A 121,896-nucleotide genomic window follows, 5' to 3' on the forward strand; every position below is an offset into this window, starting at 1 on the left:
TGATGAGAAATGTTGGTAGGTTATGACCAATAGATTCACCATGCTTGAAAAGGTTTTTTATTTCTTTAATTATCATAATTCCATGAGCTAATTTCAACATGATTTTATAAATATCAATGACCATTCTGCTCGTATACAGTTTTGCCTTTTACCTAAAAACTTTCATTGGTGATTAATCTACTACATGGCAGCACTGTAATTTTCCCATTTCAATCTCAAGACTTTATCTAAATTGTTTAATAGAATGCCAACATGAAATTCTAAGCAGCAATTATATGCTTACAACTTAAGAAGTCTCTCTCCCATTCCCCGGCTAAAAAAAAAGGAACAGAAAACCCCTTTGAATGCAAAAAATGGATTTTCTTGTATGCTAATAATGTGAAAGCTCATTGGCCCTTGAGCTACACAAAGGGATATAACTCTGTCCCATCTCATAACTCCACCATCCCCTTCCCAACATTTGAACCTTGAGATCTCTAGAAAGAGGTCTCAAGTTCTAACCACTGGGGTCTTGGGACTTGAGCACTGCTAATGAATACCAACAAAATTTGAATATTTAAGCACTGAAGTTGATTAATTATCAATTTTTCACATAATATTTGATATGAAGATTCTAGCTGAAGCAGGTTCCATGAGAAGACTAATGTTGTGAAAAATTTCAACTAAATCACAAAAATATTGACTGATAAGCTAACAAAATATTGGCTAAATTAATTTATAATACCTGAAGTAAATCACCTTAGTGACACATAAACAAACAGAAAGTCCATTTTTGAAGCTTAATCATGTATCTTAGAAATGTAGAGGAAAAAAACTGAATAATTGCTCACCATCAACAAGTTTCTTCAACAAGGAATTTGCATTCTTCATGAATAGGTAGCTTTTGAGAGGGATAACTTGGTCAAAGCTTGTCTAATTAACTTGTAACCAACCAACAGAAATGCCAATGCTACTGAATTTAGTTGCTTCTGCAATGTTTTACATGTAATTCTGTTATAAGATAACTTAGCAACTAAAACAACCAATAAGAGTGACATGATGCAAAAGATTTTTTTTAAAAAAAATGTAGCACAAGACAACCATGAAGGGCATAATATAATCTAAAAGAGACAAAAGTTACTACTGTGGTGATATAAAACCCTCCTAGTCAGGTTGATCGGGTGATGAAATTGCTTTGGCACTGTCCTGAGAACAGAAACGAAGGAATGTTCAGCAGAATTACTACTGGGGACATATTTCACCATCGTTCTGCTAAAATTATTTCAGATCTTTATGGTAAGTGATATGCCAGTGAAAAACCATAGAGAGCAACCCAGACAAATTTCCACCACCAGATCAGAAAAATTCTCTGCTTGAAGCAAATCTTCAGGGCAGTTCTGCACAATCTATTCGAAGAAATCGAGAATAAAACTATCAGCAACCAACTATAAAATGATTCAAAATTTGATGGTTTATCCAACTAATCTCAAAGAAACTGAACAGCAAGGCAGCATTAAATATGCAAAACATATACAAAAATTTGTAACATTTACATAAAGAAAAAGACAATTCTGTTCAAGTCATTGAAGGAGCTCACTATTGTTGAGTATCAAAGTTCAGATAATAAGGATGATAGAAACTGTTGAGCTCGGAACTTCAAATAGTTTTTAGCAAAACATCATTTCGAGCTCCCATTTAACACAAACATGTGCCAAAAAGAATTGAAGGAAGTAGTTCCAAAACAGTAATATTTAAAATGTTTAAAGAAATAGAGGCCTCAAAATGCCTTTTTCGAAACCACAAGGGAATATTTACTACATGATAGCAGTGATGAGGAAACAAAGATTTTGTTTACAGAACACAAATAAGACATCCATGATGTGCATTTAGAACAATAATAACCCTGCAATAGTAATAGGAACTATATTAAAATATCTAGGAGAGGAAAAAGTTATACCTTATTGCTAATTTTGGATAATATGATTAAAGAATCACCAGAGGATGAACCTAGATGAGACAGTTAATACCGCTTGATCCATTGTTGTCTGTTGCACGAGGATAGTTAGTCTTTTTAATGGTATAACACTCACAATCAAAATGAGTTAATATGAAAGGAGTTTAAATTTGTTGTCAGATGCTGTAAGGTGGTATAAATCATGTTACAATATGGATGGCTTCTGTCCCCTATGGAAAACACAAAGAGCCTGTTTTCCAGCTCAATCCAACTACAGCCTGGATCCTTTTTGACTTCCAAGTCCCTCAACCTCTTCCTTACATTCATCTTTTTACTCCATTTTCCAAGTACTGCATATATGTTAGATAGAATTATGTAAGCAGATATAGGCTTTGGATTCAAACTGAACATCTTCTCTGCCACCCTCTCACCAACTTCCATGTCCATCCAGAACCAACAAGAATTGAGTAAAGCTCCCCAAACAACCCCATCTGCTTCAACTGGCATCTTTTTAATAAAATCCTCAGCTTCTTGCAGATGACCTGCTCGACCAAGAAGATCAACCACACATGCATAGTGTTCTAAAGTTGGGACCACACCATAGAATTTTTCCATTGACCTGAACAATCTCATCCCTTCATTTACTAGACCAGCACGGCCACAGGCAGACAGAATTCCAACAAAGGTAGCAGCATTAGGGACCACTTCTTTCTCCAACATCTGCTCAAAGAGTAAGATAGCTTGAGACCCAAGCCCATGTTGCGCATACCCATTAATAAGAGCTGTCCATGCTGCCACATTAGGTGAAGAGATGCTGGAAAATGATTTGTGAGCATCAGTGATGCAGCCACATTTGGAGTACATATCTATGAGAGATGTTCCAACATACGCATTAGACTGAAATGGTGTTTTGATCAAGTGTGCGTGAAGTAATTGTCCCTGATGAAGAGATCTCAGGCATGAACATGCATGAAAGAGAACCGAGAATGTTGACCTTGTTTGCTCTATTTGTAATCTGCACATGGTAAGATACAGCTTTAGAGCCTCTTTGTATTGCTCATTTTCAATATAACCAGACATCATTGAATTCCATGTCACTGGGTTTCTTTCTCCTTGCGTTTCTTCAAACAGCTTTATAGCTTTATCAATCTCCCCACTCCTGGAATATACAGAAATCATTGTGTTAGTAGAAACTATTGTTCTTTGCGTCATCTCTTCAAATAATCTTTTTGAATTTTCAGCTCGACCAAAAGCTGCATACCCTTTAATCATCAGAATATATGAAACTGAATTCACCTCAACTAGTCTATTAAAAATCATTTCTGCATCTTCAGTCCGACCCAATGATATAAGCCCTCCAATGAGTGAGTTTGAAGCATTCAAACGGGGATTTGTTATTCCATCATAAACTCTCTTAGCATCATCAGTAGCTTCACAATAGCAATAAAATTCAATCAGTGCACCACCAATTAATTGATCAAATTCAAATCCATATTTGATCAGAATCCCATGAATAAGCCTCCCTTCACATAAATCACCAAGCCTTCTACAAGCCCTTATAACAGAATCCAAAGTGAACTCATTAGGCGCCACCTCACCACTCCCTCTCATCCACCAAAACAACTCCAAAGCCTTCCCGCAATCCTCTTCACTCTTCACATATCCCGATATCAATGTAGTCCAAGCCACAACATCCCGTTTCGGCATCTTCATAAACACGTCAAGAGCCTCTCTCATCAAACTACACTCAACGTAACCCACAATCATCAAATTCCACAACAACTCATTCTTATCATGCAACTCGTCAAAAACCCGCTTCCCTTCTTCGATCTCAAAACAATTTGCGTAGAAATACAACAAAGCACTTCCAACAAGCTCATAACTCTCACACCCAGATTTAATAACAACACAATGAATCTGTTTTCCATCAGTCAAAGACCGCAGGCGCCCACAAACGCTCAGTGCAGTGGAAAAAGTGGACTCATTGAACCTTATATGGCTTCGATGCATTGATGAAAGTAAATCAAGCGATTCATTGAATTTCCACCACTTTGAGTACCCGGAAATCATGGTGTTCCATGACACAACGGTTCTCCTTGGCATTTCATCGAACAGATTCCGCGCCATGTCAAATCGTCCGCTCTTTACAAACTGATTTATAGAAATATTTGTAGATATTATTTGGGGTTGATGAGTTGAGTATAGTTTCAAAAAATTCTTCCATCTGTTCTGTTTCCATTTTGCCGGGAAAATGTATCTCAATGACATTTCAAAATCAGAGCAAAAGGCGAAAGAAGCAAATGCAACGCACCGTTTTCCTTTCCAAACTGAGAATGAGCTCACTGTTTTTTTTTTTTTTAATTGTTATCATTATTACTTTGATAGAGAAACGCAACGTCGTTTTTCTGCGTTTTCCTCTTCACTCCACGTGTTATACAAAGAGTTATCACTTGGAGGGTTGTTGACGAAAATTTGAGGTTATCTTTTTACTAAAATATTAATTGTTATTAAAAATATTTATATTTTTTCGTTTCAATACTAATAAATTATTATTATTTTATTTAAGAGTCTTTTACATGGCCCCTACATATACTTATAGTCCGGGAGATATGGAACAAAACATGCGAAGACCCGAAGACAAAAAGGAGGTCAAAGTTTTAAACATCATTCCCAAAATTCAATAATTTTTTTTGAATAGTTTACATAAATTATTAGAGATATAAGAACGACAGAAAATGAAGAAAATAAAGAAGAAAAAACCTATCAAGGCAAAGAAGAGAGGAGAAAGAAAATTGAATTAAGGTGTAAGCAGGGAGGAGGAAAAAGAGAGAATTGAGGTGTGGTGTGTTTTTTTTTTTTTTTTTATAATGAAAAGAGAAGAGATTCGAACCTTACCTTTAAAGCTGGAAGATTATGCATCAATCATTGAACTAAATGCTCGAGTGCAATTGAGGTGTGGTGTGTTGAGAATGATGGTATTTATAGAGAAAGTCATTGAGAAAATCAAGATAAAACATTATATAACCTTATAAAAATAATTTATAAAAAAGGATGTCTTGTTATCCTAAGATTCAACAAACTTTTTTTGAATAGTTTGCACAAATTATTAGAGGTACAAGCATAGCAAAAAATGAAGAAAATAAAGAAAGAAATAGTCTAGCAAGGCTAAGTAGAGAGGAGGAAGAAAAGAGAATTAAGGTGTAAGCAGAGAGGAGGAAAATGAGACAATTGAGATGTGCTGTGTTGAGAATAAATGTACAAGCTAGTTTTTATAGGGAGGAGTTATTGAGAAAATCAAGATAAAATATTGTATAACGTTATAAAAATAACTGATAGAATAATTTGAAAGACCAAATCAATAACTGATTCAATCAAAAAAGAAGAGAGAATTGAGGTGTAAGTGGAAAGGATGAAAAAGAAAGAATTGAGGTGTGGTGTGTTGAGAATGAATATAGAGGTTGGTATTTATAAGGAGGGGTCACTGAGAAAAGCAAAATAAAATATTCTATAATGTTATAAAAATAACTTACAGATACAAGAACAATAGAAAATGAAGAAATAAGGAAGAAAGAACCCAGCAACGCTAAGTAGAGAAAAGGAAGAAAAGAGAATTAAGGTGTAAGCAAAGAAGAGGAAAAAGAGAGAATTGAGGTGTGGTGTGTTGAGAATGGACGTGGAGGTTGATATTTATAGGGAGGAGTCATTGAGAAAATCAAGAGAAAATATTCTATAACATTATAAAAATAACTTATAAAATAATCTAAAAGACCAAATCAATAATTGATTCAATCAAAAAAGAAGAGAAAATTGAGAGAATTGAGGTGTAAGTGGAGAGGAGGAAGAAGAGAGAATTGAGGTGTGGTGTGTTGAGAATGAATGTAGCGGCTTATATTTATAGGGAAGGGTCATTGAGAAAATCAAGAGAAAATCAAGATAAAATCAAGATAAAATATTCTATAAGAGAATTGAGGTGTAAGTGGAGAAGAGGAAGAAGAGAGAATTGAGGTGTGGTTGTTGAGAATGAACATGGAGGCTGATATTTATAGGGAAGGGTCACTGAAAAAATCAAGATAAAATATTTTATAACGTTATAAAAATAACTTATAAAATAATCTAAAAGATAAAATCAATAATTGATTCAATAGTATTTATAGGAAAGGGTTATTGAGAAAATCAAAATAAAATATTCTATAACACTATAAAAATAACTTATAAAATAATCTGAAAGACCAAATCAATAACTGATTCAATCAAAGACTAATTCTTTTTTCACCATGGTAAAAGGATTGAATAAAGATAAGGTAAAAATAAAACTGACCATCAAGACCAAATCAATAATTGATTCAATAGTATTTATAAGAAATGGTTACTTAGAAAATCAAAATAAAATATTCTATAATGCTATCAAAAAGCTTATAAAATAATCTGAAAGACCAAATCAATAACTGATTCAATCAAAGACTAACTCTTTTTTCACCATGGTGAAAGGACTGAATAATGGTAAGGTAAAAAAAAACATTGATCGTCAAGGTACAAAATGTACTTGAGTCAAGGTAAGGTAACATAAAGCTGACTATTAAGGTACAAAATATACCTAGCCCACGTGTATACTCACGCATAAGGGGGGAATCTACATTTTCTCAAGGCTTGACCTAATTTCATGTGGGCACAAAACCACCTTCTTTCCTAACTTTCAACAAGCCCATGATAAGTTTGATTATATAAAACAATGACATCTTTTGTATCTAGGCAATGTGGTGTAAAAACATTATAAGATATCACTATATGTCCAACAATCCCCCATATATTTTATAAGGTTTTATAATAGAAAGTTTCTACTGGATTTAATCTCACTCGAGTGTAATGCATCGAAACTGGTGCTTTTTAAGTTATGAACTAGGCCTACTTTACAACATCATATATTAAATGAATGTGTCTATTCTTACCATTAAAAGTTTTATTCTTTGCAATGGTTTTTGCCGCTTGGCAATCACAATGTATAGACATAGAAGGTGTTGGTTTCATTCCCAATAGAATATCTACTAAGAAGTTTTTTAACCATTCAGTTTCATTGCCAGACAATTCTAAAAGCTACAAATTCTGATTCCATTGAAGATTTAGCAATTATTGTTTGTTGGTTGATTTCCAAGTTATAACACCCCCACCAAGGGTGAATACATATCCATTTGTGGATTTTGTCTCATCAGAGTCTAAGATTTAGTTAGCATGACTGTATCTTTCTAATACAACGAAAAATTCATTATATAAAATACCATAATTTATGGTACCTCTAAGATATTTCATTACTTTGCTTAAAGCAGTCTAATGATCTTAATTGGGACTTTGTGCATAATTGCTCAGTTTACACACAACAAAAGCTATATTAAATCAAGTATAATTCATCAAATGCATCAGACTTCCAATAATCTAAGCATTCTCACACTATCACCTTAATTCATAAAGAGTACTCACAAGTGCGACATTAAAATGTCCAAACTTTTAAAGTAGCCTCTCAACATAATGTTTTTGTCTTAACATTAAGCCAGTATCACATATTATAATTTTAACACCTACAATAACATTGGCTTCTTCCAAATCTTTCATACTAAATTTAGAAGTTAAAAAACATTTTGTTTCATTGACAATATCAATGCATGTACCCATGGATATTCAAAACATCAATGTAATAATAATAAACATACCAAGTCTCGAGTATAAATCTCGTGGGACTCCTCGTGTTTATAACAGATTGGGGGCCTCCTCCTATTAGCATAATTTTGCGAGACTCCTCATGTCACGACCCAGAACTCCCATCGGGCCCGTGACAACCGCCGCGACGTCTCGATAAGCACTCATTACCCCGAATACCGATCGAAACCCCGCAAGGCTCAGCATCAACTTCCGCATCTCCCCGGTGAGCGACAGTTATTAAATCTCGCATTTCAAGAAATCATAAGTTGTTTCCAACTCAAAACAATAAAATATTATTTTCTAGCTCACTGGGGCATTTTCGTCATTTTCTTTTTTTTGAAATTTCGAAATCCGAAAAAATGTAATATGTAAGTGGAAACACATATTTCATGATTTAAATTAAATTTTGAAGTCTAAAACATTCGTTTAAAGTAAAATTATAGCTATTTGAATATAATAAAAACATTAAATAAAATATTCTATTTTCTTAAAACACAATATTTTCAAAGTCTTCCTAAAATAACTTTTGTAGCATAAGAGTAAAATAAATTTATTCATATAGTAATAAAGATAATTAAAGTATGAAATTTCGTTTACAGTGACACGTGGGCCCCTAATTAACCAAGAAGGTGTAGAGCTACGAACCCTTACTTCCTATGATGCAACTCCGAGATTAATTCTCGTCTTAATCAACTATCAACAAACTGTCCTGAGCCTGAAAAATGGATAGGAAGAGGGGTGAGATTAAATAATCCCAGTGAGTAAACAATTACCATCAAAAGCATCTAAAGCCGAGTAGATGGAGACAATATAAAAACGTTATATCTCAATAATGTTCATAACACAAAATTCGTTTCAATCTATACCAAATAATTTCTTTTCATCAAAATTTCCCCGACTTATGAATTTTTTTAAACTTGGCCCCTGCCAATATCATTCTCGCGGGTACCTTCGTCAAGGTATCCCACTGAGACCGCCAAGGCTGTTCAATGACCCATACCCATAAATATGTTTTCACATCTGACACACAGCCGTTCCTTGGCGTTGGCTGAGTCTCACTCTCACGTGGTGGCCCAAACGTGAGGTGCACTCAAATCATACCTCAGGAGATACTTCACCCAACATCTCCCCCCGGAGGTAAGTATATAATTGAGTTACCGTGCCCCTCTCATAGGCAGTCCACGGAAACCCCCACCACTGCAGTGACCGCTTAATATACCACCAGACCCATAAAAATTCCAGTAGCACAATATGGCGAATAAAATGTAATCCAGTCTATCAAGACCAATCCAAAACTATTTATATATTTCATGCCAACCCCAAAAATTTAGCCATCATGCTACCATAGTGTCATAAGCCACAATTTCAATAACATATAAAATCATAAATTTCAACACAGTCTCCATATACTCAATTTTCCCAAAACAATATTAGTTTTCAAAACCAGTATAAATCTCATTTTTTATTAAAAAACATTTTAATTGGAAAACATAATATTTTATAATTTAAACTCACCATTCAATAAAAGCATCAAACAAGTATAATTACTCTAGATATTTAAGACGATAAATTGTCCACTCACTGTTCTAGGAGTCGACGTACTCCTAATCTCAGTCTTCAAGCACAATGTTGGTACTTTTACCAGTGTAATTTGCTCACCACCTATCCACAATGTACAATACATAATTCACCACATCAATGCTTGACCATTATAAAATCAATTCAGGCTCGGTATATATGCATGATATGACATGCAACTTATCCGACTACCGCTTAAATGCGGTGCTAACCTAATTCGGCCTATTACTCGATTAAATTACTAACGCGTCCAATTTAATCTCAAATTAATTTTTTTCAGTTTCTATACCTCAATTGCACCCAAATTGACTTAATGTCCCTCAGTGTGGTGCAAATTATCAGTCCCGATAACAAATTACGAAAATACCCCTAATGGGTAAAAATTCGTATTTTTGCTCCGAAAATTTTCATTATTTTTCTAGACTCATAATTCATCATTATTCATCATAATTGCTCAAGTAAACATCAAGATCATCAGCCAATATTCCCCTAGAAAATTCAGCCAATAATGGTAATGGAGGAAAATAAATTCTTTTCTTGTTGTTTTGTTCCTAAATATGCTAAACTAACTTAAAACACTAACATAACTTAAAATCAAATTAATCTAACAAGTTTCTCTCTCCTAACCCATTTTTCCAGAATTGAATTCATCCTCAAATCACATGATTCAACCATGGAAAATGATGAGAAATGCATGAAAATGATAAATCTTAAGCTAAGCTTGAAAAATCATACCTTTAAACACTTGATTCCTTGAAAAATCACACTTTTTCTTTGAATTTTCTCACTCTAGGGTTTGTTCTTATTTCTCTCTCTCTCCTGCTGGTTTTGGCTGACCCTCCAAATGAAGAATTCTGGAATTTGCAAGCCTTTTAATAGGCTTAATAAAATATTATTATTTTATTTATTTTTTGAATATTTTATTATTTTATTTTTTTCTAGCCATCTTTTTGACTTTCTTTTTCCACCACTCAATCCTCTTCACTTATCCATGTCTTCCATGAAATTTCTAGACTTTTCCAAAGTTTTGGTGGAGCAAATTTTTAAAAATTACACTTTTACCCCGGTAAAGTGAAAAATTACATTTTTGCCCCAAAAATTGAAAAATGACCAAAATGCATAATTTTCACTCCTTATACTCATATCATGCTCCATTTAATCAAATTTGATCTAAATTCTCTCAAAAAATTCAATTTCGTCCTCGGGTGGTAAAATTACGATTTTGCCCCTAGATAGTGAAAATTCTAGTTTGACTTTGAATTGATCCTCGAACTCCGAATTACCATTTTGAGTCATCCTTGAACTGTGAAACTCTTAATTTCACCTTAAAATTCCTATTTGAACTAGTTCGAGGCTTAATCGACTCAATGATACCATTAGGGGCAATATCGTCTTTTAACGATTTCTCGAACTTCCTAAATATACAAACATTCTATCGAGCATGTGAATGATATTATAATTATTTTACAAAGCAGGGTTTGACAACACTACCCCCCTTAAAATAAAATTTTGTCCTCAAAATTTCACTTATTAACTCAAAGAAAAGGCGGGGTATTATCTTTTATTCGATGCTCAACTTCTCCTGTTATCTCCTTTATAGGGAATCTTAATTCACTAAAAATCATTCTTTATTTTAGTTAATCACAATATCAACCCCACATATGTGTATATGCTTTATAATCCCATTTATGCATCCAAGATCTATCTTGATTTAATCATCGCATACGATGCAGTATCATAATTCCTCAGAGTCATCCCTTTGTCCTTAATCATCTTTCGTGCCTCTATATTGCTTTGTATCCTTCTTGTATTTCAACATCAATTTATTGCTTAAGATTTAAGTTCATTTGAACTTTGTATACCTCAAGTATTTTTGAGTTCTAATTTCCACAATATAGTAAGAAATTCTTACAACCATATTCCATATGAACTCATTTACTATATTATTCTTGAAACCTTTATTTACACGTCCATCACTTGGTATTTACATCCCCTATCACTATTTTACACCTTCGTCTAACTTTTCACTCACTTTCTCCAGATCGGACTCGTGCTTCATCTTCTGTTACAGCGAAAACTCTTGTTGAAGAACGAGTCAATGGCCTCAAAGGTGGTTGTGCTGGGGTGTTGCTACCCATTTCAGATCGTACAGTTACCCCCTGCCTCGGGTGTACTCCAGAGGAATCTCTCCTCTGCATATCCGTATGAGTTAGTGGGGATGGAGCAGCTACTGTAGCTCGTCCTAACTGTGGGCAGTCACTCCTAATATGGCCCGGCTGGTCACAATGAAAGCATCTTATGCCCCAACACTCCCCAACATGATATCTCCCACATTTTTCGCATTTATTTAAACCTCCAAAACTCTTCTCGAAAGTACTACTCATCCCAGACCTGCTAAATCTCGGAGGTCTCTGCTGTAACTGTGAAAATGGGGGTCGAGGAGATATCACCGGAACAGAAACAGTACTCTCAGAAGCAAATGTGTCCTTACCTCTTTTGGGCAGTTGAATAGAGGATACATTCGGGTTTCTCCTCTTTGCAAACTCAGCTCGCATTCTCCGATTTTCATTCGTGAGTTTTTCGGCCCTTAAAGCCATCTGTACAACTTCTTTATGAGGCTCTCGGCCTGTCACAGTCATCCTCTCTCTGATCTCGTTACGGAGCCCTTCTTCAAAATAACTAGCTTGATCTTGCTCAGACTTCACCAGGTCTGGCACATATGACATCAGCTCGTTAAAACGAGCCTCGTACTCTTCTATGGTTAAATTCCCTTGTTGTAAACTTAGGAATTCTCTCTTCTTCTCTTTTTGATGAAAGTAGGTGTAGTATTGACCGTCGAATTCTTGTAGGAAGTCTATCCAAGTCAACGGAGTAATGGAACGTGATTTTACCGAGCTCCACCATGTACGAGCCCTCTTCTCTAGTAATCTTGTGGCCACCATTAACTTCATATCATCATCCAATTTCATATCCACAAATGTCTCCGTTACCTGAGTAATCCAATCTTTAGCTGCAGTTGCATCCAAATCACCAATAAAAGAAGTGCAACCCAGCTGCCTAGCTTCCTTAAGCTTTTTGGAAATGGAGACATCTGGCACTGGTGGTGGAACAAGAGGTGGTGGTGGTGGCACTGGAGATACTGCTGGGGGAACAGTATGAGGGACTCGACCAGCTTGAGCTTGGCCCATAATGACATTAAGAAAAGCTGTTAATGCCTGGACTGCCTCAAGAGACATGGCATGAACACCAGGAGTAGCAGTAGGTGGTGGAGGAGGTGGAGGAATCTCAGTAGGCTCAACAGCAGGTGCTGCTCGAAAAGTAGGTGCAGCAGACTCCCTTTCCACGAGATCTGGCTGACTAAGTCTAGCACGGCCTCTTCCCCTCCCTACTGACCTATAGAGAGGTGGACGCCCACGTCGAGGAGGCATGGTACTCTACAATAAGAAATGGAATAGACTTAGATGACTTTAAATTCTATATGCAACTAACTCGATATAACCTAACTTAACTTGACTTACTTAACTTAACTTAACTTGGGCCACGCAGTGTCAGTGTGGATTTCTTAAAACAACTTTAAAATCAAAAACTTTGAAATCCAAAGCTTTAAAATCAAAATCTTTGATCTTTAAAACATGCTCTGATACCAATCTAATTGTCACGACCCAGAACTCCCATCGGGCCCGTGACAACCGCCGCGACGTCTCGATAAGCACTCATTACCCCGAATACCGATCGAAACCCCGCAAGGCTCAGCATCAACTTCCGCATCTCCCCGGTGAGCGACAGTTATTAAATCTCGCATTTCAAGAAATCATAAGTTGTTTCCAACTCAAAACAATAAAATATTATTTTCTAGCTCACTGGGGCATTTTCGTCATTTTCTTTTTTTTGAAATTTCGAAATCCGAAAAAATGTAATATGTAAGTGGAAACACATATTTCATGATTTAAATTAAATTTTGAAGTCTAAAACATTCGTTTAAAGTAAAATTATAGCTATTTGAATATAATAAAAACATTAAATAAAATATTCTATTTTCTTAAAACACAATATTTTCAAAGTCTTCCTAAAATAACTTTTGTAGCATAAGAGTAAAATAAATTTATTCATATAGTAATAAAGATAATTAAAGTATGAAATTTCGTTTACAGTGACACGTGGGCCCCTAATTAACCAAGAAGGTGTAGAGCTACGAACCCTTACTTCCTATGATGCAACTCCGAGATTAATTCTCGTCTTAATCAACTATCAACAAACTGTCCTGAGCCTGAAAAATGGATAGGAAGAGGGGTGAGATTAAATAATCCCAGTGAGTAAACAATTACCATCAAAAGCATCTAAAGCCGAGTAGATGGAGACAATATAAAAACGTTATATCTCAATAATGTTCATAACACAAAATTCGTTTCAATCTATACCAAATAATTTCTTTTCATCAAAATTTCCCCGACTTATGAATTTTTTTAAACTTGGCCCCTGCCAATATCATTCTCGCGGGTACCTTCGTCAAGGTATCCCACTGAGACCGCCAAGGCTGTTCAATGACCCATACCCATAAATATGTTTTCACATCTGACACACAGCCGTTCCTTGGCGTTGGCTGAGTCTCACTCTCACGTGGTGGCCCAAACGTGAGGTGCACTCAAATCATACCTCAGGAGATACTTCACCCAACATCTCCCCCCGGAGGTAAGTATATAATTGAGTTACCGTGCCCCTCTCATAGGCAGTCCACGGAAACCCCCACCACTGCAGTGACCGCTTAATATACCACCAGACCCATAAAAATTCCAGTAGCACAATATGGCGAATAAAATGTAATCCAGTCTATCAAGACCAATCCAAAACTATTTATATATTTCATGCCAACCCCAAAAATTTAGCCATCATGCTACCATAGTGTCATAAGCCACAATTTCAATAACATATAAAATCATAAATTTCAACACAGTCTCCATATACTCAATTTTCCCAAAACAATATTAGTTTTCAAAACCAGTATAAATCTCATTTTTTATTAAAAAACATTTTAATTGGAAAACATAATATTTTATAATTTAAACTCACCATTCAATAAAAGCATCAAACAAGTATAATTACTCTAGATATTTAAGACGATAAATTGTCCACTCACTGTTCTAGGAGTCGACGTACTCCTAATCTCAGTCTTCAAGCACAATGTTGGTACTTTTACCAGTGTAATTTGCTCACCACCTATCCACAATGTACAATACATAATTCACCACATCAATGCTTGACCATTATAAAATCAATTCAGGCTCGGTATATATGCATGATATGACATGCAACTTATCCGACTACCGCTTAAATGCGGTGCTAACCTAATTCGGCCTATTACTCGATTAAATTACTAACGCGTCCAATTTAATCTCAAATTAATTTTTTTCAGTTTCTATACCTCAATTGCACCCAAATTGACTTAATGTCCCTCAGTGTGGTGCAAATTATCAGTCCCGATAACAAATTACGAAAATACCCCTAATGGGTAAAAATTCGTATTTTTGCTCCGAAAATTTTCATTATTTTTCTAGACTCATAATTCATCATTATTCATCATAATTGCTCAAGTAAACATCAAGATCATCAGCCAATATTCCCCTAGAAAATTCAGCCAATAATGGTAATGGAGGAAAATAAATTCTTTTCTTGTTGTTTTGTTCCTAAATATGCTAAACTAACTTAAAACACTAACATAACTTAAAATCAAATTAATCTAACAAGTTTCTCTCTCCTAACCCATTTTTCCAGAATTGAATTCATCCTCAAATCACATGATTCAACCATGGAAAATGATGAGAAATGCATGAAAATGATAAATCTTAAGCTAAGCTTGAAAAATCATACCTTTAAACACTTGATTCCTTGAAAAATCACACTTTTTCTTTGAATTTTCTCACTCTAGGGTTTGTTCTTATTTCTCTCTCTCTCCTGCTGGTTTTGGCTGACCCTCCAAATGAAGAATTCTGGAATTTGCAAGCCTTTTAATAGGCTTAATAAAATATTATTATTTTATTTATTTTTTGAATATTTTATTATTTTATTTTTTTCTAGCCATCTTTTTGACTTTCTTTTTCCACCACTCAATCCTCTTCACTTATCCATGTCTTCCATGAAATTTCTAGACTTTTCCAAAGTTTTGGTGGAGCAAATTTTTAAAAATTACACTTTTACCCCGGTAAAGTGAAAAATTACATTTTTGCCCCAAAAATTGAAAAATGACCAAAATGCATAATTTTCACTCCTTATACTCATATCATGCTCCATTTAATCAAATTTGATCTAAATTCTCTCAAAAAATTCAATTTCGTCCTCGGGTGGTAAAATTACGATTTTGCCCCTAGATAGTGAAAATTCTAGTTTGACTTTGAATTGATCCTCGAACTCCGAATTACCATTTTGAGTCATCCTTGAACTGTGAAACTCTTAATTTCACCTTAAAATTCCTATTTGAACTAGTTCGAGGCTTAATCGACTCAATGATACCATTAGGGGCAATATCGTCTTTTAACGATTTCTCGAACTTCCTAAATATACAAACATTCTATCGAGCATGTGAATGATATTATAATTATTTTACAAAGCAGGGTTTGACACCTCACATCAACATTTCTAGCTAAAAGATACTTTGTGCACAAAAGTCACATAAATTGTCATGACCATAAGACCGAACCAAGGTAGTATACAATTTAAAACACATTTCATGTAAAACAAGCTAATTCCTTGCCAAATTCATCAATTTCTAAAAATCATGCCATGTATACTCAAACGATATCAATTTGTCAAAGCTCTTTAAGTTCAAATTAACCTCAAGACCTCATGTGCTTTCAAAAATAGTAAAGATCTTGAAATGTTAACAATGGTCATAAAATAGCCCATGAATGGCTTTCATTAAAACCAAATATGTATTGTTGCTAAAAGTATGCTTTTTAAATCATGCCATAACTTTAAATCATTAATGCTAACTTTAATTCAAGCCATGACAAAAAAAAGTGATGGATCTCAAAGAACTTAAAACAGATGCAAGATGCAGGATACAACATTTGCAAGGTAACTTCCAAAAGGATAGTTTTCAAATTAAACAAACCACCTATAAGGGTTTTATCATCATTTTTCAAGTCATTTAAAAGCATGCAATGGTAATGATAATGTACACTATGCTGGTAGCAGATTCAAAATAATGTTATGCATGCATCATTACTCAATTAATGTATAATATAACTACACTTAAGCTATAATAAAGCACTACTTACTAAACAAAATAGGTGGAAAACGAACATCATAGATGATGGGAACAAACTTTCAAAATGGATTTCTTCAGAATTAATGGAGATTACTATTTACTTTTCTGAAAAATCAAGAATATGATCCTTACGATGATAATGTTTCAACAGCAATAATCTTTTCATCTAGAAATTTGCACACTAAAAATCCGTTTATAAGGATTACAAAAAAAGGACTTGTGAAATAATTGCATTTGGAAATTGACATAAAAATCATTGAAAAATAAAATCGACAACATCAAAAGGAAGTAATAATAAAATAAAACTTATCCCAAATTATCTTTAAGATTGTTGGAGAAAATTGAAGCAAATAAACAATTCAAAGAAGTCCGAGGCATGATACATTGTCCTTAAGTATAATTTACACCTTTTCAGAGTATGAAACTCGATGTAAAAGGATTAACATGGTTATCCCCCAAGATTCAATATACTCTTTTTGAATTGTTTGCACAAACTATTAGGGATACAAGAATAGTAGAAAATAAAGAAGAAAGAACCCAGCAAGGTTAAGTAGAGAGGAGGAAGAAGAGAAAATTGAGGTGTGGTGTGTTGAGAATGAATATAGAAGTTGGTATTTATAAGGAAGAATGGCTGAGAACAAGGAGAAAATTAAGATAAATATTCTATAACATTATAAAAAAATGTTGTAACATATTTTGAAAGACCAAATCAATAACTAATTCAAATGTTATAAGTATTTTGAAAGACCAAATCAAATAATTGATTCAATTAAAAACTAATTCGTTTTTTATCATGCTAAAAGGACAGAGTCAAGGTAAGGTAAAAATAAAGTTGACCCCCAAGGTACAAAATGTCACTTGGGCTAGCTCACATGTATACTGTCATGACCCGGAACTCCCCATCAGGCCCGTGACAATCGTCGTGAAGCCTCGAAGACATTCTTCACCTCGAATGCCGATCGAAACCTCGCAAGACTCTCGTATCAGCTTTCGCACTTCCCCGGTGAGCAATAGTTATCAAATATCGTAATTCAAAGGATTACAAGTCATTTTCAAATCAAAACATAACATATTATTTTCTAACTCACAGGGGCATTTTCGTCATTTTTTGTCGAAAATCTCAAAACTTGCTAAAAGGTAGTATGTAAGCAGAAAATATATATTTAGTGATTTAAAAACAAATTAAGTATCTAAAACGTTCATTTGTAGTGAAAATATGACAATTTGAATATAATAAAAATATTCAATAAAATAAGCTATTTTCTTGTAAAATAATTTTTTTAAAGCTATCGGTAAATAATTCTTATAGCGTAAAAATTAATTATATTCATATATACTATAAAGCAAATAACCAAAGTATAAAATTACTTTTACAGTGACACGTGGGCTCACATCTAACCAAAATGCATCGGAAGTTGAAAACCTACAACTTTTGCCGATTCAAGTCCAAATGAAGGTCCTTATCAAAGTCAGCTAACTATGAAATTCCCTGAGCCTGAAATGTGAGGAAAGGAGGGTGGTGAGATTATAAAATCCTAGTGAGTAAACAATTACCATCAAAAGCATCTAAAGCCGAGTAGATGGAGACAATATAAAAACGTTATATCTCAATAATGTTCATAACGCAAAATTCGTTTCAATCTATACCAAACAATTTCTTTTCGTCAAAATTTTCCGGCTTATGAGTTTCTTAAACTTGACCCCTGCCAGAATCATTCTCACTGGTACCTTTGTCAAGGTATCCCACTAAAATCGCCAAGGCTGTTAAATGTCCCATACCCATAAACATGTTTTCGCATCTGATACACAGTCATTCCTTGACGTTGGCTGAGTCTCACACTCACGTGGTGGTCCGAACGTGAGGTGCACTCAAATCTTATCTCAAGAGATACTTCATCCAACATCTCCCCCCGGAGGTAAATATATAATTGGGTTACCGTGCCCCTCTCATAGGCAATCCACGGAAACCCCCACCACTGCAGTGAACGTTTAATATACCACCAGACCCATAAAATTTTCAGTAGCATAATATGGTAAATAAAATTTAATCCAGTCTACCGAGACCAATCCAAAATTGTTCATATATTTCATGCCAACCCCAAAAATTTAGCCATCATGCTACCATAGTGTCATAAGCCACAATTTCAATAACATATAAAATCATAAATTTCAACATAGTCTCCATATACTCAATTTTTCCAAAACAATATTTGATTTCAAAACCAGTATAAATCTCATTTTTATTAAAAAACATTTTAATTGGAAAACATAATATTTTATAATTTAAACTCACCATTCAATAAAAGCATCAAACAAGTATAATTACTCTAGAAATTTAAGATGATAAATTGTCCACTCACAGTTCTAGGAGTCGATGTACTCCTAATCCCAGTCTTCAAGCACAATCTTTGTACTTTTACCAGTGTAATTTGCTCACCACCTATCCACAATGTACAATACATAATTCACCATATTAATGCTTGACCATTATAAAATCAATTCAGGCTCGGTGTATATGCATGATATGAAATGAAAAATGCACGGGTAGCCATCTAGACCCGGTATTGGCCTAAATCGATTTTTCATCCGATAAATTGGCCAATGCGTCCAATTTCACTCCAAATTACCCTATTTCTTTTCTAATACCTCAATTCACCAAACATCATTCAAATAACACCAATTTCAGCATCAAAACCCTCCCATTTTTTCATGAAAAAATTCGACCATTACAATGCACTAACACCATGATTTTTCCTACTTAATTTTCTCACCATTATTCATCATTTTCTAAGCCATTTCTCTTGAAATAATAACAATCCATCACCCACACACATCAAGGAAGATTTGGTCATGAAGATTCATGAGGAAAATGGATTCTTTTCTTGTTGTTTTGTTTCTAAATATGCTACACTAACTAAAAACACTAACATATCTTAAAATCAATTCAATCCAACATCTTTCTTTCTCCATACCCATTTTGACCAGCCATGAATTCATCATGAAAACATGTAATTTAACCATGAAAAATAAGGAGAAATGCATGGGAAAGGTAGATCACAAGTCAAAATCAAGAAATTTAACCTTTTGTCACTTGTTTCCTTGAATTTCCCACACTTTTCTCTGGAAATTCTTCACCTAGGGTTTTTGTTTTTCTTTTCTCCCTTTGTTCTTCTTTTTTCTTTGTTTGGCCGGCCATATGAAAGAAAATAGGCTGATTTTATGTTTATTTTAAAGCTAAATAAATAATGGATATAAACTTGACACATGTCACCACATTATTGGTCCATTTGTAATTTCTTAACTATTAAGCTTTCTCTCTCCACCACACATTATTCAAGGGTCAAAAATTATGATGGGTGAAGAACTTGTGCTGGAAAAATGCTCTAGGGATGCAAAATTACCGATTTGCCCTGAGATGGCAAAATTACCATTTTGCCCCTGTACTCTAATTTATACCGAAATTAAAATTTTTTTCACTTCTAAACCTCAAATCATACTCCAATAAGTCAAATTGGGTCAAAATATCTTTTCTAAAAATTCTCATTTTGTCCTCAAGTGGTCAATGACCATTTTACCCCTAGATAGTAAAAATTTCAGTTCGACTCCAAATTGATCCTCGAATTTCGAATTACCATTTTGAGTCATCCCTGAACTATGAAACTCTTAATTTCACCTTAAAATTTCTATTTGAACTAGTTCGAGACTTAATCGACTTAATGATACCATTAAGGATAATATTGTCTTTTAATGATTCCTCGAACTTCTTAAATATGCAAACATTCCATTGAACATGTAAATGACGTCGTAATTATTTTATAGAACAAGATTTGACATATACTCACGTACAAATGGGAGAATCTGTATTTTCTCAAGACTTGGCCCGATCTTGTGTGTGCAAGAGATCACTTTTTTTTTCCTAGCTTATAACAAGCCCAAAATGAGTTTGCTTATATAAAGCACTAACATCTTTTGTACCTAGGTAATGTGGGATAAAAATCCTATGAGATATCACTATATGTCGAACATGTCCCTCCCATAAATCATCGTAGAAGTCTAAGTGGAGCTGATTGATAATGTCAAGGGTAACGAAGAGTGGTAGTGCCGAGCTTAGAAGACCTAGGACAATCTCCTGACAAATAAGGAAGTCAACACATCAAAATACATAGACGGTTCCTCACCTTTTGTCATACATGCGGAAAGAATAGTACATATTCTTAACTCGTATTAATATATTTGCGTATGAATTGTTATGATAAAATGTTGTTATCATTGTGTTATTGAAGAATGCAAAAATAATTGTTGTGATTTTGTGTGAGTTAACATGTTGCAATACATATAAATATATATATATATATATATATATATATATATATATATATATATATGAATAGAATATTTTGTATGTATATGATGCATTTGTTGTTCTTGTGTTGTGATTGCTATTCTTTTCATCGTGTTGTGATTGTGTTGCGATGTGCAGGCCGATTGTTATTGTCATTTTGTTGGATGAAAGCATATATTTTTTATTTTTGTATTAGTTTATATTGTTCAGTTATTGTTGCATTGTGAAAGTTGGTATATATTCTTTGGGAGTTGTCATATTGTTATTGTGTTGTGATGATTGCCATGTCGCTATTATTGTGATGATTGTCTTGCTATGATTGCAGTCAGAGGTGTTGCATAGGCCGATGACATTCTTCGAGTTGTACGTGAATTTGCCAAAGGAATATTCAAATACCAACATATTGACCTTTATTGACGATGGTATTTTCGATTGAATATCGATGAATAATTTTTTCGAGAATCTTACACTCGAACATTTGGCTCATTGGTTAGTGCATAATATCCCTACCTAAAGAGGTAGGGTTCAAATTCCCCCTTCCTCAATTATATAAAAAAAATTCTTCGAGAATCTTTTGATATTTGAAATTATTGATGGAATTTTCTCTCTTTAGTGACAAATCCATCCATAAAGGTGTCAAATTTGGTAATGAAAGAAATATAAACAATTCTTAAAAGAACACTGGAACATTAAGGGTACATGAGAGATAAAGATACTTTAAACAATGATTACTCAGAAAAATTTTGAATAACCTAATCTAAATTTTGTTCAAAAAAAACCTTCATTGATCTCTTTGATTCTCAAATACTTTTAAACCCATGACCTTGCCCTTGCTTTGCAAAATTATCACGCTGCCCCTCATATATATGCTTGCAATGCTTTCATGTTGCTTTCGTACACTTAAGTCGGCTTTTCAACTCTTTTTTTTTTTTTTTATCTAAGTTGCTTCTTATGATTCAAACCGCTCTTCTTGGTTTTTAGTATGAGCCTTATCCCTTTTTTTTTTTCCTCAAGCATAGCATTTCTCCAATGCATCAGCATTTAGTGGGTTTGGCAAATTGTATCCATCCATGTCAACCAAAATTAAAACCCCTGAGCCCTCCATATTTGCACCCACTTCCTTCGTGGATTGTGTTGATTAGGGAGGATCTTTTAAAGGAACAACTCCCCCTCTTGAAAGCATTTAGGGAGAACCCTCTTGTCATAAGCTCACATCTTTCTCCTTTGATATATTGACCAAGACAAAGTGCTGCAAGCCTTTTTTTTTTTTTTTCTTTGATGAGATTCAATTGTTCATGATGGCTTGAACCCAATCGGCATCTTTAATTTGATTTTCATCAACAATCTCAAAGATGGAATTTTCACTTCAATTAGTAGTGTTGGCTCCATTCCATATACTAATGAAAATGGAGTTACTCTTATGGATGTCTACACTGAGGTTTGATAATTGTACATAGCAAAAAGAAACATCTCGTGTCAATCTTTAAAAACATTGGTCATTTTTTCAATGATTTTCTGAATATTTTTATTAGCAACCTCAAGTTCCCCATTTATCTTTGAGTGATATCGCATTGAATTATGATGTGTTCATGTATATAAGAATCCAATCATTTTGTGGACTCTCTTGCTAAGATGGGAGTGTTCCAAAATACTAATATGATGGCTTGGATATAACTTTGTTATCTATTTTTAATCAATTTAAATATTCGTTGGTTTTCATAAATAAATAAATCAAAGATTTATAAATGTTATTGTATAAGTCTTACAGACTGACAACGAATTATATGTTGCCAAAATAAACTTGAAATTTTTTAAAGTATTTCAAAATAAATACATATAACTTTAATTTTTTTTTTTTATAAACTCTCTCCTCCATTGTGTTTGTCAACATTGAAATATGGTTTATCATAAGGGCGGATGGTTGTGTAATTATGGGGCTATGGCCACCAAAATTTTTAAAATATTTTATAAATTAAATATTTAAAATATTAATTCATACCATTGTTATGAAAATAAGATAAGGAAAATATTAAGGCACTTTTTGAATTGTGATAGAGATTAGTAGAAACAAAAAAGTTAAGAAATTATCAATTGATTGGTAGATTAATTTGTCTTATTTTAATTCTTTCGGTTTCTACAATAACTACAAAGAGAGCCTTTTCAGTAATAAAAATTATGAAAATAAGACTTTGAAACAAAATAGATATTGAATTTTCTGTAAATAATTTAGTTGTTTATATTAAAAAAGATATTATTAACTTTTTCAGTATAGAGTGGTGAATTTAAATCTAAAAAATATTGTCGAGCACAACTTTTTTAAAAACTATTATAAGTCTTTCTTTTCTTATTCATTCTAATTTATATATTATATAAAATTATTGTCTATTATGAATATTTTTATAATTGGAAGAGGGGGATTCGAATCCTGGTCTTTAGGCAGAGGATTATACATTAAAATTATTGTCCATTATAAATATTTTTATAATTAGGGGAGGGGGATTCGAATCTTAGTCTTTAGACAGAAGATTATATACTAACCAATGAGCCAAATGCTCGAGTGCATGAATCTTTAGATTGTTGATTATGTTCAATATATTATTTTTTAAAAATATTTAGCTTTTATTCCTTTTTGTCTTTGGACCCAATAAAAGTTAGTTAGCTTGTTTTCCAAGTTTTGGAACAGATTATTAAATATTAAAAGTTGCATATTTATTTTGAATGGTTTCTAAAGTTTTATAGTTTTTTAAAAATCTTAACACGAATTCAAGTTAATCTAGTTTCTTTTTTTTAAAAAAAAAGTTTATTTGAGTCTATTTTAAATTTTGGTTATATATATATTTATTTATTACACAATTGATGATGTTATCTTCATCAATTATCATAAAAACTTTATCGCAATCTTAAAGATTAATGAAAAATCATATTTTTAAGTTAAAATCTCAAATTTCAATGGCCAAGCTCTCTCTTTATAAAAATGTTGAATCCCAAATTTTAGTTGTTGAGCTTTCTCTTTTCAAATGTTGAATTTCATTTTTTTTCTATATTGATATTTAACATTCACAATAATTTCATTTTTTTTCCTTTACGTATATTGATATTTAGCATACACAATAGCAAAGAATTAAAGAAGGGAGAAGAGACCAGACGTGAAAGACTTACTTAAAAGTTTTTCTAAACTTGCTGTCGAGGGTATGAACAATCACAAAATTATTAGATACATTTGATGAATTTAATTTTCTAAATTAAAAATTTTAACAAAATTTTTAATTTAACAAAAGTGTTAGAAAATTTTAAAAAATTCTCAATTTCAAATATTTTCATTTACATTTTAAAATAAAAGTCACAAATGTTTAAATCAAGAGATAACTTTAAGAAAATAGAAGAAAATGATGTAAAATTTTAAGATAATAATAAAAATAAAATTTATAAAAAGATGGGACTAAAAAAGGATTGAGGAAAATAAAAAAAAAATAGAAGACTTAAAAATTCAAAGAAAAAGAGAAAAATAAAAAGAAAAAGAATAAAAAGGAATAAAAGATTGAATTGAAACCCTTTTCATAAAATATTGAACTAATCTGACGACAAACCCTCAGGGACGTGTTGAGAAGACATATGAAAATCTTTAATATTTAAATAATAGATAATAAAAAAAAGGAATGAATTATAATAAGAAGAAATAAAATTAAATGTTATTTATCAAAGTTAAAATAAAATAACACATAATTGATGGATACTATTGTTTAAATAGGTATTACCTTACTCACATGTAATTGTATTCCTAAATTTTAATTTATTTTCATAAATCAAAATTTATTTTTTTAATAAGCTTAAATCAAACTTAAAATTTTATTAGAAATTATAAATTCAATTTAATGGACAATTACATTTAGATTAAAACGATTAGCAGCGATTCTTCTTCCATCCAACCATCAAATCTCAAAAGCTATACGTTATGGCAATATATATATTTGCAAGTAGTGAAAAGTTATCAATGTTATACTTCACATATTGTTATTCCTTAAATGCAAAAAATTAACATATTCAGCTCTTATATTCTAAGTAACTTTCTCCATTTACTTTTGAACATAAAAAGTAAAGAAATGACTTGAATATTTTGTATATTATTAAAAAAATAGGATAGAATACTCTGATTTTTTTAAATTTTAATCGAAATTACAAGAAAATTTATTAATTTTTAAAATGAACACTCTGTCTCCAAAAAATATTTTTTGTTGGATACATAGGTCCAACCATTAATATTTTTGTCAACTTGCTGACGTAATAAAGATAAAAAAATAATTTTATCTTTGATTAATTTTTGTAATTATTATTATATAATTTTATTATTTTTTATTAATTAAAAAAAATATCCCATCAGGGAGCACTAGATCTGGTGCTTCTCGAGATGAGGAGCCCAACCAAATGCTCCCTTCCCTTGGGAGCACTGTTCGGTGCTCCTTTTCTAAAATAATAATAATAATAATAATAATAATTTTTTAAATTAATAAAAAAAATATATTTTTAAATTTTTTTATAATTTTGTAATCGGTGTTTGATCTTTTGGGGTGAAGAATCTATTTCAAAAACTAGTAAACTTTCGTATAATTTCGATCAAAATTTAAAAAAATTAAGATATTTTACTCAAAAAAATAATATAACGTCAAAGCTATTTTTCATCATTTTATAAAATTTTACATAAATACTCTTTAAATATGCAAGCCCCACTGAATAAATTTTCTGGATCCACGTTGTATGTTGGTAGTTATGGCACTTGATAAATGATGTGACGACGTACGGCCTTGTATCAACTTGCGGTGCCTTCAAGGAAATTCTACTTGTTTCTCACAGTTCCCTTGTTTCACAGTCCATATCATAGAATTACAGGTTAAACTTTGGAGATGAAAATTTCCATATTGAAAGACTAATTTATACTCCAAATATACATAAATAATGATATTATACATATATATATAAAATGCTTTGTATAATTTTTATTCTCATTGTTTTCATCAGGAAAAGAATAGGATAAAAAGTAGGTCTGGATTCCACCCCCTTCCCCTAAAAGATTAAAAAAATGAAATAAAAAGAAACAAGCAAATGCAATTTTTAAGACAAAAACATATTTGGCTGATATATAGTCCAAATTTCTTTTCTTTCAGTCTTCCCATTATATTTCTATATCAATACCATATGTAAATACTATATGTAAAAGCACGGACTTGAAAAATTTTTTGATCCATGAAAATATCATACTTTTTTAAATGGCTTGAAAATATAATATTTATTTATTATTGTCGTAACGTGAGGGTCCGAGAACCTAACCGTTAGAAGTAGAGAAAATTAGGAGTCGCCACTAATTTTTTTTCTAGGTGCGATTGACTACCTATTAACTCAGCTCTAATCGACGAAGTCCTAAATTGATTTTAGGTTAGTCGAAAGAACGTTAAAATGGCTTACAATTTTTAAGATTGTGTTCGGGAGTACGGTTAGGTCCGGGAAAGGGTTATCACCCCCGTGACACCCGTTTAAGGAACGGTTCCACTTAATTGTAAGTTATCCTATTAAAGCCTTAATTCTTAAATTTATTTGTTATGTTTCCTTAATAGTCATTTATTTATTTTACCCTTTACTTTGTTTGCAAATTAAAATACTCTATTTGATTTTACGGGAGTGAAGTGCACATGATGCACTCGTGCAATGCATGGTATCAAATATAAACAATGTCGAACGAAGACTTTTTATCGAGGATATTTCCTGGATCTGTCCATCATACTGATGGAATCAGGAGACATTCTCTCACCTAGAGAATTATCTAAGAAACTTACCTTCACAAATTTGACGAATAAATCTCATCATCGGGATAATCATAAGCGTTTTAACAAAAAATAATATTTTTGTGAATGCAATCCTATTACGAGCAAAAACTTTTTTATTAAAGATGTTCTTCGGGCGACCCTCCCATCATGCAAGTGGGCCCTGGGGATATCTTTTCACCTAGAAAATTTTTTGAAGAAAACTTGGCTTTGCAAGATCCTTCGTAAACTCCCATCATCGGAACTTATACTCATGTACATAAATATCTACATGCAATGACATTTACGATGCAATAATGATGTGTGATATGCTTATGAAATTTAATATTTTATTTCTTAATCCTCCTATATCTTCTTTGTTATTTCTTTAAGATTTTCTTTTTATTGTTTCTCTTTATAAGCATGTATATTATGAATTATATGTTTTTCTATGTTATTTAGGTGTCTATCTATTTTACTATATAAATTTTCTTTTTACCCAGACTCTATAGTCTTTAAGCAAGATATCTTATTTCATAGTTGTATATATTTTGATTCGACTTCTTCCTCTTTTTTATTACCTATCCTATTCCCTTTTTTATAACCATTATAAATTTATTTTTCATGTAACTAGTTATTTACCTTTTATATTTTAAATGTGTTCCTTATTACCAATTTTCCATCATTGAATATTTTATTACTTTTTATTTGTTTATTTATTATCATGTATATTATTATTTTTACAATTCTATGTCTATCTTTTGGCACCTTAAGTAAATTTATGTCATTTGTTCTTTTACATTTATTATTATATTTGTTTTTTTGTTGTTGTTTATATCTTGAATAATTGAATATATAATTTAGTTTATTTAGAATTAAAACATCGAAATTTAAAATTAAGACCCACCCATCGTACTAGTAGAGTCTTAATTTAAATTTCGAGCCTAGGAAAGTTTATTCGGAATTGCGACTTCTCGCATTCTGAATGAACATCCCGTTATCGGTACAACTTATACATTATTCCCGTAATTAATATTAATGTACTTTAAGACTCAATTCTCTATACTTTCTTAACTATTAAGGTTTGATTCTAATACATATTTTATTATAATTATTATTTGACTTGCCTTACTATTTTTTAATATTTAACATCAAATGTACACCCCCTTTTTTTACCTACATCAAAGCTTTTTGTGACTAAATATTCTACCCTATTATTACATAATTGTATATTTTCTAAAACATATTTTCTATTCTTCTCCTTTTGTAAAATTCTCTTTTCTTTCTATACTCATTCACTAAATATATTTTTATAATCTAATGTATATACATATTTTACATATATTTTTTTATTATTATTTTTATCCAAGTATGCCCCATCAACAACTCAATAATTTCCAACTTTTGTTTAATTTAATCCATATTTTTCATGCCAATCATCTATTTGTGTTATTCATTTATATTTTTTTATTATTTTCTTTATCTACCTAGATCTATTACTGTAAACATATTTCATTTAGACATTTATTTTTTCATTTTACATATATGTTTCACTTGCCTAAGTTAATATATTTTTAATAAATATTCTCCTAAGTTTAAGTCCATTCTATAACTAAACATTTTTATTTACTAAATATATTTTTTTACTTTATTATTTTTGTTATTATTATTTTTATATTTTTCTGTTTGTATTAATTTCCTAATTCTAAAAATATCACCTAGCAATTTTTAGATAACTAGGCTAAAATAATTTAGAATTAATCCTATATCATCAAGTAATAAAATTTAAAACAAACAAAGTGGGCTAGAGCCCAAACAAATCAAACCACAACAGCCCAAATACCAAATCATAACAAATCCATCAGACAAAGGAACAAGGCTTTTACTTGACTAGGCTCCGGTGATGACCCAAGAAGACTGGTCTGCTCAAGAACGCCCCAAGCTTGCCTCTTCAACCTAATACGCTTCACCCAAAATGCACCGTTGGGTGCTAGTGCAGCAGCTGCTCTTCTTCTCAAAGTTACGTCTTGGACTACAACCCCCTTTTACCCAAAATGACACCGTTTCACGCTAACCTTAAATATAAAAGCATTCTTTTCTATCCTCTCTCCCCATTTTCCTTCTTCCATTTCTCTTTCTAGCCGATTTCCTCTTACTTCTCTCTAATCCCATAAGTCGCGACCTTCATTCTCCTCCCTCACTCTTTCCCTCACCGACGATCGGAAGATCAAACACAAACCCCTTTAAATCTCTCTCTCCTTGCCGATTATCAGAAGACTGAACCAAGAAAACCCTTAAACCTTCTTGATTTGAAAAACCAGAACCTGAAACCTAAATTTTACTACCTTTCCCCATTTTTGGTTTTTTTTTTGTTTCTATTTTCTCTCTTTTTGTTTGTATTGTTGTGGCTCTTTTTTTTTTTTTTGGCTGCTAAAAGATCTAGGTTTCTTTTTTTCATTTGGCTATAGTTAAGGTTTTTTTCTAGGTTTCCTCCCTTTCAATTTGGAGAAGGGGCAATTATAAATCTACCCCCGGATGTTGGGGATGCAGCCATCTAGGTAACCCCAACATCAAAGGGCTATTGCCAGATGCAAAAAATTCACATCTGGCATGGTAACTACCTTGGTTCGCACCCTGCTGAGTTGTTCCCTTCTCTCTTATTTTTATTTTTTTTTCTCTTTTTTTTTCTTCTTCTATTTTATTTATTTATTGTTCTTCTGTTTTCCAAAATACTCTTCACTTTTATTTAGCCCCATTTATTTTATTAATTTTAATTTTGTTTAGGTGATTTAATCTATTTTAGTTTATCTTTGTTGTATTAGGCCTTTTTTTTTTAGGTCACCGATCCAAGTACCTAACTTTAGGTTGTAAAAATAAAACAATAATAATAATAATAATAATAATAATAATAATAATAATAATAAATGAAATAAATAGAAAATAGAAATAAAGTGAATAGTGAAATAAGTAAAATAAAAATTAAAATTTACACAAATAAAATTGGTGTCTACAGCTACCCCTTTTTGCGCATCCTTGAGAATAAGGGATTGTGTAAAGACGTAGGCACCATGTTTTGCCCTGATTAACTAGCTTTTCATTAGAAGCTTTACCACTTTGAAAAATAATTTCGAAAAAGCTAAACAGCTCCTCACTTGAGGCTTAAACAACTTTAAAATCAATTTGAAACATAAACAACTCCTCATCCGAAGCTTAAACAACTTTAAAATCAATTTGAAAAATAAACAACTCCTTATCCGAGGCTCCACAACTTTTAATTTGAAGAATAACAACTCCTCAACCAAGGTTTAGACAACTTTAGCATCAATTTAAAGAATAAGCAACTCTTCATCCTAGGCTTAGACAGCTTTAACAATCAATTTGAAAAATTAGTAACATCTAGGTGTTTGTTGTTTGTTTTTTTTTCAAATAAAAAAATAATTATCCCAGGTTTTGAGGATAAGTATTCAAGGATCTAATAGCTCTTATTAGTCTTAATTCATGGTGCATTTAGAACCTCTCATTGGTCAATGAGGGATGAACCAAGCGTGCCTTCCTTTCTTGTCCTTCGGATTCGTTGCTCATGGTTGTTTTGCATCTCCATTATTTGCATAGTCCATGATCTTTTGCATCTTTTACTATTTGCCTAATTCATTCCTTTGTTGTTTCCTCTTTTCAATTTTCTCATCAAATTGCCAAACTTCATTTCGATTCTCTGGTCAACTCTGATTTTCTTTCAAAATAATGCAAATATTTTTCTTAACTTTTCATGCTCTTTATCAAACATCATTCAAAATTTTATGACAAATGCAATGCTCCTAGATTTCCTCTTTTGGTGGAATGGAAATGATAATAACATAATTGGAGAGAAGGTTATTTTTCATTGAAAATGTGGAATGGTTTTACAACCAAGCATAGTGACAAAGAACATTGTATAGAAGCGAAATTCAATCTAATACAAAAAGGGATACGATTATTTCTTAATGATTGCTCAGATGGACATTGACAAGTATCTGAAATTTTATCTCGAAATAGGCATAAGTGTCAACTCCCTTGTCTTTATCTGAACTTCTCGGATCACGATTTTCACCCCTTCCATGTCAAGCCTTCGTAGTTCTTTAGTACTTGATCCTTCTTCATATCTAGACCACCTTTTCAAGTTTTCGTCCTAAACATATCTCTTGAATTCAAGCTGTCTTTTTAGGTTTTCACCTTGAATTCCTTATTCTCTTTTTCACTTTTTTTTGTGTTTTTTTTTCTTTTCAGGCATAGTATTTCTTGACAGCATCAACATTCATTAGGTTTGGAAGCTCCCCTCCATCCATCTTTACTAAAATCAGTGCCCATTTTGAAAAAGCCATCTTTACCACAAATAGTCCTTCCCAGTTTGGTGTCCATTTCTCGCGAGGATCATACTAGTTTGGAAGGGTTCTTTTTAGCACTAACTCTCTTTCTCGAAACTGTCGAGGATGTACTTTCTTGCCAAATGCTCTCATCATCCTCCTTTGATACAACTCACCATGGTTAAGTGTTGTTAGCCTTTTTTCTTCTATGAGATTCAATTGCTCATAACGAGCATTAATCCATTCAGCTTCTTCTAGCTCTGTTTCTTTAAGGACTCTTAAGGAAGAAATTTCCACTTCAATTGGCAATACTACCTCCATCTTGTATACCATGGAAAATGGTGTAGCTCCAGTAGAGGTTTGCACTGCTGTGCGATAAGCATGCAAGGCAAAGTGTAACTTCTCTTATCAATCCTTGTACACATCAGTCATCTTTTCAATTATCCTTGTACACATGTCATTTAACATTACTTTGAAAAAGAGCCATAAGTGACTGGCAAACTCATGGTAGTTCAGCTATTCAACTTTAGTTTGGGCAGTCTAATTTATGTAGTAGGCATCTCTTCCTCATTTCTTGACCTGTCATTACCCGAAACTCCTCATCGAGCCTGTGACAACCGCCGCGAAGCCTCGACAAACATTCTTCACCCCGAATTTCGATCGAAATCTTGCAAGGTTCTCGTATCAGCTTTCGCACTTCCCCAGTGAGCAATAGTTATCAAATAATCAAAATACGAAGGATTACAAATCATTTTCAAATCATAACATAACATATTTTTTTTGGCTCACAGGGGCATTTTCGTCATTTTTGTCGAAAACCTCGAAACTTGCTAAAAATGTAGTAAGTAAGCCGAAAATATATATTTAATGATTTAAAAAAAATTAAGTATCTAAAACGTTCATTTGAAGTGAAAATTTGACCATTTGAATATAATAAAAATATTCAATAAAATAAACTATTTTCTTGTAAAAGAATTTTCATAAAACTATCGGTACATAATTCTTATAGCGTAAAAGATAATTATATTCATATATACTATAAAGCAAATAACCAAAGTATAAAATTTCTTTTACAGTGACACGTGGGCCCACCTATAACCAAAATGCATCGGAAACTGGAAACCTACAGCTTTTACAGATTTGAGTCCAAATGAAAGTCCTTGTCAAAGTCAGCTAACTATGGAATTTTCTGAGTCTGAAATGTGAGGAAATGAGGGTGGTGAGATTATAAAATCCCAGTGAGTAAACAGATACCATCTAAACTATCTAAAGTCGAGTAAATGGAGACAATTAAAATAAATCATCATACTGTAATTTCATTACCTTTCAACTCATTTCAACCAAATAAAATCAATCCATAAAAATCGAGAAATCAACTTGGCTTATGAATTTCTTAAAACTTTGGCTCGTGCCAAAACTCATACTCGGTGATACCTTGCGCAGGGCATCTAACTGAGTCCACCAAGGCTGTTAAAATCTTGTATACACTTAAAATATATTTTAGTTTGAGAAAAATACAGCCGTTCCTTAGCGTTGGCTGAGTTCCCCTTCACGTGGTGGTTTGGCGTGAAGTGAACCCTAAGCTATACCCCAGGAGATACCCTACGCGCCTCTTCGTTCGAGGTAATAATATAATGGAGTTTATCGTGCCCCTCTAATAGGCTGGTCCACGGAACCCCCTCTGCAGTAAATAATTAATATATAATCCACCAATCAATAAAATTCATTCTAGCATGACATGGCAATTTATTGCAACCTAGCCTCTCAAGGCTGAATACACAGTATAAATAATTCTAACACCAAAATCAGTTTAGCCATTCATGCTCATTTATTATCATAAGCCATTCAATTCAAAACCATAAATTTGCAACACAAACTAGCAGTCTCCAATTACTCTATTTTCAAAACCAATATTCGATTTTTCAGAAAATTTATAAAATCATTTTATAAAATCACAATTTCTCTTAAAACATAGCAATTTACCATTTAAACTCATTTTTCATAAAATCACACAGTTGTATAAAACTACTCTAGATAATTAAGACGATAATAAGTTCACTCACAGTTCTAGGAGTCGATGTACTCCTAATCTCAGTCTCCAAGCACAATCTCTGTACTTTTACCAGTGTACTTTGTTCACCACCTATCCACAATGTACAATACATAATTCATCACATCAATACTTGACCATTATAACATCAATTCAGGCTCGGTATATATGCATGATATGATATAAAACTTATCCGACAACCGCTTAAATGCGGTGTTGACCTAATTCGGCCTATTATCTCAAATTTAACTCCAAATCAATTCTTCTCACTTTTTACACTCCAATTATAACTAAATTACCTCCATGACTGTGAATGAGATTCAATTTATCAATCTCGATAGCAAATTACGAAAATACCCATAGTGGGTAAAAATCGTATTTTTGCTCCGAAAATTTTCATTATTTTTCTAGTCTCATAATTCATCATTATTCATCATAATTCCTCAAATAAACATCAAGATCATCAGCCAATATTCCCCTAGAAAATTCGGCCAATAATGGTAATGGAGGAAAATAAATTCTTTTCTTATTGTTTTGTTCCTAAATATGCTAAACTAACTTAAAACACTAACATAACTTAAAATCAAATTAATCTAACAACTTTCTCTCTCCTAAGCCATTTTTTCAGAATTGAATTCATCATGAAAACATGTAATTTAATCATGGAAAATAAAGAGAAATGCTTGGGAATAAGAAAACTCAAGCTTAATAGAAAAATCTCACCTTTTTCACTTAATTTCCTTGAAAATTCACACTTTTTCTTTGATTTTCTCTCTCTAGGGTTTTGTTTTTGTTTTCTCTCTCTTCTTGCTGGTTTGGCCGGCCATGGGGTGGAAGATGAGCTGATTTTTGTGCCTTTTAAAAAGGAAAATAATAAATTAATAAAGGCATGACACATGGCATCATGTCATTGGCCCGTTTTTAAAACTTTAAAAATTTTAATCCTTTTTATCTCCACCACACAATTAGTCAATGGTCAAAATGAGGATAAAGGAAGACCATGTGCTGGAAAAATGTCCTGGTGGTGAAAAATTACAATTTTGCCCCTAAGGTGGTAAAATTACCATTTTACCATTTTACTCCAAATTATACCGAAATTAAAATTTTTCACTTCTAAACCTCAAATCTTACTCCAATAAGTCAAATTATACTCCAACAAGTAAAATGGGGCCAAAAAAATCTTTTCTAAAATTCTCATTTTGTCCCCAAGTGGCAAATGACCATTTTGCCCCTAGATAGCAAAAATTTCGATTTGACTCCAAATTGATCCTCGAACTCCGAATCACCAGATTAAACCATTCTGGGACTTTAAAATTCTTAATTTCATTGTAAATTCTCTATTTGATCTAGTACGAGGCTTAAATCAACTTTATTGTACCTCTAGGTACAATACCGACTTTTGTAAATTTTTCGAGACTCTCCTAGCATGCAAACATGTTATCCATCACATGTATGTCATGGCAAATATTTTTATAGAGTCGGGCTTGTAATCTTCTCCCTCACTTGGATCAACCATATGATCTTTCTTCTTGATTGACTTCGACATCCGGCTAAATATTAATATTTTAATATTATTTTATTCTAAAAATTTTATCTTGTCTCCTTGGTAACCAAAATACCTTATTATGCCTCACTTGACTTCCAAATCTCCTTTTTTCTCACAAATTCTCCTCCGATAAAATTATTATTATTTTATTATTATTTTCTCACTTGCGAAATATTTTATCCTAAACTACTCCTTTCGTCTTTTATCACTTCTAAACATTTTAATTGACCTCAATTTGCATTCAATCAACTTTATTTATCACCATATCAAAGTACGGGGTATTTCATGACCACTCTCCATCTTCCTCCTTTGTACATATAGACAAATTGGAAAAGGCATCACTTAGAGCTAGTATAGACAGTTGGTCCTTTGTAGTGAGTATTCGAAAATGCAACCTCCAAACTAGAATGTTTCATAGAAGTGGGGAAATATCATTTTTTTCAGTTTCTAATTCACATCCTTTAAAGCAAGCCAACCTCTTCCTTCTTCTTTGAGCTATCATTTCTTCCTTTCCTTTCTTAGTTGGCTTATATCCTAAACCAAACTTTTCTTCATTCTTGATAGCTCGTATTGGCCTTTTGATGCATTGCAGTTTCCTTTCTAGTCCTGCCCTTGCTCGACATCTTTTCCCTACTATCTGGTTGACCGCCATCTCGATGGTTTTGGATAACCTTGGAATGGGTGGTAGGGTTCTTTCTCCCACATAAGTGGTGCTGACAAATTCAAAAGATCGAAATGAACATTCTGGTACTACTTTTGCTGCTTCCACATAAGAAGTACATGTCTGCTTACTTATAAGCAAGTTTTCTTCCCTATTAATGCATACGATCTTTCTGTCCATTATGAACTTAACTTTCTGATGAAAAGATAAACGTATAGCTCTAGCCATGTAAATCCATGGTCATTTCAACAAGTAATTATAAGAGGGGGCAATGTCCATGACTTAAAATTCTATGGTGAAGGTACAAGGACTAGTCTCTATGGGTATCTCAATATCTCCCACCACTTCTCTTCTCGTTCCATCGAAGGATCTAACAATCATCTGACTCTTCCTCATATAAGTCATGTCGATGGGTAGAAAGGTCAAAGTTCTCATAGGCATCACATTCAAGGATGAACCATTATCAAGCAGCACCTTTGCAACAATACAAACCTTGCATTTAGTGTTGATATACAGGGCCTTGTAGTTTCCCCGACCTCTGAAAAGGATTTCTTTGTCACTAAAGGATATGATATTGCCCATTGAGATATTCCCTACAATGTAGTCCAAGTTTTGCATTGATACGTCGTGATCAACATATGCTTGATTCATAATCTTCATTAAGGAATTCCTATGAAGTTCCGAACTAAGGAGCAGAGACAATAGTGAAATACGAGCAAGCAACTTGTTCAACTGCTTAACTTCGTTGTATTCACTATGTTTGATGAACTACAAGAACTTTGCAGCTTCCTTCTCTGTCACCGATCCTTTAAGGCCATTTGTTAGTTATTGGGATTGCATTTTTTCTTCATTCAGACTTTGCTCTTTCTCTTTCCTTTTTGTCTTTCTTGAAATTTTTCAAAACTTTCGATGTATAACAGTGTCCACTACGAGTAATTCCTCCAACCCTAGTTATATTTGCAGCACCATCTTGGGATTCAGCTGTCTATTTCCCCATATTTGAAACTTGTACATTGCAATTATAATTCCAAGGAATAGTTTTGTCATTTTTGTAAGGGAAAGGTTTAGGGACCTCAATGGTGATTTTTGTAAGCATTTTGTCTTTGATAGGCTTTTCCTTTTCTTCATAGAAAATGGTTAAAGGCCTTATCTTCACTAGGTGAGTTGAATTCCATGCTAACTCTTCCGCTATCACATTCATTGCTGGCTCCGAAGCTTCTACATAAAATTCAATCCTTGATTCATCCATCATTTTTTGTACCTCCTCTTGGAACGAGTTACAACCTTGAATTAAATGCCCCACACATCCCTTGTGATATAAGTAATACGAACATTGGATATTTTCTGAACCATTCATGCAGAAATGGTCTGGCTAAACTTCAAGCATGTTGGTTTTTATCATAGCTTCAAATACTGTTTCCATGGGAGTTTCCACCTCCTGAACGTTCTTTTTAATGTACGTCTCCCTTTCTATCACACTCATTCCAACTCCAGCATGGTTTGGCAGTGGATTATTATTAACACCCTATTTCGATTTTTTCTTAAAATTTAAGAAACCTACCTTAATCAAACCTTTCACCTTGTCTTTGAAAGCTATACAATTTTCGATCGAATGACCCTTAACTCCATAATGATAATCACAATGAGCAATAGCATCATACCATCTTGGGAATATAGGTTTTAATGGCTCCATGTATAAGGGCGCCACCAAATGATTTGAAACCAATTGTGTGAAAAGTTTAACGTATGATATCGAAATTGGGTTGAACTACACCTCTTCTTACCTATTTTGCCATCCTCTTGATTCACTGATTGTATTATTAGGAGATGCTGCTTGTTGTGTGGTTGAAGTTGCGACAGGTGTGGGGGCAAGTGGGCGAATATTCACGAGGTAGAGTGCCCATTGGATAAGAGCATATGGATAAGGGTTATGTAAGGCATTTGGCATTGGTGGGTATAGGTATAAACTTTGAAAAGTTTTGTTCACTATTGGGTAATAAAGGTACGGAGAATATGGTTAGTTAAGGTTGTAGATCTCATATTGTGGTTGTCCTGAAGAGATGGCCTGAGTTTCTCTTTCTTTCTTCTTGAAAGTATTCCTTTTCTTCGTGCTTGTTGTCTCACTTTCTTCCATTTTACCTTACTTGATCACACTCTTGATCATTTCTCCCAAAATCACCATATCAGCAAAGTTCTTTGTGGCACTACCGACCAATTGCTCATAGTAAGGTGCTCGTAAGGTATTAAGAAACATCACGATGGTCTCTTTCTTGGTCAAAGGTGCTTGTAAGGTATTAAGAAGGTAGTCCCGTAGGTAAAGACATTTCGAAGAATGGATATGGGCCTATTTACAGCATAGGGATTGAAACATTTCTCACTACTGGTGGGGTAAACCCTAGCGGATACGTAGGCTCCGCATTGGCCTTCGAAGGCTGTACTTCTTTTAGTGTACTGAAACTCCCCATCACTTTCTTTCCCTTGTTAGTCAACATCATTTCCAAAATCCTGGCTAACTGACCCATGATTTCCTCTTACTTCTTTTCGATTTTGTCCATCCTTTCTGAGTGTTCATCCCCCATGACCTTTGAGCGGGCTCTTGTGTTATATCTGTGAAAGATTCGGTTCTTTGGAATTTTTTTCTTTATAATCAGTTTCATAAGTTAGAATTTTATTTGATTAAATAAATGCTAACAAATTTATATTGTTTTTTATACCTTTATTAAATGAATCATGCGATTGTAATGCAAGTGAAAATTATTAAAAAGAAAGAGAAATTTTGACCACTTAACAACAATTACCATAAGAAATCCATATCCATAAAACTTGAATATCTGATTACATTCATGTTCAAACATTTACATCATTGCTTTTAAAAAGAAAAACTAACTTTATCATACTGGTCTCGCACCGCCCTAAGATGATTGATCAATTGCTCATTTAAGTAGTCCTTTGGAAGGATTTCCTACTTGAGTTCTTCTGTCTTGTCTACCATTTCTCTAGCTTTGAAAGCCACTTCCCTCATCTGCCTTATTATCCATTCCATTTCAGCTTCCCTCATTTGAAGATTTTGTTCGCACAAATCACCTCTTTCCTTCATCTGAAAATACTCCCGCCTAATAGCTTCATATTGTCCATCAAATCCTTCCATGGTTGTCTCCATTAAGTTGCAGTCGTTCTTCAACCCTTGAATGGTTTGCTCTTACCATTGTACTTTGTTTTGCAAAGTACCATTAATATTTTGTATCTCTTGAATTCTAGTCATCAATGAAGAGTTTGTTGCATTTGATCCTTCAAACTTGCTTTCCATTCATCTCGCTCTTCCAAAGCCTTTCGTATTTTTCTTGTTGTTTCTTTCTTCACCTCCTCCAACTCATCTTCGTATCTTCGTTTCATTTTATTAAAATGATATATGATAAAATGCCCCTTATACATAAAAAAATATGGATTAAATTAAACAAAAGTTAGAAATACATAAGCCTCATTCTTCAACCCAATACGCTTCACCCAAAACACACCGTTTGGTGTTGGTGCAGCAGTTGTTCTTCCTCTCAAAGCTACGTCATTTGGACTACAACCCCTTTTTACCCAAAACGATGCCATTTCACGCTAACCCTAAATATAAAAGGATTCTTTTATATTCTCTCTCCCTTTTTTCCTTCTTTTATTTCTCTCTCTAGTCGATTTTCTCTCACTTCTCTCTAATCTCTCAAGTCGCGACCTTCCTTCTCCTCCCTCACTCTTTCCCTCATCAATGATCGGAAGATCAAACACAAACCTCTTTAAATCTCTCTCTCCTTGCTAACTATCGGAAGATCGAACCAAGAAAACCCTTAAACCTCCCTCACTTGAAAAACCAGAACCTGAAACCTAAACTTTACCTCCCTTCCCCTTTTTTGGGTTTTTTTTTTTCTTTTTTTACTATTTTCTCTCTTTTTGTTTGTATTGATTGTGGCTCTTTTTTTTTTCAATTGCTAGAAGTCTAAGTTTTTTTTTTTCGTTTGGCTGCAGTTTGGGTTTTTTTCTAGGTCTCCTCCTTTTCAATTTAGTGAGGGAGCATTTATAAATTTGCCCTCGGATGTTGGGGATGTAGCCACCTAGGCACCCCCAACATTGGAAGGCTATTGCCAAATGTGAAAAATTCGCATCTGGCGTGCTAATTGCCTTGGCAAGGTGCGAACGCACCCTGTTGAGCTATTCCCTTATCTCCCTTTTTGGTCTTTTTTTTTTTTCTTTTTTTCTTCTTCTTTTTTATTTATTTGTTGTTCTTTTGTTTTTCAAAATACTCTTCATTTTAATTAGCCCCATTTATTTTATTAATTTTAATTTGTTTAGGTGATTTAATCCATTTCAAGTTATCTTTGCTGTATTGGGCTTTTTTTTTTTTGGGTCACCAGTCCAAGTACCTAAGTTTGGGCTATAAAAAATAATAATAATAATAATAATAAAATAATTAGAAAATGGAAATAAAACGAATAGTGAAATAAGTAAAATAAAAATAAAATACAATAAAATAAAAAATTAAATTTAAAATTAAAATTTATACAAATAAAATTGGTGTCTACAATTATATATTTTTAAATTATTATTAATGTTATTAAAATTTATCTAATTTGTAAATATATGAAAACTCTAATTACATCGAATGACGTCCATTAAAAATATTTTTATTATAAATATTAATAAAATTTATTTAATTTGAAAATAAAAATTTTAATAACAAAAATAATATGTCATTTGAGTATTATTAATTGTGTATTTCTCATATACTTGATTACATTTGAATGGTTTGCTCTTGCCATTGTACATTGTTTTGCAAAGTACCATTAATATTTTGTATCTTTTGAATTCTAGTCATCAATGAAGAGTTTGTTGCATTTGATCCTTCAAACTTGCTTTTCCACTCATCTCGCTCTTCCAAGGCCTTTCATATTTTTCTTATTGTTTCTTTCTTCACCTCCTCCAACTCATCTTCGTATCTTCGTTTCATTTTATTAAAATGATATATGATAAAAAGCCCCTTATACATAAAAAAAATATGGATTAAATTAAACAAAAGTTACAAATACATAAGCCTCCCTCTTCAACCCAATACGCTTCACCCAAAACGCACCGTTTGTTGCTGGTGCAGCAACTGCTCTTCCTCTCAAAGCTACGCCATTTGAACTACAACCCTCTTTTACCCAAAACGATGCCATTTCACGCTAACCTTAAATATAAAAGGATTCTTTTTTTATTCTCTTTCCCTTTTTTCCTTCTTCTGTTTCTCTCTGTAGCCAGTTTCCTCTCACTTCTCTCTAATTTCGCAAGCCGTGACCTTCCTTCTCCTCCCTCACTCTTTCCCTCATCGACAATCAGAAGATCGAACGCAAACCCCTTTAAATCTCTCTCTCCTTGCCGACTATCAAAAGATCAAACCAAGAAAACCGTTAAACCTCCCTCATTTGAAAAATCAGAACCTAAAACATAAACTTTACCTCCCTTCCCCTTTTTTGGTTTTTTTTTTTTTGTTTCTATTTTCTCTCTTTTTGTTTGCATTGATTGTGACTCCTTTTTTTTCGACTGCTAAAAGATCTAGTTTTTTTTTTTTTGCTATGGTTAGGGTTTTTTTCTAGGTCTCCTCCCTTTCAATTTAGTGAGAGAGCAATTATAAATTTGCCCTCAAATGCTAGGGATGTAGCCATTTAGGCACCCCTAGCATCGGAGGGCTATTGCTAGATGCAAAAAATTCACATCTGGCATGATAACTACCTTGGCAAGGTGTGAACGCACCTTGTTGAGTTGTTCCCTTCTCTCCCTTTTTTGTCTTTTTTTTTTTCTTCTATTTTATTTATTTGTTGTTTTTTTGTTTTTCAGAATACTCTTCATTTTAATTAGCCCCATTTATTTTATTAATTTTAATTTTGTTTGGGTGATTTAATCCATTTCAAGTTATCTTTGCTGTATTGGGCTTGTTTTTTTTTTTTTTTTGGGTCACCAGTCCAAGTACCTAAGTTTGGACTGTAAAAATAAAACAATAATAATAATAAAAGAAATAAATAGAAAATAGAAATAAAATGAATAGTGAAATAAGTAAATAAAAATAAAATACAATAAAATAAAAAATTAAAATTTATACAAATAAAATTGGTGTCTACAATTATATATTTTTAAATTATTATTAATGTTATTAAAATTTATCTAATTTGTAAATATATAAAAAGTCTAATTATATCGAATGACGTCCATTAAAAATATTTTTATTATAAATATTAATAAAATTTATTTATTTGAAAATAAAAATTTTAATAACAAAAATAATGCCGTTTGTGTATTATTAATTGTGTATTTCTCATATACTTGATTACATTTGATTGCAAAAAAAAAATAATATTTTATAATTTTGTTTTAATCCACCGACGAGTCACTGTATCTTACCAGATACATTCGGACAGCCCTACTTTCATTCATATATAGTTTGACTTCTTTCGTATAAGTATCAATTATATCACGTGGATGAATAAATGAAATTCATATATCAATAAATGATTGATTAATTTATATAAAAAAAAGCGAAAATAAAATTTTTTATATATTTTAACTTAGAGTTACAGTCAAGTGATAACTATGGAATAAGATTTGAGTGAAAAAATCATACATTCCAACCGAATGGTCTTTTCTCAATTATTAGGACAGGTAGGACACAAGTGTTTGCATTAAACTCACTCTGCATAACAACCCAAATTAATATTACACATCACTTGCTCATTTGATGCTGTTTTCTTTGCAAGATTCAATATCTTACTTCACTTAATTTTGCATTTAACATATATAAATAAGGGGTTGCTTCTTTGTCATCATGTGATGAGCAGGATCTCACCGGTGGTTAGCTTCTTAATCATGCGACAAACTCTTAACTCTTTTTAGGGAAATAAGCAGCTGACTAGCCTCTAGCTATTTTGTACATTTTTTTTCCTATACTACTTCAATGGCACTTAGGATTAGGACGTGAAGGTGTCGCAAATTTAATAATAATTTATTATTTTTCAATTAAGATTTAAGTTTTTAATTGAACAGTAATTATATGCTTACTACAATTGTCTATATTATTAATAGATAAGATTTTTTTTTTTAATTTGGGGAACGAGATTTGAACTTTATTCTTTAAGCAGAGAGAACATACACCTATTAATGAGTCAAATGCTCTTAAAGCAGAGAAATCATGTACCTATTAATGAGTTAAATGCTCGAATATAAATTTTTGTTCTTTATCTAATCACTTAATGCTTCTTTTTATTCGATTAGAAAATATTACATTAATTAAACAACTGTTAATACATACACGTATAACAAACAAATCAATAAATAAACCAAATAAAAATGAGCATGTAATTTTGCACCTTTTTTTTCCAATACTATTTAAATGGCACTTGGCATTAGGAAGTGAAGTCGACCTTAATTTAATAATAATTTATTATTTTTTAATTAAGATTTAATTTTTTAATTAAACCAAATAAAAATGAGCATGTAATTTTGCACCTTTTTTTTCCAATACTATTTAAATGGCACTTGGCATTAGGAAGTGAAGTCGACCTTAATTTAATAATAATTTATTATTTTGAAATTAAGATTTAATTTTTTAATTAAACGGTAATTATATGCTTACTACAGTTATATATATATATATATCAATAGACAAGATTTTTGTTTTTGTTTTTTGGATTTGAAGAAAGGGGACTTAAACCTTTTACTTTTTAAATAGAGAAATCATACACCAACCAATAAGCTAAATATTTTAGTAAAAATTCTTGTTTTTTATCCAACCACTTAATATTGATTAGAAATATCACATTAATTAAACAACTGTCAATACATACACTTATAACCAACATATCAGTAAATAAACAAAATAAAAATGAGCATGTAATTTGGAAACATTCAGAATGAAAATTAATTGAAACAAATTCAGAGGCCTCATGTAGTGAGATTTAGAGGTGATGGTGAAATATTTCAAACCTCGTTATACATATATATATATATAAACCGTGGAGACAGGGTATGGGGCAGCGACGATAATGTTTGTATTTAGACAACCTGTATCAACATCGGCTTTAAGAAAGTGGTACCAAAGTTAGGTATGTGATGAAACACATTCAGAGGCACAAATGCATGTTGATGGAGACGACTGAAAGAACAGGCATGGCCCATCAGTTATTGCTTTCTTAATTCCAATGTTGAAAAAAGCAAGAAGCAAACGATACAAGTAGAAAGATTTTCTTTTTTGAAAAGCATATAAATACAAAGATTGAATAATGCTTTTTATAAGGCACCAGGGATGGTTTTATTTTTTTAATTTTATTTTGGACATAATATTTGAAAAAATCTTGAATTATTTTTAAAAATTTAAATAAATTCTTTTTTTTTTTATTATGTTTAATCAAATTCTTGTAATTTTATTTAACTGTCGATTAATTATGATTAATCAAAATAACGTTTGTCATTCTATATTCATATGATATTGATATGATGTTGATATGGTGCTGACTTGAAAGGTAAAAAATATCATATGACTATATCATCATGTCATATCATTATCTATTATAATATACTAATACGTCTAGTTAGTGTTACATAATATAAAATAACAAACGACATTTTAACTTAGAACAATTCATCAAACATTAATCATAAAAATTTATTTAACTCAAATTAAAAATAAAGATATTTAATTGTATGTAATAAAAAAATAAAGATTTATCTAAATTTTTTAAAACTTTATACCCATTTTATTTATTAATAAAAAAGATAAAAGGAAAAATTAAGGATGATTCCTTCCCATGTATAAAAAACCAAAAAACAGTACCCTAACAAACAAAGCTCGGATGTAACACCACGTATTCATTGTACTTCAAAATCGAGCCACCCCTTTTAAATAACAAAACTGTATAAGAGTGGGACAATTAATGTTTTTTAGATAATTAAATGTAGAAAAATTCAGTTTTATAAGAATAGAATACTTGATTTTGTTTTATATGAAACAATTATCTTTGAATTGGCATTTTATTTAATTATTTACTTTTATTTTTATTAATTTTAAAAAATAATAATAATTTGAAAAAAAGACAGCCAACCAAAGCCTAAATACATAAAAAAGACCGTAAAAGATTACAATATATATTTTTTTTTACCAAGGAAGAAACAATTTAAGAACATTAAATACGTACTAAAAGTAGGTTGGCCATGGAAAAGGTACAATCCTCATTGGCTTGTGTCTATCTTCTTTTTCCTTTTTTTATTTAAAAAAAAAAAGAAATTAATTGTGGATATGTAGGGCCATAGGTACAATGGCAGTTGTAAAATAGGCAAGAACCCTAAAGGATAATGCTACGATCTTGCATGCCTCTCATTTTCACACTCACTCCTAAGGGATAAGAGTTTATAATTTAGTGAGATAACATAGACAAATTGAAATAATATAACAATCAAACAATTTTCAAAGAAAATGATATTGCTATTATAATTAATAAATCGAATAAATTAACCAAACACGAAATTTACTAAAGTCATAATATAGTGTGATTCGAATTGAAAATCTTACAGTTTCATACCTTCATTAATTTTATTTATTAAAACCAAGCATTATCAACTCATTCTTTTAAGTTCGAAACCATTAATTGGTGTGGATGGTACAAATGCATCTTTTTTATATTAATTTAAAACTTGAGATCATTACCTCTTAGTTTGCTAATCTCAAGTCTCATTCATTACTAGTTTAATTAAGTGTGATGACAAAATTAAAATAGGAACTTATAATGTTATAAATCATTACTAGTTTTTAATTAGTAATATATAGCTTTCAGGAATGGTTCAATAACTTCAAAATCTTAAAACGAAATATTCAAATGATATTTTTTTATTAAAATTTAAAAAAATTATTAAAATTTTATTCTTTTAATTTTTCCAGACGTAAAATTTTTAATTAAAGTTTTATAATTAAGTTCTTCTAATATTTCTTTTTTAATTGATAATATAGACAATCTATTTAATCTTTTTTGAAATATTGTTGATTTTAAATAAGATTTTATTAATTTTAATTTTGAAAAACTTTTTTTTCTGAAGCAACATTACTATAATTGTTAACATTATTCTAAAAGCAATACATGCATTTGGAAAAGAATCAAGTTAAGTATGTCGATTGGATTGTTATCTTTCATTTATATAATTTCTTTTAAAATTATTAACTCTGAAAATAATTAAAAACCATTAATATCAAAAAAGTTGTTATATTTTAAAGAACATTCAAAATTAAGACAACATTCTTTCAAACTATTATTGTCTAATGACTTCAACTTTTTACCTCTAAATAGAAAAATAAAAAATATTTTCATATGTCTTAAATTGATGAAATATACTTTAGAGTGAAAAAATTGTTTGAAGTAATATATTTGAGAAGTAATTAATTCTAAATGATTTTTCACGAGATCTTGTTATTTCATTATCAATATTCTCATTAAATTGTTTTTTCCTACGAATGATACGTGTGTCACAAAATTTAAGTTGTATGTTCATTCTAGATGTAATTTATTTAAAACAAATCATAGTAAATGTAAATTTATATTACTATTAATTGATTGAAAATGAGAGAAATAATTGAAAATTAATAGCATTATAGGAATTGGGAAGTGAAAACAATTTGAGATTTATTAAGCACATAATTAGAAAAATGAAAGAATAGTTTATTTTATTAATTATTTTTGACTTTTACATATTTTTAATAGCAAATGAGAAAGTAAGAGAAAATGAGATAAATAGTTGAGAACTAATAGGATGTGAAAGTAAGAGAAAATACATATGTATTAGGCATAAGAGATCATATGTAAATATTTTATTAATTATTTTAATTATTATATATTTTTAATATAATTAATTATATTATAATTATTATAAAATTACGAAACTTCCTTAAATTTGGAGTATAAAGCCCTTGTTGGCTCTACCCGAGGGTCAACCCTGTAGCTTTTACATATGCAACGATCCCACTTAACTGTAATATGATTAAGAACAAGTTGCACATGTTTTATTTTTATAATTGAAAATGTCGTATTTTTATTTTCAAATTTTCATTATATATATATATATATATAATGTCATTTTCTAAATTTAACTATTAACTTTAATTAATGAGTAAATTATCTCTTTGATCACTTAACTTTTCGAGATTTTTTTTATTTTATTAATCAATTTTGAAAATAACATTTTGGTCATCAATATTTAAATATTATTATTTTGGTCACTCAACTTTTAAAAAATAATAGACATCCAACGTGGTATTATACATTAGTTGCTTTGCCATGTAACTGTGTCTACATGATAACAAAAAAATAAAAAAATAATTTTTTTTTTAAAAACTATTGTCACATGGATTTGATTTACTTAACAGAGCAATTGACATTTATAATGATATGAAATGACATATGAGATGGTCATTAACTTTTTAATGGTTAGATAATAACACTTGTAAATGATAGTAAACAAAATATCAGATTTCAAAGTTGAGTGATCAAAACAAAAAAAAAATTGAAAAATTAGATGATTAAAAAGTAATTCAATCAAATTAAAAATTAAGATAAAAATGTGGTATTTCAAAATGTGAGGATGAAAATGGTTAGACCCAAATTTTAGGGACAAGGAGTGAAATTACCCTATGAAAAATCACTCATCATGTGAGAGTAAAAGCAGGAAAAGTACAATTTAACAACTACAAACAAAATAGCTGTTTTTTTTTTACAATAAAACTTTTCACATTTTTAACCATCAAATGTAAAGTGAATTCTGATTTGACTATAAATATGATTACAAATGGTAAAAGTAGGGCAAAAAAAAATGCACGTTGTAGGGAGATAAGCATTATTGACTTGTGGCCAACAGCTTATAAATACCCAGCCAGCAGATTATCATTCATATTTTATAGAGCTTCAAAATATAGGCCTATACAAAATTTCTCATGAATATTTTAACTTCTTTTCCAAGTTATTCTCATTGTTTTCATGAAAACAATAGAGATAAAGAAGCTGATGAAGAGCAGGGCCATGCTAGAAATATATTTGCTCTGAAAATCATAAAAGATCAGGTATATAATCCTTGCCTTTTGGTTTTCTTTCACTCTCTCTTCTCCCCTCTTTCAGGATTTTTTTGGGCAAAAACCTGAATCATTTTCCTATTAGATTTGGTTCTCTGTGCAGGGAAGGAATGTATAAGAAATCTGTATGGAACACTCATTTGAGCAAGAAGCAGCTAGTTACTTGTCTTGTGCAAAGGTGGTGAAAGTTAGATGGCTGGTTAACCTCGGCCTCGGACCTTAGTCGGAAGGTCTCCCCATGTAGGAGTAGCTTCTCGCTATTATTGCACAAGTTAGACGCTGTGCCCAGCAACTATAACCCTTCCTCATAGTTTAATTATCCTACTCGATCGACTGTAACAGCACTCAGGCCCTTTGAATGAGTAGCCTTTTAATATGTTGTTAGCATTCTGCATATGCAAAAGCGGCTGGAAAGATGGAGTTATTCTGTAAAATAGCTCGAAGGCCAAGTTTTGTAAGATTGAACCGAAAACTTCCGTTTCACCTAAAAATAACCAGGAGGACTTCCTTAGGCAGGAGATTGTCTTTTTTTTTTTTTTTTTGGTTTTTAGCGATAAAGATTATGAGAATAAATAAGTTATTGCAAAACATGTTACCGATTCTCATTCAAAATCACTTCTCAGATAATTTTATCAATTGAGTAAACATGCTGCTATTACATATTATTTTGGGGTAAATTTCGTCTATGATCTCTTCTTTTTTTGTATTTAATGATAAAGATTCTGAAAATAAATAAATTACTTTAAACCATGTCACAGATTCTACTTCAGAATCATTTTTTAGACAACTAATTTATGAATTGAGTCAACATGTTGTTAATACATATTATTTTGAGGTAAATTTCATCCATGATCTTTTTCTTTTTTTTTTTTGTCTTTGGTAATAAAGATTCTGAGAATAAATAAGTTGCTTCAAACCATATCACTAATTCTAATTCAAAATTACTTTTTATATAATTTTATCAATTGAATCAACATGTTAGTAATATATATTATCTTGTGGTAAATTCCATCCATGATCTCTTCTTCTTCTTTTTTTATCTTGGTGATAAAGATTTTAAAAATAAATAAATTGTTTCAAATCATTTCACCATTATAACTCAAAACCACTTCTGGTACAACTTTACCAGTTGAATCAACATGTTGTTGCTATGTGTTATCATGAGGTACGTCCCATCCATGATCTATAATTAACCTTTCACTCTGATTCCACTTAATTCCTAACTTTTGAATTATTTTAGTTAGGTTCTTAATCTTTTAAAATAGTTTCATTTTAGTTTTTTTATTACATTCTTCCATGTTCACGTGAAATGTCACAAAAATATCTATATGATGTGTACACGTGCAACATAAACATCACGTCAATACTAAAATAAAATCATTTTAAAAATAAAGGACTTAAAATGAAGCAATTTAAAAGATAAAGGATGAAAATGAAATCGGAATAAAAAGCTAAACCCCATATATTCAACATGCATCAGTCTGGTTTTCCATTTTCCAACCCTTTTGTGTATACTAATCTTCCTTCGAGTTGGAACTTCAAGGCAGCGATACCTACCCTAGCTGCTACTTGGATTGCCTGAATTCAGGCTTGACGAGACTTTGTAGGTCTTTGTAAACAGTTGCCAAAGATATAAGCAAGCAAGGAAGCAACCAAACTATAAAATTGATACACTTGTGACTCTTACCATTATTTTTCTCCATGATTGGTCACTCTAACTTGGGTTGTGAAATTAAAATATATAATTTCACTTTGGAATGTACTTCTTATTCTTAAAAACATTTTTTTGAAAGTTGAAAAATAATTTCAATTTTATTTATCTAATTTCTTTTTCTAAAAACTATATCATATATCACTTAGATATAACTCCAACTCTAACGATAAGAATGAGATAAAATTTAAAAAAAAAATTTTAAATTTCAATCATATATAGCACCATCTTTTAAAAAATAAAATAATAATAATAATTAATGTTTTCGAAATTTGAAATTTCATTTGATTGATCTTTTGTTATTTAATACCGCTGGCAAAAAATAAAATAAAAAGGCAAATAATAAAAGCAAAGGAAGCAACCCTGCATGAACTCGTACAAAGTTTGCTTTGCAACATTAATCTCTAATGTCTGTTGAGAGGAAAATGATAATTAAGGACGTTAATTCATCGTTCAAAATGAAAACAAAGCTAAAATTTCATCAATCTATTAATCCAAACAAACCCATAAATTGAATGTCTTCTATTTTTATTAGTAAGTGTAATTTTTATCCTTGTGCGTGAGCAAACATTGTGGGACACAGAAAAATACGCATAAACTTGACAATACCACATAGTTTAGGAAGTGAGGGGTTGTGGCACAAATCAATATTTAATCTCCAAAAATGAAATTAATATAAAATTTTCTGCAAGAGTCAGGGCAGTAAAATCCATAAAGGAGGAAAAACCTAAAAAAAAGTCCTGGTTTCGTACTGAACAAGGAAATTTTAAAAATGTCAAGAAAGCAGGGAAATGAGAATCAAATCTTATTTGCACCATCCTGCACGCACAATTAAATACAAAACTGGAGCATTTAGTGATCCTAAGCCTTCCTATGAAACCGCCCGAAACCACAAGCTCATATTTACACCAACTTATATTTTTCTCCCCAAAAATAACTCATATCTTATCAATTCCCTCACCAGATTCTAAATTAGCTTTATCCGCTTCCTTGTTTGGTGGTTCCAAGTTATCTTGGCTCTCTCTTTCCTGCACATTGCTCTTATTCTCCGTTCTTTCTCTAACATCTTCACCAGCTTCCTTATTCTGTAACTGATAAATTTCACCTTCAGCTTCCTCTTTGGCTTCGTTACCAGCAAGCCCTTCAGGAGCCTGAGCATGTGACGCATCAACTTTATTATCCGGACTCTCCTCTTGGTGCTCATGATCCTCGACTGCATTGACTGATCCTTCATCACCTTCACTATGTCGAGGTTCAGTTGAGGCTACTGGGTTGTCCCTTCTCTGCTCATAATCCTCTATCTCTACAGATGATACTTTCGCATCTTCAACAACTTGAAGGTCAGATGACATTTTCTCATTGCCGTTATTTGGAACTTCTCTGACTTCACTATCGGTGCTTGATATTAGTTCCTTGTTTCCTTCTCGATCTTGATTTTCATGAGGATCAATAACAGGGTTTGATAGAGAGTCAAGTAGTTCCATCTTACCTCTGTCACCTGAGCCATCAGATATTATATCTGCTGGAAACTCTGAATGCTCTGCATTAGTAGTCTCTACATTACTGAGATTTTCAGCAGACGGATGTTGTTCAAAGTCAACAGTACCAATTTCCAAAGCAGAAGAGTTCTCATCAGGGCCTGGGTCTTTTGCAACATTTTCAACTACAGAATCACTTTCAGCCGTATTCTTTGAGGCCGGAAAAGACTGGAAGGTGTCCCAATCATCTTCGTCCTCTTCATCTTCTTCCATGTCATCATTATTGGTGTTTATAGGGTTGGCTGATGGAGGTAAATCACTTTCTTCACTTTGCTGTTTAAGCTTTACTTGAGTGGCTGATGATAGGAAATTGTCCTCTTTCCTTCCTTCCACTGGCACTGGTAGTTTAATCTCTAATGCTGGTGACATAGATTTCATTTGTGCTGCACCGTGGTCCTGTGTTATAGAAGCACGAATAACCCCCTGAAACAAGAATGGTGATTGTCAAAATGGATTATTCTTTCATTAACATCAATTGTTTCTAAACAAATTCTGCCATTTAACTCTTCCAATATATTATAATAGAAATCAGAAATTGCAACATCATAAAATTATGGCAACAAAGACTGAAATTTCCTATTTCTATCAGCAAAGCAGTGTAATTTAGGCTTGAGGAAATTCTTGAATATTTTCAATCAATTGCTCTACCAGAAAGATGTTGACAAAAACTGTTGGTGCAATTCAATCTTTGTTTATTGAAGCACAAAAAGCCATCAGGTTCCATCTAACAAGACAGTTAACCAAGTGAGCAAAGTTGAAATTTTAGCTAAATGTCAGAGCTGCTTTCTCATTTTCCTTTTCTTCCAAATGCCATAGACAAACTTGTCATCCATATAGAAGAAAATAGCAAGAAAAACACCTGGAGTTGCTGTCTGTGCATCTTAGGCATTGATAACAAGACATCCTTGAGATGATCAGCAGAAGAAGGAATTTGAGCAAGATGAGAAACAAGCCTCAGGGCAGTGCTTCTTATGTCATTGACTTCCTGCCCATATAATAATAAGGTTGTTCAAAACAACAATAAAAATAGTAGTTCCAATTCCAAATGTAAAAGGGTCTTGCCAAAATTACCTGAGAACAATCATCCTCTAATGCTGAGAAGATCATAAGAATGGGTTCCAGAAGGAGACTCATGAACCGTCTCTGGCATTCACTCCCTTTTGACAGTGTTTGCAGGAGCATTAGGACTTGTAAGCATTCCCCAGCAATAGCAACTGATTCTTTAGTCATGGGTTTCTGTCACCAAAAATCACGCAAATGCTCAAAACACTTGTTAGCAAACAGCAACATGATTTAAATTTTTGGATAAGAATAGAAGGTGCACCTTTAATGTGTTTTTTATTATGGTGAGAATGTCCCCAACCAGCTCTCCAATAATGAATATTATGGAACTATTGTCTTCTACAGTGCTGCTTTTCTGCACCATGCTTTTCAGCACCTGCAACCCGATTGCCTGAACCTGTACCCCAAAAGTTTTTCATTATCTATCTCAGTCTTTTGTAAATAAAAACAGGCCTGTAAACCTAGACGTTGAACACATAAAAGCTTAAGTACCTGTACATTTGAGTCATTTAGTATAGTTTGCATACAATTAGTGCAAAATTTAAACACCGAGAAATAGATAGGATCACTATCTTTGTTGCCTTCTAGACATTGAATTTCCAGCATTATCTTGGGCAATATAATTATCTGTTCCATAGAGAATGCAAGCTTCAATAGCAGTAGTTTGCGCAAGTCAGATCTCTTATTATGCAGCAGACAAATGCCTTCAATGCAATCCTTAGTCAAACCAGCAATCTCATTTAGAGAAGTGCACAAAATTGTTCTCTGGTTGACAATGGCATCATCACCAAGCTTAGAAGCATCTGTAATATAAAATCCAATTAGCCTCCATGCAGTTATCAATGAGTCAACAGCCTAAAAGACAAAATCATATCTGATATATGTGACAATGCTATTAATCTAGCTGAATTATCAGGCTAGTTGATGTATGTACAGTTATTCTTCAATATATATGTGTGTGTGCATGTGCGCTTGTTTTCAAGATCATTTGTCGAAAAAACAAAAAAGAACCAAAATGGAATGTGGTATTCTGCAATCAACTAGATGATAAATGTGGGTACAGGATAAGCACCATAGCTACAGCATAAGCAGTGTGTTATTTTTGTTCCATAATTGCTGTTAATTCCACAGGCTTATTCAACACGATTCTTTGAATACTGTTTATCATTCTTCTTACTTCTACACAATTTTCCCTTTTACCTAAAAACTTTAAAGTACAGCAATGCATTAATTACAAAACTTTTTGTTATTGGTGATTAATTACTACTTGGCTTGATAGCAGTAATATTTTCTCATTTTAATCTTGAGACTTCATCTAAAGTATTTATAGAATCCCAATGAGAACTTTATCGGAGACTGATATCCTCCAATTCCCCTCCCCAGCTCCCCACCCAAAAAAAAAAAAAAAAAAAAAAGGGAAACAAGATAAACACTCTTTTCAAACTGGAAGGCATAAATATTTTCCTGATATGCTGATGATGAAATACTATCAAAATTCGAAGATTGAAGCACCCAAATCAATTTTTGACATAACATGATTCGATATTTAGAACACTAATATTTTGAGAAATTTCAACTAAATCACAAAAATATTCACTGATAAATCTAATGAATATTAGATATTAATTTCTAATACCTTAACTAGATCATATTAATGACCCATAAAAAAAAAGAAATTCCATGTTTGAAAAATGTATATGTATATTATCTTAGAAATGTACGCAGAAAAAAACAGGAAAAATGCTTACCATCAATAAGTTTCTTCAAAAAGGAATTCACACTCTTCACAAAATCAGTAACTTTTGAGAGGGATAGCTCAGTTGAAGCTTGCCTAATGAATTTGTAACCAATCAACAGAAATGCCAGCGCTACTGAATTCAATTGCTTCTGCATCTTGACACAATGTGATTCAGTGGTGAGATGACTTAGCAATTAAAACAATAACCAATAAAAGTGGCACAACGCCAAAGATAAATCTTTCAGTACAAAAGCAAGAAAAAGAATTTATGGCACAAGAGAATCTCATATGGCATAATATAAATTTGAACAAGGACACTGAGCGCACTTTTGGTTCAGAACGCCTCATGATGGTCTTCGTAGCAATAAATAGTGGTGAAATTAAATCCTCCCAGTCGGCTTGATCAAGTGAGATTGCACTAGCACTAAATGCAGAAAAGAAGAAATTAATGGCTGAGGTTACAATTTTGGAGCATTTGACTAGCCATCTGCTGAAATTACTTTAGAGATCATGGTAAATGTTATACCAGTTATAAACTCTAAAAAGGCAACCCACACAAAGTTCCACCACCAGACAAGTGAAATTTTCTGCTCCAAGGAAATCTTCAGGGCAGTTGTGCACAATCTATTGAAAGAAATAGAAAATAAAACTCTCAGCATCAACCCTATAATATTTCAGCATTTTAAACTTACCCAACTAAAACTAATAACTCAGCAATCATTATGCAAAACTGACAGAACTTCATAACCTGATAATATAAGGCAATTCTAATCAAGTCAAGGAAGGAATTCAATAATGTAAGTACCAAAATGCAAATTAAAAAAGGGATGACCAAAAAAATTAATTTTAAATAATTTTTAGCAAAAATATCACTTCAAGAAGATTGAATTTATGCATAATGGTAAAGAGAAGGAAATTTAATAATGAAAACACATCCTCCAAACTCAAGCAAGAGTCGTGTAGTTGGCCACTTGCATAATATGCTCACAGGTTCATATCAGTTTGGTGAATGCTTTTGTCCATCAAGACCGCAAAAAGACCAAAAGAAAAACAAAGAGATGCCTTTATGATCATCATAGTTGACACAAAAACTGAATTGCTTTCAATTGAACTGAGGGTTACCTGGGATAAAACAGATATTGCAAGACTGTTCCATGAATTATCCATGTAGATAGAATAAGAGAAAACCTGTATGAATTGGAAATGACAAAATTGATAGTCAAAATATTTGCCAACCTTGATAGAAGGAATCATTATAGCACGATGGTAGTAGTTAGACTGAAATTATTGCACCAAACTAAATATCTTGTTTGAACTTAAATGCAGTTTTAGAAGAAATGATGTATACTGTTTGACACACACGTTGATTCTTAAAGCCTAAATAGCAAAATGGAAAAAATGCATTGGAAGATCAAACTATTTTAGAATGTCTAATGCAAGTTCCTCAATTTCTATTTGTTGTTAATGTGATCTTTAAACTTGCACAATAAGAGTCATTTGGTTAAACACATAATGCTGTCTACTAGCTGTCATTAGTGAAGCTAATTTGTAAGCCATGTCTACATGTTCCATAAAATTGCCACTTTTTTTCTTTTGCCTTTTCCTTTTCTTTTCTTCAGGCTTTTAAAACTGGCATTCTCCTTCTCTCAGTAATATTTTCATAGTCAAAGAGTTATCAATCAAGCCATTCAATTTCAGAGGACTCTATTGTCACCATCTACAAGGTGCCCTTACTGGTAAAAAACCATCAAAGTCCTGACTGTCTTCAAAATTACCAAAACCAATACCAAATACCACCATCATCCTTGCGTACCCATCAAAATAAGTCAAAACTACCTATGGAAACAATTCTACAGAAATGAACAAAATAAATAAATAAATCATCTATAGTACACACAGTTTCTGCTTAGCATAGTAGTAACTTTAGCAAACAACACATTCAAAAGAGTATAGGTTAGACTGATTGCACAGGCACCCATATCGATTTCCATCAAAATATTGCAACTCGAAAGCATGATTATAGAATAAAATAATGTTTTAGGTAGCACAATACATTTTCTAAAATTTTGATGCTGAGAAGCCAATGCAGCCCCTTTGTTTAATCTAGAAATTGACCAATAAACAGATAAATAAACTACAAATGATAAAAAGCACCAAGGAATGCTAACAAATATTAAAATAAACAGGAAATCGAAAGAGAGAGATCACAACCTGGAGCAGTTCTTCACAGATATTCACAGTAAGAAAACCAGCTGAGAAAAACTTCTGAGTTAGAAGAAACTGGAAAACTGGCAAAACAATTTCATAAAACTTCAAGCCTGGAGAATTCATGTCCTCAGAGGGAGAATCTTCTTCATGTTTTGCTTTACTGGACGCTAATGGTATAATTTGTTTACAAAATGCTGGATGTTGTCCCTGAAATAGAACAAGCAATGCAAAGCTCCACAGAAATTGGTATTCTTCAGATTCCAATTCAACCATACTGTAGCCAGATACTAAGCTATTTACTGATATATTTTCAACAGCAGCTTCTGAGTTTCCAATCCTAACAACATTCACAGGAACTGCATCAAGAGCAAGTGCTTGCAAAATAACTGGCCAAGCTTCTTCTAAACAAGGCTTCAACTTTGATGAGACCAGACGTGCTTGAATTGCATCAAGGAATGAATTCCACTGCAAGAAGTGAGCACAAAAATTATATTTTATTATACTTTATACAATATATATGTTTTTGTGTGTGTGTGTGTATTCTATATCCGTCAAAATTAACAGGTTCAGAACCATTTCAGCTTACATTTCTTTTGAGATTTAAGCGCAAGCATATATAACAATAGTCCTTCAAAAGCCAGATCCAGTACTTCCCCAGAATGCTTGAACTTCTTGAAAACAATGGTAGTAATGCTAGATACTCATCAGGAACCCCAGCTTGGTGTCTCCTCAAGAATGCATAAGTATAACACTTGAGAGAGGCATGAGCAGCTAGAAGTCTTACCTTGATCTATTTTAAATTCAGTAAATTAATAAGAGCTTCATCTTTGTAAACAGCAATACCACAAGCATAAAAAGCATAAGAAATAGAGAGGACCTCCGCTCTCTACTAGTACTAATGATGTGAGATGGATCTTTTCTATACAGAAAACCCATCTATCTGCAATGAACATACCTTACATGAGACCCATTCTGCAAATGAAGGATAATATAGGTCCTTGAAGTCATCCAGCGGGTGTGATATTAGTGAAAATATGCGTTTTACTGCAACTTGATCACCACTAATTATTCCACTTGTCATTATCTGAAATTGTAACAGGTCATCTCATCCATATTTATGTTCACAATAAGTTTTTGCAGATATTGCAGTAAACATACAATGTTCTCACCTTAGTAGCCAGCTGCAGACCTGCCTCCAAAAGAATAGGGCCAGATGATGTGTCCAGTGCAGTGCGAACAGCAGATATTAGTTGTGCCTGAATTTCATAAATATTTAATTAATTACTAATCCATCAAATTTAACTCATTTAATCATACACATTGCACTGTATCAAAGCCTACTGAAATCTGACATCCTCAGAGAAAATACTAATATACAACAACTTCATTGGCTTACTTGATACTGTTCTAGTAGAACATGTCCTGGAAGTTCAGGGTCAACAACCGTTTCAAACTGAAAGTGGAAAAAAGAAGTCAAATAACAGAAACCAATTAACATTGTCCAACATTGAACATTCAATAGCTTATCCCTCCCGCACCCTTCTCAAAATTTGAACCCGAGAACTCTAAATTCAAAGTTATACATCTAATTGAACCCACTGATATTTCACTTAGTTTGAGACTAATGCCAAAAGAATTATTGGTTAAGAGAACATATAACAAGAGAATATCAATTGGTACAAATAAAGTACGAACATATTACTCAGTCAGTAAAATAAGATGCAGATTAGGAATATTTGCATAGCTCAAATGTATCTACTTTATGCCACTAAATATTTATTCAAGAGCTCCACTGGTATTTAACAGAAGAAAATACCTAACAAAACTTTAGAACTAGCATTTCCCATCTTACCTTGTCTACAACTGAACTTAGAAGTCCAACACCAATTGGACGCATGTTTTCGAACTGAATTGTGCTTATCTACAAAAAATAACATTAAGAAAAATTAAATGTCAGCTGTCATGCAAATTTAATGACCTTCGATCAGAAAGATGTTTACAAGCTAATGACTTTTTATTTAGAACCTGATAAGCAACTGATATTAGCTCTTGAACTTGGAGGATTAGCCAATCACCATAGGCCTGTCCATTTGCAACTTTTCTCATTGCTAAAGAAAGATCAAAATGAGCAGGATTCTTTCCAACAGCTTCTGGTAGATAACTCAAGCACCTATAAACCGGCAAGTTATTTAACTAAGAAGATCTTCTTACTGATAAAGACAAAACCAATCAGAAAAGTGACATTTTGTTCAATATATTACAGATGCATTTTGCAAGTTTTATAGACTTACACATTCAGGGTTTTTTTAGGTTGAGGCTCAGATTACAACTTTGAAACTTCTTTACATAGAAATTAGATCATTTGGGTTCCACACGGGAAGCAAAGAACTTTAGAAGTAGTCTAATTTAATAGATTTTACAACGAGACGGCTTAAAGGCAATGCAACAAATCGCATTTTGGATCATATTAACAAATTCACTGCATTATTTTCCCCCTAAATACAATATCTTCATTCAACATAACATAAACCAACAGCTAGAATAATGAGTATGCCAGCAAACATTCCACAAGCATAAACATTATGTGAGCTGGGTATCATTCAAAAGCTTTGCCTAGATATATTGTTTTGAACAGAATAACAACCAGCAGTAGAATTAGATCAGTTACTTGGTTCAGATAACATTGACAATCAGTAAATCATGACAGGGGAAACAAGATTAGCAAAGGATAAAGATAAAGCAGATTTGCATACTCAGCAGCAAAAACTCTGGTTCGGTATCTGAGGTGCTTATCTCTATTACAACCAACATTAGAAGCTTCAAATGCATGACCTTGAAACATATTTTTAGAACTATAGACCATGTTTTCGTCATCATCTCCAAAATTTAACCTTGAGTCACCATCTGGACCACTAACTGAATCATTTCCTGAACCTTTACTAATCTCAGCAGTTGCTCTCGTTGACATAGAAAGAACCTGAGCAAAAGTTGGAAAAAAAGTTCTTCTGTTACTAATTTACGTGAACAACTTAATAAAAAAACAAAAGACAAAAGATGCAAACACCTCAACAACGTTTCACACACCAAAGAAATAGTAATCATTTCAACATGTTACAAACTCTTTGCAAACACCATCATTAACACAATGGGATGCCACAAGAGGACATACACACACAGGATAAGTTTTTATCCTTTACCTTTTTCAACTAAGGTCAAACGAATTATTCCAAGACCAGAGAGTGCTACCATGTTGAAAGAAGGCATTTTCAGCCCTTAAGAAACATATGGTCAAGTGTCCCACGTAAAATATAACCAAGCCATCTGATTTATATCCTCCCAGCTTGGAATAAAAGGCCCAATTGCCTGAAATAACTGAAGATAAAAGTAAACGTTTATCTTACAGCCAACCCTCCTTGAATCTCCTTTTAGCTAAGTGAATAGAACAAAAATTTTAATGGGCATCAAGGGCAACCAAGTACAAGGCACGTTTTTACAATAGACAAATCAATAAATTCGAAGCCACCCTATACCACCAAGCACCATTGCCTACCAAAATCCCTCCTCTTCTTGGAGGCCCTTTTTTGTGATCCCTCCATACAAGGCAAAAAACAGAGAAGTACCATAAACTCAATCAATTTTCTCCTATCTATACAAGGATGCACATCCTTCCAAGCCCATGACACCTTTCTACCGAGCCCATTAAAACCCAAGAGATACCTAGCATCACAAAAGCAGGGGACCAAATCCTTTTTGCCCAAGAGCAACTTAAAGAAGAAGATGGACTGATTTGGCTGCGGCCTTACACACAAAGCACGCATTCAGATGAATTTTTCCCCTTTATGAAGGTTATCATGGGTCAAAATTCTTAACAATGCTTTCCATGCAAAAAAGGCTTGGTTGGGGCTTGCTTCCTCCAGACTGCTTTCCAAGGTAAATTTACATTCCATCCGCTTGAATTCTCCTCATCAATTTCTATAGAAAATTTTCACTCTCAAAGCATCCTGATGAAGGATGAAAACATGCTAGTTGAGAGGTCAAGTTATCTAGGAGTTTATTTTATATTTTATGGGTTTGATCGTAAACTTTACATTTATTTAGGCTATTTTAGATTATTTAGGTTATTTTATATTATTTTACTTCTATTCAAAGTATTAGGGCATTAGGATTTTATTTGGGATTTTACATTTTCTAGGGATTTTAGGTTTTAGTTATAAATACCCAAGTTATTTTAGTTTCAGTAGGCTTAGATTGATGAATTATTGATATTTTCTGGATATTTGAGCATTTGATGTTGATATTTGAGAATTTGGTCGAGAATTTTGTAATCTTTCTTGAGTATTTTAAGTTTTGGATTACTTGTCCTACATCATGTTAGAGCAAAACAAGATCTGCATCTTAGAATTTAAGAGCTTTCCTTTAAGTGAATTTTGAGAGTTAAGAGATGGGATGCATGAGGTAGAATCTGATGAGTTAATGCAACATGAATTGCTCAAAATTGAAAATGTGGAGAATGAGAAGGCTGAATCTATAGATTTGGAAACTAAATTTATGGCTGTCCAAGCACCTAAGGAGTTTGTTCAACTGATGCATAGTGAAGAGCCTTCGTCCATGGACTTTATTCTTCCAATTATTGAGATTAAGCCCATTGCTACTGATGATAGTTCTTCCATTGACTTCATCATTCCAAGTGTGCTAAAAAATGTTGTGCAAGTTGCTTTGCTGAAGATGTTTATGCTGTTAGTGAAGTTTAGATTTGACACGTCTGTTCATGGACCTTGCTGGAAACTTTTTCTGCTTCAATTTTTCAAAACTCGAGATCGAGTTTTCTCCAACCAAGGTAGAATGATCGAGGATGGAAATGTGCTAGCTGAGAGATCAAGTTATCAAGGATTTCATTTTATATTTTATGACTTTGATTGTAATCTTTATATTTATTTAGGCTATTTCAATTATTTAGGTTGTTTTATATTTATTATTATTTTATTTCTTCTCTAAGTATTAGGGATTTAGGGTAATTTATTTTAGTTTCAGGGAGGCTTAGTTGATGAATTACAGAAATTTTCTGGATATTTTAGTATTTGGTATTTATGTTTGAGAATTTGGTTGAGAATTTTGAAATCTTTCTCAAGTGTTGTGAGTTTTGGATTGCTCGTCTACATCACATCCTCTACTGACAAGTCTCCAATCCATATCCAGGGCATATGTTCTGGGAAAAATCCCACACCTTGTTGCAGAGCAAGTCAACAGAAGTCAGAAAAAAGCCTGCAGATCCCAACCTTGTGTATTTTTCAAGAAATGCACATTCTAAGCCAGCCTACCATTAGCCCTAGATAAAAAGAGCACATTAAAGTGTCCTTATCTTAAAAATTTATCTAAGGCCATCAGATCATCAATCTTCTTCACACTTGATCCAAAACCATCAGATAGCCAATGTTCAAAAAGCTTCAAAAATTTATCTTTAGAAGAAAGAGAGCTGCAATTTTCAACAGGGACAACAATTGACTAATGAACAAGGAGAAACTCAGTTTACATTGTGCTCATAATTTGCACAGCTAAAATATAAAATCAAGTACTGCTAACTCCTGTATGAGCTTAACAGTTCCAGTTTCCTTTTCCAGCTATGACACACTTTTTCCATACACATTTCATGAACTACACCAACAACATCCAAAAAGAAGAAAATGCTCTGAAGAGGATCTCACAGACATCATATGCTATTCATATCTTGGGTAATAAGGATATAGAATTTTAAATGCTATTAGCTAAGTTATTAGAAGTTTAAAGTTAAACAAGCATATAAAATCCTCTTCGGCATTGAACAGAAACATAAACATGAATTGCTGAAAAATACTAACTAAAATCAATAGAAAAATGTGCCAATTAGGCTTCTGTAACAAGACAAACATCCCTTTCACATCGAGATCAACTGTAACAACACCTCATTCTATATCAAAAGATATTTATCGCAGCAGAGAAGTTTTGCATAAATTAAACAGATGGTATTTTTGGGGGGGCAATATGGCACCATATTTTGAAGCACAAAGAACTCACCATGTTACGACAAATTGATATCCAACGAGAAGGACGTGAAGGGCAAGAGACGTAAAGTAGTCGTATGATAGTACCACGGATTAAATTCCCTATCCTACAAAAGGCAAGAAAATAATAAAAGAAATGAAAGAAACAATTTAAATATGAAGCCTTACATAAAGGAAAATCCTACTATACAACAGCATTTAAAAACTAACTATTGTCCCCTCCCACCCCTGAACCTCTTTTCTTTTCTTGTTGCTGTGTCCAAAACCATGAATAAATAAATGACACAAGCACATGTGTGCCCTACTCAGCACCCACGCATGCACAACACAAATAATTAGCAGTAGATATCTATCCATTCCTAGCAAGAGGAGAAACAGCATCATCTGCACAGCTTACAATTGAAAGTGGTACTATCACCTTACATTTTAGAGATAGAGAGAGAGAGACATTAATTGATTAGAAAGGCATAAAATGAGGAAGGGAAAAAGAGGGAGGAATATAGGGGGATAAAATTGCTGTGCAGAAAAGATATCTGTTTTCGCTTGTTGCAAGGATAACTTGTCAAACATTGACAACTACACAGCATTATGACTGGCAATGATACTGTAACCATTTAAGAAAATAAAAACATGAAAAAATGAAATCAACATTGATTAGTTTACAGAGGCTACAAAAGGGGAAAAGAGAATAGGGGAATCCGAGGAATTCTTTCAAATAAATTAAGGTAGTTTTTGGTATCATCGTCCAGGTCACCATGGTGATTTAATCACCTTGGTGATCTAAATACTACAATGATCTTACTACTGGTGATAAAAAATTACCATGTTTGGTTTGATTTAATTTAGAAATTATAATCAAGGTGTTTTATATCACATGAAACCAAGATCTCATTTACTACAATATAACCAAAGCAATCTTATTATAAAGTTCAAAGTACTGTATTCAAATAACAATCTCTAAAACACAAATATTTAATTTCTTAGTTAAGGTATAATTAAATATGCAATCAACCAATATGAAAAAATTATTTATCAGTATCTTCTACAAAATAACTTTTGACACTATTAAATAAATTAAAGAAAAGAACTTTGAATTAGAAGATAAAATACATTAAATAACACTTCATCCTCCCCTTTTTCTTTGCCAAGTTTGACTTGGCACAGAGATTTAGAAAAAGCATCAACTTTGGCGTGATTTAAATTAAAAAGTTAAAATTTCATTTGCAATAATGACATTCAATAGTTTTTAAATGCCGAAAAGTTGAAAAATATGAAAATTGATATGGAACATAGAAAATCGAAAATGGAACGAAGACGCAATTTTAAGACATCACAAAAACAAAAGATAGACAAGAACATGAGAGAGAGAGAGTAATAAATTTGCTACAAAATTGTATAAAACAAAAATAAATAAATAATTAAGTGGGGACAAGCATGAAAACATACCTAAAGGTGGGGTTAAATAAATATTTGTAAGGGCAAAAGTTTACTACATAAAAATAACTGAAACTTTGGAAAGGGAGTAAGCCTTTTAGGCACGTGTTAGAAGGTAAATTGTCCATAGATCAATTTCACAGATCACCACACCTGGCAAAAGCTTCCAATAGGATTTAGATCACCTCTCAAGGCAATGATCTAAACAATCTCGATGACCTAAGATCAGGTCACGTAGGATCACCAAGTTCCTACCAAACATTGTGATCCAATCACTGACTGTAGATAACTTCAATTTTGAGGTGATCACCTCATACCAAAGACCACTTAAGAGAAATCAAAAGTCACTGCCTAGATCATTACTACCAATGTTCTACTCCTCTGTTTCTCTTCCACCCACTCACATGGCCATACTATTAATTTTGCTACTTCAAGAGAAAACTTAGTTCATTGCAAGTTTGGTGGTCATTTACAATGATATGCACAATACATGCTTAGTTGCAGCATGCATTAACTATGTATATCTTTAAAAAAAAAAAAAAAGATTCACGGAATAGGAAGCAAGATAACAAGGTAATTTCATTAAAAAAAGATAATGGGGAGAAACAACAAAAAACTCAGCTAATAGAAGACATCTGACATACAAAATGAGAATAAATAAGAGTCCAACTCATTCAAAATATGTAGAGGGAAGATCAACTGGGTCGGAAACCAACTTAAACTCTCCCATTAGAAGAGAGGTAATATTAAACATATGTGGACAACCTAAATCTTCTTTTACCACAATTATTTTATGTAAAAGTAAAGTAGATAGAATTGTTATAGCACATTCAGAACACTAACAAAGAAAAAGAAACAATGACATAAACACATTACAAACATAAGAACTGTATAGACTCTAACATTCATGCCACTTGAACATTCTGACAGTGAAAAACCAAGTTAAAATGAAGTGTGTATTCTTAACATACTCTGAATCAGTTTCTTCATCTAGCATTCGAAACAGATTATCTTCTATTTGTTCATCAATAATGGAAACCTACAAGGGACACCATCAATACAAGAATCCAAAAAAGTAATAAGAGATGAGGCATTAGCAAATGGAAAGAACAGAAATGAGCACATGTCTTCACTACTCACAGGGTCCTTCTCAATGAGATGTCGTACAGTGGAGACTGCAAGATGCCTTAACATCGGCTGTTTCAAAGAAAATCCGCTTTTAAATGTGGATTGAACCCAAACATAAGCTATTTCATTGAGAACTATCAAAGTAAAGAGGAAAGAACCTGTCTTGATGACAGAGTCAGCAGAAGAGTTTGGACATGGGAGTGCACCGAAGCAGCATGTGGTGCAAAAAGAACAAGCTGTTGTGTAAAACGGACACTCCTGCAAGATTGATAGCCGATCAATTATCATCCATTAAGAAAGTAGAACATTAAATTCTACCAAATGTCCAAATCAACTCAAGCAATGGTTGCATAGTAGTATAGTTGCAAGAGAAAATAGAGAAATAGGACAAAGTTCAGAACATACTCAAGTACTGTAGCTGTTTCTTGTGAGGAACTAATCTCCGCAATAACAGACTGAAAAGAAAATTCAACATATGTGCACCAAAGTTTGAGATAAAATCGAGAAATGTATTGATATACTGATCTAACTCAAGGACTCATTAGTCTCAATCAAAAGGAAATTACAGAGATGACGATACCTTGCAGCGTGAAAAGAAAATGCTGCCAGAGGCAAGCTCAGGACCAAGAACGGCAACTATTGCATTTATAAGGCGTCCCACACCTTGCTGAAGGTCAACCCTTCCTATCTCCTCGGACAGCAAAATCTCCAAAGCAAGGCCAAGTGTTGCCTGCAAATTAGGAGCTAAAGTTGAGGCTGGGGGAAGAGTGAGAGAACTTTAAGAACCAATGAAAATTATCTGCCTAAACCCTTCCACTAAGCATCCAACTTAAAACCATTTGGTGATAGGTGGAGAGATATAACCTGAATATACGGCCACAACAGATATTAAATTTATCCAATGCGGCATAACACCACTAAACACTCCCCTAACATGTAGCCCAATTCTAGCAACCAGAACAAATGTATTTAATATGCGTAGAACAAAAAAGGGGCAACAAACAACCTTAAACAATAAGGTGTACATCTTGATAGTGACAGTAACCTGTTCTTTAGCAATTACTCTGCTATATTTTTCCTAACAAGTCAACAAAACATCTACTCTCTGTGATGAAAATTTTAAAGTTAGATGCATTGTACTATCTCCAAGATTAGCATTGAATAAATATCATTGATTCAGTCAAAATGCGTGTTAAAAATCATTTAAAATGTTTTCATACACTGAGGCTTTCAACAAATATTACCACTCCTAACTCTAACATACCTTCTAAACTAATGGGTAAAAGACAGTCCAAACCACACAGGCTCTCACAAATATCAGCTTTTTTTTGAGTCAATCGAGAATCAAGAGTCATGAAATTGATTACCTGGACATGAGATACAAAGGACAAGCCAGCAGCTTCAATAGTCAAAAGAAGTCCATGCAAAGACCAGATCTGTAAGCCAGGGATTGCACTTTTAGCCAGCAAAGAAATTGAGCTCACGGTTGTAGGCACCAAAGTTGACAGTGCCATCCCTCCAGCACTGCAACAAAGATAAACAATTGAATAAGAAGATATATCCCTCTGTATTTAAGATATTGCAAACTACCACATAAACCATCATCAAAGATGATCAAAAATAGTAAACTAAGATTAACAAGCATCTAACCATGGCATTGTATTAAACTTAACACAGAAACAACCGTGAAATGTGACAACACGCCATAGGATGATTAATAAAGTAAACCACTTCAAACAAGAAATCAGAAACTAAAACAGCTTTTAACAAATTATGCCACCAATAATGCAACTCTTTAAGCAGTTCACAACAATTTTTAAACTTGAACCGTTATACAAAAATCAAATCACTAACTCTCACTGTATAGGTGTCAACACATTTGACAAAGCTAAGCCTTGAGTCTGGTTTTAGGCATCCATTGCTCATGAGCTCCACCGACAACGGTTTGGTACAATGCATCGTAATAACTTCATGCCCGAACAAATGTAAAGATTGTTAATTGTAACCCTTAATTTGGATCAATAGGAACCTTAAATCAATTACTGGTCTTTGATAAAAATGCAGTTAGCCATAGGATGCTGAGCCACTAGACTTACCAAATTGACAACAGAAACCAAGCAAGTTAGGACGATTAAGTTTAATATTTAAGGAAAGTTTTTGCATTGTAAAACAATTTAAAATCAGTAGTAGGGGCTCAATAGAAGAAAAAAATGTAAAAAGATAATGAATGTACTTGCTGAAGACTGATATATATTGTTATGTGTCAGGGCTACTGTAGGTTTAGGGCTGTTTTAGTCTTTTTCATATTCTCTACTCTATTATAAATAGAATGGCCACATTGTGGAAATTAACCTTCAATCAAATATGTGAAAGTAGTTGACATGGTATCAGAGCCCTACCATCCAAAAACCTAAAAAAAAACCCCCCCAAAACCCTAAAAAGGGAAAAAAATCCAAAACCAAAATAAAAAAGAAGGTACTCGTCAGATCGTTGTAACTATGTTGATTGGATTCTAACAAGATCGGTAGAACTTGTTAGTTGAATATGAGGTTCATTAGTTTTTAATGTGTTGAATTTTTTTTTTTAAATAATGGTGGAAAAGGGTAAGTGAGATGGCATTAGAAGGTAGTAAGAGTGTGGAGGTTGTGTCCTCACATCACAAAATAGTTGATGTTATGCTAGCTGGAGATGGTTTGAATTTTGTAGAATGGAAGTCTCTAGTTAAGGTTAATGTAAGAGGACTTGGGAATGAAGCACATCTTACCGACCCCTGTCCAGAAAAAGAAGATGCTGCCAAGGTATGGATGATAGATGATGGAAGATTGTTTTCTCAGATTTTTAATTGTATTGATAGAAAGATGGTTCTTTCAATGCAACATACTACGACAATTAAAGAGTTACAGGAATTATTGCATGGGTGTTTTTCAGGTACAAAGAATATGAAGATATTGTATAGTTTATCACAGAAGGTTAGTCGTCCAAGCCAGAATGGACGTACAATTATGGATTATTATTATGATTATAAGCGTGCTAATGAAGATTTTTACACTGCCCTGCTACTTTCTACTGACGTGGCTAAGAAGAAAGAACAGTGTGGGAAATTGTTTGTCTTTAGTTGGCTATCTAGTGTAAATTCAGAGTATGACGTGATTCATTCTCAACTCTTGGCTAACAAGGATGTTTCTTCATTGTTTGATGTTGTTACCACCGTACTGAGTGTTACCAAGGAAAGTGTTTTTACTACTAGTGATGTGTCAGATCGATCTGCCTTGGTCTCACAGGGTACTAATGGGTTTGGCAGTGGATATAGAGGAGGATCAGGTGGGGGAAAAGGCAATTTTAGAGGAGGTCGTGGCGGAAAAGGAGCAAGTGGTTGTGGAGGTCAAAGAGTGTGTTATAGTTGTGAGAATAAGGTCACCTCAAGAATCAGTGCTCTAAACCCCGACAGGGACAACAAAATTATCATTATCAGTCTCCTTCACAGGGGCAACAACAACAACAACAACAACAACAACAGTAACAAGTCCCCTCTAAATTTGCTCATGCAGCATCACAAGTTAGCGATTCTACTACACCTAGCACCGAAGGCCATACAATAATTATATCTGATGAGGAGTTTTCTACATATATCCAATTCCAGAAGTCTCAGCAGCCTTCATTCTCTTCTACTGCTACCTTAGTTAAGACAGGTAATCCCACAGCAAGTCTTTCTTCTTCATCTCATCACTGGGTCATTGACTCAAGTGCCACTGACCATATGACAGAAAATTCAGGTATTTTATCCACTTATAGACATTCCAATCTTTGTCCTAATGTCACTCTTGCTAATGGGTCAACTACTAAAGTCTTAGGTAGTGGTAGTACATCTGTTACTTCATCATTGCCTTTATCTTCAATTTTGCATCTTCCTCATTTTCCATTTAAGTTGATGTCCATTAGCCAGATAACTAAATCCTTAAATTGTTGTGTTGCCTTCTTTCCTAGTTATTGTCCATTTTAGGATCTCTTGACTTGGAAGATTATTGGTAATGAGAATGAATCAAACGGATTATATCTACTGGATAAAGCTATTGTTGCTCTTCCTTCTGCTGGTGCATCAATTGCCTGTTCTAGTGATCTTTCCCCTTTCCTACTTCACAGTCAACTTGGTCATCCGTCTCTATCAGAGTTGAATAAAATGTGTCCTGAGTTAATATCTGAGTCTAGTTTACCCTGTGATTCTTGTGAGTTTGCCAAGCACCGTCATGTGCCATATGTGCCATATGTGTCTAGAGTCAATAAGAGGGCTACATTTCTTTTTGAATTAGTTCATTTTGATGTTTGGGGTCCATGTCCCGTGACTTCAAAAACCAATTTTAAGTATTTTGTAACACTTGTTGATGACTTTTCCAGAAGTACTTGGTTATATTTAATGAAATCTAGATCTAAGTTGTTTTCTATCTTTGTTGCATTTTGGGCAGAAATTCGTACTCAATTTCACTCTAATATTCGTATCCTCCGTAGTGATAATTGTGGCATTCCTAACGGGGGACCCACTCCAAGGTATTGTTACGCATGGCTGAATCATCACATTCCCAGTCCGCTGCAGCGGCCCTCTGATCCTGGGATTCAAACCCACGCCTTTTGTTTCCCCCGAAGGGAAATCCTTTAACCATTCTAGCTGCCGAACAATACCTTGGAGTGGGTGCCCCGGTGGGAATGCCACAATAATGCTAAAGAGAATTTCTCTGATTGTTTTAGTTCTTACATGATACAAAACAGTATTATTCATCAGTCTTCTTGTATTGTTACTCCTCAGCAAAATGGAGTAGCAGAGAGAAAAAATCGTCATCCTATGGAAGTTGCTAGAGCCTTAACGTTTTGAATGAGTTCCTAAAGTTTTTTGGGCTGATGTTGTTCATACAGCAGCTTTTCTTATTAACCGAATGCCTTCATCTGTTATTCAAGACCAAACACCATATTATATCTTGTCTCCAAACCAGTCCTTATTTCCTATACCTCCCAAGATATTTGGTTGTACTTGTTTTGTTCAAGATATGTGACCCCTTTTTAATAAGCTCGATCCTCGTTCATTGAAATGTATATTCTTAGGTTATTCACGTACACAGAAAGATTATCGTTGTGACCCACCAGAGTTAGGCAAGTATCTTGTTCTCGTGATGTCACATTCTTTGAGCATAGTCCTTTCTTTGCTAGTCTTCCTTCCTTTATTGCTGAGACTGAGCCAGCAGATGGTTTCTTGATTTATATAGTGAGTAATCTGAGTCTTGATACTCTATCTCTTTCATCTCAACCTCCTATCACACAGGTGTACACCCATTGTCATGGCACTGATGCAGCACTTCTTCAACTCGTAGATACGTCGTCAGATTCAATTCTCATACCAACTTCTACATCAGTAGATTCTGATCTTGATCTCCCTATTGCTCTCCAAAAGGTAAATGTCAGCGCACTCATTCCATCTCTTCTTTTGTGTCCTATGATCATCTTTCTCATTCTTCTTGTTCCTTTGTTGCTTCTCTTGATTCAGTTTCACTTCCAAAGACTCTTACTGAGACATTATCTCATGATGGTTGGCAAACTGCTATGGAAGAAGAAATGTTGGCTCTTGAGACTAATAGTACTTGGAATTTAATTTCTCTTCCATCAGGTAAAAAGGTCATTGGTGAAAGTGGGTTTATACAATAAAGGTGAATGGTACTATTGATAGATTTAAAGCCCGATTGATAGCTAGGGGTTATACTCAAACTTATGGTGTGGATTATACACAAATTTTCTCCTGTAGTTAAATTAACCTCTGTTATTATATATTTTTCTTTAGCTGCTACTCATCATTGGCCTGTAGACCAATTGGATGAGAAGAATGCATTTCTTCACATTAACTTACGGGAAGAGGTGTGTATGGAGCAACCACCTGGGTTTGTTGCTCAGGGGGATTTTGGTAAAGTATGCAAGTTGAGAATATCAGTGTATGGGTTGAAACAATCTCCGAGAGCTTGGTTTGAGAGGTTTAGTGATGTGGTATTGGAGTTTGGACTGTTGCAAAGTTCATGCGATCATACTATGTTCTTTCGACATACTGACAATGGTTGTATTTTGCTAGTTGTTTATGTTGATGATATTGTGATTACAGGTAGTGATGAACAAGGTATTCATGATCTAAAGGTTTTTCTTCAAGAAAAATTTCAAACGAAAGACTTAGGTTCCTTAAAATACTGCCTAGGGATTGAAGTAACTTGCTCCAAAAAGGGTACATTTCTCTCCCAAAGAAAGTATGAACTAGATTTGCTCGAAGATGTTGGATTGTTTGGAACAAAGCCTTGTGAGACTTCTATGGACTCAAGTGTGAAGCTTATGGCAAGAGAGGGGGAGGCATTTGCAGATCCTTAAAAATATAGACGGTTAGTTGGGAAATAAATTATTTGACAGTGACTCGCCTTGATGTTTCTTTTCCAGTGCGTAGTAAGTTAATTCATGTCAGCACCTACTACTATTCATTGGGATGCTTTGGTTCGTATTCTTAAGTATTTAAAGGGACACCAGGCAAAAGGGTTGTATATGGAGATCATGGACATGCTCAAGTTGATGGCTTTACTAATGCCGATTGGGCTGGGTCACCAGATGATAGGAAATCTACTACAGGATATTGTGGGTTGTGGCAGGAAATTTGGTATCATGGAAGAGTAAGAAGCAGAATGTGGTATCAAGGTCTAGTGCAGAGTCTGAGTATTGCACTGTGGCACAAACTACTTGTAAGCTTATGCGGATTCATCATTTGTTGGAGGAAATTGGTTTTTCAGATTCATCTCTTATGAGATTGTGGTGTGATAATCAGGCAACTATGCATATTTCTTCTAATCCAGTGTTTCATGAAAGCACAAAACATCTTGAGGTTGATTGTCATTTTGTACGAGAGAAGATTCAACAGAAATTGATATCTACTTCCTATGTGAGCAGGGGAGAGCAGTTAGCAGATTTGTTTACTAAGAATCTTTCTCGAGTTAGTATTGATTATATTTGCAACAAGCGCGGTATGATCAATATCTATGCTCCAGCTTGAGGGGGAGTGTTAAAGACTGATATATATTGTTATGTGTTAGGGCTATTATAGGTTTAGGGCTGTTTTAGTCTTTTCCATATTCTCTATTCTATTATGAATAGAACAGCCAAATTGTGGAAATCGACCTTATATCAAATATAGAAAGTAGTTTACAATACTCAGAATTATGATTGGTGCTTAGATAAAAAATTTATTTTGTGGACAAATTTGATATTAAATAGATTAACCTTAAACCTATCTTCACTTTTCAATTAAAAGCTAACAACCCACTTCTCAGCGAAAGAACTCAGACATAAAAACATTTATTTGCAACCAAAATCATAATAAGCCTATGAAGATAAAAGCAATTAAAACAAAGTCCAAAAAAGGAACAGATACAAAGAAGAAGGGCAAAAAGTTTTGAAATTTCACCTGCGATGAATACATCCTAGGGAAAGAGCAATTGAGCCAGCATAATTTGAATCTGTTATACCATTTAGCTCTCCAAGCAACAATCGAGTCTGCATAACGAAAATAAACCAAAAAAAATTGCCTAATTACTTAAATCCTCATATTGGATTCGAGTCAAATAAAAAAAGCTATCTAATCAAATCAAATCAAACCATTCAAACAGCCATACAATTTTGGCAACTGTGAGCATTAGGTGTCAATAAACTCAAATGCATTGTTCTCAGTATCTCACAGGCCCACTTTTAACAAAAGAATACAGCAAAATGCAGCATGAATAACACAATATGGAACTGACCATCCTGGCTGTGAAGATATCACTTCCAAGGCGAGCTAAAAGACCAAGACCCTCTGATGATGCCCTACGTTGTGATGCACAAATGTCTCCCTCAATTAGTATACCCTATCAAATCAAAACAAGGCACAACTAAATGGAACTTATTCTCAATAATGCAATAAAAATCAATATTTCTGATAAGAGATTTGTACCTTAAAAATAGCTTGAGCCAAATTTAATATCTCTAACTCTAATGATTGCGGACGTAACGCGAGCAAAGCCTGAGGTTAATATATCTAGGGTTATATCCCCACAAAGTTTTTTCTACACATAATATACAAGAATAGCAAGCACCTTCAACCCAGCAAGTAACCCCACACATATATTGGTTACACTTGCAGCATGCCATGGTTGCCTTTTCCCAGCTTTTAGACACTGCTCCATCATTCCAAGAAGTGACAGCATACCACCACTATTCTGCCATTTGACAATCCAGCTTATGTTGAAATAATTTGGAGAACCAGAGTTTTAAGTGAAACAAAGAAAACCAAACACCAAACAACATAGTATAATTTTAAATGAAACAAAGATAATTAAACACCAAACAACAAAGTATAATCTTACCTGAGCAGCAAATATGATTCCAAAGCACAGAAGCATTTGATTTACGAACATCTTATTTATAGTCTCCGGCTACCCAAAATTAAATAAAAACAAAAAACAAAAAGTGTTAGCAAGTACTAAATCATTGATGATGGAGAAAAAATATATGCCATCTGAATTAAAGGAAAAGTAAAAGATTAGTCTGAAAACACAAAATCGTGTGTATATAAGCATGACTCAAAAGTTATATTTGAAAAGATAGCCACTCAGGTTGCATCTGAATTAAGAGAGAGAAATTTTCATGGCTGCATAGATGGAAAAAAAAAATCAGGGAAGGGAGCTTTGAGAGAGTGCATATTTCCAATGCAAAGAAACTCTTAAGGGCTACTAAATTCTTTTGAAACTCAAGCAACAGGTGTTCTTCACTTACTCCCAACCATACAGCGAGTATCAGTGGATGTTATAACAAGATGTCCAAAAAGAAGCATGAAGAGGTAAAAGATCAGGCATCACACAAGAAGGTGGGACAAACAGTAGGCATTGAAGCTTGCTAAACATACTAGATATATGAGCTAAGAATCTTTACCATGATGGATAACAGAAGATGGTAGCAGAGGGAAGCAAAGGATACAGAGGAACACATTGCATACTTTCTATGCTCCTATCAAAATGATCTCAGTGCTCTCACTCAGCCCTCCCCCATTACCAAAGCTGAGGTACAAAAAATAACTAATTACCTGAGGAAAACTTGAAATTTCATTATCCCATACACAAGGCATGAGCCCATCTTTTCCACCTTGAAAAGCACGAAGTTCATCTTCAAACCAATCCCTGAGAAAAGACAACCAACGAGAAGGAAAACTCTTAAATTTTATGATTGAAGAAATGAATTTAAGTCAAAAAAATGGCTAAAAATAAAAAATAGATGCAAAATTGAATGTTGTCAAGCTAGCTAAAACATGAAAGGATGTGAAGAACCTTAATTAACAAATACTACCATATCTAACAAAACTTAAGAAAAAGAAAAATTATCACAAAAAGAAAGTCAGACACCTGCCAGGAATCCAAGGGCCCAACCATGCATCTCTTCTGTCTAACAGGAACCTTAAGCATGAACTTTCCTCACATCCAGAAGCATTTCTTTGTCATAGCACAACATGAAGAAGCAAACAGCCAAATCAATCATTCATGTTTTCAAGAGAAAAAAATATGTGACTCTTCATCATTTTCAAAAAAGGAAAAATGAAAATATGGAATAAGTAATATGATACAAGTAAGTACCTATAGGGAACTGTGCATAGTTGAATAATCCGAGAATGGTCACTCCTATAGGCCATAGGATCAGGAAGGGACTGATAGGCCATTAGCGTTCTGATAATGAATACGTCCATTGCAGGCTTAATATTTGGTTGTTCTTTGGCTGCCAACAGAGAGATATAGGACAAAGCCCTGCTTTGCAATGCATATTAAAAAATTCTGTATGTGCAGTTGTGCAATAGAACTCCAATTTATAATATAATAATACGTTATGCTAGAATAGTATAAAAGAGGGGATGAGGGATTTGTTGGATAAAAAGTAACATATTAAGCCATACCTATTGAGATATAGAATCACTGGTTGAAGTAAAATCCCACTAATTGTCGAATTGGATGAAACAAAGCATCGTACAAATGATGTAAGTGCATCAATTGCTGCAGACCACACACTAAAAAAGGAAAGGGAGAAAAAGATAATAACCAAGTATGCATCAACTTATCAATAGAAAAACCATAATAATATACCTTTCAATTTGAAAATAATCTATAATTTAAGAATGATTTGAAAAAATACACTTTTCATTCAAAAAAGAAGAAGAAAACAAAAAGGAATGAGAGAGAGAGATCAGTGAATTTTGTTATAAATGACAAGATGGAATGAATTTCATTCAGATTCTTAGACAAAATAACAGGTGATGGAACAGCAAAAAAGTTTCATCACCATGCCAAGTTGGACCAAGCTCTTATTCCTTTTTTTTTAAGATCAATTCAATCCGTCCCATAAAGGCTGCCAATGACGAGCCTGAAAGCAAGCACTGGCCCCAAAAGAAGAACAAAAAAATGGGGGCAAATGAAACCAAAACAAGAAATAAAATCTCAGAAGATCAAAGGAGAGTATTAGGAAGAGCTACTTTTTGGGGTGGTAAGGTTTCAAAAATGCCAACTTCTAAGTAAGTGTCCAAACCTAAGAGTATCAAGATCAAATTCTTAATATTGCGATACTTCAATTTAAGAAGAAATTATATTTTTCGAATTCTGGACACATACAGCCAGCTACTAACTCCTTTGTCAGATTAATCTGGAAAAGAAAAAGTAAGGATTTACCTGCAAATTTAACTCAACCCTATCCCAACTGGAAGCAGCCATATACCACTACGTCTATGGTCACATTCAAAGCTTATAATGTTATTTGAGGAGTCTTGTCGCGATATAGTTAATAATCAGGATGGCTTATAGTTTCACCCCAATTTAATGCCTAGTCTCCTTTCAATGCATCACAAAATAATGACCTGCATTCTTCGTGGACCTCAAATTTATAACTTATGATTTTATTTTTCTTTTAATTTTTCACTTTTCTTTGGCATTTGAAGATTAGAAATAATCCATACTATTATGAAAATCAATAAATTTTAAATGTGAAAGAAAAAATTAAATCAAATATTTCTCCAGGACTATGTGCCAAAGTCAAAAATAAAATAAAATCTATTCAGGCCAAAGAAAGGAATGAAGTATATTGCGACAAAAACATCTTAAGTACTATAATTTGAGTTTGTCTGACGATAGTCGGACAAGCTACCATGTAAAATCTAGGTTAGATAAAACCATGGGGAGTAATACAACATAAAAGCCAAGACAGACAGCAGAAGCATAAGAGTCCCAACTGATCATAGCAAATAACATAAGCCAGAACAGAATAACACACTTATTCATCGGCTTACCGAATCCTAGATTGTAAATCTCCACTTTGTCTAATAACATCTTCTGGGTTCCCACTGAAAAGGTCAGCCCACAAGGAAAGAATATCAAAGACCTGATCCTCAAGCTCCTGCATGCATCAAAAAAAGCGTCATAAGATACTAATACTGATTACAGAAAATGATCAGCATATGCTTGTCCAGGAAAAAAAAGGAAAGAAACGAAAATGACCCAGTAAAGAAATAACTCTATACCTCCTTTGGCATAGCAGATAGTAATGATGATAAGAGTAACCATCCAGCTTCTTCTTCCACCATGGCAGTAGCAGCATTTCTACTAAATTCAGTCAGCATTTTCCTTGAAACTTCAAGAACTGACTTGGGCAATCTAAGGACAAAATCATGTAAATACTTCCAAGTTAAATTACCCAATCGAGTAGGAACCAAAAATATAGTGTCAATAGATTACTTTTGACTAATGTCTCAAGAAGCACAACTTTAGAATTTTGGAGAACATAGAAAGTAAACTGTCATAAAAGAACATTACCTAGCTGGATAACCAAAAGGTAATTTTGGTGAAATGGAAACTAAAGCAGCCAAAACTGTTGCTTGCCCATGCAAAGAATCAAGCTCAACTTTCAAATTGCTTCCCTGGACACAATGGATTAAAATACTTAATTAAATACATTTTAAAATCATCAAAAAAAAAACTTGCAATATGTGAAAAACACAAAAAATAAAAAAATAAAATGGGTGACAATAACACTATATTATAAATAAATCACTAATGAGCAAATGGAGAAACAGAAATAGATGGAAGAAGAAAAGAGAGAATATTTTGAAGAAAATTGGTAACTTCCCCACCTTTGGTTGGAGGATAGCATCACTCCACTTTTAAAAAAATAATAATAATAAGATGCCCCATCATCAAAAGTAAGGGCATTAAGAATAAAACTTACAAGAATTTGCTATGAGGAAAGAGAAAAATACTGCTCTCGTTTCCCATAATCAATTTTCACTCATTACTCAGCTAAATAATATTTCTAACAGACAATCTTGTGATTTATCACATTTATTTTGTATTTTTCAAGATTTCTATATCAACCAAGAGTTTTAAGCATAAGGAAAATCTTTTCATTCCCCTCACTAACATGATGGTGCCTTACAACTTGGATAAGGTAAAACCACCTACAGCAAGAGTTTTCTCTTGTTGCTTAATTAACGAAAAAGAAGGGACTGCAAAGACAAATAGAAAAGGAGGACGATAGTGAAGAAAGAGGAAGATGAGAGAGATGGAACACATGAAGCTAGGAATCAGCTAAGAGTTCTTTTTTACAATTGAACTCTGTAAAAGCTTTATTATCGACAAGAAGTGGGGATAATTTTACCTCAAAATTTGAGGGTATTTGCTAACCTTCAGACATTATGCACAACAATGGCAAATAATTACTAAAAGAAATACTACAACATATAGACGCAGAAAAACATGCTAGCATGGAATCATGCTATGGTAAACTGATGTTTCATTCATGTCCTAACAACATGCAGCAACCTTGACATTTGTTGAAATCAATGTCTGTCAGGCTTTTAAAAACAAAGAAGGATTCAAAATTATTTCAATTCCAGCTTTTTGTTATTTTCATTTGCAATCATCACCAAGTTTGAACCACAGATATTGAACCCTAATCAATGCCAAGGATACCTAAAACCAAAAGAGAACCACATAGCTAACAGACACCAACATAACTGATATCTGAAGAATTTTAACATTAGAAAATGCCTGGTTATACATGGCACATCAGATGTAGATCCCTCCTGATGGGTACCAATTTAGTTTACAAAATGGAGATATTTGACAGGAGGATAGTCTGTGTTTGAACTTAGAACTGAGCAGATGACATAACATATGTTTATCAACAAAATCCCACAGTCATGGCACATTACAGTGCATAAAATATGAGAGTTTTGTTACAAATTTACATCCTCTATATGCAAGTGGTTAGAAAAAACCTAGGAAAAATTTCAGAATCTCCAAAACTTGGTTACTTGATACCATGATCATTTTGGATGTAGAAACATCGCAAACAACAATGAGATAAGAATGACCATCTATAAAAGAAGAACAATATGTATCAGGCTATGCTCAATTGATCATTGCAGTCATAATGATGGACAGAGATTTAAGTTCTGCTATCCTGACCTATCAAACCCTAACAGTTCTCTTCATCCAGTACATAAAACTTGAAATTTGCTATAATATATGTATATGACAGTTAACTACAAATCATGATCCCTGGTTATTGATGTCGAAACAATTCTTACATGCCTACAGCTAAATGCAATTACAGCATAGTAAGTTGAGCACAGACTAATGAGATTCACTACTAGGGCTTAACCAAAATATTTGGAATACCTTTCATTTGAGAGGAGTAACAAGAGCTTCTAAGGTGAAATTTTTCAATATCAACTAATGCAAGGCCTACATTGTGTCTATGCACGTGTGAGTGCACAGATGTGAATGTAAGTGGGTGTTTCTGGTCACTACAGAAATTAGTATACACACCACAAAGGAGAACACAGAAGAAAATGCTCACATTCTTTATCAATAAAATTATGAAATTAGGATAATTTGATACAGCATTACTGACTAAACCAAGAGAAAAAAACAAATTACTGACCTTCATATAATTAAGCAAATCAGGAGAGATCCTAGACTGAACATGGGAAACGTAATAAATGGGGAAAATTAAACTTTATCCCTCATAATTAGGTGATGGAGGACGGAAATATGCTAGTTGAGGGATCTCTTCCTCCTACTTGTTTTACATCATTTAGGCAGAACTCAATTTGCAGCATTTGGTTTCAAAAGTGACACTGAATTCATTATGATTGACTCTGCTACTCAAGGAGGCTACAACATTAGACCTTCAACTAAAATGAGATATTCATAAATTTAACTTTTTTTCACCTTAATATACCTCTAAAAGTATAAAAGTAGTTATATTAGTGAAACAATCAGGTTGATTTTCAAATGACCGTGATCTTTTTTCTACTTAAATTAAGATTAAAAAATTCTAAAATATGAAAAGAAGGGCAATTTAGTCAACTTGTGTAAAATTTTAACAAAACACAAATGTTTGATTAGCAATATAAACCACAAGGGGTTATATAAAATATTTAAAACCATGGGTTTAAAATGAATTTCAGTGAATAACAGCAACAAATGAACATTAGCATGCAGCCCAAAAATAGATGCTTTTATGCCAAAATACTAAAATTACCTTTTCAAAGGAAACACTTTCCCTTAAAGCATTCAGTGTGGTCACCCCATAAGATATCAAACCACCAACACAAGTGGGATCAACCTCAGCCAATGCACGCAATGTTAAAGCAGCCTCAACACGTACCTATCCATAAATATCCAAATAATATTATATTATGCAGAGACAGGATATTGTAAAAATAACAAGCAGAAGGTTAGAACATTAATGCTAAATTTTACAAAATACAATTTAATTTCCCATCCATAAATAGCATGCCAAAATCAAAGTCACTTCTTGAGATGTATGCTTGTCTATTTCCATTTTATTTCAACATAGATGAATGGGATCTTCTTTCTAACAATTTCAATAATATACAAAATAATAAAACCAAATACATATTCATGACTTATAAGACCTCTGAATACATCTAAACATGTTTAACTTCTGTAAACGTAAGAGATACATAATTAAGAGCTTACAAGCTGGGCAGAGTGAGATACTGCTGCAACAACTGTGTTATCCAAAACTTCCTTGAATTCATGTGGAACCTACATAAAGAAAAATTGAGTTCACAACATTAACATGATTAAACATACAAATAGCCCTAATGTCAGATTTTCTTAAGTCCTATTATGTCATGAATTAACAAACAAAAGCCAAACAAATTAGGCATATTAGCATTTCTACGCACCCCAAGAAAACAAATAAATCATGTGTTCGTCACTTCCCAAAGTGTATTGCCAAGATTAGAGTTAAATTTAAATAGGTAGCTAGATCTAGCCACGATTCAGTCAAGAGAGCTAGGCTAAGAGCAATTCGCAATATTCTCAAGCTAGGAAGAAAAAGATTTGGGTCATAATCACCTACTTAGCAATGACCTATTTCCATTCAGCTACATTGGCAAAACCTGCAAAATACATAAATGTTCATGGATGTGGGAATGAAGCAGCTAAACTGCACCACCAAGACAAACATAATAACTTTAGATTTTTTTTTTTTTTGGTCAAATAATAACTTAAGGCTGACAACAACAATAACAGTTTGGTTCCACTAGCTGGGTAAGAAGTGTAAAGGCTGGACTAAACTAGTACGACCAGCCCAAAAATCCAAACTGGAATCAACTTAAGAAGCCAACAGCCCAAATCTGAACGCAACAGAACTCGAATGCAATTTGCTTCAAAAGCAGAAATGGAAAAAGCTTATCAGAACCCAAAAAACCAAGCCAATTGGCCTGCAACCTGATCTCCATCGACCTGAAACCTAAAATAACTAAAGCCCAAAATGATGAAAACCAAAATAACCCATCCCTAACCCCATCCTACCTACCTGATTAGCATCTCTGATTGTCAAATATTCCTCAGGCAACACAAGATTTCTCTAATTGAACCATACTCTGCCTATGATGGTGCTTTGACAACAAATACCAATGTGTGTCTCTAGCATTAGTGGGGAAGGTGACACAATTCCATACCTGTATGCAATGCCATGTAGTTGCAACACAAGGTACTTCAATTAAAAGTGGTTGAGTCAATGTAACAAAGATGACACATAGTTTATTACAAGTTAAAAGAAGTTTTCTATACTATGTGTTTGTATCTCCACAATTCATACCAATAATCTATCCATATCTCTATCCATGCTAGTAATTTCATTTTCCAAAAATTTTCACCTTTCTTGAAAATCAAAATACATATCAAGCTTAGAAAGCTTGATGATGAGAGCAAGTTAGCACCTATGCTGATGCTACAAATGCATCAAATGCAATTACACTCCAAATTTATGACTATTTTATAATTTTTTTATGTTATTCAAATCATGTGGTACAATGTAGAACATAAATTAGTACAACTAACAACTTCTGAAAAAATATATATGCACACATCATGATCTATCTGGAGAATTCATCCTAAAGGAGGACTAGAAAATCAACTATTAAAAAACTCATCACCCAAGATTTAATAAAAAAAAATGCATTGAGGAAAGAAGATAAATTTTGCATAAACAATGTACCTCTCCTAAAGTTTTCAAAGTATATGATAGTGTACGTAGAGCGGCAATTTTCATGGAAGGGCTAGCCTCTGGAGATTGAAGCTGCAAATTTCCAACACCATCCCCCCCCCCCCACAAAACACCAAAAAAAAAAATTTAAACATCACCTTTGGAACAGATACCATAATCAGCGATGCGAAACATTAAAAAAAAAAAATCATAAAGACTGAAGGCAGAAAATGAAACACTTGTAGCACACCTGCTTTCCAAGAAAAACTGTAAAGCTCCTTTGAGTAGGTTCTGTCATCTGATCAGTTACACCAACACGAAGGATATAGAGAACACATGCCTTCAGTGAAACAGGTAAAGTTCATTAGCTTTCGAAGGAAACCACAATGTCACATCATAATTCTGTTTGATAATGCATTTGATAACCCATATTAAATTCTACTTAATAGAGTTCTTTTAATAAGAAAATGTTGAAATTAGTACATAGAGAGCTTCTTATCACTTGACGTAGAACACACTCAGTCAATTTCACTTAAATTTTCTTTTTGGACTATATTACTGCTATAAATAATTAAGTTTTTCTCCAAAGCTTCTTCATTCTCTTCTTTGTTTAATGTAAGGGGATTCTCTCAAACCCCAAACTCTTTTCCAAGTTGATTGCACCCTAGTCCAGCATTCTCACAAGTAAGATCTTATATTTCTATGACTTTGCTTCTCATTGGTTTCTTCTTTGTTTTCCTTTATTCATATATAGTCTACAAAGATGATTGTCACAATAATATAATTCTAGCGGATAATGTTTGGATTGCAAGAAAGTATGAGAATCTAGAAAAAAAATTAATCACAGATTTATGGCTATTCTATTTGAGAATTTCTTCTACTTATATTTCGGTTGGGCTAATCTTATTGATGTAGCCTCTGGGATTTTACTTTTAAATTGCCGAATAGTAATTAGGTGAAGTTAATCCAAGGAAGCATAATACAGATACAATGTGCCGTTACCCATCCTACCCTTCTGTTTGAAAAGGGAAAAGAAATTGATGCCAACATCAACCCTCTAAATTAGTGTTCTTATACTTTTCTGACAAATGAATGTTATTCTCTTCAATACAGAACTTTCCCACACTTTCTCGCACAGCATTACCTAATAAGTGCCACTTAATGGACCAAATGCAAATCTCATTCCTGCCTTGTATCCAAAAAGGAGGATTTTTATTGCAAATCTCATTTCTATCTTTATGGAACAAATTCAAGCCAATAGCTGGATCCCCACCAGTTGCCAGCATGTTCGGTGATTAGACTGGTCATCTAGGGCCCTGAAGCACAGATAAGCCTTATGAATGAAAATTTTGGTTAGAAATCAATTGATGGTTTCTTGAATTTATAAGTCAAATCTATTAATACTTAGCCAGTAAGTAGTTGGGGAGGGACAACTTTTCAAATCTGTCTTAATGCTATTAAGAAATTTATTTAAGTTTGAGAAAGCTGTTGTATGTTGGTTTCCTTTTAAACCCAAGTAGACATAAGCTTCTTTGAGGAGTCTTAAGCTCCACCATAGTAATTTGGAGCTGTGACATTCACCAAGAAGGTAACGACTTTGAGTTTAATGAATGTGTTTAAGTAAAGAATAGATAAGTGGCAATGTTGATCTTATGCAATAAAGAAAGGCCCTCAGCTGAAAAGACTTGTTGAAGATTTGTTGGAGAATCGATTTAAAAGTTAATAAATTAAGAATAATAAGTTAAATGTAGGGCTTAAGCTTTGAATCTCCTTACTAGTGGAATGAAATTGAAATTATTAAATGTTTTTGAAATATTTGTTGCTAAGAGACTTGAAAAAACAAAAGAAATAGCAGCTAGAAAAAGGAAAACTAAAGGTCCGAAATACAAATTTTATTGGAAGTACTTGGCTCCCCAAAGGTAGATTCGATTGAAAGCCTAAAGGCTTGCTGGAAGTGTAGGAAATAAAAAGAGTCAAATTGAGTTAAAAGAAGCACTAAATTGTGAAAAAGGGGAGTAAGAAAAATTGGTAAATTCCCACCATATGAGTTTGTAATATCAACATGCAAAAACAGTGTAATGCAAATTATATTGCTTAATAAATTAAAAGTAATATGCAACAGCATGGACTGACCACCAATCATGAAATCATGAAAGATTACTTCGATAATTCTCAAACAGCCTATAATGGCTCTAATCCAAGGACCCTATTTCAATAGAATCTAGAATCCATGTCTCAAGGGCTTGTTTCCTTATGCTTTTCAAAAAAGCTGTATATAATTTTATACATACATATAAATAGTTCACTTTTCAAATCATATTTAAAAACAAGCACACTTAAATTCATCTACCAACTCATGCTTCCTAATATTACATCAATACAAACAGATTTCTATAGCATAAGTAGACAGCCAATTGAACATAATTATATATATAAATATGTATTAGGAATATAAGTTCGAAACCAGTACACTCACTCACCTGTTTGGTGGGAATTTATCAATTTTTCTTACTTCCCTTTATCGACAATTAGTACTTCTTTTAACTCAATTTGGCTTTTTTTATTTTCAACACTTTCAGCAAGCTTTTAAGCTTTCAACCAAATATGTATATCAACATTCTTAAAACTTCAACTTAGAATTCAAACTAGCTTTCAACCAGAATTTCAACATCACAATTACATGCCACATTTTGTTTCTAACTCGCTCATCTTTGGAAAGCCAACTAGTTTCAATAAAACTTGTATTTCAGTTCTTTAATTTCCCTTTTCCTAGAGCTACTTGTTTTGCTTTATCAAGCCTCCTAGCAACAAATATTTCCAAAACATTTAATAATTTTAATAACATTCCACCATACTCATTCCACTAGCAAAGAGATTCAAAGCTTAAGTCCTACATTTAACTCACCATTCTTACTTTTTTAACTTTTAAACAAATTCTCCAACAAATCTTCAACAAGTCCCTATAGCCAAGAGTCTCTTTACTTCTTGGTAAATGTCACAACTCCAAAATACTATGGTGGAGCTTAAGACTCCTCAAAGAAGCCTATGTCTACTCGTGTTTAAAAAAGAGCCCAACTTGCAACAGCTTCCTTCAACTTAAATAAATTGCTCAAAGCTTTCTGCTCCCTCTACTGGACTTCTTACCCCCTTGATCCAACCTTCTTCTCCAATGGCAGGATGCTAGTATTTTTCCTTTTTCCATTCAATTTCTTTCCTTCTTTATTCAAGTCTCCAGTTTCAAAGATGAAAATTTTTAAAGGTTTTAAACCAAAGGAACTCGGGTTTAGGAGATAGTATGGCTACCTTCTTACTCCTCTTTTTCACCAATTAATGTTTCTTTTAACTCAATTTCTCTCTTTTTATTTTCAACACTTCTAACAAACCTTTAGGCTTTCAACCGCATCTGTATATCAACATTCTTAACACTTCAACTCAAATTTCACACTAGCTTTGAACCAGAATTTCAACATCACAATTACATGCCACATTTTGTTTTTAACTCACCTAACTTTGGGGAGCTAAGAACCTCCAATAAAATTTGTATTTCGAACCTTTAATTTTCCTTTTCCAACACCTATTTCTTTGCTTTATCAAGCCTCCTAGCAACAAAGATTTCAAAAACATTTAATACTTGTAATACAATTCCACCACACTTATTCCACCAACAAAGAGACCCAAAGTTTAAATCCTACATTTAACTCACCAATCTTACCTTTATAATTTTTAAATCAATTCTCCAACAAATCTTCAACAAGTCTCTCGAACCAAGGCCCTCTCTTGAAACCAGAAGAGATTGGGTTTAGAAGATAGCATGACTACCCTTCTTGCTGTTACAAATAGGCAAATTGCCCTAAGCTAGCATCCCATTACAAATGTTTATCTCTTGTTTTTTTTCGTTTGTTTTTCTTCATATTAGGCAGATTGCCCTACATATAATATCTGCCACTTTCATCTATTATAATCCTTTCTTCTTATTTAGCAGATTACAAGGTATATCCATTGGCTCATACAAAAATTCTCTTTATCCATTCTTGATTTTCTTGGATAGATTGTATTTGAGCATACATCTGTTAAAAATTTACATGTGGCAAGTTGCATGCATGTCTACCAACCACTCAAGATTTCTTATCCATTATCATATCATTTTGGGCAAAATGCATTAAAAATGAATTGGCCATGCAAGATTTCCATCTTGCATGTTCTTTCTCCCTACATGGGCAGAGAATTCTTATCCCCGACTTGCATGCACTTTATATTTACATATTCCATTTCCTTTATCTTTTACAATAGACAAATCACCCATTGTTTTGCTTCCTTTGCTCTCTATTTGCATGCAAGGGTTAAACTGCCTTATGCTTGCTGTTACTTTATTTTCTCCCTTGCACATGCCGAGATTCTCGTCTTTTTTTGTGCATATCATGCCAACTATTCCCCACTTATAATAAAATATAGTTAAATTTTAAATAATATGTGCTCAACACTTAGTACATAATCTCTTGAAGAATTCTTGACTACTCTCCCCCACTTAGGCTAAACCTAGCCATACAAAGTCATCCTTATATATTTAATTATTTATTTAACCACCACCATTATTTTTTTTTATTATTATTAAAATATTATTTTAATTTCATTCCTTCTTCATTTCCTTATGCTTTCCCGTACCTTCTTGATCTCAATTCACCTTGAATTCTAATTTAGGTCCTAATTCGACTAACATCACAACTGGTGGGATGTTACAAACGCCCTCACTTAACAACCAATTCATCCTTGAAATAATGTAGGAGGAGAGAGTCTAGTAGATGTACATTTATTCTCAAAGAGATCTGGATATTTTGCTCGCATCTCTTCTTCAGCTTCCCACATCACCTCTTCAATGCAATGACTTTGTCATAACACCTTCACCAAGGCAATGTCCTTAGAGCGAAGCCTCTTAACTTGCCTATCCAGAACAGCCACGAGCTGCTTCTCATACTTCAACCCATCTCCCAACAGAACCATGTCATATTATATCACATACGAAGGGTCTCAAACGTACCTCTTAAGCATGGATACATGAAACACTAGATTAATTCCAGCAAGGTTCAGTGGTAATGCCAAATTGTATGCAACTGCACCTTCATGCTCAAGAACCTCGAACGGCCCGATATATCACGAACTTAACTTCCTTTTCTTGCCAAACCTTTTAATTCCCTTAAGTGACGACACCTTCAAGAATACACAATCACCTACGGCAAACTCCAAAGGCTTACTTCGATCATCGGCGTATGATTTCTATCTACGTTGAGAAGATAACATCTGCTCTCGAATTATCCATACTCATTCAACAGCTTCTTGAACCATTTCTAGCCCTAACAATTTTTTTTTCTCCAACTTCTTACCATCCAATGGGCAATCTACACTTCCACCCATTTAACACGTCAAACGATGCAATTTCAATAGTTGCTTGATAGCTATTATTAAACGCAAATTCTACCAAAGGCAAGTAATAGTCCCAAGAGACTCAAAAGTACAAGACAATCGCTCTTAAAATGTCTTCTAGCATCCAGATTGTACGCTCAAACTGGCCATCCGTTTGTGGATGATAAGCTGTGCTAAAGTCCCAATTGGGTACCCAAAGCTTCTTGTAGCCTTTTCCAAATCAACTAGTGAACTACATTCCCTGATCAGAAACTATGGTCACCAATATACCATGTAGCCTCACAATTTCATTAGTACAAATCCGTGCATATTGAGCTGCCCCAATTGTTGTGTTGACTAGAAGAAAGTGCACTGACTTTTCAACCTGTCCACGATCACCCAAATAGCATCATAACCACCTCTAGTTCAGGGCAATCTCGTAACAAAATCCATGGCCACATGTTCCCACTTCCAATCGAGTACCACAATGGTTGCAACAACCAAGAAGGCCTCTGGTGTTTAGCCTTCACTTGCTGACACACCAAACACTTTGAAACATACTCTGCCAGATCCTTCTTTAATCCTTGCTACCAATAAACGGATCTTAAGTCGTGACACATCTTGGTGGCTCTTGGATGCATAGCATATGTTGCTACGTGTACCTCTTCCAATATTTCTTCCCTCAATCCATCTAAATTCGGCACATAAACTTGAGATCCATATCTTCACAAACCATCAATACCAAAAACAAACTCCAAAGTTTGAACTACATCCATATTCCCCATAACCTTCATCACACACTCATCTCTGCCTTAAGCATCTCGAATCCGGTCCATTATCATTAGTCAAACTTTGAAATGTGCTACAAAAGCATTTATTCCATTAATCTCAAATTTAACTCCCATATTGCCAAGATCATGTAACCCTTGCACTATAGACCTCCTTTTTAGAGTAATGTGAGCTAAACTTCCCATGGATTTTCAGCTCAAGGCGTCTGCCATAAAATTTGCTTTCGAAGGATGGTAAAGTATTATAGTGCTAGGTTTGGCCTAAGTGGGGGAGAGGAGTAAAGAATTTTTGAAGAGATTTTGGTGTTGAACACATTGTTCAAAATTTAAATATATTTTATTATGAGTGGGGAATAGTTGACATGCACACAAAAAAACAAAAGAGAATCTTGGCATGTGCATAAGAGAAAAAAAGTACGTAAAAGCAAGCATATGGTAGCCCACCCCATGCATGCAAAGAAACAAAGGGAGTAAAACAATGGATGGTTTACCCATTATAAAAGAGAAAGGAAATGAAATATTTAAATATAAAGTGCATGCAAGTGGGGGTCAAGGACTGTCTGCCCATGTGGGGAGAAAGGTAACATGCAAGTTGGACATCTTACATGATCAATGCATGCTTAGTGCATTATGCCCAAGGGATATGACAATGAATAAGAAATCTTGAATGGCCAATAAATATGCATGCAACCCGCCACATGTCCATTTTTTACCAATATATGTTTAAATACAATCTATCCAAGAAAATCAAGTATGAATAAGGAGAATTTTATATAAGCTAATGGGTATACTTTGTAATCTGCAGAGTAAAAAGAAAAGACTACAAAAGACAAAAGGAGGTAGATATTATACTTGGGGCAGTCCACCCAATATGAAAAAAAAAAAAAAAGGATAAACAATCTTAATGAAATGCTAGCCTAGGCAATTAACCCATTTGTAACACCAAGGCAACCATACTATCTCCTAAAACCTAGCTCTCCTTATTTCAAACCTTCAAAATTTTCACCTTTGAAGCTAGAGACTTTAAGAAAAAAGGAAAGAAATTGGATGAAAAAAGGGAAAATACTAAGAATTCTACCATTGGAGGTAAGTTAGTGTTTCTCTCATACTCAACCCTTTTTGAAGTCTATTTCAAAGTTTAAGCTTCCAAATGTCTCGATGCAGTAAAAGGTTAGATCAAGGGAATAAAAGTCCAGCAAAGGAAAGCAGAAGTCTTTGAGCAATTTATTTAAGTTGAAGGAAGTTGTTGCATGTTGGGTTCCTTTGAAACCCAAGTAGACATAAGCTTCTTTGAGGAGTCTTAAGCTCCACCATAGTATTTTGGAACCATAACATTCACTAAGAAGGTAAGGGCTTTGAGTTTACTAAATGTGTTTAAGTAAGGAATGACTAAGAGGCAATGTTGATCTTATGCAGTAAAGAAAAGCCCTTGCTTGGAGAGACTTCTTGAAAATTTGTTAAAAAATTGATTTAAAAGTTAAAAAAGTAAGAATGTTGAGTTAAATGTAAGACTTAAACTTTGAATCTCCTTACTAGTGGAACCAGTATGGTGGAATGGTATTAAAATTATTAAATGATTTCGAAATATTTGTTGCTAGGAGGCTTGATAAAGCAAAAGCAATAGCTATTAGAAAAAAAAAGAAAATAAAGGTTCGAAATATAAGTTTTATTGGAGGTACTTGACTCCCCAAAGAGATTCGGTTGAAAGCCTAAAGGCTTGCTGGAAGTGTTGAAAATTAAAAGAGTCAAATTGAGTTAAAAGAAGCATTAATTGGTGAAAAAGAAAGAGTAAGAAAAATTGGTAAATTCCCACCAAGTGAGTGGGTGTACTTGTTTTGAACCTATATTCCTAATATATATTTATATATATAATTATGTTCAATTGGCTTTATACTTATGCTACGAAAATCTATTTGTATTGATGTAATATTGGGAAGCATGAGCTAGTAGATGAATTTTTGGGTGCTTGTTTTAAATGTGATTTGAAAAATGAACTGTATATATATGTATGTATGTATGTAGCTATGTATAAAAATCTATACAACCTTTTCAAAAAATACGGGAAAATAAGCCCTTAAGACATGGATTCCATATTCTGTTGAAATAAGATCCTTAGATTAAAGCCATTATAGGCTGTTTGGGAATTATCCAAGTAATCGTTCACAATTTTGTGCACTGGTGGTCAGTCCATGCCGTTGCATACTACTTTTAACTTATTGCGCATTATAATTTGCATTACGCTGTTTTGGAATGTTGATGTTGCATACAACCAAATTATGGCAAGTCTTATTGAGGTTGATGAATTAACATTATGCCAATTGGATTTAAGGGTAGCATGTTTTGATGAAAGCCCAATTATATCCTTTGAATTTATGATTTAAAAATTGAGAGTTTCTTTAATTAAAATGTAGTGTTTAGGGATGAACTTCTGGAGAACTTTGGTAAGGCGTGAAGCCTTATGGCTAATAGTAGGTGGTGCCCTGGATGCAATAGATTATGGAATCGATGTGGGTGGTGCCTCGGATGCATTGATTATGGGGTCGATGTGGGTGGTGCCCCAAACATATAATTGGGGTCGATGTGGGTGGTGCCCTGTATGTGTATGTGTGCACGCGCATGTATGTGTGTGTGTGTGTTAATATATTGTTAGTATGGATGGGGGGTGGTGCCCCAGGTGTGTTGTTGTAATGGTGGGAAGTCCCACAAGTTGCGGTTGTGTTCATCCGAGAAGTAAAGTACCCTATTTATGCATGATTACATATACACACCCCTGATTTATTTATGAGACATGAGATTAATTGTTTTAAATCATGAAAACTATGGTCGGGACTAAATTTATATTCTGGACATGACTAGCTAGTGCATACTATGTCCCTTTAACTTTTGAGTTTTATATTTTCGTAAACTGCATTCAATTTAACACCTACACTATAAAATGATTTTGGGGGCATGGACTGTGTGTTAACATAATGATGGTATACTATGCATAAGATTGAATACAAATTTATTTTCTTTTCAGTATGCATTGGCTTTATATTGTTAATATTATAGATAACCCTTAACTCAATATTCCAGTTTTGAAAATTATTCTGCCTTCTATGCTTGTTTCCTTTCCTTGCCCGCTCACTGAGTTATGGAAGACTCACCCCATTTAATCGATGTGCAGATAAGTGATCGATTGGGAGCTCCATTGGTGAGTGACAATCAGCCTTGTTGGATAGGTAATGACATCTCCTAGCAATTTCCCTTTGAGTCACTCCGCTGCCTAGTTGTGTTTGGAAAAGAAAGCTGTAATTTGTGTACTTAATGTGTTGGGCCAAGGCCCCTTTATTGTAGTCAGGATATTTAAGTTATGTAATGACAAGGTAGCGAACTTTTAAAGTGTTGTTTATGTAGTTAGCCAACATATGGCAATATGAAATTCATGTGTTGATAAAAATTGAGTTGCTGTTTTAAAGCACATTAGTGCTGGTTGATGAATATAAAATTCTAGCATACCTAAGATGGCCTCTTAACGTCATAAATTTGCAAACATTTGTCTTTGTTGGATATAATTGATATTAATTAATATCTCCTGTTTTGTCATAATTATTGGTGCAAGGCCTTATTAGGCCTTAATAACTAGTAGTTGTCAATTAAAGGCTTATATTGTTCTCTATAAGATGATAGATGATTAGGTCACTATTTTTATATCCCAAAAGATATATAATATATAGATACACATCCCCTTGGGACTTCTATTTCATATCCTTATGGCCATAGGAATACACACAAGCACACACTCACACTTTTATTTAGTTTTAAATGTAAAATGGTTTTAGACTTAAACAACTGTGGTCACTTGTCAGCACTAATATTAAATGCAGAACCCATGTTAAATTCTAGTACAAAGGAACATTGTTATTGCTTGTGTAGCTATGTATAACTACATCTGAAAATTACCTATTACTGATACTCTCTTGGAGCAGGCTGCTTGTGTAGCTATGTATAACTACATCTGAAAATTACCTATTACTGATACTCTCTTGGAGCAGGCTGATAATGAAGGTGGTGATAATTTGAGGATGCCTCAGAATAATAATGAAGGAGCAGCAGAAGTTGATCTGATTTTATGATTAACTTTAGAGAGCAAATAGCAAATCAACTACTTATTCAGTAAATTTAAATACTTGAATTATATCAACTTTGGATCTTAATTTTAGACATTTATGTTTTTTTATTTTGGTGATATTTTTATTTATGAATTTTTTTATTAATAGTTGCATGTTTTCCAATATTTAATAATTGTATTCAAATCAAAATATGTTATTAACAATTTTATTTTATTTGTGATAATATAAAATGTAATGAAAATAAGGGCAAAAATTAAAATGAATAATTTTCAGAATTCAGCATTTATAATTATCAAACAATATATTTATATTCAGCACTTAATTTTCCACAACATAACAAACAACACAAATTCAGTACTTAATTTTTCAGTTTATAAAAGAGCACCTTAGTACAAGTCAAATTAGCAATGCTTCAAACTTTTATAAAATCATTCCTACAAAATAAAACACTAAGCATTGATTGTCCAAAGAAAAAGGGCTCACTAAGACGTTTCTCAAATTTACCAAAAGCTTAAATCTGATATTACACAGATTATCAGCATTGTCTGCCAGAACCTATCCCCAAAATATAATGAAACAAAATTTGGGACAAACTTTTGTTTTTTTTTTTGCCTTCCAAAGAAAATAAAAAATTTTCAAACATTGGATCTGAAATATGAAAAAAGTTTGCGATGGTTACTTTACCATGCTTAAATCTTCCCTCAAATTGACCCCTATAAGACAAGCATGAGTTAATTCTATTTTATATACTTCAACATAATACGAATTAGGAACTGAGAGAATATCAGACAGCAAGACAGATAAGAATACATCAGGTGTACAAGAAAGGTAAAACATAGGATTAGCCAAAGCATATCATTTCAAATTTCCTTATTCTCTCATTTTTTCTTTCTGTTCCAATCTATCACTCTATAAAAGAATCTAGAAATAAGAGAATGAGTTATCTCAGAGTCAAAGCATATCATATTCCCATCTAATCACTAAGAATAATATAAAAGTTTATTGGATGCAATTTTCTCAACTACATACCAGTGCATGGGCATCAACAGACATATCCATACGAAGCATGTCCATAACGTTCAAAGCATAATTTTGAAGTTCAATATCTGGATGTAGATACTTCAGACGAATGGCCTGTAAGATTGAACTCAAAGAATAAAGTATCACCAAGTAATCATCATTTTTAAGCCTCATAAAATAGGAAAATCTATTAGGTATGCCACTTATTGGTGCTAATAGCTATTTTGTTCTAAATGTACATTTTTTAAAGCAAGGTCAGAAGGACACCCAAGATAGTGAGTAGCATACCTGTAAAAAGAACACCCAAGATAATGTTAGGCCTACTCGAATGTCCTTTGACCGAATAGTGCTTGCTGTGAATTAAGCAATTTGTAAGAAATGTGGTTTGTTATAAAGAACATCTACCGACTGTTCAACATTAATGACAATTATGATAAAGAAACCACAATAAGAATAAGTAAAGCTTCTCAGCCACAGCATCAGCTTTAAGATCATGAAATTCTAATTGTTCAAGCATCAAAAGGTGCTATTTTGGAAGCTCACCAGGACTAACCTGACTCAAAAATATCCGTTTAAATAAAAGTGACATGACAAACAATGTAAGGCTGACATCACAAATCCAAATCATAGCCAACCAAACAGGAGCACACCTTTTGTGAAGGGCAAAGCCAGATGCCTCTGCAAACCACCTTCTAGTTTCTTCGCTGGAGGAAAAGGGCCTTTTCCCCTTGGTTGAACCTAGTAAGAGTTACCATATTCAGTTTGAATAAACTCAAAAAGGAAAAGAACAGATGGCAAGCTGACATGTCTATACCTGTGCCTCAGGATTCATTCCAAGAGCAATTAATGAGCCCAGAGCTTCAGCAAACGCATCCCGAACAGAAGTTATGGGATCCTCAAGAGCCTAGTGAGAACAGCAGCAATAACAACAGATATATTTACAACATCAGCTTCTATGAGATCAAAAAACTACTATAACCAAATATGCAACAAGGAAAAGATGACAAAGAAGAACACCTGCCTTGACACAATTTGAGGCTAAACTGTCAAGTTCTCCAACCCCTAGACCTGGTCCTCCTATGTTGGCAAAAGCCTTCAGACAACGTGCTGCAGCTATTCTAACAACAAATGCTTTGTCTCCAATGGCAAATCTTGTAATGAGACGGAATGCCTCAGTGTATGCTGAAGCAGCAGCACTACCACCAGAGCCTACCAAAGCATTCTGAAGCATGAGCAAAGCCTCTTGTCTTACAAACTCCTAAAATTCAAGATAAACAGATTTAAGTCAAACCACACATATACATGCTGTAAAAACATTTTGAACTAGATATCCATATTAACACCAATCAATTTTCAACTCGCAGGTTCCCCAATAGCACTATAGTAGACAAATGACTAACAAATACCCTGGCAACCTTGCCATCCTAACACATCCCCACCTTACTATCCAAAGAAACTATTTCTCTATGCTAAAATGACACTTAAAGACCATAGATATCAGCATCTTTCGCCCAGATTGGGGAAGAAGAAAGGAAAAAAAAAGCTTTCTAGAAGAATTACACAAGGGAAGATTCCCCTCTGAGTCGTTTCTCTGGTATTTTCACTTAAATCTTAAGAAACTTACTGTTGATAAACTATACAAATAAAGTTGCATATTAAAAGAATATACCTCATGAAACTTCATGAGTTTTGTTGCAATAATAGTTGTTTCAAGCAAACCCGAAGTTATTCTTCTTCCAAAATGTCGATATAACTCGCCCAAGCATTGTGCAGCACCTACAAATTTAAATCAAATACTCATAACACAATAAAAAAAATTGAAAGACTTAAAAGCTATTAAAAACTCTTGAGAATGTGAGAAACACACTTTTGATGAGAAAATTCTATGCATTCCAAGCCCCCTCCACCCCCCCCCCCCCCCCCCCCCCCCCCCCAACCACCCAAAAAAAAAAAAGGTGGCAAAAAATACCCATTATGAACACTATCTTACAACAAAAGTAGCTATATTGAAAGTGCCAACACATACTGATATAGTACACACACACCGACACACACAAAAGTCAACGAGCCACTTGGTACCTCTTCATTAGCATTTAAATTTTTACAACATAGATACCAATATAAATTCTTAAATCCATGTAAACAACCTTACAAATGACAGAAGTCAAGTCATTTGGCACCTCAACATGTCCTATCCATCCTCATCACCACCCAAAGAATTCAAAGAGAAACCTCCTCTATCACAAGAATTGATCCCAAATTCATTTAAGCTTAAAAGAATTCTTTTCTTGGTTAGCTCCCTTCTAGAAACAAGGTCACTATCCAAACCATGCCTGAACCCAACGTAACCCTGAAACGGAACTTCAGCTTGTCCTTTAACCCACTCTTTATTCAAGGCATTCAATCCTCCAACTCGCAGACCAAGAGGAAATTACAGCCAATGCACAGGAAACCAGTTAAATCCAAGTTAGTTTTTAATATCAAATTCACTTCTAAAGTTAGAGATTTGACTTGTTGAGATGCAAATGAGGGGATCGAAGCATGAATAGGTACCAAACTCGATTACAGAATTTGCAGGCTATGAAGAAAAAATGGTTAAAACCAAAAGAAGAACACAACTATTTAGAGGCTTTCCTAGACAGACCCAGAGCTGAAAAAAGAATGTGGATTGTCAGAGAATGGAGACCATCTGATTTAGGATATAGATTTAACAGCTTCAGCTATATAATTTTAAAAGCTTTGAAAAGGAAGAGGGTTGTTATTAGTCAGCCATAAGAAACAAAATGACATAGAAACAATTTGTTAGATTCCAGCTACGCTGTCTGGTTAAGATAGAATTAGATGGCATTCTTGTTTTTAAGCATTCAGTGGGTTAAGTAGCACAGATGACAAAAAGCTGGCATGTTCAAGAGGAGTTTCATGGAAAATAGGAGTGGTATAACATGAAAAATTATTGCTTCCTATCTGCAATTAAATCTACAGATCTGAATGAACTATAAAACTCTTGAAAGGGTGGAGCACTCACTTATTGAATTGGGAGGAGAATAACGATGTCGAACAAATTCCTTCATAGTTCTAGGATTCCTTCTTTGAGTTCTTAAGTGTTACTAGCTTCTTTGTTGTTGTAGAAAAGTGTTCTTGTATCAAGGCCACATTTTGAACCAAGGTTGTAGGTTGGTCTACACATGAAAGTTCTAGCTCAACCAAGGTTGTAGATGAGTCTACAGAATGAAAGTTTAATCAAATGGTATGGTGATCAATTAAAAGCTTGTATTGTGACTAAAAGATAAACTCATGTGTATGGCTTAAACCATACAAAGACATTCTCACCAATGGCCAAGGTTAAATCCATTCATTATCTTTCTCTTGCCATGATTTTTAACTGACCCTTAAATCAGTTAGATGTTGAACCACACTCCTGCATAGGAGGTTTTTGAGAGGAAGGTCTATATGGAACAACATCCTAGGTTTGTTGCTCAAATGCAGTATGGGTTGGTTTATTGTCTAAAGAAGTCTTTACATGATTTGAAACAATCTCCTAAGAACATGCTTTGGTAGAGAACATGCTTTGGTAGATTTAGTAGCGTGCTAATGGAGTTTAGCCCAGAGACGTCTTGTAGATCATTTTATATCGTATCATCATGCTGCAGCAGCTAAGAAATAAACGATTGTCTGTGCTGATGGTATCGTTATTATAAGTGAGGAAAGCAAAAAGGTACAACATTTAAAAGTGTTTCTTATAGAGTAACTTTCAAACTAAAAACTAATGGTAGCTAGAAAAATTTTTGGGAATTGAGGTAGCCAGGTCATGTGACGGTATCTTTTAATGTCAAAGAATATATGTGCTTGACTAACACAACTATCAAAAGGTGAATTACATCAAAAGGCTAATGTTATCTTTATGCATATCATTTCTCAGTATTAGAAGGTGAATTAGGTAACTCTCTAGTATTCCTGACTATCTCTACACATGAAGCATATTGAAGTGGAATGTACTTCATTGAAAAAGAGACTCTTGCAAAATGAAATCTGCACCAGATCAATAAGGTCTATAAATCAGCTACCAAAATTTTTCAGAAAACCTTTTGGTAATTCAAGAATTTCAAGTTAGAAGTGTATGAAACTATGCACCAACTAGAGGGGGTTTGTTATGGGTTGTATGATGTGAGAAGGGTATTACCATCCTTTTGTATATTATCTCTTAGTATGAATGCAGGAGGCTGCCAAAATGTTAGATAGCTTTCATTTTCCTTTTTATCTCTTATCTCTCTTTCTCTCTATTGACAACAACTAGGATTAAAACCTATTAGTACTCTCTTGGATCCCATGAGTAAACATGTGAAAACCAAAGTGAAACATTAGCAGATCATGGAAGGTACAGGAGATTGTATAAGAAATTAAACTACTTACACCCACTAGAGAGAAACATTTCGTTTGCAACAAGTGAGGTTAGTCACTTCTTAGACTCACCATTAACTAGCCTTTGAGATGCAATAGTCTGTATCCTAAGAAATCTTAAAGGTGCACCAAATCAAGGTTTACTTTGACAAGATTGCATTGATTCAGGAACTGAAGGGGTGGTTCTCCATCAGACAAGATCCATTACGAAATATTCTATCTTTGTTGGTCGCCACCTAATATCGAGTAAAAACACATTGCGGCGGCTATTCTAGCACTAAATTTGAGTGCTATAGCACGGCTCATACTAGTTGTAGGTTTGTTTATGTCAAGATCTCGCCAAAAGAGCTCAGAGTTGAACATCCACATCTCATTGACTTGGGGTTTGATGACTAGGAAACTATTCGCATTGCATCAAAACCAATGTTTCAGAGAAGAAAAAGTATGTTAAGGTTAATTATTATACTGTTCATCAAAACAAAATGTCACTAGAATCATTCCCAGTAATAAAAAAATAAACTTTCAGATTTGTTTGCCAAACTGTACTTGTAAATCAAATTTCATATTGTTTTTTCCAACCTCTTCCAGCCTTCAACCTTGACAAAATTGACTTATTCAAATGTTTTGATGAACCAAGAATCTTTCCATCCACTAATGGAAAACAATAAGGTTAATGTATTATCTTCAAATAAGTTCCCTACACTTGCCTCAGCCCTCATGTTGCTTCAATTAGATAACTTTTACTCATGAAAAACCATTTCTTAACTACAAAAGGTAGCTTGTGGAACCTTATATGAGATCCTCAATATCCAACAATAGTCTTTATGAAGAAAATTAGATACTAGAGAGAACTTCAACCAAAAATTAATCTGGTATCCAGCCAAATGATATGAAATCATAGTATAACCTTCTGCTATATTCTAGTTAAAAGACAATGATAATACACACAGTACACGTCGTTATAGCTTCAACTAACCAGCAATTCTCTGTGGCTCACTCCGCTTCCCATCCGAAAGAAACCCTTGGAGACTACTTGCTCTTGAGTATATTGAAATGCTATCTCCTTTAGATATTATCCTTGCCATTGCTACGGATGCCAAATGACGTACAGGTCTTTTAGCACCAAGAATAAGCAAGGAATACAAAGCATCCTCACATTTTCTTTGCCACAACAAGATAGATTCCTGAATTTAATATTTTCAAGTCAAAATATCAAAATTTACTCATAGATTCCTGAAATTTAATATTTTCAAGTCAAAATATCAAAATTTACTCATCTCAGAAAAGAATGAACTTCCTAACATATACACAAAACTGCAGTGGAAAAGAATAAATTTTCAAAATCATTAAAATTGAAAACAAAATTCATGAACTCAAATGTCTGACACCGTCTACTACATTTACATTGAAATTGAAATTGAAACTAATAAACACTTCATCAGAGCAAGTGATCGATTACTATACCGATCTGCCTCATGTGTAATGATTTCTAATTCATTCTCATAAGAAGTTTACAATTGATAATCAAATAAATGCGCCTCTTCAGAAACATCTCAAACCAGAATTATATCATTTCTGACCATATTTCACATACACAAACATGTCTGGATTACTTTTTAAACAACCATAACACAAATTGTTACTACAAACCATCACGACCAAATTGCAAATAAAATCTTTACACAAATTAATTGCACCAAAAATTTTCAAATTCATACAGTAAATAATATTCCTTCAATAACAAGAAAACAAAATTAACATAAAGAAAAAAATATGCTAAAGATAATGCCACAATCGTGAACGATTTACAAAGCAATTAAGATCAAACAAATCTATGTACTAAATGGACAACAATGTGATAAAATCCTCCAACTAAATTGTTGAATGGTATAGTAAAAGGTTTAGATCTGTAGAAAGAGAGACCTTGGGCTCGTCGTCGAGGGCGGAAAGGAGATCGGAGAGGAGATCGAAGCAAAGGAGAGGGTCGGGAGATTTCTGTGATGCGGAAGCGACGATGGACTCAAGCTGAGCAACCAAGACGCCGAAGCGTGAGAGAGGAACGTTCTCTCTCACGTAATTCCTCCTCGCCATTTTTTCAACGAAGCCAAAATTGAATCTAAATGGAAACTAAAATATACTCCAGTGCCAAGATTTTTTCTTTCTATGACGAAGGGGACGATTTAAATTTAAAACTCGATTTTCCAAATTGAATGAAAAAATGAACTGGCTTGTAGTACTAGTTTAGCAGAACGTTGCTTGGGCTTGGCTATTAAGACCCGTCGGGTCGCTTTTTTTCTTTCAACTAGTTTGATACGGATCCATGTCCGGATCTTTTTTTTTTTTGGGCCGAGGTTTAATGTCGCTTTATCGGTTCCAATTTAACCTTTTAAAAAAATATTAGTATGCTTTAAATACGTTTTAAAATAATAAAATTTGAATAAAAATTTATTATTCATTTAAAAAATAAAATAAAATAATGGTATTGGGTTTTATCAGACTGAACTCTTAACTCAAAACAATTTAGTTCTTTCCCTTTTTAATTGTTTCCTCTTAATCATGTTTATTTGGTTTGTTATTTCTTTAAAATGGATGAAATTATTTTTATCATATCTTTAAGGAATTGAAATAGATTAACAAACGGTACATATATTGTCATAAACAAAGATGAAATAGGAAATAATGTTTGCTTAACTTGTACGATTTCAGCTTGGATCCAACTAAACATATTTTAAGTTATAAAATTATTAAACTAAACATATTTTAAGTTATAAAACTATTAAACTAAACATATTTTAAGTTATAAAATTATTAAATTTCACGTACAATTTTATTTTATAATCGAAAAATTAAAAATAAGATCATAAATAAATTTAGTTTTTAAATTGTATCGATATAATATTTACAAAAATCTCTAAACTATTAAAAAAATTTAAATAAATCCTTATTCTTCTATTACAATCAATAAAATTTTTATATTTTTTTATCAAATAGACTTTTATAATTAATAATTAATTAATTATAATTAATCAAAATATTAGTTATAATTTTATGTTAACACAAAGAGAGAAAATTTATATAACCATATTATTATGTCACATCAATAAGTCATATCAACATGATATAAAATAATAATTAATATTTTAATTAATGATAATTAATCAATTATTAATTTATTTAATTCAAAATAAAAATACAAATATTTGATTAAATATAATAAAAATAAAAATTTATTTAATTTTTTAAAAATAATTTAAAAAATTATTTAAATATGTTGTCAAGTTTATTTCAACAAATGATGTTGATGATTGGCACCTTTCGACTAGAGTATCCTTAGATGTTCATGATATTAGAGCAGTTGTTTCCTTCCAATTGAGTGTATTACAATATGGTAACGAGCCACCTTGCGTAAGAGAATGGGCACACTTTGCACAAATTAATCAAATTTCCATGGCTATCTCAAAATTGGACATGTAATCCAAACGTTACTAGTATTAGTAAAATTGGCATTTGTCACACCTTATTAGGTTGAAGGCTTCACTTTGTTTTTTGGGTGAATATGTTAACCCAGCAGAATTTTGTAAAAGAAAATACAAATATGTGTCTTGATGCTTATGATTAATTTAAACAAAGAATTCAACACAATATCTTTTCAATCTCCGAGTTTTATATTGACTAATTGAGTCTTAGGATTCAATTTAAAGCAACATTATTCTGCCAAATGTGACCTATTTCATCCCCAAAAGAATGGATGCTATCATTCTCCAGTTTACATGAAAATTATGCTCTAATACAACCATAAATGGTGCCTAAAATATTCTAGCATTAGCGGTCCTTGATTATTTCGGAAGGCGACCGTAAAAAAAGCATATTTCATGGGAGAAAACTGTGAATGTCTTCCTTACTACTTTTGGACCCAGCAAGCCTTTTTTTTTTGTTTTTTTGGGTGGGAGAATGAACTTTGGGTTGGTTAAAGGTCCCTCTACAATTCATGGACCATCCACTAACGATTATGACCTGGCCAGCAATGGAAGTCAAATTAGTGGAAAGGTTGCAACCTTGAGTCCAAAGCAAATATACTTCTACTGTTGTACCATCTTTTGACATTTATCAGGAGGCAATTTGGAGCACCCTCTTCCTCTAAAAAGTAGTAATTGGAATCTGTCTATCTCTTCCGTTTAAAGGGTCAGCATCGCTTTTGAGCTCTATCTTATGGTACCCCTCGCAGTTGCTACATGTTTTCATTTTCTTTGGAAGAGTCTTGAGATAATTATATAGATTAGTTTACTTTAGTATAATTGTTTCATAAGTGTCCAGTCACAGCAACCTTTACTTAATGAGGTCATGGATTGAAAACTAATGCCATGGAAGTTTAAAGTCATGGGTAGGAGCCTGCTGCCATAGTCTTGAGAGAGTGAACAGAAGCAAGTAACTCAAGATTAGAAAGGAAAAGTCTCGTAGGTCCTAGCAACAGCTGAGGGTCTCATATTCTCTTAGAAGCCAAAAGTCAGGAGAGTGAGTTTTAGCCGCATGTAGCTTCACTTATCGATAAAGAAATTAAAACGAAATAAACACTAGTTATAAATATAAATATATCTTTCAATTAACTACATAGCAATTACATTAATGTCTTAGATTTACATGATATATCTGAAAAGGTTAGCAGCAGCCGGTATGAATATTATCAGTTACGGGTTGATGAAAGTCTTAAGATGGGACATCAGCTCCTGGGTCCGAACTTGAGAGAACGGAGAATTATGCAGAATTTGGAATGCATGCCCAACACTTTTGTACATCTTTGTTTCCACCCTTTTGCCAGTACTAGCCAAGGCATTGCAAAATTCCAAGTTCCTATCTTTTAGTATGTCCATCTCTGATATGCACACCATTGTGGCTGGAAGTCTCAGCTCCCGCAACTTAGCGGCGCCTTTTGCTAAAGGGTTGCACCATGGATGGTCGCGGTTGGCACCCAAAGGGAGTGACAATCGCCAATAAGTATCATAAGCTGACAGAGTGAGCGCTGAGCTAGCTGGTTGTGTGGCTTGCATTTCTGATGCAGTTCTTGCCTCTCCTCCAAAGAAAGGTTGAATCAAGATTGTACCCTTGAGGACCAAGGGCTTGAAGCTGGAATCTGATGTGCCATAGGATCCTAGTCTTGTGGCCACATTATAAGCTATATTAGCCCCAGCACTATCACCTCCAAGGAACAAACTAGAGAAATCACATTGACTTAACCACCATTTGTGTTCACTGGACCCATTTAGAGCTTGTTGTTTCAACCACATAAGAGTATTGATACCGTCATCATAAGCAGCAGGAAGCCGATTTTCAGGAGCTTGACGGTAGTTGACAGAAAAGATTATGCAGCCTGCTTTGGAAGCAAGAGCGGACAGGAACTCATGGTAACAGCTCCAAGCAGCTGAGCCAACACAGAATCCACCCCCATGGAAGTAAACAAGTAAAGGCATCTTGCTGGAGTAGCTTGGAGCATAGATACGTGTCCATGAGCTGGTGAATTTATCAATAACAACATCCTTAGATATCACACCACCTGTCACCGTGGAGGGGACAATAGGGATGATTGGTGGCCTTTCAACGTGTCCATTTTTGTAAACTCGGATGAGCCCTTCAATCTCCTCAACTACAACACCATGATTCTTCTGGCCTACCTGAACATTGAGCCTAGGATCAAAGGAAATGGTTGCCATCCTTTTAGTTCTCATACAATTTAAAAATAGAATGGTCGTAGGTGTAATGGTTGTGACTTGTAAGTACTTTTGAGGGATCCTTATATAGAGAATGCGAAGGCTAGACCGAAGACAGAGCTTCAAGTTGTAAAGGAAGCTACCTCTTCTTTTCATCTGACAAGTGGGGAATTGAACTCATCCTATGCCGTCACCTGGATTCTCAATCTTTTTCCAAAACTCCTAATTCTTAATTAACATAACATATAGTATGACTTTTTGTTAATTGGAAGTTAAGAATCAATGAATGTGAATGCATCCTTATATGAAAGGGAAAAAAAAACTTCTATACATGAACTTTGCATCAGTGCTTGACCTAACAAACCGACTATCTTAAAGAAAAAATTTATCCTATGATCTATCTATTCGTATTGCTGGGGCACTTACATTGTGGTATTTGAAGAGTTATGGAATTGAAAGGAACTATACTAACAAAGATTTGAGAATCACCAGAGTATATACCTTGATTCTTTCGGTGTAAATAAAATTAAGTCAGCACAGCAAAACTTATACTGATATTGTTTAGGTTATGAACAAGGGGAAAATCTCCTGAATTTGTTATCTGTTTCTGCTAAAAGTCAACTCAAAAAATCTTTTCCTAAAGATCTGTTCATGAACTTCTCCTGCAGCAGATGGCATGCATTGTGATAATCTATACCACTCACTTTCTAGGGGAAACAGCAGACAATCAAGCATACAGGATCTCCATAATATGCAAAAGCTACTAAACCACAAAACATGATTTTTTTATGTTAATAAGCACCTTATAGTTTAAACTTATCCATGGCAAAGGGCAAGTACAATAGAAGCTCATCAACTGCCAGCTGTTTCCAATAATGTTACGATCTGACCTCTTGCATTTGTCAAGAGTAGGATAATCACTTCTTATCATTATATCCGGACACTGTTCTGAAAATCATTGACTGAGAAATTTTGTTCTTTAACTTGCAAGTGCAGGCAAAATGGCGGGCCAACTTTATTCTTCAAATATCACGCTATCTCCTTCTTAGCTTTTTGACATATGTACATGGATTTTCTCATATCTTCTCTTTTGAAATTTGAAGACAAAAATTTAGATCTTCTTCATGCCTTCCCTGCATGTAGCAGACAGTGACTAGACTGTTAATGCTCTTACTAGATAAACATAGCAGCATATTAAGACAGTTTCAGAATTGATGCTGAATTAATGTCCTTCAAACCTTATGCCAAGTCAATGGCACAAAGTTTTTCAGAATGGTATTAAAAACATGTCAAATCTGTCCAGGACGGTGTAATTTTGTCCTTACTAAGCTAAACTATGAGCAAGAAAAAGGCGAGATATTCTCCTATTATCAAGAAAAAGGGAAGGAAAAAGTGTAGCAGAAGAAAGAAAAGCATGTGGAAAAGTTGGAGAGAATTTTAAAGATTTTGTTCTTGTACTTGCTACATACAGAATCTTTCCTTCGCCCATTTCTTGAGGCTTCATTATTCTTCATATAGCACTTGGTACGACCATGTTGTTGGCTTTAATACTTTGTTCTCCTTCAATCAAAATCATGATTGAGGTGATAAAGAAGAACTCTGTGTCATAAGTTTTGAATCAGGTTAAAAGTGTACTTGGATGAGCCTGAGCTGATAAATTCACAAAGTCATCTTCTGATTTGGTTGCATATGGTAAGGGATCTGCCACCAAGGAAAAGATTATACACATGGAAGAGGGAAAGCATAGAAAGGCCACCAAGAAAGTTTTCATTCATATGGGAATGGATAAAAAGATTAGAACAGGAAAGATAATCTTCAGAAAATAGTAAATGATCTTTCTTTCTTCACAAGGAATACATTTGTCGAATATGATACAAAGTTGATATCATTGTAGTCAGAGACTTTGGATAAAACTAAAACTTATATGATACGCATTAGAGTTGTTAGAATGGAACAGAGAATTCAAAATTGAAGTTGATGGCAAACAAGTCAATGCATGCTGGTGGAAGGGGGTGAGGCACTTTGTTCCTTTGACATATTGTCAACATTTGGAGAGAAAATTCTAGATTGAAGCTGAAAGTAGGAAAGGAACACTGATTGCGAATTAGCGAGAGAGAAAGAAACAACTTTCTCCTTTAATTATTCTACCAGATTTTAGAAAATGAAACTGCAGCTACCATTTATTCCAAATTTGTAATATTTGGTCATAACTCACTTGTTCATCCATATAAAATTCAGTTGAAGAAGATATCAAGAAGATCAATCCCTCTGTCATATTTTTCACACAAGTGTTAAATCTTGCTATGAGCTAGTAGCAGGAAACCAAGATTGGGATGCAAAAATACCATGATATTACGATATGACTAATGAAATATCAGGTTAGAAAAAGTTTTAAGTCAACCAGAGACCTCCCATCTTTATCCGTATGAAAATTTTCCATCCTGCTGGCATTCCTGAGCTGCGTTACAAGGATGGAAAGGCCTCATCATGTTGACAGAGGGAAAAAGAAAAGGCTTCAAGAGAGATATTTGACTGTAATTGGTCCTTTATTGCAACAGGATTTGTACTTAAGTCTAACCAAGTTCTGTAACTAGCATCACAGATGTCCAGTTTTGTAGAAATGCTTAATAGAATTTCTGAGAACTAATGTTGAAAAGAATAAGATGCCAATTAACATCAGCTATAAAGTGAGTGAATAATAATGATAATCACCAAAGGAAAACAAATGAGAAAAGAAAAATCTTGGTTATGGACATTCTATGAATTTGTACCCAATATGCTCTTACAGTTTGGACAATTGGCACTGACTATGAAATATTCTTTTTAAACAGAAACAGGATCAGAGAATGTTTTATTGTTATTGGAAGTTGCAGTCTACCCACCATATATTTCGACTACTTGACTATGTATTCTGGCCTAATTCAATGGAAATTCCAGCATCAGAATGCTTCACAGCGTTATACATTCAATTCCATGGTAATAATTATTAATAAAAATGTCTTTGACAGCCTCTAAACACGAGACAAACAAAGTGAGAAAAGATCATATCACGATAGCTCCTAAAGATTGCAATATTCAGTAGGTCCCATGAAGATATGCGAAGATTTCATATGGAAAAATCTAACAAGCCTAAACTACAAAACTGCAAGGATAAATTGTAATCCATTGAACTCAGTCCCCACAAAAAAACCTGAACCAATTCATTTTTATGATCTTTCAAGGGAACGTAGGGAGGTCTCACTCACCTCATATTAACTCCCAGGAAATTAAAAGTTTAGATTCTTTTCACCCTTGAATTCCACCAGAAATTAGCCTTTCAAGCCAAAGGATATGCAAATGGGGTTGCCATCTTTATTCTCTAAAGATTCTATCCTTTCTTTTTCTCCTTTTGGACTACCCTCACTCATCCAAGTGTATGCATGTGAGAGAAAAAAAAAGTGAGTTGGAAACTGATAAATTCTATGCCATGAGGTCTCTCATTGTCAATGGGCTAAATGATAAATAAAATGAAACTCTTCATCTTATGAAGTCGGTCACTAGTTTCTTCTATAATGCAACTTAAGTTTGTAGGAAGCAACCTAAGCATCCATTTAGTTGCTTCAGGTACAACAAAAAGTAGAGGCATGTACGTGACTAGCTTTTTCTTCTTCGACCCCAGCCATAGATCTCCCTTTTCTTACCAATCTTGAATATTTCTGCGTTCATCCCTGCAACTCTACTTCACTTGCTGTTTTCTTCCTATTGTCTTTTTATCAGGTTTTGATGTACAAGCCACATTAGCATAAATGCCAGTATCCTTTGAAAAGAAAACAATAGACCACAGTATTTGCTGTGTAATCAGCATGGTTTTCAGTTTGCATATTAATTTATTAAGGCAATATAAAAAAAATTCCATGACCATTCAGAAACATCAAGGAATTTCAGGTAAAGAATCCTTAAATCTCAGTTGCAATTTGCAGTCAAATGACAAATTATTCAGCAACAGAATCAGCCACCGGTTAATCGAAATCTATGATTCCTCAATGCTCCTAACGTAAAGTAAATAAAACTGGCCTACACAGAGTAGATGTGAGGAATATACATTTATTTTTAAGAAGATTATCATGTCGGAGTGCCCACTTTACTTGTGTAACCTTCAATGCTAGGCATCAGATTCTGATTACATGTATTACTAGCTATACGTAAAGGGAAGTGGACAAGTTCAATTTTCTCTCCAAACTCAATCCAGTTTATTTAAGCACAAGGGTCACCATTGTCAAAACAAAACATCTTTGAATTTTGCTGATGAGAATAATATTCTCTTTGTATTTATTGTTCTGCTTAGTTATGAATGGGGGAGATTCATTCTCCTTTTTTGTTGTGGCCGAATTTGGTAAATATACAGCTTGAAGCACTTCCCCTCTGGCCTTAGAAAAGCAGAATCAATCTATTGAGCTTTAATTAAAGATACCTTGCTTAACCAATTATTTCAGCCCGGTTTTGCCAAAACATACATGCATATGCATATCTCTGTAGATAAATATTCTTTCTATCCGCAAGAACCAATCTAGGGTCATGGATGAAACAAGCTCCTGCATTTTGAAGAACAAATTAGGCATAGATCAAAATATAACAGAAAAGTTTGCAACATCTGTTTGCTTCTATTGGTTGGATTTGAAGGAAATTATTCTCAATGCGCGAGCATGTCTTTATAAGCGGAGCTGAAGCTCAAGGTCTGGTTGCAGCTAGCCTTTCCTAGCTGAGACTGATATAAAATAATGGACTACGCTCCAGCATAGTCACCAATCTAATAGAACACATTTAACTTGGACAGATTACTATGGAAAGCTAACTGCTCATTAACAGAAAAAACCAGAGATTTCTATGTCAATGTGTAGGTGACAATTTGTCAAAGTCGCTCATTGGATCCTCTACCTTCTTGTTCTGTTTCTCCCTCTGTTGCAATTTTCTGAAGAGGGTGATGGGAGAAATTAATAAAGCCCAGGTTCCAACAAATTGCAGGCTCAACTATATATTTTCACCTTATCTGTATATTGTATACATGAAAATACATGTAGCGTTGTTCTGCCTCAAGAATTGTGGGTTATACTCTCATAAAGTTTTCACATTATGACAATGATAAAGATTCAAACTCTCCCAACAGCTTCAACATACATCAGATTCATACTCATTCACTGTTCTTTACATATTCAATCCAAACTACTGCATATTTTTTTAATTTTTTGCAGGATCAATTACTTGGAAAACAAGGTAGATAACCATCTATGAGAACAATTTGAGAAAGCTGCAGCAAGAACTGCACACAAAATGAAATTGTAAATTTGAGTCAGCTTGGAGAATGAATTCAGATACCAAAACTAAAACTAGATGAACTTACAAATTCAACAGCTTCCTCTTCAATGGTATCTTTGACCACTTGCAGAGCATCGACAACAACACCCTTAATTTAGGCAATTCTGTAGTCTTTAGCAGCAAGATTCTTGATAAGATAGAATGAATATCAGATAACTAGGAAGATTAATGTTAAGGGCAAAACCAGCCTTTCCATATTTCTTCTCTTTGGTCTCATGAGGGCAACAAATTTGCAATAAACAAAGAGGTGAGACAAAAATTTTACTAAAATGTTTGTCAAAAATTTATTATTTGTTTTTATATGTAACACCTAACCAAAGAACAAGCTTAAATGTACATGCTTTATCATTTATTTTTTGTAGTGAAACATTTGATTTAATGATAAGTGTATGCATTTTTTGTTCAAAGAACTAATTTACACTTGATTATTTTATTCTATAACATGGATTTATATTTTACTAATATTTATTGTCACATGTATTGCATGTGAATACTTATTTTTATTTATTTTTAAATGATAATTATATATAAAATACTAGTGTTTCAAAAAAATTAAATTAATTATTTCTAAATAAAAGACAATTGTAATTAAAAGACAAATTATATAAAAGACAATTAATGTCTTAATTATATATACAATTGAAATTTTGTAATATTAATTAATATATATACTATTTAATACTATTAGAATTAAGAAAAATATTTTTGAATTAAAGTCATTAAATATAATTAGTATTTTATTTAAAAATGGGATAAATTTTGTTAATATTTATAATAAAAATTAATTTTAATGAAAGTTATTTGAAGAAATTAAAATTTTTATATATATTTACAAGTTACATAAATTTTATTAATATTAATACTACAAATATTTAAAATTACTATCTAAAAAAATAATGAATTTCGTCAATAAAAAAATTTTTCCAACATTAGGAGCAGGCGAGCAGCCAAATCGATAGCGCCAAAACCGACGTCGCTTAGTACACCTCCAAACGAACGCCAGCATTTCCAATAGTGCGTGAAAACGGTGCGCTTCAATGTCGTTCACATTCCCAAAAGCGCTAAAAGCCCTTCAAAGCTACATCACAGTCTTCACTGTTTAGTTTGAGTTGTCCACAACATTTCCTCTTTCTCCTCTCGCCTTCTCTGCGATTTTATTGTTGCTACTTGGAGAGGAAACAGAAACAAAAAAACGATGTCGCTTCGAGTGCTGAACCCGAATGCCGAAGTCCTGAACAAATCGGCGGCGCTTCACATGAACATTAACGCCGCCAAAGGTTTACAAGACGTCCTGAAATCGAATCTCGGTCCCAAAGGCACCATCAAAATGCTCGTCGGAGGCGCCGGCGATATTAAGCTCACTAAAGACGGAAACACTCTTTTGAAAGAGATGGTCGTTTCCTTTCCCTCTCTTTCTTACTCGCTCTCTTTATTTAAATAAAACCCTAGATCTTTTACATTTTTTTTGAGTAACTTGGTCGATAATTTCTTTCAGCAAATTCAAAATCCAACGGCTATTATGATTGCGAGGACCGCTGTTGCGCAAGATGATATAAGTGGAGATGGAACTACTTCGACTGTCATTTTCATTGGCGAGCTTATGAAACAATCTGAGCGTTACATTGATGAAGGTTAGTACTGGGAATTTCTTCGTTAAATAAATTTTAAAACTTTTAGCTTTTAGGCATTGGACCTTTCTGCATTTTTCTCCTTGGATTTGTGGTTTTTGGAACTTAGCGGCATTGAGTTTCTTAGCTAGGTTTTATTGTTGCTTTTTGCTTCTTAAAAGTTAAGAAAAAGTAAAAACAGATGGTGAAAAAGAAAAAAATTTTATAACTAATTAACTATGTAGAAATGTTTAAGATTTAATGCCAATTGTAATATAAGTTTTCTATATGAAACTAAAGTCATGTAATTTTTTTGTTAAAATTGTACATACAATTGTTTGTTTTGTATCCAAAAACAGTTTAGAGTGTATTTTTTTCTTGATTGCAACAAGCAAGTAGAGAAAGTAACAACCTCAGCCGTATTTTGTGAAACTTTTAGTATCGGATTTCTTTCAATATAGTTTAGTAGGTTAGCCATGTACTTTGCTTGGCACCCCCATGGTGCCTTTTTTATGATGATTCTTTATTGACAAAATAAAGCTTGAGATAAGAATCCCTTTGATTTGTGTATTCAAATTGTCTTTTTATTTCCTGGTTTTCTAGAAATGAAGTATGTTACACATATGTGGTCCTACAATACAAGCAAATGTTCATTTGTGATTTGTCTCTTTGTTATTTGCTGAAAAGTGAGACAAGAAGAATAGTTCCAAGTTTATGTTAAATCAGGACAAGTTTGGTTGAGTCGATGAGAATTTCACTACTTGAACTGGGAAGGATGGGTACACTTGATGGGAAGTTAAAGTTATTCTCACATAAAGGACATCTTTTTTTTTTGGTACTGGGGGAGAGGGGGTGGGATGTGTGTGGAGGGGTTGGTGGTTCAGATAATCAATGCTTGTTTATGGAATTCATCTAATCTAATCATTTTAAGGAACTTAAAAGCATAATTTTATTAGTAATCCCTTTTTTTCTTTTGCATCATTCTTTATCTTTACCAATGATAATAATGCTTGTTTAGGGATGCATCCACGCGTCCTGGTTGATGGTTTTGAAATTGCCAAAAGAGCAACCCTCCAGTTCCTTGAAAAGTTTAAGACTCCTGTGGTGATGGGTAATGAACCAGATAAAGAGATTCTAAAAATGGTTGCAAGAACAACACTGAGGACTAAGGTATTCCTTTCTTCTTCTCTTGACCTCCCTCTGAATTTTTTTTTTCAGTGTATCTGAATCATGTGATTGATATATTGTTTTCTCACACAGTTGTATGAAGCATTAGCAGATCAACTGACTGACATTGTTGTTGATTCGGTAAGTGCATGTTGATTTCTGTTTAAAACTTGCTACTAAGCATGTCAAATTCATCTTAAGACCTGTACTTGTCATCTGGTTAATTGGTTAACACTTTGGTGACATAACTTTTATTTAATGTGATAGGTACTGTGTGTACGAAAGCCTGATGAACCTATTGATCTCTTCATGGTGGAAATAATGCACATGCGGCATAAGTTTGATGTAGACACACGACTGGTATGTTGTAATTCCAGGCTTATTTTCTTTTTCCTTCATTGCAACACATTCCTTTCTTATGGAGTGCCCTTGATATCTCTCTTACTTGCTTGTTTAGACTCTTCAGGATTGTAGTATTCAATGGCTTTGGTCCAGTTTGTTGTTATAGGATGGTAACAGTGGTGTTGAGAAAATTTGATGGGAGCATACTGCTTCTAAAGGCTTGAGGTTAATTTCTCATTTTAAGGTGACCCAGTTCGGGAGAAGGGGTCCATTCTTGAGATTCTAACTTGTCAATTAGGCTGTTGTTCCAGGGGCATTGAAATTTTTGCCTTATTGGTTATAACTGTTATTAAAGTGTTTTGTGTTTATAATGGTATTCGTTAGGAGATTGAATATCTTTGATTGTATATAGCTTGCCTTATTTAACATTGGAAGCTTATTGTGGAAGAATGAATATTATCAAATGATATCAATAAGAACCCATAACATTAATGTTCCTGTGTGTATATTTCTATTGCTTATAAGTTTTTTCCATTATTTGTGCTGTTTTTTTGTTTTTATTTTTCACTCAACAGGGTTTGATAGTTGGAGCTAAGTTTTGCATGTATAATTGGATAGTTGTACGTTTTATTTATTGCCTTTTGTTATCATGCTGTTTCTTATTTTACCTCTATTCTCCCTTAGGTTGAGGGCCTAGTTCTTGACCATGGTTCTAGGCATCCTGATATGAAGCGACGAGCAGAAAATTGTTACATTCTGACATGCAATGTGTCACTGGAGTATGAGAAAAGGTATACACATGCAAATGTCTTTTAACTTTTTTCTTTTTTTGTCTTTTTTTTTAGCATCTTTATTTGTATGTGTGTTGAGGGGGACAGGGGTTAGTGTTGGGAAGATTCAATTAGTTATCCTCTATTTATCAGAAATGAAGTTTAGGTGATTATAGTAATTCTTCTCCTTTGTTAAGTCTGTTCCCCAATAGGCCAAGCCCCGCATTTGGTGTCCAGTGCTTTATTTTGTAGTTGAGATTTATTCTTTTGCAAAAGAAACTAAATTTTAATTTTATAAAATAATAAAATTGATGTTTCGTAAGTATGTAGTAACCATGGTGATAGCTGTTTTGCTTTTTAAAAGTGCATTCATGAAGTTCTTATGATGCATCGAGTTTAGTGAGCAGATTTTCCATCATCAAGAAGATCATGTCTTAGTCATGTAGAAATTAAATCGTTTATCCCTGCTTCTAGTGGTCCAATTCATTATTTTATCATGTTCCATTGTGCACTATTTATCTTTTCTGTATTTTCGTCTATGCATTATAATTTATAATTTTCTGTTTTCTTCAATATATTATCTTGTGAGCTTTTCTGCTAGATGGATTTGAAATGTTTGAACTCATTTCTCTTAATTGATACTGTTTGTTTAAGAAGTTTTTCAAATTTTTATTGCCCATTATTATGATATATTTACAGTAAACTAAGATAGAAATTTGAGTTTATCATAATAATCCTTGCTTATTGATCTAGCCATAGCTGGTGCTCATGTTTCTGTGGATATAGGTTGTTTCCATTGTCATCATACAACTAATGTTTTGGCCATCAGTGAAATAAATGCAGGCTTTTTCTACTCAAGTGCAGAGCAGAGGGAGGCAATGGTTGCAGCTGAAAGGCGTTCTGTTGATGAAAGAGTCAAAAAAATTATTGAACTAAAACAAAAGGTAGCTTTGTATGCATCATTACGTTAGAAATGAGGCATTAGCAGGTATATGTAAATTCTTACTATGTCCTACTCTTCTTGGTCATATGCAGGTTTGTGCAGGCACTGATAACAACTTTGTTGTTATCAACCAAAAGGGTATTGATCCCCCTTCCTTGCATCTCCTTCAACAGGCAGGGGTAAGTTATTAGCCTTTGTTCTTTCAGTCTTTGTCCCAACTTATAAATCTTTAATGATGTTTTACTTGATTGCTCCTTGCATATAAATCATTTTTGCTGCTAGAGAAGTCACTTTGTTACATTATATGTATGATTTCAACTTATCAATGTTTCCCAATGAAGAACAGGGGAGCATAAAAAAGTGAACACATGAAGACTGAGATACCAAACTACTAATTGTTGTGCCCCTAGGTTGCAACCTATAATATTCATTGCATTAGTTCAACTGTCAGCAGGATATATATCTCATAAGCTTCCATTTTGGCATACCAACTAGTGTTTTCCTTCTTTTGATTAGGATTGCCACCTTGGTTTGAGAAAAAAATATGGTTCTCATTGGCAGCTTTTTAGTACGTTTCCCTGGTATCTTCTATACAATTATTCATATGAATTTATGGGGGAAATTTGTGGTTCTAGTATATCAAGGGGAAAGTGCATTTTCAATTTATATCTGCCTTTTTCTTTGATTTTACTGTAATAACTTTAACAACTAAAGTGGATAAAGCTTTTGCATGTTTTGTAATGACATGGTGCTAAATGGATCCAAGGAGTTGTTGTTTGTTAGAGTATGCTAATTTAAAGTCTTCATTATTATTACTAGATGTTGTTGAAGATTCTATTCTTTTTGGGGCATTTGCTGAAATGATAAAACATGTAGATTTAGGCTAGTTCCTAGTTGAAGTGTTAGCTGTAAAATTGAAAAGATTTTTTCAACGGTTTTACTTAAATTGTGTCTAACCTGTTTGTTTATTCTTTTATTTTAATTTGCTGATTTATGGTTTTGTAGATCATTGCCCTCAGAAGAGCAAAGAGAAGAAATATGGAAAGGCTTGTGTTGGCTTGTGGAGGAGAAGCTGTAAATTCTGTTGAAGATTTAACACCTGATTGTCTTGGCTGGGCTGGTCTCGTATATGAGCATGTTCTTGGGGAAGATAAGTATACATTTGTGGAAAATGTGAAGAATCCTCATTCATGTACAATTTTAATAAAAGGTACTTGAAATGTGTTTGCAGCTTCATATACCTTAACATCATCATTGATGGTTCTGCTTAAGCTACATTTACCTTCATATTTACGTAATATTCATTCTATCATTTATAATCTAGGGCCTAATGACCACACAATTGCCCAAATTAAGGATGCTGTTCGTGATGGGCTGCGAGCAGTCAAGAATACTATTGAAGATGAAGCTGTTGTGTTAGTAAGTTTTGCTTACTATTGATTTTGTTTGCAGTCTTTGCTGCATCTTTATCAGAGTATTTGCAACTTTGCGTAGATCATTATTAACCTTTTTTTATTAGTAAGTTACCCAGGGCAGAATAAAATTATACTGAGTAAATTGGACTTTGGAGTGAAAACCGAAAGTATGGATAATTAGTGAATCAGTTTAACCTATTTTATACAGAAGCCCTTGGGAACAAATTTGGAATCTTAACGATTGTCGTAATATGAGAACTTTATGCAGTGGGTGAATCAGACTATTATCCACAATTATCACGGAAGGATAATTCTAAATACTATATTCATGTCTATGGTATGCAGATGCATATAAGGTGAAAACAGTTGAGCCTTCAATCTTTTTGAACCTGGGCAGGTGCTTGTTTCACTGTGATAGGCAGATGGGAAAAACAAGATCTCTGTTTATATTTCTAAAATCTGATCAGATGGGCTATAAAGCAGAATAAAAAAGAATAAATAGGTGTCTCATTGGGGGTAAATCGCTTTTCAGATTGCCCTTCTAGTGACTCCGGTAGAAATAGTAATGGAAAAAGAAGATAGAAGTTCAACGAGCAACTTGTACAAATTGTACCCTATTGATTGGTTTATCTGTTAATGGGCCTGTTAGACTTCTGGCATTTTCTTTATATTAAATGTGTTTTGTTTGAATGGTTAGTGTGATGGAGATCTTAGTCCATGTTTTTATACTGTACTCTGCTAGGGAATCCATACTGCATGCAGCCTTTGAGCTTTAGGTCAAATATATCGACATCAGTTGGGACCAAGAATTATTTGGTTCAAATCCTACCAATAGAGCAAAACACATTACGAACTTTTCTGTTTTATTCTAATCTATGCCTAATCTGTGCTTCAGGGTGCAGGAGCTTTTGAAGTTGCAGCTAGACAATACCTAATTAATGAAGTGAAGAAAACTGTTCAAGGGGTATGTCTTTCCCATATTTCATTATCTTGAATTATTTAGAAAGTTTCTAATTCTAAAGACTATTGAAATATTTCTGATGGTTGTAAACATTGAGCAGCGTGCCCAATTGGGTGTTGAAGCTTTTGCTGATGCCCTTCTTGTGGTACCCAAGACACTTGCTGAAAACTCTGGGCTCGATACTCAGGATGTTATAATTGGTCTTACGGTATTACTTTTTTTTCCTGGTCATGTTTGTTTCACCTCTTTTTAAAAGTAAAAGCTGGAAAAAAATAAATGAGCCTTCTCTTCTGAAATGTTTATTCAGGGAGAGCATGACAGAGGTAATATTGTGGGTCTAAATCATCAGACGGGAGAACCAATGGACCCTCAAATGGAGGGTATATTTGATAATTACTGTGTTAAGCGCCAAATTATAAACTCTGGGTATGTGAAAACTTTCTACTTGTGTTTTATATTTATCTCCATTTTCCCTACTTTGTATCTTGCAACTATTGGTGTAATTTTTCCATTTTCACCAATTTCCTCTGTTAAATATTTTACTTTATATCGTGATGCATGTTTAGCATGAAAGGTGGAGCAAAAACTTTACCATTAATAATATTATCTAGTTTTTAGTTTGAGAGATGATCAAAGGTACTTTGTTTCTCAGGCCTGTAATTGCATCACAGCTGCTTTTGGTGGATGAAGTCATTCGCGCTGGTAGAAACATGCGGAAGCCAACTTAAGCATATTTGTGTGCTTCAGTTAAGTTCTTTTTTGCCGGGTGTGGTTTGGGTGTCATTGATCATCTTGTACCGTGATGTAAGCTAAGGTGGTTGTGTTCCTAGTTATTTTTGAGAGGAAATATCTATTGCCTTTCAATTAGTTTTCAGCTTAGATTTTTTACTTGTCTACATGGCATTGGTCAATTTTTTTTTTCCCATATTTCCAGCTTTTACAAACAACCCCCCCATTTGGTTTTTTCTTGTCTTATTTCCTATGATGCTTTATAAGTTTCAAGTTCGAATTCTATAGAACAGCAAATCTAACAGGTATTCCGAAACTCCCATCTGTGAAGTGGGGCACGGGGGAAAGTTATTAGAGGTTCTTTTGGATCACAATCATTTTCATAGTACAGCAATGAGGTGAAAGAAGTTCTGCACTTGCATGAGTCAACTCTCTTATCCAATCTAACCTGAAGCAAAGCAAAATGACGCAGAACTCGAAGCAACTTGACTCAATTGAACCTCGAATATCAAGACGCAAAAGGTAAACTTATCTGAACTTGGCAATGACCCCAGGAGGAAGATCTAAAGCAACCAAAGGCATGAAGCACCTTAAACCTGGACAAATTTTGACATGGCATGAACCTAATCCAACCACTTAAAGAGATTGCCAAATTCAGCAACTTGCAATATGATTGCCAAATATATTTCTTCCATTGGCTGGATGGATACCCATGAGCAGCATGGGAGTTCGATGAGTTATACCAGTATTTCAAAGTCAATGCATGGTATAAAAATAAATGTTACAATAACCAAAAAGAGATGATTGGCCTAAGTTAATCATTTAGCATAGGAAGCATGGTTTTCAGTTTGAATAGTTTGTGCTTATCTAGTCTAATAAACAACATTTGGTTTGGAGAGCCTGAAATCTCAAACTGCAATTCCAGATAGATCCAAGATTCAAATGCATTATGTATTTGCAACTATTGGAGATTCAAGCCTCCAATCCCACACAAAAAAGGTACTTGCCCCATGTCACTGCATCCTTATCAAGACAAGCCAGATTGGATAAAAAATAGCAGGTCCGATGTAGGCATATGGATTAAGACAAACAAGTTGTCCGTTGAAGACTCCTCTGCAGGATTGTACCCACCAAACGGAATGAGCTTAGACTCTTGCAGATCCTTTCTCATTTTCCTGAAGCGTGTATTCTCTCTTCATTTCTTCCAAGACAGCATCATTGGTGCTGCCATAACAAAATGCTTAAGAAATGAGTACTTTCAAATTCATCGTAGATCACAATTTGCAACATGTCTGTTAATTTTAAGCTAACCACAGTCAACACAGCCAATTTTTTTTTAAAAGAGAGTTTACATTTTTTTGGTTTCAGTTTTCTCAACAAGCTCTCGAGTAATGAAGAAAAGGGGAAAGGAAACAACAAAAAAGGTAGCAAAACCGCCTGCATTACCCATGTGCACTCATTCTAATTAACTACAGAACAGCTTTCCATATCAAGATGGAAAAATGTAAAACCTACTTCCTTTCAACCATACCAATGCAAGGAATTAGGTTATTCTTCCTCTCATTTCTCATGTCATCTCTAAACTGCTACTTAGACTTATAGGTCAGATATTGCAATGACTACAAAGTTACACACAAGATACCAAACACAGTGTGCAAAGCTTAACAATCAACATGGATACTTTAACACCCCAGGCCCAAACATCACTGCTCAAAACAACTTTTTTAGCTTAAAGGAGAAACCACTGACCTCAAAAGTGTAAACTCAAGTTGCTAGTCATTTCATTCATACTTATATCTGATGTGAGATGGGAATCACAATGCTCCACACTCAAATCCATAATATCCTTGTAAAAGCCACACATCACAATCGTAAAAAGGAACTTACAATGACAGGGACCAAGATCACACCACCACCGTGTGAACTGACTAGGTTGGGACATGCTCATACCAAATGTAATTATTCAGACCCAAGCACCACTGATCCAACAACCTTTTGGACTGAAACCTTGGGTTTCAAAAGCTTAACACTGTCAAGTTGTGAGTAGTGAGTTACTTGAATGCTTATATGGGTCTTCCTTTCACTTCGCTAATAGCTTGATTAATACATCAATACATGGAATATCTTGAGATCACACAAAAAGGAATGGTCTAAATTAAACTAGACGTGAACTGTACACTTTAAACCACCTAGTGTTGTCATCCACTACTATCCAATACCAACAAGCCTATAATATTCATCACCAACAATTGGCCTTCAATGTACTAGCAGTAATAAGTAACCGAGTAGAAAACAATTTATGTCACTAAGCTTAGGAGATGAAAGAAAGTCCATATCCTTAAATATCAACCAACTAACCAATAAAATCACATCTACTACGGGAAACTTTCCTTCTCATCATTAAGAACTTGGTTTCCCTTTGGCACAATTTAACGGCATCTTTCCTCCGAGTACGGAGGTTAACAACCATCGAAAACTCAATCAGCAGATGGTAGAGCCACTAAAAAATAAGGAGGGTGCATTTATATGGAGTATATGAAAAATGAAAGAATTTTAAAATACTTCATTTCAGAATTGATTGTTTGGGTAACAATAAATAACATTCTAAGAAACTGTGCAATACCTTCCAAATACACTAGAATCCTATCACCCACCATCCCAGCCATCAAAATTGCTACTTGGAGCATGAAAAGCGCCATTAACCTAACTCTAAGACCGCTTTATAACAGTCACAGACTCACCATTGACCTCTCCAAATTTCTTAACCTAAGTCTGAAATTACCAACTCAAATTTCTAAACTGAACTTGCAAGTCAAGTACCAAATTTCTAAACAAAACTTGCTCAATGGACAAAGGAGAAAGAAAAAGAAGTTGCTCTGTGTGTGTGAGAGAGATGAAAAATGAAGACAGCATTGAGATAGATGCGCCAGGGGATGTAGATTAAGTCGATGGTTGGGGCAAGACAAGATTTCCGGCCAGACATAAATAAAATCTATTCACCAAGAGTGACTGGGTGAGACAGCTTCTCTCTCTTCTGGCATTTTGTTTACAAATACTTGATTTGGCAGACTGCATTCTGCACTTTGAAATGCCAAATGCTGAAATTGAGTGTGTAATTCAATCCCTCAAAATTTATATCCTACAAATGCCGATGAATTTGCCAAATTCATCTTTTCTGAATTGCCAAAAAAGCTATATTTGACAAATTGAAATTTCAAAATTGATTTTTAAAATACGATTGCTCTTTGAACACATTTATACCTAGCTGTTTTTAAATGTCGCCATGCTCAATTGATAAAGTAATCCTATCCCAATTTATCGTTAAGAAGCATACACAAGTTACAACCACCATGGAAGCACAAACTACAGCAGTGCCGGCATTCACCCCAAACTTAAAGAATTGAATCTATAGACATAACCTACAAGAAAATATGAACCTGTAGTCCCCCATCCATTCACTGCCCACGCACTCAGAGAAGAAGTCACTTATGCCACACCTATTAATATGGAACCTTGGCATAGAAGAAGTAAATGGCCATAGCTAGCCATAAGTTGATAATATGCATTTACTTACATCTTGTGCATTCAAGATATACTTGATAATGGCATATTTGTAGAAGTGATAATAAAACAAGATAATCTTATTTCTTTAATTGCTTGAAAGAAACTTATCTCAGAAAGAACATCCATTTAGAAACATCATGCAAACTTATCATCCAAAGTTTTTTCTTTTACCAAAAGAAAAAGAAAGAAACCTTAATCTTTAATTGGAAACTCATTAAGGCTGCAATCAAGTTATGGTTCCAGAAATAATAAACAACTTTTATAAGTGGTGTTGCTGTAGACCTCGATTATATAACTACTACACAGTTTGTTCTAAAGACTTGGTGAAAAATTGGGAGATAGTCTCTAATAATTTATAGTTCCAACAAGTCAAGGTCTTGGAAGTGTTGATTTATATACAGTCCTGCCCTTTAGTGTTTCTGCACAATGTAAGTGCTATTAGAATTTAAACCTATGGCCTAGAAACGGACAGCCCAAACTTTTAATATTGCACCGTACAATGGTCCATCAAACTTTTCTAATTTGCAGGTGTTCCTATGCATGTGTATGCCTAAAGAAGCCCTGAAAAACTCTGTTGCTAAAATGTCAATGCTAATATGTTAATTTGCTTTGCAACATCAATAGCAGGGCTATAGCAAACTCAAATCAATATACCTAAACAGATAATTTGCAGAAATGGTTATGATGTTCATGCTTTAACTCTTATATAATGTCTGAGACAGCAACTCTCAGAATTGTAGTTGATATGATGCACCTACATACAAGAGTTTTCATCAATAAAGCTATAGTAAACATTTCACAATTAACTATCTATAATCGAGCATTGATATGCTTGCCAAAAAAATTGCAATGCTGGAAATCATTACTAGGCAAAAATTCATAATATTGTCCCAAGGAAACACTCCAATGGTTGGAACTTAAGACTTTCAACTTGAAAGTTCCAAGGTCCAGTCTTGAGGATGCAAGAGTAAGGTTAATGAAATGAAATATAGCTATCTCCGCTTCATATAGAAAAAAATTCCACATGTACAAACGAAATATCTTTAAGTAAAATAAACAAGATTCATATATTTCAGCAAAAGAGACCGTATAAATTTTCGATATAAAGGAAGAAAAAACTTAAAATAGAACTCAGTTATACTAATCTGCTTCAGCATATCACTACTGTAGCTAAAGATGAACCAATTTCAAGATATAAGTCCAAGTTCTCCTTAAAAAAAAACAAAGCAAAATTAAGGAAAAAAGGAAGAACTTACTATTGATGAAGACAATCATTTAATTCTTTAGCTTGTTTACGACATTGCCATACAATAGATATAGTCCTCCCGGCAGCACATTGAGCATATTTCGAAGTGTAATGATCACATTCTTTCAGTGCCTTTTGCTTCATTTTGCTCCTCAAAGCTGAACAAAACCCAAATCAACCCACTTCACAATTATAACCATCCAGCCTTTTCTGTGCTCAGAAAATGTTAGAAAGTAAAAGAAAATTGAAATGAAGAAAAGCAGGGGTTTTAGAAGAAAGGGTTGAGTTTTTCTTTTTCTTTTTCCTTTTTTAATGGCTAACCTTCTTCAACTTTCTTCTTCACGTGATTCTCACGTGCTTCCTGTACATAACCCATTGCTAGAAATATGGGGACTTCCTGCGGCTACTGATCATAAAGGCAATCAAAATGTTTCAGAGGAAGATGGTCAATTGGTTATGTTTAGGTTTCTATTGATGCTGGTGATTTTCTCTCGCCTCCTGCTGATGTTTACATTGCTTGGGTCTATTCTTTGGGCCAAACTGATCAAATGGTTGGTCCAGCCCATTAATGATTGGGTCGATTGTTTGGGCCAAACTGATCAAATTGGTCCAATCCATTACAGATTGAAATACCAACAATCAGTATGGCACAGCGGTCGCTTAGAGGGGTCATACCCCAAATCTCCCATTATTCAAATCCGGCTCATAATCAAATCATTTGTTATGATTTTAATTTGACAATTATTTTTTAAAAAATATATATTAATAGCAATTTTTTATTTGATTTGTTTAATAGCACTTTTTCGCATAACTCTATCCAAGTCAAGCATTTACCTATAAGTAAAAAGAAACTTTAATGAAGCTTTCACATTTGACCACATTTTTTACCTCTTTGAGTGCCACGTCTTGGGTGTTTTTAGTTAACGTGTTGCGATAGGAACAGCTAACAAAGCTTCTATTCTTAGTAATTTCGTTGGTGTGTTTTGCATTGATTATAGACAAAATAGACTTACATCATGGGGTGGGGTTTGGTTTTCGCTGTGACCCAACAAAGCATCAATTTTGTGATATAAATCCAACGTGCCGGTTTCCCCACCATTCTTCACCACTCATTTTCTATATAAGTAAAAAGAAGCCCTAATGAAGCTATCACATTTGGCCACGTTTTTGGACTCTTTAAGTGTCACGTCTTGAGTGTTCCAATGTGATGCATGGCGGTGGAAACAGCTAATAAAACTTCCATCCTCAGGTAATTTCTTTGACATGTTCTGCATTGATTATGGGCAAAATAGATTTACATCATGGGGTGGGGTTTGGTTTTCCCTGAGGTCCAACAAAGCATTAGTTATGCGGTATCAATCCAACGTGTTGGTGTCCTCGCCATTCTTCCGCACTCATTGTCTCTATAAAACAAACACCTTATATTTCTCACCAAATAAATACTAATCTTCTTTTACGTATCCTGGTCAAAGTTTGTGTATATTCCACGTGGACAAATTTGGTTAGTGTCTTTTTTTTTTCTTTTATTTAGAAGGAAAAAAATATAACGGGACCATGTCTTGGGAAAGAAAAAACTTTCAACCTTGGGTCAGACGTTAAGTTTAGGAAAGAAAAAGTT

At 33.5% G+C, this 121,896-nt stretch overlaps 5 protein-coding genes and 1 long non-coding RNA gene across 16 annotated transcripts; 2 read left to right on the forward strand and 4 right to left on the reverse strand.

Annotated features, from left to right (window-relative positions):
- Positions 1 to 840: 840 nt before the first annotated feature.
- On the reverse strand, positions 841 to 4,321 carry LOC18602070 (pentatricopeptide repeat-containing protein At2g13600-like). 5 transcript variants are annotated; one of them, XM_018118754.2, is made up of 4 exons: positions 3,195 to 4,321; positions 1,937 to 3,092; positions 1,124 to 1,385; positions 841 to 968 (listed from the first exon to the last, which is right to left on the reverse strand). In XM_018118754.2, the coding sequence occupies exons 1-2, from the start codon at positions 4,199 to 4,201 to the stop codon at positions 2,072 to 2,074; spliced, it is 2,028 nt and encodes a 675-aa protein (XP_017974243.2). In that variant the 5' UTR covers positions 4,202 to 4,321; the 3' UTR covers positions 841 to 968; positions 1,124 to 1,385; positions 1,937 to 2,071. The 5 variants fall into 5 exon arrangements, with proteins under 5 accessions (XP_017974243.2, XP_017974242.2, XP_088661326.1 ...); XM_018118753.2 differs by having other exon boundaries at positions 1,124 to 1,185; positions 1,313 to 1,385; positions 1,937 to 4,321; XM_088805200.1 differs by having other exon boundaries at positions 1,124 to 1,185; positions 1,300 to 1,385; positions 1,937 to 4,321.
- A 42,834-nt stretch (positions 4,322 to 47,155) lies between these two features.
- LOC18602071 (uncharacterized) lies at positions 47,156 to 47,921 on the forward strand. The gene is made up of 2 exons (XR_001927403.2): positions 47,156 to 47,300; positions 47,395 to 47,921. It is a non-coding gene; the product is annotated as an uncharacterized LOC18602071 (long non-coding RNA).
- Positions 47,922 to 49,670: 1,749 nt separating this feature from the next.
- On the reverse strand, positions 49,671 to 98,708 carry SWEETIE (HEAT repeat-containing protein). 7 transcript variants are annotated; one of them, XM_088805381.1, is made up of 48 exons: positions 98,404 to 98,708; positions 97,457 to 97,664; positions 93,752 to 93,858; positions 93,104 to 93,340; positions 92,897 to 92,986; positions 92,733 to 92,820; positions 92,371 to 92,435; positions 92,092 to 92,196; positions 81,016 to 81,105; positions 80,778 to 80,858; positions 79,247 to 79,315; positions 78,786 to 78,911; positions 76,052 to 76,155; positions 75,760 to 75,892; positions 75,529 to 75,635; positions 74,149 to 74,259; positions 73,835 to 74,002; positions 73,607 to 73,693; positions 73,291 to 73,384; positions 72,575 to 72,643; positions 72,305 to 72,427; positions 72,163 to 72,231; positions 71,972 to 72,076; positions 71,638 to 71,726; positions 65,534 to 65,690; positions 64,747 to 64,896; positions 64,572 to 64,621; positions 64,325 to 64,424; positions 64,179 to 64,235; positions 64,010 to 64,077; positions 61,618 to 61,711; positions 58,458 to 58,543; positions 57,592 to 57,736; positions 57,419 to 57,487; positions 56,963 to 57,019; positions 56,736 to 56,822; positions 56,522 to 56,650; positions 56,153 to 56,356; positions 55,570 to 56,031; positions 54,481 to 54,546; positions 53,885 to 53,982; positions 53,686 to 53,782; positions 53,369 to 53,513; positions 52,113 to 52,423; positions 51,883 to 52,017; positions 51,630 to 51,794; positions 51,418 to 51,543; positions 49,671 to 50,981 (listed from the first exon to the last, which is right to left on the reverse strand). In XM_088805381.1, the coding sequence occupies exons 1-48, from the start codon at positions 98,569 to 98,571 to the stop codon at positions 49,959 to 49,961; spliced, it is 6,774 nt and encodes a 2,257-aa protein (XP_088661507.1). In that variant the 5' UTR covers positions 98,572 to 98,708; the 3' UTR covers positions 49,671 to 49,958. The 7 variants fall into 7 exon arrangements, with proteins under 7 accessions (XP_088661507.1, XP_088661506.1, XP_088661505.1 ...); XM_088805380.1 differs by having other exon boundaries at positions 53,369 to 53,507; positions 53,686 to 53,776; positions 58,320 to 58,543; XM_088805379.1 differs by having other exon boundaries at positions 53,686 to 53,776; positions 58,320 to 58,543.
- A 2,347-nt stretch (positions 98,709 to 101,055) lies between these two features.
- On the reverse strand, positions 101,056 to 102,428 carry LOC18602074 (putative carboxylesterase 17). The gene has a single exon (XM_007033234.3). The coding sequence runs from the start codon at positions 102,336 to 102,338 to the stop codon at positions 101,166 to 101,168; it is 1,173 nt and encodes a 390-aa protein (XP_007033296.3). The 5' UTR covers positions 102,339 to 102,428; the 3' UTR covers positions 101,056 to 101,165.
- A 6,190-nt stretch (positions 102,429 to 108,618) lies between these two features.
- On the forward strand, positions 108,619 to 115,748 carry LOC18602075 (T-complex protein 1 subunit zeta 1). The gene is made up of 14 exons (XM_007033235.3): positions 108,619 to 108,927; positions 109,030 to 109,165; positions 110,160 to 110,311; positions 110,402 to 110,449; positions 110,576 to 110,668; positions 111,335 to 111,441; positions 112,250 to 112,364; positions 112,456 to 112,542; positions 113,369 to 113,573; positions 113,688 to 113,782; positions 114,674 to 114,742; positions 114,840 to 114,947; positions 115,047 to 115,165; positions 115,392 to 115,748. Exons 1-14 carry the CDS (start codon positions 108,730 to 108,732, stop codon positions 115,465 to 115,467), a joined length of 1,608 nt encoding a protein of 535 aa, XP_007033297.1. The 5' UTR covers positions 108,619 to 108,729; the 3' UTR covers positions 115,468 to 115,748.
- Positions 115,749 to 116,113: 365 nt separating this feature from the next.
- On the reverse strand, positions 116,114 to 120,760 carry LOC18602076 (Cytochrome c oxidase biogenesis protein Cmc1-like protein). Its single transcript, XM_007033236.3, has 3 exons — positions 120,600 to 120,760; positions 120,289 to 120,436; positions 116,114 to 116,692 (listed from the first exon to the last, which is right to left on the reverse strand). Exons 1-3 carry the CDS (start codon positions 120,652 to 120,654, stop codon positions 116,614 to 116,616), a joined length of 282 nt encoding a protein of 93 aa, XP_007033298.3. The 5' UTR covers positions 120,655 to 120,760; the 3' UTR covers positions 116,114 to 116,613.
- Positions 120,761 to 121,896: the final 1,136 nt, after the last annotated feature.

This window comes from Theobroma cacao, chromosome 4, assembly GCF_053813885.1.
Source record: "Theobroma cacao isolate CCN51 chromosome 4, ASM5381388v1, whole genome shotgun sequence".
Lineage (NCBI taxonomy): Eukaryota > Viridiplantae > Streptophyta > Magnoliopsida > Malvales > Malvaceae > Theobroma > Theobroma cacao.

What these genes read in the sequence shown, in the direction of transcription:
- LOC18602070 (XM_018118753.2), bottom strand. Translation starts at nt 4,201, where the DNA reads ATGTCATTGAGATACATTTTCCCGGCAAAATGGAAACAGAACAGATGG.
- SWEETIE (XM_088805377.1), bottom strand. Translation starts at nt 98,571, where the DNA reads ATGGCGAGGAGGAATTACGTGAGAGAGAACGTTCCTCTCTCACGCTTC. An exon ending in ATCTCATTGAGAAGGACCCT is followed by an intron (nt 64,078 to 64,178) that starts GTGAGTAGTGAA and finishes TGTCCCTTGTAG; the next exon opens with GTTTCCATTATTGATGAACA. An exon ending in TAATAAAAAACACATTAAAG is followed by an intron (nt 51,795 to 51,882) that starts GTGCACCTTCTA and finishes TTTTGGTGACAG; the next exon opens with AAACCCATGACTAAAGAATC.
- LOC18602074 (XM_007033234.3), bottom strand. Translation starts at nt 102,338, where the DNA reads ATGAAAAGAAGAGGTAGCTTCCTTTACAACTTGAAGCTCTGTCTTCGG.
- LOC18602075 (XM_007033235.3), top strand. Translation starts at nt 108,730, where the DNA reads ATGTCGCTTCGAGTGCTGAACCCGAATGCCGAAGTCCTGAACAAATCG. An exon ending in ATCTCCTTCAACAGGCAGGG is followed by an intron (nt 112,543 to 113,368) that starts GTAAGTTATTAG and finishes ATGGTTTTGTAG; the next exon opens with ATCATTGCCCTCAGAAGAGC. An exon ending in ATGTTATAATTGGTCTTACG is followed by an intron (nt 114,948 to 115,046) that starts GTATTACTTTTT and finishes ATGTTTATTCAG; the next exon opens with GGAGAGCATGACAGAGGTAA.
- LOC18602076 (XM_007033236.3), bottom strand. Translation starts at nt 120,654, where the DNA reads ATGGGTTATGTACAGGAAGCACGTGAGAATCACGTGAAGAAGAAAGTT. An exon ending in GAAGAAGAAAGTTGAAGAAG is followed by an intron (nt 120,437 to 120,599) that starts GTTAGCCATTAA and finishes GGTTTTGTTCAG; the next exon opens with CTTTGAGGAGCAAAATGAAG. An exon ending in AATGATTGTCTTCATCAATA is followed by an intron (nt 116,693 to 120,288) that starts GTAAGTTCTTCC and finishes TTGTTATGGCAG; the next exon opens with CACCAATGATGCTGTCTTGG.